Source organism: Adiantum capillus-veneris, chromosome 11 (genome assembly GCF_014529385.1).
Source record: "Adiantum capillus-veneris isolate H3 chromosome 11, ASM1452938v2, whole genome shotgun sequence".
In the NCBI taxonomy this organism is placed as follows: Eukaryota; Viridiplantae; Streptophyta; class Polypodiopsida; order Polypodiales; family Pteridaceae; genus Adiantum; species Adiantum capillus-veneris.
In genome coordinates, this window is record NC_140941.1 from 113,641,065 (window position 1) to 113,785,243 (window position 144,179).

The window sequence follows — 144,179 nt, forward strand, 5'->3', positions numbered from 1 at the left end:
ATATATGACTAAGGTGACATTTTTGGGAAGAGTAAAATGTATGTGTCACCACAAAGGTTAAACAAAGAGGGGAAATTTACTCTAGATAACTTAATAGCGTAGAAAAATATATACACATATGAGGAAGAGGACTTTGAGTAGGCTGAAAAATGTTGCAAAAAGATGGTTACCATTTTATGCCATTCACCTGCCACACATGGTGATTCCCTAATAGCCTTAAAGAGCAACAATGTTCAAATCCGGACATTGTAAGCTATAGCTTTTCAAAAATGGTTTCCTTTCATTGTAATTTCTCAAGGAATAGTTTCAAGCTATGTCATAAAATCTAATATCTAACCAATCCAAATGATTTTCTCATATTAAACAAATCATTTAATATGGCAGAATAAACGAGAACAAGGGTTAGAATATAGACATGTGCTTATGGATCTATCTCAACACGGGGTCAAGGTTAAAGGGGTCCAAATGAGAGATGGTATGTCAAAGAGCAAGGCTAGCTAATGGAGCTTAAAGACCTTGGGGTTAGCTTCATTAAAGACCTCCAAAGGTTAGTGTTAGAAGTCCTTTGACCTTAGGCAAGCTAGGGCTATGTTTGAGGTAGGAACCCGGGCGAGGCTTGAGGTACTTGTTGTGCTTGCTGACTAGGGTGCTTGAGGTGCTTGTCGTGCTTGCTCACTAAGGTGCTTTATGTGCTTGAGGTGCTTTATGACTAAGGTGCTTAAGGTGCTCCATGACTAAGGTGCTTGAGGGGCTAAGGTGTTCTAAAAGTCAACAAGTATCTCTACTCATGAGGGGGTGAGCCTTTATTGTAGGGGCATGAGAGAGAACACACACACCCTCACACAAGTCAAGCCTTGTCTAAAGAAGCAACAAGGACACATGTCAAGTTCCTCTCCATGTTGCCCTCATGGTGTGCCTAAATCCTATTGGTTGGCCTCTCAAGGGGTCCAATGATAATTTAGCTAATTAAATTAATTTTTTATACATTTATCAAGTCCTCTTTCTCAAAGGGGAAAGGGGGACACTTGTCCTAATGCTAGCATGGTTGCTTGATTTACACTATGCATGTGATTGGCTAGGCTTGTAGGGGTCCAATCAACTTCCAGCATGAGCTACGAGGGGGGGGGGGGGGGGGGGGGGTCGACCAAGGAAGTTGGGGGCTTGCTTGCAGGGTATACTCTCTCATAGCATTGTTGTAGTTACTATGTCGTGCATAGACTGTATTGCAATGTGTATGTTTGCTCACAATATAGGTGATCGATATGTGGATTGACTAGCGTGCATTGAAAATCTCATATTGTGCATCATGGTTACTTTCAAATCGAATGGTTTTCAAAATTTAATATAGATTGAAAACAAGAAAAATGTTTCAAAAATTGAACATTTGGTTCTTTTGTCTTCAGTTTTAATTTAAAAGCAATAGAGCAAAATGTGGGCACAAGTGGTACGCAGAAGCCAAAGAGTAAAAAAGCTATTGGCAAAGAGTGGGATTATGTTCACAACATATGCGTCCGATATATGGAGTGGCAATGTAAATTTTGTCACACAACAAATCAGGTGGTGCACCACGTATCAGGGAAGATTGAACAGTCTCACAGATGCACAAGATAGCAACTTCTCGTCCAGTACATTAGACGTCAGAATCCACTAAATCAAACCACAACTAATGCAATAAATTGAACCACAAGGCAAATTTGAAATATCGACACTCAACACGACAAATTTGAAATGACTAAAGATAATTGATTCAATTAGGGGAACCACTTGAAAACAGATAGTACACTTCAATAAAAAATAGAATACCCTGGACAAGACATGTATATCATAAAAATGTTTAGATCAGATAAAATGATGGTGCAAGTTCAACAAGGGGATGTTGGACAGGGTTAGGGTCTGTCTTTAATTGTTCTTTGAAAAAGATCGACACGTTAGAAGCATTTCTTCTTTGTTCCCACTCTTTTAACTTCATCCAACAATCTACCTTAATCCGAATAGCCCTTATAACATCTTCATCCGGGTGGTGAAAAACTTCTTCTGGAAAATAAACTTTTTTGGCTACACTCCAAAAATCTGCCAGCATATCGAGTAGATAGCCCAATGCATAAATGTCACTCGCTTTTGTGTATGCATCTGTGCACCGTGGATCGTATAGTTCTGGAGCAATCCACGGTCGCTTAGCCATCTCGGTATCTCTTGCTCTTTGTGCCTCCAAAACTGTACAGTCCGACTGTGCGCTTGGATGCAGATAATTAATTGTTGCATGCTTAGCTGGCATTCTAAGCATCATCCCCCAATCAATGATGCCGACGCGGGGTTTATTGGCATGAGTAAAGTCTAACATTATGTTGAACGGGTGCAAGTCACTCTGCACTATCCCGACCGAGTGGGGAGCCGCAACGCCATCGATTATGACATGATAAATGGTTGGCATCTGCTTGATTATTGCTTTGATCCGCGCCGTGTTTATCTCTTGTACATGAAGATTTTCTACAGGCAATGACCTCCAGCCGTGTTGTAGCTTGTGTATGTGTCGTCTGAACAATCCGTGAGCGAATGGTAAGTGGCACATCATGTCGCCCACGGTACCCCCATTATAGTATGGGAATATTGTGATCCAAAGAGCTTCGGTAGTAAAGCCAATGCACCTTACAATGGAGGGGTGAAGCGTTTGCATTCCTTGCTCTATCTCTGAAAGCTGTCACTCCCTCCCATGTAACATTTTCCCACATATGTAATGTGGTCTGGAAAAAAAGAGATGCCTTTGATGGTGTACAATGTGCACACACCAAAGGACCCTGCTCCAACCCTCATACCTTCTACCAAGGCTTCATGAGGGATGCCGACAAGATGAGCGCACTTGGCGTTCAAAGCCGTGTGCATGATTGTGCCGATGCCGCTGGTATCGGATCAACCTCCCAAAGCTGCGCATCTTGGGCCATCTTCAATCTCTTGGGTAAGGTTGCTTGGTCCTGCACTTTCACACGCTTCATCTTTACCTTATGTTCTTCCCACAATTTATCCCAGAGCTCTAATTTTAACATGTCGCATGCAGGTGGGATATCTTCCTTTAAGTCTCTGCAACATACTTTCATATTGTCCAACACTATCCTAACCTTGTGGTGGGGGTCAAATTCTCGTATCCCTACTAGAATCAACAACTCGTATTGGCCTTCACCTCGCAGCCTGTAATATGTGTTCTCCCATATAGCACTAGTGAGGTCTTTGATGAAGACATTTCTTTCACTAATCTGTTGCATGCGACCATCTGCACATGATGAGATTGCCAAAATACATTCTTTACAAATGGCACGAATAATACTTTTCTTTTGATCTGGCCTCATATTTGCACTGGACAATAAAAAATAGCATATCAAATATAAATTCATGGTTGCGAATGACACTAACACTCACACTATTTTAGGCAAACCCTTAACCACGACTTTAAGACTTTAAGAAATGTGCAAGAAAATATTGATAAAAATTTGAAAACAATATTCACTTAAAATTGCAATTTGTTACACCTGTAAAATGCAGATCAAACACGTGGTTTATAATAACTTAATTCAGATCAAACAATACATAATAATAGTCTCGCACATTTCAGCATATATTGAATTTTTAACTTATATTTTTCTCCATACGCACATACTAGTTGAAACAAAGCACACACCGACTTAAAGACTTCAAAAACATTTAAAACATTGGAAGTATACAAAATCGTACTAGAAAATTGCAAAGAACGTCTTGCTCTTTAAAAAGATAGAAATAAATATTTAACATGCAATTATGTTCACACACTTTTTACATAGAATTTATGTAAATGTAGCATTCAAAATGGCGATGATAATTGATGCCCTTTGAAAAGATATAAAAGAATATTTAACATGCAAATTGTGTGCAAATTCTTTTTTACAGAGAATTTATGTAAATGAAGCATTAACAATAGCGATGATGCTTGAGGTCCTTTAAAAAGATAAAAAAGAATATTTAACATGCAAATTGTGTGCAAATTCTTTTTTGCATATAATTTATATAAATGGAACATTCAGAATAGCGATGATTGATGAATAAATCATTCTTATGAATATGATTAGCTAGTATATAATTTCATATGGACAGTTAAAAACAACAAAATCAAACAATTCAGACATTTGTATATGAAATAATCTTCACAGTCGCGTTACCGACCAAGTATTTTATATACTTAATACTTAAAAAATTAACTGCACATGCACATACAAATTATATGACGTTCGTATGGCCAAGTTAACGATCTAAACGCCACATGTATGCAAAAACAGATACTTCTAACGAACAACACTCTATTAGCTGCGTTACCGATCGAATGCCGCCTGAATCTAAGGATAAATAATGACTTGAATACGAACATCATATGGCCGCGTTACCGACCGATGTCCATATGTTTTTTGGGAATGGGAAGGGAAGTTGAATTACCACAAGGATACTAGATTCACCACGTTACCGACGTAGTACCCAGACAATAAGCCAATACTTACCACAAGGACACCATCTTTCCCACGTCACTGAGGTGATGCCCCCGTGGTAAGCATTGTTCCGTAGAACAGCTTACGCACACACTCTCATTGTGTGGTAAGGTACCTTCTCAATGCCCTGCAATACGACAAAAGGCACGCTACCACACAACACATACCCAGATCGTGTGCTCAGGTACTCCGCTACTGCCGCGCACTGCGACGTAGAGCACGCTCCCACACGACCCCCTCTCTCCCTCTCTCCTCTCTCCTCTTGATGTACCTGCAAAGGCGGTCAACTCTCTCTCTCTAACTCTCTCTCTCTCTCTCTCTCTCTCTCTCTCTCTCTCTCTCTCTCTCTCTCTCTCTCTCTCTCTCTCTCTCTCTCTCTCTCTAAAGATGAAACAAAGAAATAACACCCAGCGGGCCCGTATATATATAATTTCCTTGCGGGAAAATGGAAAAGCCCGATGGGCCCGCCGAGAATACTGGAAAGCCCGGCGAGAGTTTAGTGGGTTTCCCAGGTTGCCCTTAACAGAATTCTTTGTGATCATGTTTAGTGTAATCATGTAAATGTGTCAATAAGACCTTGTGATCACACAAAATTTGTCGTAATTACGTAAATATTAGATCCCTGCATGCTCCAATTCTTAAGCTTGTCGTCTTCTTCATCATGATTATTATGCTATTATGCTATGCTATGCATGAAGAGTGATGATAAGTGAGGAACTATCTCTTTCTTGTATGTTACTTCTTCTTCCTCTTCCCTATCCTCATTCCCCGCTAGTTCTCTCCAGCTTCGAAGGTGTTTGAGGTCTTGGGATTGAGGCCGGATGGTTTTACAAAGTTTATGTTATGCTCGTGATATATGAAGCTTTTCATCTTCATTGCATCACCTAGGTCACAAGAAACACAAAGATTGTATTGTACCAAGTCTCTCTTGATGGGAGAATCTATAAAGCAAAATCCTACTGGAGGGGGAATAGGCTCCACATAAATCCGGTCCTCAACTATTGTCAAGTTCTCAAACTGTCTCTCTTGCAAAAGTATTGTTCATGCCAAGGTAATTAAGTATAATTTTTATGTTGATATCGCTATGTAAGTTCATCTGTTCTCAAAGTAGTCTCATGAAAATGCTCACTCTAATTCTCTTAATTCCACCATTCTCAACGTTCATAGGCCATTTTCATTACACTGGTATCAGAGCTATTGGTTTCTCTTTTCTTGCTTAAGAAGAGAGGTCCTTAATTTGTCCATGAAAGGTTGGACCTATTCATTGCAATAGGGTAAGTGGGACACGGATCTATTATCTTGGTTGAAAAGAACTTAGTTTGAGGTAAACCGTTGGGAACTATAGTCTTAATAATGCAGCCTCTTGGGGCTTGCCTTTGGCTTAACCATTATTGAGCTACTAGCAAGCTCAACAGGAACCATAATCAACCGAGCAATGTTAGCCCTCTCCGCTAGTCTTTGCAATCAACACTGTCTAAACACGGGTGTGGCTGCTTGAAAACTAATTTTCAAAGGTAAAGAAGAGTAGTGACTAAGGTTTTTGAGGGTACCAAAGCACAAAGTAATTCATACATAAGTTTAATTAGCATGACTGACAATAACCAAGAGAGTAGAATGAATATTGACAACTTTGATTTTGCAGATGAAGGTGCTAATCATGATGCCCCCATGTTTGTCAATTATCTTGTTACTAGGTTGCAACAAGCTATGGGCAACCCTGCTTTGCAAGCCGAAGTTACTCAAAACCTTCGTGCTTATGGGATTTCCCTTCCTCTCCAAGAGGAAAGAGAGCTTAGGAGGCCTATTGATGAGACTCCCAGAAGAAGACTCTCTCCCATAAGAGAGGATGAATCCAAAGAACGAGAAAGAAGCAAATCGTTAAGTTCCTCTGAAGATGTGGCTTCACGAATACGGTGGTCTAGACGATCGCCAACTCCTCCCAAGAGGAAACAGTCAAACCCATAGTCCTTCTCCTTGTCACTCTGAAAGGGAAGAGAGGAAACAAAGAAAGAAAAAGGCAAGAAAGAGGTCACCCTCTTCTCCTTTTTCTTCACCTTCCTCCTCTTCCAACAAAAGCAACGGCTATTCTCCTAGAGAATACAAGAGGAGAGGATATCACAAATCTTACCCTGCATGGTGAAGGTCTCAAAAGCTCAAGAAATTCAAAGAGGGAGGAAAGAGTATCTCTTTTCTCATCTATTATGGCACCTTTGGTGCAACCAACAAAGTATTGGTCCTCATCCAGCAATTTGATGCAGCCTTTGGAGACGAGGGCTTCACAGAGTCCTCCAAGCTACACCATGTAGTTATGCACTTCAAGAAACATGCTTGTCAATGGTGGGCTAGCCTTCGTGGCAATGGCAAAGCCCCAAGACATGGAAAACTCTACGAGTTTCCATCATGAAGCAATTCCTTGCAAGCGATGCAAAGGAAAAAGTGCTTACCGAATGGTGGAGTTTGATGTTGCTCTCCAACGAGTCTATCCACAAATATGTGGACAAGTTTTGGGATTTACATCTCAAGACTATTGTCTTTCAAAAGATAGACTTTGTCGAGCAAAAGCAACAATTCTGTGCGGGATTACCTGAAGAAATGGTTGAGTATGTCAACTCCCAATGGCCTGATTCTATCACCAAAGTAATCCACCACACTATGATTGCTTCACGCATCAATTTTCAACAAGGGGCTAAAAGGAATGCCAAGCCCATGGAAAACAAAGATCAAAATGATGAAAAGGGAAAGAATAATGCCTAAAACTCTTCCCAAGGCAACTGCGACAACAACAACAACAACGGGGGTCTCAGGAGAAGGGAGTTTACAAAGGTACAAATAAACTCTTTCTTGAAGAGCGAGAAGATTTTTGTAAGGACCATAAATGATTTTAAATGTGGGGAGCAGGACATGGCTATCGTTCTTGCCCCAAAAGACATACCTGCAATGAGATTCCTAGAGCTTCTATGATCAAAGCTCCAAAAGAGGATGCTCATTGCAAAGGATCACCTCTCTCTTATGCTTGGGGAAAGGTAAGGGAGCATGATGCCTTCATCCTATTTGAGTCTTGACCCTAGCTCTACTCACAATTTCATATCCACGAAGATGGCCACCAAGTTAGGCATTCAACCTCATGAGATGGGAGATGTAGTTGTAGCCGATGGAGCCTTCAAGGGGCAAGAAGCCGCAGTTACTCCCTTGATTGGGAAATTGAGGCTTCATGTCCAAGGCTATGTTGATAAAGAAGATTTCTTCATTTCTCCTCTCAAGCATGAAGATGTCATTTGAGGGGCACCATGGCTTGACCGTATGGCTATTAATGTAAAGTTCCCTGAAAGAAGGTTGTAGTTCAAGTACAGGGAAAAGAACGTGTACATAGATGCTAATGAGCTTGATTGCACCATACGCCTTGTAAATTCTCCTGCTTTTGACAAATCAATGAAAAGCTCAATTTCTATGTACATGATTTTTGTCGAACGATCTATAAAAATTCCTAATGTTTTATCAAATGAAGATGGTAGGAATCAAGAAGAGTTAGACTTGTCTAATTTTTAAATGGATTCCAAGATGTTTTTATCGATGATATCCCTTTGGACTTACCTCCAAAACCATCAAATTGGGATCCTACCAGGAAGCTCACCGCCTAGCCAACTTATCGAGTTTCCCAAGCTCAATAAGAGGAGATCATGAGGCACAAGTACAAGAATTGGTAGACAAAGGGATGGTGAGGCCTAGCTCCTCTCCCTTTTGTTCTTTAGTCCTTTTAGTGCAAAACAAAGATGGTACATACCGCATGTGTGTAGACTATCGAGCACTAAACCATATCACTATCAAAAACAGATTTCTCGTACCGCGAGTTAAAGATCTGTTTGATAAGCTACAAGGTTTGACCTATTTCACTAGGATTGACTTTAAAAGTGGCTACCATCAAATAAGGATAGTGAATGAAGATATCCTAAAGACCGCGTTACGCACAACGTTTGGTCTTTATGAGTATCTAGCCAATGATTCCTTTTGGCTTGACTAATGCACCAGCCACGTTAAATCGTTGATGGAGAAAATATTTAGACCCTACCACAAATTCACTGGAGTGTTCTTTGATGATATTATCATCTACTCCAAGTCTTTGGAGGAACATAAGCAACATCTCCAAGTGATTTTTCAAGCTTTGAGGGAGAACAAGCTTTTTATCAATCAAAAGAAGAGCGAATTTTTCCTTCAAGAGATTCAATACTTATGTCATATTATCTTTTATGATCGTATCCGCAAGGATCCATCTAAGTTGGAGGTAATAAAAGAATGGCCTAATCCAAGCAATCTACATGAGCTAAGAAGCTTTATTGATATGTGTGCATACTATAGACGCTTCATAGAAAAATTCTCTCAAATAGCAAGGCCATTACATGACTTAACAAAGAAAAATGCTAAGTACTCATGGACTGCTAAAGAGAGAAATGTTTTTGACAAGCTCAAAGAGAAGCTTACCTCTCAACCAGTGCTTATGCTTCCAGATCTCTTAAAGCCATTTGACGTCCAATGTGATGCTTGTGGTGATTGCCTTGGAGTAGTCTTCCTTCAAGATGGGCATGCCATAGCATATGAGAGCCGAAGGCTCAATGCCGATGAACGAGTCTTGTGCATATACGAAAAAGAGCTTTTAGCTGTTCTACATGTCCTAGACACATGGAAGCACTATTTATTGGGGACTCCATTTATTTTGCGAATAGACCACCAAAGTCTCAAGTACTTCATGACGCAAACCAAGCTCTCCGACAAACAAATGAGGTGGGAAAATTTTCTTTTGCAATTTTATTTTCATATTGCTCACATTGTTGGTAAGCAGAATCCAGTGGCCGATGCACTTTCACGATGACCAAGAGTCAATGTGGTGTCTATAGCAACTCACAATGATCTATCTACTATGATAGATGAGTATGCTACTAATCCTAACTTTAAAGACATAATGTCATCCCTTACATTGGGAAAAAAGAAGAACAATTCACCTTGCGGGATGGTTATCTTCTCCATGGCAATAGGCTATGTGACCATAGTAGATAGATCATTGTGAGTTGCTATAGACACCACATTGACTCTTGGTCGTCATGAAAGTGCATCAGCCACTTGCTATTGACCCCGAATTTAAAGACATAATGTCATCCCTTACACTGGGGAAGAAAGAAGAACCATTCTCTTGCAGGATGGTTATCTTCTCCATGGAAATAGGCTATGTGTTACCCACTCCCTTTGTGAAAAAGTCATGTATGAATCCCATGCCCCTCCCTATGTGGGACATAGAGGCATTCAACCTACTCTTTGTGAAGTAGAGACGTACTTCTATTGGCCTACCATGAAAGTAGACATGCCGGAGTATGTTTCAAAATGTTTGGTGTACCAAAAGAACAAGTATGATAGAGGGAAGCAACCTGGATTATTCCATCCATTTCCAATCCCTAATTCACCATGGGAGAGTATATCCATGGATTTTATCTTTGGATTACCCAAGTCTATTCATGGGAATACATAAATATGGACAATAGTTGACAGGTTTAGCAAGTAAGCACACTTTATTCCTATCAAAAAGACTATTAAGGCACACCAAATGGAAGCCCTCTTTATATCTCATATTTTCAAGCACCATGGATTGCCAACATCCATCGTGTCAGATAGAGATCCTAGAATGATGAGTAATTATTGGAAAGGTCTCTTTGAAAATCTAGGTACAAGATTGAGTTTCTCTTCAGCCTATCACCCACAACCGAATGGCCAAAGTGAGATAGTCAATCTTACGATACTCAGTCTACTAAAGAATTATGTTATAGAAGTAGATCAACGCTCACAATGGGAAAAGTACTTACCCCTTGTAGAGTATGCTTACAATAATATTGTCCATACTACTACGGGGAAGGCACCTTTTGAGATCATAGAGGGAAGAGCTAAAAGTCTCTTGCTACTTAAAGTACATGGGAAGATCTTTGTTGCTGTTGACTATAGCTTGTGACCTATAAGAATCTTTCCAAAAGATTAAGGAGGCTATATCCATCTCTCAACAAAGGCAAAAAGCTGTTATCTGCTGATATTCACAAAAAGACCTTGTCAATGCTTACAATGCTACATTAGAGTAATCAAATTTCAATGTTTCTTTTAAATGATCAATTCTTTTATCTTATAAGACTAATTCTCTTTTTATTGTGCAAAAATTTAAATAGTATGCATGCTTAGAATCATGTTTGTGATGACGACGTCTCTCAAACACCAAGTAGAATTTGCCACTCTACTTTGGGAGAATGAAATGGACTCAAGAGCAGACATGCTTGCGGCAACTAAGTCTCCCAAGCCCCAAATGAATTAGTCATCCATCTTGGAATGATGTCGTAGGGTAAAAAGGGATCCTCTACTTGCTAAGAAACATCGACTAATGACTAAGGCTTTATCTCTTCTACCTCATAGTCGAAGACAACTGTGATTTCAAGAGAATGGTAATGTCATAAAATCTAATATCTAGCCAACCCAAATGATTTTCTCATATTAAAATGATCATTTAATGTGGGAGAATAAACAAGAACAAGGGCTAGAATATAGAGATGTGCTTATGGATCTATCTCAATACGGGGCCAATGTTAAAGGGGTCCAAATGAGAGATGGTATGTCAAAGAGCAAGGCTAGCTAATGGAGCTTAAAGACCTTAGGGCTAGCTTCATTAAAGACCTCCAAAGATTAGTGCTAAAAGTCCTTTGACCTTAGGCAAGCTAGGGCTGTGCTTGAGGTGGGAACCCATCCCAAGCTTTAGGTCCTTGTCGTGCTTGTCGACTATGGTGCTTGAGGTGCTTGAAGTGCTTTATGACTAAGGTGCTTAAGGTGCTCCATGACTAAGGTGCTTGAGGGGCTAAGGTGTTCCAAAAGTCAACAAGTATCCTTCCTCGTGAGGGGGCGAGTCCTTATTGTAGGGGCATGAGAGAGAACACACACACCCTCACACAAGTCAAACCTTGTCTGAAGAAGCAACAAGGACACGTGTCAAGTTCCTCTCCATGTTGCCCTCACGGTGTGCCTAAAGCCTATTGGTTGGCCTCTCAAGGGGTCTAGTGATTTATTAGCTAATTAAATTAATTGTTTATGCATTTATCAAGTCCTTTCTCTCAAAGGGGAAAGGTCAATACTTGTCCTAATGCTAGCATGGTTGCTTGATTTACACTATGCATGTGATTGGCTAGGCTTGTAGGGGTCCAATCAAATTCTAGCATGAGCTACAAGGAGGTCGACCAAGGAAGTGGGGGGCTTGCTTGCAGCGTATACTCTCTCCCACACACTCACAACACCCTCATTGTATAAAGTGCAAAGTGCAAGAGCTCCATCTCCTTCTCTAAGCTTGTTGAGAAGTTGAGAGCCTACACCAACACTCTTGGCTATAAAATGCAATTCAACCAAGAGCCATGCTCCAATGCTTAAGCTTGCCATCTTCTTCATCATGATTATTATGCTATAATGCTATGATATGGAAGAAGAGTGATTATAAGTGAGGAAATATCTCTTTCTCACATGTTACTTCTTCCTCCTCTACCCTACCCTCATTCCCCACTAGCTCTCTCCACCTTCGAAGGTGTTTGAGGCCTTGGGACTGAGTCCGGGGATGGTTAATGCTTTTACAAATTTTATGTTATGCTCGTGATGCATGAAGCTTTCCATCTTCATTGCATCACCTAGGTCACAAGGAACACAAAGATTGTCTTGTACCAAGTCTCTCTTGATGGGAGAATCTATAATACAAAAGCCTATTGGAGAGGGGGACCGATCCACATAAATCCGGTTCTCAACTATTGTCAGGTTTTCTAACTCTCTCTCTCTCTCTCTCTCTCTCTCTCTCTCTCTCTCTCTCTCTCTCTCTCTCTCAAAAGTATTGTTAATCCCAAGTTAATTAAGTATCTTGGTTATGTTGCTACCGCTAATTAAGTTCATCTTCTATGTTCTCAAAGTAGTCTCATGATAATGCTCACTCTAATTCTCTTAATTCCGCCATTCTCAAAGTTCATAGGCCATTTTCATTACATGCTAGAAAAAAGAATCCAATAAGAGGTTTGAAAGTAGAGGAATCAGTCCAATAGGGAACCAATTCCTTACCCTTGATTTTCATGGGCAAACACATTAGAGAGATCTTGGGTTTTTAGGACATTCTGAGTTAAATCTCAGCTTATATGAGTGGGAAATAGCACTACCATGGGATATGTGAGCACTAAGTCAACATGCTTGCATAACTTGTATTTCAATAATACAAGGCATTGTAGAAAATCCATGAGTAGTAGAGTTTGTTGGCTTCAAGCAAATTTTGAATAAGATTTGAGGAGATAAGACTTTTTAACTAACCTCGTTAAGATAGATTAAAACATGTCAGTATGTTAGGGCAAAAAATCCAATGTTAGAAGCAACACAATCACTATAATAAAGAAACATTAGGTAATGAATTCAGGATAGAAAGAGCAATTGCTATACTAAAAGGGACAATCATTCTAATCCTTAAACCAATTCATGAATTATGGTTGTGGGAAACATTTCAAGAGCAAGATATCTAATCATAGGATCTAAACACAAGATATCTCATATGGCTCAATTTTAACTATTGGACATGACTAAATAAAACTTGCATGTGTGTCCTTATTAGTGTATCTAGACCTTCTTAAGAGTGTTCATGAAAAACATACCTTCGGTAATTTTCATAAGCTATTATTCCAAAACCTTGTGTTGGAAATAGGGATGTAGGGAAACACACACAGCTTGGAGAAGATGAAGAAGCTCAAGGCACACAACAAAGGTAGTATTACTTATTGTGCAATGGAAATATGAGTTATCCCTAGAGTGTTGTGTGTATATACAATGCATGGTGGGGGAAAAGACCTCCTAGTGAGGGGAAAAATGCACTTGTAGTCCTAAGTGTATTCACACACATCACTACCACTTGTATATGGTAACAAATCCCCTTTAAGAGTGATGCAATGAACAAGAGTTAGCACATAATGTAAATCAAAGTTCCATGCCTTGAGTGCATGATGAATCCACAAAGGGGAGTAAGCCCAAAGCTTTGTGAAAAGCTTCAAAGTTCTCCTGAGGGAATGACTTACTAAACATATCTGCAAGGTTGTCCTTTGTTGGCAAATAAGACAATCTCATCTCTCCTATTGAGAGTCTCTCCCTGACATAGTGATAATGCACCTCAATGTGATTTGTACGAGCATGAAAAACAGGGTTCCTTGCAACTGCCAATCCGCTCTGATTGTCAATGTAGATGATGTTGATAGTGTCTTGGCCAACACCCAAATCATCCATAAAGCCTCTGAACCATACACACTCAACCGTAGCTGTGAAGACTACCTTGTACTCAGTCTCACAATTGGAAGTGGCCACAATAGGCTGCTTTTTGCTCAACCATGATATGCATGAACTACCGAGCATGAAACGAAAACCACTTATGGACACTCACGTGTCAAAACAACTAGCCCAATCTAAGTCCAAAAAAGCATGTAAATCTGGTGGCAATGATCCCCCCTTGGCATAGAACAAGCCAAGATGAAAAGTCCCACTCAAGCAGCAAAAAAACCTCTTGATAGCCTGCCAATGCTTAGACCTTGGGCTATGCATAAGGCTATGCATAAATCTGTTGACCTGTGAGACTGTAAAATGAATATACAGCCTTGTATTGCATACAAATAAGGCATCCGATAGTAGTTTGGTAAAGAGTGACATCGGAAATATCACAAAGATCAACTTCAAACCTGTTTCCATGGGAGTAGCAATGGATTTGTAGTCTTCAAGTCCAAACTTACATAGCAATGTCTCTATGTAACTTGTTTGACACAAGGAAATACCACCATCACATTGCTTAAATTGTATGCCCAAGTAATGATGCAACATCCTTCATCTTGAAAGTAGCATTCAATTCAGCCTTAAATTCAACAGTATGTGTCTCATTCGGTTCAGAGATCAGCAAATCATCAACATAAAGAACGATGATGAGACATATATCACCCTCACATTTTTCATACAAAGTGCTTTCTTTTGGACTAATACGAAAGCCTTGTTTAACCAAATGATGTCAGCCTTCTCATACCAAGCACAAGGAGATTGCTTCAACCCATACAAAGCTTTATTACATTTGCGTACTTTATCTTTCTGCCCTTTAATGACAAAACTGCAAGGTTGTGCTACATAAACTTCTTCAAATATATCACCATTCAAGAAACAATATCTTATTGATGTACATCCCATCCAAAATGAGTTGCCAATGCACATAGAAAACGCACGGTAGTCATACGACAAGTGGGAGCAAAAGTCCCTTCATAATCTGTGCCTTTTTGTTGTGCATAACCTTTTGCAACAAGTCGAGCCTAATAGCAATCAATCTCACCATCCGGTTTATGTTTTTACTTGTAAACCCATTTTATACCAATAGCCTTTCTGCCAGGAGGCAAATCACATAAAGTCCATGTGTCATTTTCTAAAAGTGCATCATATTTTGATTGCATGGTAGCCATCCAATTTTCAAAATTTTGTGCTTCATCAAAAGATAGAGGCTCCTCTACATCACATAAACTAGAAGCAACCAAAGCATAACAATCTGATGCAAAAGATGCATGGCGATAACATGAACGAGTACGACTAGACAAAGGTGCATCCAATTTACTGTCATGCAAAGTATGCACCAGCCAATTTGGTAAACCTCTAGCCTACTCATTATCAACCCTTTCCACATCATGTACATCTGCATCAGCAATAGGCTTATCCATAACATTTTTTGAAACTTCCATAGGGTGTACATTTGCTCCATTCAAATTTACATTCAAATTTCCACCACTAAAAAGAGGCAATAAATTGTCATAAATGTCATGTGAGCTTACATTATTGTCTCTAGTACATGACAACAAAGGGGCTGAACGAAATCTTCGACAAACACAACATCTTGTGAAACCATTATTTGTAGATGGTACAACCTGTAACCTTTGCTTTCAATACTATAACCAACAAAAATGCATTTAGTAGCCTTATCATCCAATTTTTTGCGTTGTGTTTGTGGCATTAAAGCATAATCTAAACAGTCAATAAATGTACATCTGATCAGTAGGAGGCTTTCTATCATGCCATGCTTTTTATGGAGTCATAGACTACAAAGCTTTTGTAGGACACATGTTGAGTACATAAGTAGCACACATAATGTCCTCAAGCCAAAATGAATGTGTTAAAGCTTGACTCTTGACAATACATCGTGCCATCTCTGTAAGCAGCTTATTTTTTATTTCAGCAACACCATTTTGTGGAGGTATATACAACATTGTTCATTGGTGTTTTATCCCATGACTAGCTAGAAATGGATTAAACTCATGAGACATATACTCCCCCCCTCGATCTAATTGGAGGGTGTCCATGATACATTCAGAGACATTTTCAGCCATACTTAGAAATTGTTTGAAGCACATACACACTTCAGACTTAGCTTTAAGCGGATACAGCCATGCATGCCTGGAGTAATCATCAATGAAAGTCACAAAGTAAAAAGGTAATTTCTTAAGCACGGAGTTTGCATGGGTCCACAAACATCACTATGCACAAGCTGCAACTTGCATGTCACCCTAGTTGAACCATCCTTTGAAATTTTGAGCGCTGCATCTTCCCCAAAATACAGCCTTCACAAACATGCTTCACAAGTGCTTCAAGAGGTGGCAAAGAAGCAACCGTATCAAATTTTTGCAAACTCAGCAAACTGGCAAAATTTAGATGCCCAAAATGTGCATGCCAAAGTTTTCCATCTGAGACAGCCTTTAAATCTACACTTGTCATACAAAGTGATCTTATATAGCCCATGATATAATATGCCAAATGCAATATTTCATCACCAATACAAATTCGACAACAAGACCAAGTCTAGCAAGTGCAAATTAAAAAAAAAGTTTCTTCTTGATCCCAAGTACATATAATGCATCAACAAGTGTGAAATAACTACCATTCGTAGTAGCCAACACAATCTTTTCAACTCCCTTGACCGGATAAGAGGCATTGTTGGCACAAGTGATTGAATTCCCATGAGGGACATCCTCAAGAGACGTAAACAAGTCACGGGGATGAGAGGTAATGTGCTTTGTAGAACCATTGTCAAAGTACCACACATGTGAATCTGCAACAACTGACATCCATGCATCATGGACAACAAGATTATAAGTACACTCTACACTAAAAGCCCACTTTGTATCTACATTAGTATCACAATCTTCTTTAATAGAAGACTCTACAATAGTTGCACATGTAGTAGAACTTGCCTTTTTCTTCTTGGCCTCTTTTGCCTTTAATTTAGGACATTGCCTAATCAAGTGATCATTAGCTTTACAATAATGGCAATGCATATTATATTTTCCTTTTCATTGGAATTTTGAGACGAGGTGTTGCCAACAAAAGCATTAGGAACAAGTGATTTGCCACTCGTTGAAGAACCATGAGAAGTAGCAACATTGATGTTACCACCTTTTCTTTGAGCAACAATAAAAGCCTATTCAACTGCACATTGTTTAGCCCTATATTTTTTTGAAAGTAACTTCTACAATAGAAATGTGCATAATGCATAAAACTTGACAGCATCAGGATTTTCTTGGGTCATAAGTCTCCAAGCAAAAGTCTGATAGGAGTATGGCAATGCATCAAGAATATTTTGCACAAGGGAACGGTCTGAAATGACTTCACTTATAGAAGCGAGTTGTTCGTTAATATTCTTAATATCAGGAAGGAAAGTGTCCATGTCATCTCTCCATGCGTAATCTTTGATTCTAGCTCTTTATGCAGCAATGCAATATTAGCCTCATTTGTGACTTACATAAAGACCAGCCAAAATATCCCAAGCCTGTTTAGCTGATTTAACCAAGTGAATATAAGGAGTAATGGTGCACTTCACAGATGATGCAATCAATGCATGAGCATGTGCATCTCTAACATCCCAACAAGCCTGCTCAGTTGTAGGCAAAACAACTCTAGTAGCAACATCCTCAACATCGCATGTATCCAGAGAACTAGGACATACATCAATGCCCTACACGACATTCCAAATGCCCTTCGGCACAATAACATGTTGCATCATGTAAGCCCACATTGGGTAATTGTCCCCATCCAATTTATCCTCAGCAAAGCAAACATCTTGAACGCATCTGTGTTCTTGTCAAAGAGGAGTGTTCTTGCCTGCACTTGATGTGAAAACTGCCCGAAAAGAGGAGAACCAAAGCAAGACCAATACATGCTATGTAGCACAACCTCTAGAAGATTGTAAGGGACTTGTTATGCACAAAACTGTTGAAATTAGGGTTGCAAGAAAACACACACAGCTTGGAGAAGACGAAGGAAGCTCAAGGCACACAATAGAGAGTGTATTACTTAGTGTGCAATGGAAAGATACATAGTCCTAGAGTGATGGACATATGTACAATGCACATGGGGAAAAACCTCCTAGAGAGGGAAAAAATGCCCCGACGGTCCTAAGTGTGTTCAAACACATCACTACCACATGTATATGGTAAAAAATCCCCCCTGGGAGTGATGCGGTGAATGAGAGTTGGCACATAGATTATAGGGAAGTGCCATGCCATGAGGACATGATCAAGCCACAAAGGGGAGTAAGCCCAAAGCTTTGTGGAAATCTTTGAACTTCTCACAAGACAATGCCTTTGTGAAAAGATCTGCAAGGTTGTCCTGTGCTAGCACATAAACCAAGTTGATCTTTGCTACAGAGAGCCTCTCCCTAACATAGTGGTAATGCACCTCAATGTGCTTTGTGCGAGTATGAAAAACTGGGTTCCTTGCAACTACCAATGTGCTCTGATTGTGAGTGTAGATGGTGTTGACAGTGTCCTGTCCAACACCCAAATCAACCACAAAGCGTCATAGCCATACACACTAAATAGTAGTTGTGAAGACTGCCCTGTACTCAATCTCATAACTAGAAGTGGCCACATTAGGTTGCTTCTTACTCAACCATGAGATACATGAACTGTCAAGCATAAAACAAAAACCACATGTGGACACTCATGTGTCAAAACAACCAACCCAATTTGAGTCTAAAAAATCATGTAAATCTGGCTGCAATGATCCCCCCTTGGGATAAAATAAGACATTATGTAAAGTGCCACTCAAGTAGCAAAAAATCCTCTTGCCAACCTACCAATGCTTAGACCCTAGGCTATGCATGACTCTACTGACCTGTGAGACTGCAAACTGAATATCTAGCCTCATGTTGCATACATAAATAAGGCAACCAATAGCAGTTTGGTAAAGAGTGACATCGGTAGGATCACCAGCATCATAAAGGCTCAATTTCAAACATGTTTCCATGGGAGTGGCAATAGCTTTGCAATTCTCAAGTGCAAACTTTCATAGCAATGTCTTTATGTAACATTGAAATCAGCCTTAAGTTCAGCAATATGTCTCTCATTTGGCCCAAGGATCATCAAATCATTCACAAAGAGAACGGAAATGAGAAGTACATCACCCTCATGCTTTACATACAATGTGATTTTTGTTAGACTGTTACAAAAGCCTCATTTGATCAAATGAGTATGAGCCTTCTCATACCAAGCACGAGGAGATTCCTTCAACCCATACATAGATTTCTTATATTTGCATACTTTATCTTCCTGCAAATTAATGACAAATCCGTGAGGTTGCGTTACATAAAATTCCTCAAATATGTCACCATTCAAGAAAGTTGTAACAATGTCTGACTGATGTACATCCCAACCAAAATGAGCCACTAATGTACATAGAAAATGTAGTAGTCATATGACAAGTGGGAGCAAAAGTCTCTTTATAATCTATGTCTTTTTGTTGTGCATAACCCTTTGCAACAAGTCAAGCCTTATAGCGATCAATCTCACCATCGGGCTTGCATTTCAACTTGTAAACCCACTTTGTACCAATGCCATTTTGCCATGGGCCAAATCATGCAAAGTCCATGTGTCATTTTCTATAAGTGCATCATATTCTGATTGCATGGAAGCCATCGAATTTTTTTAATTTTGTGCTTCATCAAAAAAGGTTCCTCAACATCACATAAGCTAGACACAACCAAAGCATAACAATCTGATGCATAAGATGCATGGCAAGAATGTGAACAAGTACGACTATACAAAGGTGCATCCAATTTACTATCACGCAAAGTATGTACCAGCCATTTTGGCATACCCCTAGCCTGATCATTCTCATCCCTTTCCTCATCAAGTGCATCATGTATAACTGCATCAGAATAGGATGATCTGTAACATTTTCAAAAACCTCCATAGGATGTACATTGGAATTTACATTCGAACTTCCACCACTAAAAAGAGGCAGCAAGGGTTGAACAGAATCTTCCACAAACACAACATTCCGTGGGACCAAGATACGCTTTGTTTGGAATGATCCTATAACCTTTGCTTTCACCACTACAACCAACAAAAATGCATTTGACAACCTTACCATCCAATTTTGTGCGCTTCGTTTGTGACACTAAAGCATAAGCCAAACAACCAAAAACGCGCATGTGCTCAACAGAAGGCTTTCTATCATGCCATGCTTTATAAGGAGTCATAGATTGTAAAGCTTTTACAGGACACCTGTTAAGTATATAAGTGGCACACATAATAGCCTCAAGCCAAAATGAATGTGGTAAAGCTTGACTCTTGACTATACATCGTGCCATCTCTGTAAGCGACCTATTTTCCATAAGAGACCTATTTTCCCTCTCATCAACACCATTTTGCTAAGGTGTACACGGCACTGTACATTGTTGTTTTATCCCACGACTAGATAGAAATGCATTAAACTCATGATACATATACTCCCCCCCCTTGATCGGAACGGAAGGTGTCCATAGTACATTTTGAGACATTTTCAGCCATAGCCAGAAATTGCTTCAAGCACAAACACTTTGAACTTTGCCTTAAGCAGATACACCCATGCATGCCTAGAGTAATCATCAATGAAATTCATGAAGTAAAGGTAATTGTCCAAGGACGGAGTTTGCATGGGTCCACAAACATCACTTTACAAAGGTGCAACCTGCATCATGTAGCCCTAATTGAACCATCCTTTGAAATTTCAAGCGTTGAATCTTTCCCAAAATATAGCCTTCACAAACATGCTTCACAAGTTCTTCAAGAGGTGGCAAAGAAGCAACCATATCATATTTTTGCAAATACAGCAAACTGGAAAAATTCAAATGCCGAAAATGTGCATGCCAAAGTCTTGCATTTGAGACAGCCTTTGAATCTACAACTACATTTGCAAATTTTGCCCACACTTGTCATACAAAATGATCTTATACAACCCATGACATTAAATACTAGATGCAACAACTTCATCACCAAAACAAAGATCATGAACTGTACATCTGTCATCCACAAATTTGACAACAAGAACAACCCTCTAGCAAGTGCGAATACAAACAAAAAATTCTTCTTGATCCCAGTTACATATAATGCATCAACAAGTGTGAAATAGCTTCCATTTGCAGTAGCTAGCACAATATTTCCAACTCCCTAGATCGGATAAGAGGCATTGTTGGCACAAGTGACTGAATTCCCATGAGTTACATCCTCAAGAGAGAGGTAATCAAGTCACGATGAGAGGTAATGTGTTTTGTAGCACCACTCTCAAAGTACCACACATATGAATCTGTAGCAACTGCCATGCATGCATCATGGACAGCAGGATCATAAGGGACTCTGCATTAAAAGCCCACTTTGCATCTACATCAGCATCACAATATCCTTTTATAATTTAAGACTCTACAATAGCTGCACTTGTATTGGACCCTGTTGTTGATCCTACCTCTTTCTTCTTAGCCTATTTTGCATTCAATTTTGGAAACTACTTGATCAAGTGATCATTAGCATTACAATAATGGCAACGCGTCTTCTTTTTTCCCTTATCAGTAGAATTTCTAGACGAATTGCTTCCAACAAAAGCATTAGGAACATGTGATTTACCAGTCGTAGAAGAACCATGAGAAGTGGCTACATTGTTGTTCCCACCATTTCTTTGAGCAGCAATAAAGGCATGTTCAACTGCACGTTGTTTAGCCCCTTTTTTTTTTGGAAAGTGACACTTAAAACATCAATGTGCATAATGCATCAAACTTGACATCTTCTTGCTTTCCTTGGGTTATAAGTCTCCAAAAGTCTGGTAAGAATCTAGCAAAGCATCAAGGACAGTCTGCACAAGGGAACTGTCAAAAATGACTTCGGTTGTAGAAATAAGTTTCTCATTGATATCCTTGACACTAGCAAGGAAAGCGTCCATCTCATCTTCCTCATGCATAATCTTCGACTCCAGCTTCTTACGCTGCAATGCAATTTTAGCCTCATTGCAACTTGCATAAAGACCAGCCAGAATATCCCAAGCTTGTTTTGCAAATTTTGTTGAATGGGAGTAATAGTGCACTTCATAGACAATGCAATCAATGCATGAGCCTGTGCATCTTTTACGTCCCAACAAGCTTGCTCAACCATAGGCAAAACAGCTCTAGCAGCAACAATCCTGCCACCAAAACTTGCAACATCCTCAACATCGTCTACATCCTCAGAACTAGGACGTACATCAATGCCCTACACAATATTCCAAATGCCCTTTGACACAAGGACATGCTGCATCATATAAGCCCACATAGGGTAATTGTCCCCATCCAATCTATCCTCAGCATCAAACATCTTGAACACATCTATGTTGTTGTCAGCCATGGCAAGTGTTGCACTTGATGCGAAAAATGCCCAAAAAGAGGAGAAACGAAGCGAGAACAACACGTGCTATAAAGCACAAACCGTAGATGATTGTAAGAGACCTGTTATGAAAAAAATGGCACTGACAAAAAATTTGCACAAAATTACGAAATAGCATGTGTAGTAATGCCTATAGTGGAAACGGAGGCCAAAATGAGCCCAATTGAAAATTCTGAGCAGACTAAGCTCTACAAGCTACCCAAAGTATCTTTTGACCTACTCATGCTTGCCAAAGCTCACAAAAGTTGAAGAAAGTGAGCAGGCGTGTGCTGGAGCTGCTGACGATCAAGCTCGAGAGGATGCAACCTACTCTGATACCAATTGTTAGAATTAGGGTTGCAAGAAAACACACACATCTTGAAGGAGATGAACGAAGCTTAAGACACACAACAGAGAGTGTATTACTTAGTGTGCAATGGAAAGATAGATAGCCCTAGAGCGATGGGCGTATATACAATGCACGGGGGAAAAACCTCCTAGTGAGGAAAATTTTCTTGAACGGTCCTAAGTGTGTTCACACATCACTACCACATGTATATGGTAACAAAAACGACATTGACAAAAAAAATTCACAAAAGAACAAAATTGCTTACGTAGCACTGCTTATAGTGGAAACGGAGTTGGACTGAATGAGCTAGTAGATGTACAGTCAGGAGGCACTGCCCCCAACCCCTGACCTTGACGAGATGGGAAGTGATCAAGAGAAGCGGAGCTGCCAAGACGAGAGACCGAGCTACACATATATGTAGAGGTTGACAACCATTGTCGAAGGGACGCGGTTGCTTGGCGACTGCAGGGGATCACCCTCGATGGCAAGGGTGGCAACATCCTTGATGGCGGAGTGCCCCTTTCCACTCTTGAGGCTGCCGTCTTCTCCGACCCCGCTGCCTCAACACCAGCTCCCTCACCAAGAATCACACACCTGAAATCGATCACATCGACGTCTTCATATCAGTGTGGTAGAGGAGTTGAAAAGCCCCACAGATAGATAGCCAACCCGAGGCTACTTGCGGGGAGATTGTTGCATGGTAGAGACATTGATTATCCCCGCGCATAGATCCTCCAGTCAATTTGCATGCCATGGAAACCAAATGCCACATCATCATTTTTAAGAAACAAAATCAATTAAAAATATATAGTATCATGAGATATATGAAAAACAAGCATTACAAACCGACCTACCGACCAGTCTGTTCCGTTTTTTTTTTAAATGTCTGTTTTGGGGGTAGCGAAGATATGCCAAGACAGCCTATCAAGGAGTAATTTTTCATTTTGAATGACATGCAATGAGAATATTTCTTGACAACCAATGCAATTGATCAATTCATTTAATGACCCTCAAGTTCTTATAATATCTTTGTCAAGTTCTTATAATATCTTTTGACGAAGGGGTTGAGAGGAGCCTAGAGATTCTCGATCTTGCCCAATTATGCTTGTCAACATGCTGCAAGATGCCACATGTCTTCAAAATGCACACATGGCTAATCATAGATGGGTTAGGAACCCTCGCTTTGCATTTACTGAGAACATCCCTAGAGCTTCTTGACCTTTCCCATTCATAAGTGCAATGCAAGCACTATATGGCACTGCCCCTTCAAATGGGATCAAAGGTGGAGGTGAAAATGGTGAGACACGCGCATTGTAGGTCATGCGATCAAGCGGCCTGAATTTACAAATTCACGCGATCCAAATGTACAAGATGGCACGGCCCAAATTTACAGAATTGTCTCGAATTTACAAATCGGCTCGCATTTACATATGTGGCATTGAAATGCCACATACTTCAATGAACACATGCGGACGTGGTGGTTAGAGCACATGCACCACACGGGGGAGGTCGTGGGTTCGAGGCTCAGGATGCGGACCCGAATTTATCTACTGACCCAAATTTACGTACTGACCCGAATTTGCTTTTCACCCTGAATTTATAAATCGGCCCCAATTTACAAAAACACATCCGACGACTCGAATGACCTCACCGTTGATCCCATTTGAAAACCCCAATGCCAAATAGTGCGGAGGCAATGCAAGAGACGATGCGCTCATTGAAAACTTTTTGCTTTTGAAAGCTCAACACACCTTATATGAATGTGCCTTGCCAAGAGACCACACCTCGCATGCCAGCACATTGACCCTGTTTTGTGCTCTAGGGAATACATGACACTTTGTTAAGCATATCTATCAAAAGCAATGCCAAGAACAAAGTTTTTCTCTAACATCTATCCCTAACAAACAATCTAAGCAGTCTTTCGATGTCAATTCCTTGCAGTAGGCCCGACCAATTTTCCTTTCGGGTTGATTAAGTAGAATCTATTGAGATGCTTTTGAGAGCTTTGAGGAGAAAACAGGCGCACATGGCACGTGGCGGGAGAGAGAAAGAGAAAGGGAGAGGGGAGACATGCAGTGCATTACCTTACTTGCCTGTGGGATGTGAAGCCGCCTACAGTGTGACTGGCAGCATAACATGGCAAGGTAGGGCAAGTGGACTTGAAGGAGGTCATACGCGTGAAGGGGGGGGGGGAGAGAGAGAGAGAGAGAGAGAGAGAGAGAGAGAGAGAGAGAGAGATTTGCGCAATAGAGTAGAGCGAAGGAGTGAGCTCTGAGTATTTTTCACTCGTTGCTACAGCATAGCATGAGCAAAATTTCATTTCGCACTTGAAGTTCGATGAGCAGTCTGCATATTGTCTTTTCACAGCAAAGCAGAGCCAATGGGTGAGGCGAGTTGCAGGTACGATGGGAGAGCAAGACGAGCTAGGGAGATAGAGGTTTTTTTCTTTGGGATGTGAATTGCGATGCTACATGGGAGGCCCTCCATGTAGGGTCACAATCTCTCATTTCTCTTCTCTATCATTGCTCTGCACGAGAGGGCGATGGTGCCTGCCCTCAGTCTGTAGTAGCAGAGGAGAGAAAAGAGAGGCGGTCGAGGCTTGCATTGTTTCTTGCTAGCTATGTGCTTCATTGGGCCTCCTTGGAAGACTGTTCTCTATGTTGTGCAGTCTAGCCAAGGCACATGAATGCTAGCAGGTTGCGTTGCTGGCAGTCGGCAGTTGGAGTGGTAGATGGGAGGACATGCTAGGACTAGAGATCATCGGGTGTAGACAGCATAGTGTAGAGAGAGAGAGAGAGAGAGAGAGTTTTGTTCATCTGCTCGATAGCAATAGGTCCTTTTCTCTCGTTGGGAGCTCTCCGCCATGCATCGATGAGCTCAACTGCGTCTGCACATGAGAATATGTTGCTCGAGATGGACGAGGGGGGCAAGTATGAGGAGACAAATTAGGCAGGCATGGAGGAGAGCAGGCACTAAAACGGTGCCAAAGATGGATGTAAAGCACGGTGCTATAGGTGAGTGTGAAGCAGGAGGCAAGCAATGCACGATAGGAAGGAGATGGAGACACGTGCGATGGAGGTGGAGCCTTGAGGAGGTTGTGTTCTATCACATGGGCATGATGACGGGCATGGGAACACCCTGCATGCCATGGCGTTCATGCTTCCCAAAGGGAGGAGGAGGAGGGAATCTTTTGAAGATTCCTATTAATAAAAGTAGATAGACCGAGTAAAGGCAATAGGGAGATGTCGTATGTGCTCAAAGTGCATTGTGCAAGCGTACGTGATGTGCTCCTCAAATAAAGGAAAAAGTTTTGGAAAATGAGACCTTCACTTTTTGAGAAAACGTGCGACCAATGGGGTATTTTATCTCCACAAGGAGTGTGACCACAATAAAATAGTAACAAGCCTTTATCCTACTGAATTCATTAATGCCATAGGAGACTTGCTCTTAAGAGCACTATCCATGGTCTACCCACCATATAGGGGTCACACAATCCACAACCCAAATCCTAGCCAAAGGTGGGATTTGCTTACACGTGGCACTCTTACTCTCTTTGCCATTATCTTCTACTAGTACGGCCAGCCACCTTCGACGGCCTCTCTCTCCCCCCTCTCTCCCTCTTTCGCATGCAAAGGACTTTTTTTAGTTTTGGACTTTAGCCTTCATATCGCAGATTGCGATCCCCTTTCGCCATATTATGTTCGTAGATATTAGATGATGAGGACGGGGACACTCAGGAGAAGGAAGGGGAGAGAGAGAGAGAAAGAGAAGATTATGAATTTTCACCAAGACACCCTTGAAATTTGGGTAAAACATCTCAAAATTCAAAAATTCTTGATCCAAATTTTGAGCAGTTTAGTCTTTTTCATAATAGAGATCTATCTTTAAGTGTCTAATATACAAAAAATTTCACCGATGAAATCACAAATAGAGGCATTTATCTATACTAATAATGAATTATTGTAGAAATGTGATCCAAAATCCTAGTTCTATCATCTTCTCTATGGGAGAACTAATCTTCCTATGAAGACTTGTGGAACAAAAAGTGCATGGAGATGCTTGCAAGAATAACAAGGGGTATTTTGGTAACTTTTTGTTGTGGGGAGGGGGAGGGGGAGAGAGAGAGAGAGAGAGAGAGAGAGAGGAAGAAGAAGAGAACTTTAATAATTGTATGAACAACCTTATTAGACCTCCACAATCTATTTGCCAAGCCTTAAACGAGAGAGAGAGAGAGAGAGAGAGAGAGAGAGAGCCACTATGTGCAAGGCTTGCATGCGATACATATGAGTGGGCCCACACAAACTATACTGACTAGTCAAAATGATCGGTAATTGAATGCCATCATGGATGACGAGCATTCTACCTTTGAGTATCGAACTAACCCTATTGATACTTCATCAATGCCAGCTTGACTTGCAACTAAGAGCATTGATAAGTTGAGTATTTAAGAGCCTTGGCTCATAGAATAGGAGGAATCAACACTCGATCCAAACAGTTAACTTTTATTCCTCTCTTTATGTCACATTATGGATGGCATTAACAAGAACCATTGCAAGGCCATGACGGACATGGTTTGCCCTTACCTATACAAAGCCAATGAACGCCATTTGCACCTCACTTTTGACAACAATGAAAATGCATTGTACAATGGCTCCATTATGGACACCACCACGAGTGAAATTCTTCAAGTTGTAGAGTGGACTCCCACTTAAAGATACACACAACCATTTCCCTTATCACCATTCAACATGTTGCAACACATTATCCACAAAATCTTTGTACCCAATCCTTAGTTTAGTTTGTGTTTGATTGCCTAGGTCAACAACCATAATCTCTAAAACCTAGCTATGTTGGTGGGAGAGGATATGTTCTGCCATGCGACCATTGTGTTTTGAAGTTTTGTCCAAAAATACTTGAGTCCAGTTGTGGGGAGGCTAACCTTTCTAAGTTCCACGAGGCCTACTTTGGCTGCCTTTGTAGGATATGGCGTTTTGCATGAGGTCATCCATGTCTCCATGATTAGTCCACATATTTCTATTCAGATCCTCGTCCCATCGTGCAAAGCATGTCGGTAACATCCCATATCTACGTAGGATATTACACAAAAACTCAAGCACACAACCTTTTAGAAATCACAATCTGGATCAAGCAACCAACCTCACAATCTGAGCATTGCGCATCTGGTATGTTAATTTTAAGAATGGAAAGAAAATGTGTGTGATCATTTTACGTGCCCAACATTATATTGTTTGCTTTCTAAGAGTAGCAAGCGTGGCCTAGAATTTTATGGCCATCGGCCACATGGTCTTTTCATGTCTAACCTATTAAAAAAACATTATCAATAATACAACCAAACTTTTTGATGGTGCATGCATGCCTACTACGTTAAGTTAAGCATGGCAATAAAATGTGTTTGATGGCTCTATTTTCCCACTTTTGTAGCCAACTTTTTCTAAGCCAGTATTGATGGACTTCATTAGCAACTATTCACATGGTCTTCCATTGCCTAACCTACTAAAACCCACATTATAGATCTAGCACAACTAAGTATCATACATATATATACTCCATGTCTACTTGGAAACGTGGACATATGCTTTGTAATGGAAATGGCCTATGAATTTTGAGAGTAGCGGAATTAGAAAATTAGATCAAACACTTTTGTGAGATTACTTTGTGAGCATAGCGGGTGAGCTTAATTGATGGTAGCAACATAAACATGGTACTTAGTTAACTTGGCATGAACAATACTTTTACAAGAGAGAAAGTTTAGAGAACATGACAATGGTTGAGGACCGGATTCATACGGAGCCGGTCGCCCCTCCAATATTATAGTTTCTCCCATCAAGAGAGACTTGGTATAATACAATCTATGTGTTCCTTGTGACGTAGGTGATGCAATGAAGATGGAAAGCTTCATGCATCACAAACATAACATAAACTTTGTAGAAAGCATTAATTATCATAAGCCTCAGTCCCAAGGCCTCAAACACCTTCGAAGGTGGAGAGAGCTAGCGGGGAATGAGGGTAGGGAAGAGGAAGAAGAAACATTCCATAGGAGAAAGAAATAGTTCCTCACTTATCATCACTCTTCTTGCTAGCATACATAATAGCATAGTAATGAAGATGGAAAGCTTAAGCATTGAAGCATGGCTCTTGGTTGGATTTGCATTCCATAGCCAAGAGTGTTGGTGTAGTCTCTCACTTCTCACAAGCTTGGAGAAGGAGGTGGAGTTCCTCTACTTTCACCAAAGAGAATCCCCCACAAAATGAGTGTGTGTGTGGTGTATACCCCCCAAGCACCCCCCTTGCTTGCTTGGGGTGAGTTCTAGCCTTTCCACATGCTTCAAGCTCATTGGACCCCTCTCCCCCTAGCCAATCACATGCAACATGCATTCAAGTACATGGGTAGTCTTTGGACAAGTGTCCTCCTTACCCCTTAGAAAGAAAGAGCTTGAAAATATCTAGATATTTGTTGGATGGAACTAGAAGCTCATTGGACCCCTCTTTAGCCCAACCAATAGCATTCAAGCACACCATGTGGCTAAGCATAGGGACAGTCTGACATGTGTCTCATGTGCCCCTTGAGAAAAGGGTGTCCTTTGGGTGAGTGGAAGGTTAAGTCAAAGATTCTCCTAACTTTGGGGCTTTCCCCATCCTTTGTAGGGTCTCTTTTTGACTCAAACACCTTACCCCCATGTATAGGAAGCTTCTCAAGCACCTTCCTTGTAATGGAATTGGCCTATTTAACTTGAGAGTAGCGGAAATTAATGAGAGTACTTTTGAGAAATGACTTTGTGAGCATAGCGGGTTAACATAATTGAAGATAGCAACTTAATCATACCACTTAGTTAACTTGGCATGAACAATACTTTTGCAAGAAGAGAATTTAGAGAACGTGACAATAGTTGAGGACCGGATTTTTGCGGAGCCGGTCTCCCCTCCAATAGGCATTTGTATTATGATTTCTCCCATTAAGAGAGACTTGTTACAATACAATCTTTGTGTTCCTTGTGACCTAGGTGATGCAATGAAGATGGAAAGCTTCATGCATCACAAGCGTAACATAAACTTGAAGAAATCTTTAACTATCCCAAGCCTTAGTCCCAAGACCTCAAACACCTTCGAAGGTGGAGAGAGCTAGCAGGGAATGAGGGTAGGGAAGAGGAAGAAGAAACATTTCATAGGAGAAAGAATTAGTTCCTCACTTAGCATAACTCTTCTTGATAGCATATATAATAGCATAGTAATGAAGATGGAGAAGATCGCAAGCTCAAGCATTGAAGCATGGCTCTTGGTTGGATTTGCACTCCATAGCCAAGAGTGTTGGTGTAGGCTCTCAACTTCTCAAGGAGCTTGGAGAAGGAGATGGAGCTCTTGCACTTTGCATAGAACACCATGAGAGTGTTTGTGAGTGTGTGTGGGTGATTATACACCCTAAGCAACCCCCTAGCTTGCTTGGGTCGACCCCCCTCCTTGTAGCTCATGCTCAAAGCTCATTGGACCCCTCCAGTCCTAGCCAATCACAAGCAGGAGGCATTACAAGAAACATGGGTAGCCTTGGGACAAGTGTACCCCTTTCCCCTTTGAGAGAGAGGACTTGATAAATGAAAAATCAATTAATTAAATCTCCTAAATTATCATTGGACCCCTTGGGTGGCCAACCAATAGGCTTCAGGCACACCATGAGGGCAACATGAGGAGGAACTTGACAAGTGTCCCTTTTGCTTTCTCTGTACCATGCATGCCTTATGTGAGTGTGTGGGTGTTCTCTCTCCTCCCTCCTCTTGTAGGGCTCGCTCCCTCCTTGTAGGGATTGAATCTTGACCTTTTGACACCTCAAGCCCCTCATGCATAGGCCCAGTTCCCACCACAAGCTTGGCCCTTAAGCACTTTAAGCTTGGGCTGGGTTCTCAGCTCAAGTGCAACCCTAACATCTCAAGCATGACAAGCACCTCAAGCATCTCAATCATCAAGCACCTCAAGCATCTCAAGCACCTTAATCATCATGCACCTCAAGCACCTTAAGCTTGGGCCGGGTTCCCACCTCAAGCTCAGCCCTAGCTTACCTAAGGTCAACGGACTTTTACACTAACTATTGGAGATCTTCAATGAAGCTAACCCTAAGGTCTTATGCTCCATTGGTTAGCCTTGCTCTTCGATAGAGAATCTCTCATTTGGGCCCCTTTACCATTGGCCCCGTGTTGAGATAGATCTATAAGCACATCTCAATATCTTAACACTAGGTTGGTAACCTAACAGGACATAAAAGTGTCCTTTCAGGTTTTGAAAAAAACCTCCAAAACCATAGTAGATCCACTCATTTTGTAAAATCCTTTCATGAGGTTATAGTTCAAGGCCTACTACACATGGAAAAAATAAGAAACTTGTAAAATTTCTCATCTTTTGGTCACACCAAGCCTCCAAAGTTGATGGACCAGTACATTTTCATCAAAACAGTCATTTCTTACATTTTTTTGCATAAAAATAAGATTAGGGATTTTTGTAGGACTTAAAAATAAATTCCCTAGTTAACTTCAATGGGTTGGTGATCAGAACATATGATTGCTTCTCACTCACTATTTTTTGTTTTTCCAAAAGAATTAGGTACAAAAAAGTTGAATTTTTACCATTCTGCAAACCTATCATCAAAGTTTCTATAGACACGTTCAATACAAATAATATATGCATGTTTTATTAGTTCCCTATTGTCCTTTAGGTTCATAAGGAGCCATGGAGCATGTCAAAAGAATAATACATCTCTTACCAAGGGGAATCTTGGGGACAAAGATGAAGTGCTAAATACAGCAAACATGAAAAAACTGGGTTCAACATTAGGAGTTGTAGAATCCCATAGAAACTATTCAATATCTAGCCAATTTTGATCCTTATGGCTAGATATGGTTACTACCTACAAAATTCATGTAGTTGTCACAAGAAACTAACAATATTAAAAAAGCTATACTTGATATACTAGAATGTTTCGTTTTCCTCTATAATTGAAAAAATCAACCATCGTTGTCTACTATGCAAAATAGGGTATTAGGTGCCCCAAAACTCAAGGAATATTAGCTTTAAGTTACAATATGCAACATAGAGAATCAAAACTGCATTTGGATATCATGAAAGCCACCAAAAAAATCATAGAAGAGCTAAAATTGGCTAAAAAACAGGATTTGACAATTTTTGTAATTTGGTCATAACTTACAACTTTAACATTTATTTCTCCCTAGAAGCATCAGGACATGTTGAAGACTACTAAAGATAGTTCTCTAGCATTATAGACCTCACAAACATGAATTCTAGAGTGGTATAGTTGCAAAAAGTTGAAAAAAGCAAAAAACAGGACCCGTTTTTTCACACAGTTTAGGTTGTGAAATGTTGTGCAAGGACAAGGTTAAAGATGGAATTGATATTCCAAAAAAATGTCAAGTTTTTTTCAGCTCATGAGACAACTTTCTAGACAGATAGCACCTCCAAATCCATTTTGAAACTCTTGACATAATTCAAGGGAAATGGTCACTTCACAGGACATAAAAGTGTCCCAGGACATAAAAGTGTCCCATTACCAACCTAGTGTTAACCCTTGTTCTCGTTTATTCTCCCAGATTAAGTGATCAATTTCATATGAGAAAATCATTTGGGTTGGTTAGATATAAGTTTTTATGACATCACCTCTCTCTTGAAATCATAGTCGTCCTCGACTATGAGGTAGAAGAGATAAAGCCTTAGTCATTAGTCAATCTTACTTAGCGGGTAGAGGATCCCTTTTTACCCTACGACATATTTCCAAGATGGATGACTAATCCATTTGGTGCTTGGGAGACATAGCTGCCGCAAGCATGTCTACTCTTCAGTTCATTTCATTCTCCCAAAGTAGAGTGACAAATTCTACTTGTGTTTGAGATCGGTCGTCATCACAAACATGATTTTAAGCATGCATACTATTTAAATTTGTGCACAATTAAAAAGAGAACTAGTCTTATAAGACAAAAACATGAGTCAATTTAAAGAAATTTGAATATTTGCTTACTCTAATGTAGCATTGTAAGTATTGACAAGGTTCATACTATCCTTAAGTTGTGTTCCTTGCATCCATCTAGCATCTTCAAAAGGATAAATTTTGAATTTAATAAAATACCATCGGATAATCTTACCATGTCGTAGTACCTTGTCTTCATGCCGAAGGATAGCTTCGGGTTGTAGCACCTCTTCTTGGTCTTCAACTTCGGGAGGGTCTTCAATAATTGCTTCACTTGGTGGCTCTCCTTTGTAGGGCTTGAGTAGGCTCACATGAAAAGCATTGTGTATGAGCCAATGGTTGGGCAATCTGAGTTGGTAAGCCATCTCATTGATGGGCTTCAAGATTTAGAAAGGACCATAGTATCTTTTTGCTAGCTTAGCATAATACTTTTGATGGCCTGTAGGATTTTTGCCTGTCATTTGCCTTAATCTCAAAAGATGTTTTTCCTATAGAAGTGTGTACAGTATTATTGTAGGCATACTCTACAAGAGGTAAGTACTTTTCCCATTGTGAGCGTTGATCTACTTTGATAACATAAGTCTTGAGTAGATCGAGTATTGTAAGATTGTCTATCTCACTTTGGCCATCCGTTTGTAGGTGATAGGCCGAAGAGAAATTCAGTCTTGTTCCTAGATTTTCAAAGAGACCTTTCCATTGGTCATTCCAGGATCTCTATCTGACACGGTGGATGTTGGTAATCCATGATGTTTGAAAATCTGAGATATGAAGAGAGTTGCCATTTGGTGTGCCTTAATAGTCTTTTTGACAGGAATAAAGTGTACTTGCTTGCTAAACCTGTCGACTACTGTCCATATTCCCATATTCCCATGGATAGACTTGGGTAATCTAAAGATGAAATCCATGGATATACTCTCCCATGGTGAATTTGGGATAGCCAATGGCTGGAGTAATCCAGGTTGCTTCCCTCTATCATATTTGGTCTTTTTGGCATACTACACATTTTGAAACATACTCTTGTATGTCCACTTTCATGGTAGGCCAATAGAAATATGTCTCTACTCCTCGGAGAGTAGGTTGAATACCTCTATGCCCCACATAGGGAGGAGCATGGGATTCATACATAACTTTCTCACGAAGGGAATGGGTAACACATAGCCTATTTCCGTGGAGAAGATAACCATCCTACAAGGTGAATGGTTCCTCTTTCTTCCCCAAAGCAAGGGCTGACATTATGTCTCTAAAGTCAGGGTCAGTAGCATACTCATCTATCATAGAAGATAGATCATTGTGAGTAGCTATAGAGGCTGCATTAACTTTTGGTAGTCATGAAAGTGCATTGGCCACTTGATTGTGCTTACTAGCAATGTGAGCAATATGAAAATTAAATTGTGAAAGAAAATTTGCCAACCTCATTTGTTTGTCGGAGAGCTTGGTTTGTGTCATGAAATACTTGAGACTTTGGTGGTCGGTTTGTAGGATAAATGGAGTCCCCAATAGGTAGTGCTTCCATGTGTCTAGGACTCGTTCATCCGTATTGAGCCTTCGGCTCTCATATGCTATGGCATGCCCTTCTTGAAGCAAAACTGCTCCAAGACAATCACCACAAGCATCACATAGAACCTCAAATGGCTTTGAGAGATCAGGAAGCATGAGGACTGGTTGAGAGGTAAGCTTCTCCTTGAGCTTATCAAAAGCATTTTGCTCCTTAACAGTCCATACATACTTAACGTTCTTCTTAGTTAAGTCATGTAGTGGTCCTGCTACTTGGGAGAATTTTGCTATGAAGCGTCTAAAGTATGCGCACATACCAAGAAAGCTTCTTAGCTCATGTAGATTCCTTGGGTTAGGCCATGCTTTTATTACCTCTAACTTCGATGGATCCATACGGATACCATCTTGAGAGATAATATAACCTAAGTATTGAATCTCTTGAAGGAAAATTTCACTTTTCTTTTGGTTTAGAAAAAGCTTATTCTCCCTCAATGCTTGAAAAATCACTTGGAGATGTTGCTTATGTTCCTCCAAGGACTTGGAGTAGATGATGATATCATCAAAGAACACTCCAGTTAATTTACGATAAGGTCTAAAAATTTTCTCCATTATACGATTGAACGTAGCTGATGCATTAGTAAAGCCAAAATGCATGACTAGATATTCCTAAAGACCAAATATTGTGCGAAACGTGGTCTTTAGGATATCTTCATCCACTATCCTTATTTGATGACAGTCACTTTTAAGGTCAATCCTACTGAAGTAGGTAGAGCCTTGTAGCTTATCAAACAGATCTTCTACCCGAGGAACGAGAAATCTGTTTTTGATAGTGATATGGTTTAGTGCTCGATAGTCCACACACATACGGTATGTATCATCTTTCTTTTACACTAAAAGGACTGTAGAACAAAAGGGAGAGGAACTAGGCCTCACCATCCCTTTGTCTACCAATTCCTGTACTTACCTCATGATCTCCTCTTGTTGAGGTTGTGAGACTCAATAAGGAGGCTTGTTAGGCGGTGAGCTTCTTGGAAGGAGCTCAATGCGATGGTCATCATCCCCTCGTTTTGAAGGTAAGTCCATAGGGATATCATCGATGAACACATATTGGAATCCTTTTAGAAAATTAGACAAGTCTAACTCTTCTTGATTCCTACCATTTATGTTTGATGAAACATTAGGATCTTTTAAAGACTCTTTGACAAAAATCATGTACGCAGAAACTGAGCTCTTCATTGACTTATCAAAAGCAGGAGGATTTACAAGTGGAATAGTGCGACCACACTCACTAGCATCTATATACATGTTCTTTCCCCTGTAGGTGAAGTAGATTCTCAGGGAACGTTGTATTGGCAGCCATGCGATCAAACCATGGTGCCCCTAGGATAGCATCCTCATTTTGGAGAGGAGAGATGAAGAAGTCTTCTTTGTCGACATAGCTTTGTACATGAAGCCTCAACTTCCCAATCAAGGGAGTAACGAAGGCTTGTTGTCCCTTGAAAGCTGCATCAACCGTCACCATATCTCCCATCTCGAAAGCTTGAATGCCCAACTTGGTGGCCAACTCCGTTGATATGACGTTGTGAGTGGAGCCAGGGTCAAACAAGATGAAGGCATCATGCTTTCTTACCTTTCTCCAAGCATAGGAAAGTGATGATCCTTTGCAATAAGCATCCTCTTTTGGAGCTTCTATGGTGGAAGCCCTTAGTCATTGCGAGTATTCTTCTTGGGGCAAGAACGATAGCCATGTCCTTGCTCCCCACACTTGAAGCACTTATGGTCCTTGCGAAAAGCTTCAAGCTCTTCAGGAGAGAGTTTGTTTTTACCTTTGTAAACTCCCTTCTCCTTGGACCGATTGTTGTTTTTGTTGTTATTGGAAGTGCCTTGGAAAGAAATTTGAACATTGGTTTTCCCCTTTGCATCATTTTTGCCTTTGTTGTCCATGGGATTGACATTATGTCTAGCCCCTTGATGGAAATTGATGCATGAAGTGACCATGGTGTGATGGATTACTTCGCTAATAGTATCAGGCCGTTGAGAGTTGATGTATTCGACCATCTCTTCAGGTAATCCTGCACATAATTGCGAGTCTTACAAGATGGCGAGCAAGTTTTTTCGAGCAATGGAAAAAACGAGCGAAATTTTCCTAGCATCCCAAAGCACTCCTACAGTTGTAGTCCTCTCTCTTCCCTCCTACTCCTGCATAAGAAGAGATAAAAAAATTTATCTTGAGCACCTAAAACTATCAATCAACTCTATTGCACAATCCACCCTAGTGACAAAAATAAAAAAGTGTGTAGATCCACAAGGGCTCCACGGGCTTGTCAATTAATTGGAAAATGTAGACATATTGGAGAGACCAAGATAAGGCCAAGATTAATGCACCGAAGTGAGTGTAGAATAAATGTGTGTGTGTGTGTGTGTGTGTGTGTGTGTGAGAGAGAGAGAGAGAGAGAGAGAGAGAGAGAGAGAGAGAGGAATCTTGGCACCGAAGTGAGTGTAGAATAAATATGTGTGTGTGTGTGTGTGTGTGTGTGTGTGTGTGAAAGAGAGAGAGAGAGAGAGAGAGAGAGAGAGAGAGATTAGGGACTTTAAAAGGCATCTTTGCTAGACAGTCAGGCCTTCACAAACCCTATACTAGTCTAAACTCTAGTGGGAGCATCTAGAAAGACAAATGGGCACCTCCAAGGATTCTCCCTTAAGCTCGTGCCAAATTTAAAAGCTTGCATTGTGGATTGAGTCATCTTTCAAGATGTTTGCAATCAAATAAGGTATTGCAATGTGGATTGAAATTTGAACCAATTTTGCAACTGGAACCATTCCAAAGATAGCTCTAGCATTGCCCCTACCCCTAATGTTTCTGGCTGTCCCACTCAGGCAACACCTTCTCATCCCCAAATGTTCTTGATCTACTCTCTCTCTCTCTCTCTCTCTCTCTCTCTCTCTCTCTCTCTCTCTCTCTCTCATCCCCAAGATGACAGGAGTATCCCCCCATTTCGCCATATAACTTTAATGTGACCTCTCCCACTCAGGCAAAATTGCCCCACCTTGTTGTCATCCCCAAATATTCTCTCTCTCCCTCTCTCTCTCTCTCTCTCTCTCTCTCTCTCTCTCAAGATCATAGGCGTATGCCCCCATTTCCCCATAAAACTTTGATGTGATACGACACCATAGTTCTCCCAAGGAGTTGATATATATAGGAAGCACTACTTTATGTATCAACCAATGGAATATTCGTAGAGAAAAAACAAACCAAATTCTCAGGCATGTTGTAGTAGCGGTCAATGGTGGCGCAAACCTGTTCCGATGGTTGTCCAGCTTCTCTAACATGCATGGGAGGTTTTTCATTCATACAAATATGATTTGCTGCAAAAAAAACAAAAACTTTCTTGCAACACCGCTTGGATCAATCGCCGTCGATGATGGTGCCGTTGATGCTGGAACCGGTCCGCACTGGCGCGGAGGACTGGTTTAGACTAGTTACATAGTGCTTGAAAAAACCTGGGGTTTAGTGTAATCCCACCTACAAATTCTGAGTATACCTCTCAAATTAAAATTTAAAGGCGAGGAAAGGAACAAAATTTATTTTCATGTAGTGTTTTTCATATGTAGGTTTGCCAAGGTTTTGAAAAAAAAAGAGAGGAGTCGACTAGTATGTATGTGGGGACGATCAAAAATAATGTCTAGATTTTTGAAACATCTCTTTTCTTTTCATTGTTATAAGGAACGCTAGGTGAGCTACAAAATTAAATGAGGGAAAGCGTGACTAGTTTCACCAATGCAACTCGAGTGGATTTTATTTAAGACAAAAATTGAACCCTGTTGGAACCAGTCCGCGTCGACGCGGACTGGTTGCGAGCGACAGGTTTCAATAGGGGCTGGATGTGGAGCGCTCTGGACTATGGAAGCTTTTATGTTCCTGTGTTTGCAAGGAGATGTCGTAGAAGCTGATCAGCGACTTGCTTGCTTGAAGGCGCAAAATGCAGGCAAGGCAACGTGGATACCTTTTTGGCCATGTCTACCGAAGGGAAGGGGAGCAGTAGGAGATTTGGTGCACTACACAGAAAAAGCTGCGCTACATCAAATGAAAAATTGCATGCAAACCTGCCGAGCGTGTACCATCTCATCCAAGCAGAAATCTATTCTCACCTCTTTTATTGCACCTAGATCTGTGTTTTTCACTAACCGTGTTGCATCCTAGCATCTATTTCTGCATCAAATCTCTTAGAAGGGTATTAAAGGTAGCAAGGATACTTTTCTGAAGCATCAAGTTGCGACTCACTTGCAGGTCAAGGGAAGTTGTTCAAGTTTATACTTGAGGTGCTCCACATACACTTCTACGAGGTTTCCAAACCATGACTAATGAAAATTCATCAACCTTGGAATTTGGCTAGTGGAAATTCAAGCCATCCCCTTCCACTATCAACCTCCCTGGATTCATGAAAGCAGTCATCTTCATGGCTTCTTCTCAATCTCCTATGGCCTTGAGCTATATCATCTCACCCACCACTCTCCATGCACTGAAACAGAAAGAACCCTCTTCCTGGAGTTCGTTTCCAACATGCCGGATGCTCGTTGCAGATAGGTCCCTTGTTTTTCTTATTGGGGTGGCATGGCAAAATTGTAGCACATGTGCATCTCCCTCCCAGCCATTCATCCTGCCGTCACATGTGCATTACGGAAAAAATAGGTCTTGCATCCGAGTCAATATGAGTCTTGGAGTAGGTGGAGCACAGCCTACGATATTGTCGGTGCGACCACAAGATATGATATCTCTGCCTGTGTCATTTCTTTCTTGGTACACTTGCGTGTATGACAAGTACATTAAAGTTGCAGTTTCTAAGCCCAAAAAGAGATTAATGAAGCTGGCTTCTCGTCCAGGCTCCCTCGATTAAATTGTTGTCGCAAGCCCCTTGCAAGAAAAGGCTATAAAGAAAAACATGCCCATTAGCCTAAAAAAAGGTCCATCGTGTCAACCCTTAAAGCCCTTGCACTTCAATAAGGTTCTGACATGCAATGTTTTTTGCTAATCGGTATGCAAGTTTTTTGACCATTTAATGCAAGGTAAGAGAAGGCAAGCTTCGATTGATGAGCAATGGGATTTCAAATGAGAGGCCAGAATACCTTAGCTATCTACTATGGCACTATTCCATTGGGCCAAAGACTAGAGGCACATAAATTTGTCAAGGGTGTTGCTCATATTTGCTCGGAAATCAGCTTTGCTCGGTTTTATTCGCTCGTTCATTGGAAACCCTGATAATTGCTACCTTTGCTCGGCAAAGTCTATCTTTTGAAAAACAGTAGTCTTGAGATGTAAATCCCAAAACTTGTCTACATAATTGTGGATAGACTCATGAGAGAGAAGCTTCAAGCTATGCCATTTAGTAAGCACTTTGTCCTTTGCATCGCTTGCAAAGAATTGCTTCATGATGGAAACTCGTAGAGTTTTCCATGTCTTTGGGGCTTCACCGTTGCCACGAAGACTAGCCCACCATTGCCGAGCTGATTTTTGAAAGTGCATAGATACATGGTGTAGCTTGGAGGACTCTGAAAAGCCCTCGTCTCCAAAGGCCACATCAAATTAATGGATGAAGGCCAACACTTTGTCGGTAGCACTAAAGGTGCCATCATAGGTGACAAAAGAGATACTCTTTCCCCCCCTCCTTGAACTTCTTTAGGTTTTGTGACCTTCACCATGCAAGGAATGATTTACGATGTCCTCCCCTCTTGTATTCTCTAAGAGAATAGCCATAGCTTTCCGCAGAAGAGGAGTAAGGTGAAGAAGAAGGAGAAGGGGGTGACCTCTTTCTAGCCCTTTTCTTCATTTGTTTCCTCTCTTCCCTTTCAGATTGACGAGGAGAAGGACTACGTGTTGATCTTTTCCTCTTGGGAGGAGTGGGCGATCGTTTAGACTGCCGTCTTCGTGGAGCCACATCTTCAGAGGAACTTAAACTTTCATTGCTTTCTTGCTCTTTGGATTCCTCCTCTCGAATGGGAGAGAGTCCTCTTTTGGGAGTCTCTTCAAGAGGCCTCCTAAGCTCTCTCTTCTCTTGGAGAGGAAGGGAAATTCCATAAGCACGAAGTTGTTGAGTAACTTCGTCTTGCAAAGCTGGGTTGCCCATAGCTTGATGCAATCTAGTGACGAGATAATGCACAAACATGGGAGCATCATCATTAGCACCTTCATGTGTAAAATCAAAGCTATCAATGTTCATTCTACTCTCTTGATTATTGTCAGTCATGATAACAAAATTTATGTATGTACTTATTGTATGCTTTGGCAATTCAAAACCTCAGTTGCCACTCCTCTTAGCCTTTGAAAATCGGCTCTTAAGTATCTACACCCACGGCTCGAAGTGGTTAATTATAAGGAGTAGAGGAGTAGGTCTAACATAGTAGAGTTGCCGAGGGCTAGCTCCTTTCCGACTTCTTATGGCTCAATAATGGTAAAGACGTAGGCAAGTCTATAAAGACTCCATTATTAAATCCAAATCTCACGAGGTGTGCACCATATCCCAATTAGTGGGCTCAACAAAACTGATAATAGATCCCAGTTCCACTTACCCTAATATAATTAACAACATCAACCATTTATAGGCTACTTAAGGACCTCTCTTCTTAAGCAAGAAAAGAAAAACCAAATGCTCTGATACCAATGTAATGGAATTGGCCTATTTAACGTGAGAGTAGCGGAAATTAATGAGAGTACTTTTGAGAAATGACTTTGTGAGCATAGCGGGTGAACATAATTGAAGATAGCAACTTAATCATAGCAATTAGCTAACTTGGCATGAACAATACTTTTGCAAGAGAGAGAATTTAGAGAACATGACAACAATTGAGGACTGGATTTATGTGGAGCTGGTCCCCCCTCCAATAGGCATTTGTATTATGATTTCTCCCATTAAGAGAGACTTTTTACAATACAATATTTGTTTTCCTTGTGACCTAGGTGATGCAATGAAGATGGAAAGCTTCATGCATCACAAGCATAACATAAACTTGAAGAAAGATTTAACTATCCCAAGCCTTAGTCCCAAGACCTCAAACACCTTCGAAGGTGGAGAGAGCTAGCAAGGAATGAGGGTAGGGAAGAGGAAGAAGAAACATTTCATAGGAGAAAGAATTAGTTCCTCACTTAGCATAACTCTTCTTGCTAGCATATATAACATCATAGTAATGAAGATGGAGAAGATGGCAAGCTCAAGCATTGAAGCATGGCTCTTGGTTGGATTTGCACTCCATAGCCAAGAGTGTTGGTGTAGGCTATCAACTTCTCAAGGAGCTTGGAGAAGGAGATGGAGCTCTTGCACTTTGCATCAACGTTCTTACACTCCGTCGATATGCGCATCGATATGGAGGAGGAAATATGCGTAGAAAGGTAAAATTTTCCACGTGTATATCGACGCGCTTATCGACGCTAAAAAATTGGGGGAAAAAAAGCCGAACCCGCACGCAGGGGCCATTTTCGCCCTCAATGCGCGCGCTCAGATCTTGGCCCTCAGTACGTAGAGAGATAGGGAAGTAGAGAGAGAGAGAGAGAGAGAGAGAGAGAGAGAGAGAGAGAAAGAGAGTGATATCTATATATCTATATATATATATATATATATATAGATAGAGAGAGAGAGAGAGAGAGAGAGAGATAGCGAGAGCGAGAGCGAGATCAAGAGAGAGAGAAAGGGAGATAGCGAGAGCGAGATCGAGAGAGAAAAAATGAGAGGTAGGGTACGTAGACAGAGAGAGAGAGAGAGAAATAAAGAGATAGAGAGTGATATTATATATATATATATATATATATATATATATATATATATATATATATATAGAGAGAGAGAGAGAGAGAGAGAGAGAGAGAATTAACTAGAGATAGCTACAGAGATAGAGAAAGAGTGAGAGAAAGAGTTAGGTTGGCTGATCAATTGCATGTGTGAAAAGGACAGAAACTCTCTCTATCTCTCTCTCTCTCTCCCTCTAGAAGAAACTATGGAACTAAAAGAGGCAAAGGGGTTTTGCCCGCTACATGCATTGCCATGTACACTTGGGAGTGCACGTATGTGTCTACCCATATAGGATTTGACCAATAATGACGAGATTTTGACCCGGTGGTCCTAATCTCCGTACACCTCTAGACCGAGGTGTACGGAGATTGGGCAAGACTAGAGAATGCGAGGTAGTTTACATTGTGGGGAGTATATATATTAAAACAACATTTATAATCATTGTAGATGGCAACGTCATCAACTAACATGGAGAAAAAGATTGCATGCTCGTGCACGCTCTCCAAGTATCAAATCCTGCACAAGCGTAGGATATGTAATGAGCATGTGCACAAGTACGGAGAGTTTGCTAAAGAAACCGTACAGAATCTACGATACGACTCCTAAGGAACGGGCATTGATTTTCGCGACATAACACCTACATCTGAGAGAGAGAGAGAAAAAGGATTATGTGTGAAGGTCAATATAGAGCCAAGGATGGAAGCAGAAAAGGACTTACAGACAGAAGACGACGACATGGAGGAGATGCTGGATGTCTTCTTCTAGACAAGCGAGGAGAACGCTAACGAAGCAGCACCTGAAGCCGTGCGCCTATCTCCTGAAGACATGTTGAGGAAGTTGGCACGTCAACCAATCGATGCTTCGTACTTGTCTGGCATTTTTGAATCTTCAGTCAGTGTACGAGTGGTCAGATGCAAGCCTCCTCGCTCACGACCCTCGTCCTACCCAGGCACACCTCTCGACACACCTCTTGGCACACCTTGGACACCTTGGGGGGCACACGATCCTAGTGCCTCCAAGCTCTATATTGTACGGGCAGATGGTTCTATTGACATGGATAGAGTCAGGACTGAGATGAGACAGTGGGTTCGCCAGCTCGCAGAGCTGCAGTTTTCGACCAGCATTCTGACGTCTTGGCTTGAGCAGGATGAGGACAAAGTCAGTTACATAGAGGAGACCATCCTGAGAGAGTACCAGCCTGCTCCGGGTTCAAACGTTGTTCCGAGGAGGTGGATCAAGGGTGTTGCACAGGACACCGCGAAACATCGACGAGATGCAGCTCGAAAGGCTTTCAAGACCGGCTCGCCGAAGCCTTCGGGCATCCCACACGAGACGTGGCTGCAGATCAGGGAGGATGAGCGGACAGCGGACACGCGATTCAGACAGCAGCGTGAGGCCGTGCAGATACGATAGATGACCAGGGAGACATCTCATCTTGGCAGCGGAGGCTTCGACACCTTTCGCTATGAGTTTGTGAGTTTTTAATCCAATCTTAACTATGGCGTTTTTTAAAACGCGATGAATCATGTATTCTTATTACTTTGATTTTTGTATAAACGCAGAATCTTGCGATGCATCGAGCCCCGACACACCAGGAGGAGTCAGATGGATATCGCAGAGGTATCTATGAAGTATTGAATGATCTTGATGTTTCAGGAGAGCCTGTAGACTGGGAGGCCTTACAGTCTTGCTGATCGCTTGAGATGAGACGTTAATATGTGTGAGTTGATTTAATTAAGTAAGTATATGTAAAGTAATATCAATACTAATTTTGTGAGTTGTCCTATGTGCAGGTTGTGACGCCTAGTCATCAGTGGACCGGATTTCATATATATGCTTTGTGAGACATAGACACGCTTCTATGTCTCTTTTTTGTATAGACATATATGGTTATGGTTATTGTTCAGACAGTTATTGTTTTCCTTATGGTTATGGTTATTGTCATTGTCATTGTATAGACATGGTTATTACTCATATTCTTGTATAGACATAGTTATGGTTCAGGTTTCGTTTATGGTTATGTTTAAATTTCTGCTTATGCTTATGGTTATTGTTAATTTTGTTTATGGTTATGGTTATCCGCATTATGGTTTTGATCAAAGTGGTTATGGCCGGTTATGGTTTTGCACAAATTAAGTTCATTATGGTTATGCTTTTAAGTTGGTACGATTATGGTTTTGCACAAAGTTCATTTCATTTCTTTCATTGGCCTTAAATCTCATGTGGGATCCTACATGGATAGCATCTAAGAGGCGGATACATGATATGGTTTTTTTTGAAAAGTTTATGTAAAAACGAAGGGAACTCTACCGAAATTTCTATGGGAGCACTGTTGATTTTGGTGCTGCTCGCTTTCTTGGGCAAAGGGCAGGAAGTCTAGCTGTGGTGGCTGTGTCCATCTTTTCACTGGGCACAGGCCAGGCTACCTGTCCTCTACCCAAGAATTTTTTTTTCTGTTATGGTCGTCGATATATGCGTTTATATCTGCGTCGCAAATAAAGCCTTTCCACGCATATATCGACGCAGATTCTGACAGTTTTACAAGGACGCAGATAGCGACGTTAAGCGTCGATATATACGTCGATGACACCTTTTTTTGTTGTAGTGATGAGAGTGTTTGTGAGTGTGTGTAGGTGATTATACCCCCTAAGAAACCCCCTAGCTTTCTTGGGTCGACCCCCCCTTGTAGATCATGCTTGAAGCTCATTGGACCCCTCTAGGCCTAGCCAATCACAAGCAGGAGGCATTACAAGCAACATGGGTAGCCTTGGGACAAGTGTCCCCCTTTCCCCTTTGAGAGAGAGGACTTGATAAATGAAAAATCAATTAATTAAATCTCCTAAATTATCATTGGACCCCTTGGGTGGCCAACCAATAGGCTTCAGGCACACCATGAGGGCAACATGAGGAGGAACTTGACAAGTGTCCCTTTTGCTTTCTTTGTACCATGCAAGCCTTGTGTGAGTGTGTGGGTGTTCTCTCTCATCCCCCCTCTTGTAGGGCTTGCCCCCTCCTTGTAAGGATTGAATCTTGACCTTTTGACACCTCAAGCCCCTCATGCATAGGCCCAGTTTCCACCACAAGGTTGGCCCTTAAGCACTTTAAGCTTGGGTTGGGTTCTCACCTCAAGTGCAACCCTAGCATCTCAAGCATAACAAGCACCTCAAGCATCTCAATCATCAAGCACCTTAAGCTTGGGATGGGTTCCCACCTCAAGCTTGGGCCGGGTTCCCACCTCAAGCTCAGCCCTAGCTTACCTAAGGTCAATGGACTTTTAGACTAACTATTGGAGGTCTTCAATGAAGCTAACCCTAAGGTCTTATGCTCCATTGGTTAGCCTTGCTCTTTGATAGACCATCTCTCATTTGGGCCCCTTTACCATTGGCCCCGTGTTGAGATAGCTCTATAAGCACATCTCAATATCTTAACCCTTGTTCTCGTTTATTCTCCCACATTCAGTGATCAATTTTTAATATGAGAAAATCATTTGGGTTCGTTAGATATTAGTTTTTATGACATTCCTCATCAAGCATGACAAGCACCTCAAGCACCTTAGTCATCAAGCACGACAAGGACCTCATTTAGTCATCAAGCACCTTAGTCAGCAAGCACAACAAGCACCTCAAGCTTAGGTCGGGTTCCCACCTCAAGCTTAGCCCTAGCTTTGTTAGGAAATAAGACGTAGCTAAATAGATAATTGAGTAGATTACTTAATGGAGAGAGACAAATTTACATACACGAGATTATAGAGTAGAGAGAGAGAGAGAGAGAGAGAGAGAGAGAGAGAGAGAGAGAGAGTACACACGATATACGTGGTTCACCCAATGTGGGCTACGTCCACGGAAAAGTAGCCACTCAATGGCTTTAGTACTTCAAAACAAGAAGTAGTTTACAAAGGGATTATACCCTTAATGGAGCTCCCGCCTTGCTTCACTCTCACCACCTCACACTCACCTTGTTGCATCAACTTCACACTATGAAATGTGTGTAGAAATGGCCTCTTTTTATAGGCCAAAAGGGCTTCCCTCTCTCATGAGAGGCAGCCATGTGTAGCCGCCCTTGTGTAGATAAGTCCAAATCGGACCCTTCAATCCGCCCATGTGTGGCCGCCCTTGAGAAGACAAGTCCGCTTTTGAATTCGGCCACCAGCCACCAGCCATTGACTTCCAACCACCGGCTACCGGCCAACCGACCGGTTGTTTTCCGATCACTTTCCGGCCGCCGTCCGGCCATAATATTCCGGCAAAAAAGGAATATCCCTAAAGTTGCCCCTGATTTTTGCCCGTGAAAATTTTGGTTTTCGGCGAGTGATTTTCCTTCACGCACGATGGCTTCTCCTCATAATGGAGGCCTTACAAATGTGCGCTTTTACCACAGAAGATTACAAGGTAAATCAGACTCCATACTTAACAAGCTTGCCTAAGGTCAAAGGACTTTAACACTAACTATTGGAGGTCTTTAATGAAGCTAACCCTAAGGTCTTTTAAGCTCCATTAGATGCACGTTGCTCTTTAATAGACTACCTCCTTTTGGAACCGTATTGAGATGTAACCATCTTTCCTCTTGGTCCCCTATTGAGATAAGTCTAGAAGCACTTATTGCACATTGCTCTTTGGTAGACCGTCTCCTTTTGGACCCCTATTGAGATGCAACCATCTCTCCTTTTGGTCCCCTACTGAGATAGGTATAGAAGCACATGTCTCTATTCTAACTCTTGTTCCCATTTATTCTGCCACATTAAATGATCAGTTTAATATGAGAAAATCATTTGGGTTAGTTAGGTTTTAGATTTTATGACATGCTTTAACCAAACGACATCTACTAGCTAATTATGTAACAAAAATGCAACTTGCAAATAATGAACCTTGTAACAATTGCACTAATTAATCGTGATAATTAATGATGAAGGCATTCAAGAGAAGCAAAATTGTACATTGACACAGTGTAGACTTTTCCATTAAGATAACAAATTACACCTACATGTAGCAAGAAATGCTAATCTATCGTGATCTAAATTTAAAAATGTAAATTTAGGGTCATTGATCACTTTTTATTACTTTCAGTGTAGTTTAGACTTACCAAAAATTAAATTTGGTCACATTACCCTGCCCTTACGTTAGTTTCATCTTCAACTATGAACATATGAAGAGAGAAAGCTTACATATTGCATTGGTTCCATGAATTGCACTAAATGCCGTTTCGTGGTAGTTTCGTAAACTACTTGGTGATTTTGGGAACATGTCTATCACAAGTGTATTACTTTAACTAATAGAAATACGTCATTTCACGAAAGTATGCTACACCATCTAATCACAAGCATGAAAAAGTTGTATGCATACCAATATCATTGTATAGAATGAAGACCATAAACAAATAAGGAGACAAAATTTTGAATTGTTTAAGCATTTTTATGCATCAATGTCCTGTGCATTAGCCAAAATCCATGTGTGCGTGATTATAGTCTTTAGGTATGGTTAGTCTTTAGCCTATGAGAGAGTGTCTTTAAGATGAGGTTCCATAATTTTTTTGGTCTCATCAAAATGTCTTTCTACTACAAAGAAGGTTATCTTCATATCACAAAAGGACTTCTGGTTAGTCTATTTCATCTATCTCATCAAATTTTGGAATGGTCCATACTAACGACAAGCCAACTTTGTATATAAATTTTTATGTCCAATTTTCTCACCTTTCAAATTGTTACATGTTCTATGTTGTGAAATCAACCCTTTGGAAACTTGAGCAAAACCCATCCATCATCATTGCATGTGAGAGCACATAGGTGCTTATATACAGTTAGCTTTGGCTTATGTTGAAAGTAACTTATCGTATCTTTGATCTTTTCAAATACTCTTTGCAAATCATGCACGTACTCATAAGCAATGAAGATCTTGTCATGCATTCTCAATGTAGGTAAAAGCTTAGACTTTCCTTCAACAATCTCAAATGGAGACTTATCAGTAGAAGTATGCATTGTGTTATTATTTGAATATTCTACAAGTGCTAGGTACTCCTTCCACTAATCTTTTTGGTCTACCTCATTGACAAAATTCTTAGTAGATCCAAAACAATCGAATTAGCAATTTATATATGCCCATCCATGGGTGGGTGATAAGGTGAGAAAAAACCTAGCTTTGGACCTAGATTCTTATATAATTCATGTCCAAAAAGAGACTTATCCTACAAAGTTATTTATTGAAGACAATTGACTTTGGCAAGCCATGATACTTGAAGATTTAAGAGATAAAAATATTATCCATATGATGATAATTAATAGTCTTTTTGACATGTATAAAGTGTGCTTGTTTGCCAAACATGTTTATTGTTCAAATACCATTGTTACCATGGAGAGACTTTGGTAAATCAAAGGTAAAATCCATGGCATTACTCTCCCACAGTGCTTCATGTATAGGTAATGGTAATAATAAACCTGGTTGTTTGCCTCTTATCATATTTTGCTTTTTGGCATATCATACATTGTGTAACTTAGTTATGAATGCCCTTTTTTGTTGATGGCCAATAAAAATATATGTGTATAGGACAAGTGGTTGGTGGAAATCCATGAATCCTTGCATAAGGAGGAGCATGTGATTCTTGCATTACTTTCTTGCATAGAGTTTGAGTGACACATAGTCCATTCGATTGGTCACTGATGGCATATCATAAATGTAATCGAGATCTGTAGCATATTGATTTATCACATCAATAAGATCAATGTAGTATGCTATAGATACAACTCTTACTTTATTGTGCTTGCTAGAAATGCGAGCAATAAGAAAGTAAAATTGGGATAGAAAATTTTCCCACCTCATTTATTTGTGAGATAACTTTGTTTGAGTCATGAAGTACTTGATACTTTGATGGTCCGTTCCAATAATAATTGGGGTGCCCAAAAGATAATGCTTTCATGAGGTAAGAGGACGCATTTCCACAAGAAGTTCTTTCTCATATATCCCAAGGATATGCTCATCTTTATGAAGGTGGCTGCTTTCATAAGCTATATCATGGCACTCATCTAATAGGATAGCTCCTAAACAATCATGCATGCATTACAATGGATTTTAGACTAGCTTAGGTTTAAGAGTATCAAAACCTTCTTGCTCTCTCTATGTTCATTGACATTTAACCTTCTTCTTGGTTGAATCATGTAATGCCCTAGCTAATGCAGAAAACTTCTATGAATTATTGATAATAAGAGCACATACCAAAACAATTTTAAAGATCGTGGAGATTCTCAGGGGTAGGCCACTCATCTATCTTTCTAAGCTTTTGTGGATCCGTAGAAGTGATATGATCTAAGTACTATTTCTCTTGTAAGAAGAATTCACTTTTCTCGCCATTGATGTAGACCTTTTGTGGATCCATTCTTACATGGGAAATGACCCAAATATTGTATCTCTTGCAAGAAAAAAATCATTTTGCTTGCCAATGATGTAGAGCTTATGATCATACATTTTTCTTGAAAAATTGTCTTTGAATGATTCTTATGCTCATCAAGTGTTTTAAAATAGATAATGATATCATCAAAGAAGACTCTTTAGTAAGCCCTATGCTTACAAAATAGTATATCCATTACACGGTAAAATGTAGGAGGTGCATTAGTGATCCCGAAAGGCATCACTAGATATTCATATAAACCAAAGGTGATTCTAAATGAAGTTTTATGAATAACTTTGGGTGTTGTTTAAATTTCGTAAGAATCGCTTTTAAGGCCAATCCTACTAAAGTAGGATGAGTGTTTTAACTTATAAAAAAAAATCCTCAATCGTTGGAACCAAAAATGTATACTTGGTTGTGATTTTGTTTAATGCATAATAATCCATGCACATTCGATACGAGCCATCCTTCTTTTGTACTAAAGAGACCTAAGAACAAAAGCAAATGAAGTCGTTTTTATTGTACCCTTGTTCAATAATTCATTAACTAGTTTCATATTATCTTCTTATTGTGCATAAGTGAGTCAATAAGGAGGTTTGTTAAGAGGAGAGCTTCTAGAGAAAAGCTCAATCTTATGGTCATTTTCCCCTCAGAAGGAGGGAGTTATGCTTAAATAGAGTCAATTAAAGAAGAAGCATGCTCATTAAGAAATGCTTTAAGTCAATTGTTCTTTTTATGAGTTAGAGCTATGAGGAGGAAATAGCATGCCATAGTTGTAGACTCCTTAAACCAAGCATTTCCATCCGAGAGAAAAAAAGAAAGCAAAGTAGAATTTTGAGCGAAGATGACCAAAACTCTCATATTGTACCATCATAAAAGAAATAAAGACAATCACACAAAGTATGGTTAAAACATCCGAAGAGATGAGAGATTGTGTTGTTGCTACAAAAAAATGTTAACAAGCAGTTCCATCACAAAATTGCTATTGACAACAAGATTCCTACCATGTGCCCACACCAAAGATGAAAGATGAAGATATTACAAACACCAATAGACAACATTGTCTTGATAGTGTTACATGGTTTTATTAAAAGAATATGTATCAAAAACATAAGTCTGAGCTAAAAACCAAATAATTTTTACTAAATTGAAGCATCCATGTGCCTCATATATCACCCAACTTAAAGATGTTCGACTTAAAAATAATCTAATCCCCTCCTAAGATATTAATATTTACACAACGTAATTCATTGAATATTTTTATACATGACAATATGAGAGATAAAAAATTTGATCATATTCACTACATTATTGTATTTAAAATGTCCCAAAACCTTAAAAATAAATATCCATACATCTCATTATGAGTTTATAGATAGAGTTTTGACCTTAAAATGAAGTAAAAAGCTTCAAAAGACTTTGAACCAATCTAAATTTTTACAATTGTTAGAATTTGAAAATTTTGACCACACCGTTACATCCAAAAAGTCCAAAAATATTAGAAACGATTGTCCATATGTCTCATTTTGAATGCTTTTGAGTGTCTTTTTTATCTCCCAAGGGCTTGCTAGTAGAGGGTAGTAGCTGGACGAAATCCAAATAAAAGAAGAATAAATAGGAGATGAATGAATGCTCTCTCTCTCTCTCTCTCTCTCTCTCCCCTCCCCTTGTTGCCTTCCTCTGCTTTTTATTTGTGAAGGTCCAAATGTCTCTCTCCCTCGGTCTCCTGCATGGGAAGGTGCCTCTCTCTCTCTCTCTCTCTCTCTCTCTCTCTCTCTCTCTCTCTCTCTCTCTCTTTGTGTGTGTGTGTGTGTGTGTGTGTGTACGCGCGCAAGAGATGCACATGTGCGTAGGCACTTTGTGTCTTGGTTTGCTTCTGCCACAAATCGCGCTTCAAAAATTGCGAGTGCGGGGAGCACATTTACGCCTCAGACTTGAATGCGAGAGTTATCCCTTTGAGGGCTCTCCATCTCCCTCTCTTTCTCTCGTGCGCTGCCATTCCACAGCTCTGCAATTCCCAAAATTTCCATGGGCAATTCCCAAATGAGGGAGTGTTGTCATCGCTTGCATGAAAGAGGGTGAGCCAAAAGGAAGCGAGGGGAGGGTAATGAGGATAGACCGTGAAGGCGTGCGCAGAAAGTGTAAGGGGAAGGTAGGGAGGGTGATTCTGCGCCTACTCCAAGGGATTGAGCCTACTGCATCACGACGGTTGACATGGCTTTAGTGCTCTTAAGTTTTAGGATGGCCGAATCTCAACATCTCCACGATAAATTAATGTGTTTTTTTAAAGAGTTACCACTAGTAGGGGCTGGAGTTAAGTAGGACTAGGGCTTGCCATTAATTCCATGAACTTCATATCTCAAATAACAACATTCTAAGTCATTTCGAGGTTGTTTTGATCATGGTAAAACATGGTGGAATCCTTAGGAAGTTTCCTAATTGCTTTTGATCAATTCTAGTATTTTTGGCAAGAACATTACCTTTGGATATATGAGGAATATTTATAAGCAACTTTTATCTCTAGCATAGAGAGAGAAAATTACATCTTAAGCCTCAACTTGCATATTAATCAGACATGAGCATTTGTATGAAGATCAACATATAATCTTGATGCTTGTAATCTCAAGTCCTTATAAAGAGTCCTAAGCACGTGTTTTACTCAAGCAAAGGAAGCAATAGAGAACAAGGTGGAAGGTCCAAATACAAGTGAGACTTGTTTTTGTCACATATAGCCATACAACACCTACAAACTACATATTTGCAAAAACCTAAACTTTAGCATTTTTACATGCAAGTGCATTTTAACTCCTAAATGAAGACCACAAAGTGCCAAAAACTAAAACTAGGCTCCACTAGGGGAGACCAAAGGATGGTCAAAGGACAAAAGAAATAGCCAGCTACTCAATCTCCCATAAAAAGGCTCTCATTTGGAGATGATTGATGATGCCTGTCAAAAATCTTGCATAGGTGGAGTACCAACAAAGGAGACAACGATGAAGCCCTTGCCCTCAAACTTCTCCTTTCATTACTTCGCTTGCCATGCATCACTCCTCATTTATATAAAGTTTTGGGCCTTATAAAAAGACGGAGAATAGAGCTTCATCTATTGCAAGTGTGAGTGCATATGTACATGGATAGACACACACACACACACACACACACACACACAAACAATAGGGAGCACACATAGGGATTGGACCTGTTGTCTTCTTCTTCTTCTTCTTCACTTCTCAAAATGGTAAGAAAGGCCTATGTAACCTAACGGAGAGTGCAAAATATATATTAACTATGTGCAATGGGCAATGTGAAACCTCTATTGAGTGAGCTAGCAAGATAAGACTCTTGGTAAGTATATCAAGTCAATAAAGTTGAGCTATAGTATCGCTCGCAAATATCCTTGTGTATGCTACCTTGTGCGATAGATAAATTTGAGTGTGAAGTCATCCAAGGGAACCTTATTTTGAGCTTAATGTCTTAGCAAAACATGCCAATACCCCAATTACCTCTTTAAAGATCTCTGCTATGAAGTTTGCATAAACGCTAAGGGGTTGTTCTGTAAGCTACCACATTCAACTGTGCGCAACATGGGCAAGTTGATAAACTCCCCTTATGTTGTGCCAATCTTCGTGCTCTAAACTTGTTTCTTATAGTCTATTCATGTGGGGCACCTGGCTTGCCCATAGTTGCGAGTTGCAACCAAGGTCTATGATGTTCACAAGCTAAGAGTCATATGAGTCTAGCTTTGGGCAAAGTGTGGCTCTCGCTCTCATGTTAGAAAAAATGCACTCAGTTGCAACCCCCCCCCCCCCCCCCCCCCCCTTTTCTGTCTTCATGAGGAGAGAGCATGAACCGTCGAGCCTTGGTGTGATGCGAGGTTCCCTTCTCACTTCCCCTCTCCAAGTTGACGCAAGCCCACAACAAATGGTGTAAAAATCGAGAATTTGCTTCCAAGTTGCACTACTTGAACAAGAGTGGTTGCCAACTTACATGACAAAATTTTAAACCTTGTCACATCACCTAAACAAACATTTAGAGCAGAGCCATGTAGGCCTCTTAAAGGCATTGGTGGAGGGCATTTGAGAGTAGTAGAGCCTTCTAGGCCTCTTAAAGGCATTGGCGGAGGGCATTTGAGAGTAGTAGCTAGAGCCCCATAATAACGCATCTTCCCTCTCCGCACACCACGGAGTAGCTCTAGACCCCCCAAATGTGAGTTCTGCCTCTTGAAAGATTGACACGATAATGAGCCTTTTGTTGGCAATTCTTAGAAAGATGGAAGGCCAACTGCCTTTGGTAGGCCTATGAGGCAGTTCCTGTGAGGGGGTGGTTTGCAACTAGTCGCGAGCTAGTTGCAAACACTTTTAGTTCACATGAGTAGTTTCTAACAAAAGCAATTGCAAGCTAGTTGCTGATCATGCTCCCGCTCAAGAGGAGTGAAGTGGAAATCAAAGTAAAAGACAAGCTAGTCATTGTTAAAGATGCAATGTGAAGCTTTTCTCAGTAGAAGAATAGCCGATTTTCTCTTAAAATAGAAGTTTTGTCAACTGACGCATGCATTTATTTTTCTTCATGTGAAGAAGAAAGCTTGGTTGCCGATTGAGAACAATGTTCAACTCATCAATCATGTGAACAATACCTATGAGACTTTGATCTTATTGTCCATAGGAACATGGCCTATGAAATCCACATCAAGATGGAGAATTTGCATTGTGCAAGTTGCAAAATAGTGAAAGCCTGGCGGCTTGTGGCAAATTGCTCATGTGCCAAAATTGAGAAAAATATATTAAAGAAGCTCTCATTGTAGTGGATGAGAGCAAAGAGAAGAAAACTCTCCTTCCTCTCTGCCAGATGTCCGTTTATAAATCGAAGGGAAGATATTCTAATGGAAAGGGTTGGGTGTGGTCAATAACATGTAACCTACAGTACCATTCTCTTGATGGGCTCCTTCCTTTGCAAGCTTGACTTTGCCCACCAGCACCAAAGAAAAAGAACAGTTCAATTGAAAGTTGAAGTGGGTGAAGCAGAAGCAGAAGAATCCCCAGCAAGGCGCCGTTTTGCTTTTTGATTTTCTGTGCGCGATAACTCTACCCCCAACACACACACACACACACACACACACACACAGATACGCGCAAACCACGTACACATACATCTAGGCTATGGAAAGCGCAGTGGTTTAAGAACTCCAAGGAAGGGCGCCATTTTCCTTTTTTGTTTTTCTGTGCGAGACCCCCTCCCCCGCCACACACACACACACACACTCACAACAGGTTTCTAGCAATCCGCAAACTTCCATCTTCGACGCTCATGCCGTCTTCGCTGTCAATTTCAATTGCGGCAAAGCCTCCATCAGAACGTGAAGTAGCCAGCGCAAGCTCCATTTCGCGTGCTGCCGCCCACAACCGGTAACGCCATTTTTAATGTCTGTTTGGTCCCTAATTTAATATCAATCCTTTTCCTCGATTTTCAACGCCCCTCAGAAACGCCAGCAATTTAGTGCCCGTTTCAGCCGATTCTCTCTCTCTCTCTCTCTCTCTCTCTCTCTCCCCCCCCCCCCCCCCCCCCCCCCCCCCCACCCCACACACACACACACACACACACACACACACACACACACACACACACTATCAACATAGTATGCCCAATTCCAAATTGCGCAGAAGCTTGAGTCTAGCGCTTCGCCATAGCTGCTTGAGCTGTATTTCATCGCTACACCCAGCAGACACTTACCTCCGTGCTTATGTATGCTATTTGCAGTTTTGTTAGACAAGGTTGCAATTAAGCTTGTTATGCTTGTCTTGATTGCCGTTGCCAGTAAGACTGCGGGGGAATTTCCATGGATGCACCCTCAAGTGCCTCAGAGTCAGGAGAGGGAGGTGTCTTGATGCTCAGAAAGACGAACCCTTCTTTGCCAAAGCTCTCATTACCACCCCGAGCCTCAGCAGAAGCTGCGCTGAAGGGTGCGAATGGAGGCCCTATGACCTTCGTCTCAAGTTTATTTGCAGACGATCCATATTCAGATCAGAAGTCTTTTTCACATCTACTTGCTACACCTGATGCTAAGGATGGGTCCTCTGACTTAGATGCAGATGGTATGTCTATTGTGCCAAGCGGTGCTTCCAGCTGGATAGTTCGATCAACAGGGGGAATCTTATGTTTTGCTTATTTCTTTGCAGGAGACACATCACAATTTTCCTCTCATTCTGCTAGATTCAAGTCACTGGTTCCATCCAAGCTTCCAATTCGCCGCTCCTCATACTTCACCATCCCGCCCGGCCTGAGTCCTACAACTTTTCTCGATTCTCCGGTGCTATTTTCGACTGCACAGGTTAGTAGAGGTTGTCGGCTTCTATAGCTGCAAAATCTAAAGATGGTTTGGTCATGTGACTTACAATGTGTTTGAGGCATTTTTCAGTGCTCTGCATTACTTGACCTTGTACAATTGATGAGTAGTAGCCTTTTTCTCGATTTGTTTTTAATTGTCAGAGTATGCTTTTCTTGTTCATATGAGCTGTGAATTGGCTTTTGTTTAAAATGCTTCCTGTTTTCTTAATGGTATGTTCTAAAGGTGTTGGAAGGTTTGAAGCCATGTCTTTACAGCTGACCAGACCAGTTGTGTTGTTGCAGGTTCAGGCATCCCCAACAACAGGTACCTATCATGGGCTGGCATCAAGCAAACAAGAAGGTGCATCTGACACTGGGGGTGATTTGAAGCTTGAAAAGGATTTTGCTTTTAAACCTCACCCTCAATTGGACACCTCCATTAGTGCTGCTGGAATGGTACAATGAAATTTAATTTTGAAATTTCTTCAGTCTTATTTTATTGGTTATGGCGCACTTTTGGCCTCATCAAACTTCTAGAGTGCTGGACTTTCTGTTTTTGAGCGAATTACTCCAATGGTGATCCACTTGTAAAATATGAAATAAAGGAACGGAAGGGGTAAAAGATAAGAATGACATCAGAAGAAAGTTCGAGTATTTTAAGCCAAAACAAATTATATTCGAATTGCATTCTTATTTTATCATTTATGATGCATCCTTAGCCCACAAGAGGAGTCTATTGCTGGTGTTCTTTCTGTTGTTCAGACATTGATAGATTGAAAGGCACATCGAGGTAGTCAGTGTTGTTAGTTACAATGTTATGGAAATTTAAGCTTATAAAAGATTCAAGATGTCTAGCAGCTAGCTTGCACCATTATCGTTTGCCAGTTGCTATTTGTTCCAATTTTGTTCAAATTTGTTTTTTTGATTAATGGTATATATGCATGTAGTGTGGTGGACATTCTCTTGCTTTGCATTCACTGTTTCATTTGTCTAAATGCCTAGGTGTGATGTTGAAGAGTTTTGTGCAGTATGACACCAACACAATAATATTTTGCTTACGTGCTTAGATTAACTTTTATGCTTGATGATTATTTTTAAATGGAAATAGGTTGTAATCAACATATACAGAAGTTCTTTGTTCTCAGTTCGGCTTCTCATTCTTCTCAATGGTGCAGGGCTGTTTTGAATTTTCACATCAACAGTTTCAAGGACAGCTAAACAATACTCATGCCATGGCTCAGTCCATATCCCCGCCTTATGGTTCTAAGAACCAATCAAACTTGCAGACAACTGCATTAGATTCAGATACTGAGCCTCTGGCAAAACCTCCTTCCACACAAGCCATGCCTCCAGCTCATCCTCTTCCTCAGTTGATTGAAAGGCCTTCTGAGGATGGTTACAATTGGAGAAAATATGGGCAGAAGCATGTGAAAGGCAGTGAATACCCTCGCAGTTACTATAAGTGTACATATCCTTCTTGTCACGTGAAGAAGAAAGTGGAACGTTCGTATGATGGGCAAATCACGGAAATTGTCTACAAAGGAGAACATAATCATCCCAAGCCACAAGCCACGAGAAGGATGGCCATGGCTAACAGAGAGGCATTGCATATGATGGCTAGTGAGAGAACTGATGTGTATGGGAATGCAACAGATCTTTCATCAGCAAAGGGGTATTCTAATGGTGTAGCAGGAGCTTCAGAGCGCTCTCAAGATTCAAGCAGTGATGATGAGGCTGAAGATGGTGAGGGAAGTAAAATTGACGATTATGGCGAGAACGATCGAGAGTCCAAACGCAGGTAAACTCTCGGACAAGTCATTGCCATCATTGTTAATTCTGCATGTGCCTGTTGTCTAATCTCATGCTCTAAATTTATTGATTAGGAAAATTGACAGCTCAAATGAGTTTACAAGCAATGTGCCACTAAGGACTGTTCGCGAGCCCAGAGTTGTGGTTCAAACAACAAGTGATGTTGACATTCTTGATGATGGCTATAGATGGCGCAAGTATGGACAAAAAGTTGTCAAGGGAAATGCGCATCCACGGTTTGTATCTTCCTTAGCTTGTCAATTGTATTGTAATATCCTGTTTGGCAGCTAGTACACACTTGCTATTGCCTACTCTGTACCTGCATAAAATAAGAAGTTTTACATTAGGAAATTGTGCAGACTCTTTAGTCACCCTCTTTTTGATGAAGGGGAACTTTATGCACCATTGATATTTGTGTTTGCTAGTCCCTGCCCACTGCAGTTTCCACTCCCATGAAATGGAATGACGAGGGAAATGTTTGGCTGGGAAAGGAGTTATTGGAAATCAATTGTTCTTGTTCCGATCTAGTATTTTTAGAGCTAATCACTGAGGTCCAGATAGCTCACCTTGCACTTCAAATCTTAACCACAGAGAAGCTCAGCGTGATCATACCCCACCCCTCATGATACAGGGCAGTATATTTTTCTCTGAGTACTCTTTGGCAACAAACAAGAATGCAAATTTGGAGAGGAGCAGACTTGTATGGGTTTGCCAATTGTCTTTTCTGGCGGATCTAGCTTACACTCCAAGGCATTAATCCCCTTTTTGGTTAGTTAGAAGGGAGTGTGCATTATCTATGTTCCAACCCATTGCGTGGGTCCACCATGACTACTCATCAATGACTACTCAAATGCACTTCTCTGGCTACCTTTTATCTTTGCCTATCTTCCAGAGGCATATGTGGCAGGCCAAGCAAGTGAACTTGGCAGACGAGCAGGAGGGGGGGCAACGGGTAGGGATGTAGGCAGGCACACGGTGCAGGTCTCTCTCTCCCTACAGGATCATGGCACTTTACAGGTCAGTAGTGGGACATGTACGCACGTCAGAGGGGCTATCTATTTAGTTCACTCCACTATCGGGGTGAAACGGGGATGCCCACTATCTCCTACACTATTTGGTATATATGTGGATGAGGTTTCAGACTACATTGAGAGAGATGGTGATAGAGGTGCCCAGTTGGCAAGGACATGGATTCCACTATTGTTATATGTTGATGATATTGTGTTGATTTCTGACCCTCCAGAGGGGATGCAATGTCATTTGGATGCATTGCACAAGTTTGCTCATGATAGTGGTTTGTCTGTCAACCTTTGCAAAACCAAGTTTAACACCACCTCACAGTGGATTAGGAGATCAGCACCGGCATTCACATACGGTCATGAGACAATGGAGTATACAAATGCTTACACTTATTTGGGGGTGATCTTTACTGGGCCTATATTTTCATTGAGGAGAGCAGCAGAGACTAGATTGACCAGAGCCTATACAACATTGGGTGGATTGGAGAGGATGTGTTCACAGATCCAGTTTCAGGAGCCTCGGATGAAGCTCTAGCTTTTTGACACTCTAGTGGCTTTTTGTTGCTAAATTGGCTGTATCTTACAGAAAAATAATTCTAAATGAATTATTGGATTTATAAGTGAGAGGGTTTTCTCGCTTGGAACACCAAGGAAAAAATAATTCTAAATGAATTATTGGAATTTTAAGTGAGGGTTTTTCTCATTAGAGACATCCGAGTACAGAGTATTCCTAGTGCGTCATTTAAAGTAATGACGGGAACACTGAGAACGGGAATATCTGTAAGGCTACCAGGAACGGGTACTTCTGATGCGTTACATCGGATGGGTGACAGGGAGCATCGGAAAGAAGTATCCGACCACCCGGGAACGGACATCTCTGATGCGTCATAGGATGGGTGACATAGAGCATCGTGAAGGAGATTGTACTGTAAGTTCGGTAGGAAAGGACTAGGTGATGGGTATTCCTGATGCGTCACAAGGTGGGTGACCGGTGCATCTGAAAGGGAATATCCATAGTCGGGGGGAAATTCCGAACTGTGTTAGAATTGTGCACAAGGAAAAGCAAGCACTTGAATGAAGATGGGTTCAGAGGAAACTTTGAGGAAAAACAGATGCTTTCTGAGAAAGCGGGATTGCTTTTCGGGAAAGCAGATGCGGGACTTTCCCGCGAGGAAGTTTATGTTTGCATTGCAATTGTGCATGTGATGCATCCAGGGATGCCTGGGAAGTGCTGTGAAAGCATTGTTTTTAACTTATAGGTTTTATTGAGTTTTTGGGCAGGTTCAGACTATTTTTAAAAATACGCCGGCCGCCCACTTAATAAGTGGGCAGCCATCTGATAAATAAGGCAACAGATCAGCCAGCGTTCTCTCTCTCTCTTTTTCTAGCAGAACAGAAAAAAAATAAACGAAAAAAAAAATAAACAAAAAAAAAACGGCTGCGATCTCTACGCGAGCAGCTATTCGTGCCCGTGGCTAGGAGCTATAAAAGCATCACATGCCCTCACTCAGAGGAGAGGACCAATCATTGCAAGGAGGAGATGCTGCTGCAGATTTTAGTCGTAAAGAAGACGTTGCCGGTGATGCCCATGGCTGCCCCAAGTGTACCAGATGTCGCCAAGACCCAGTGCGTGAGTTCCCTCGCGAAGAAGTACCTACGAAGGGTGTTTCCATCGCGACAAGTTGCTGTTTTTCTCTGTTTTCAGCCCATAAACGTCGTAGACGGGGCTGATTTACGAGAAGGAAACCGAGAACACACCTCTTTTGTGTGTAGGATTGGAAGAGAGGATTTTCTATGGAGAGATCTCTTCCGGGAATTGCTTTTCGAGAACGGAGTTGCGTTTCGAGCGTCGAGACTTTGAAGGTAACGATTTTCATGTTCTGATCTTTGAGTATTTGATTGCAGGTGTACTTTCTCTTCGTGAGGGAGTAGGAGCAGAGGAAGGCATGAGCCTCTACAGGAGAAAAGCGCTCTGAGGAACTAGAGCCAGATCAGCCCAAGGGTTTCGTACCCAAGTTTGGGAAGTAGATCCACGGATCGGAGAGAGGTAGTCTCTCAAGTTGTGATCCGGAAGTTGGGATTCCCAAGTAAGGACTTCGTGTCCGGGAAAGCAGAGTTGTTTTGCGGGAAGAGGACTCTAGAAAGAGAGTTGGAAAAGAGTTGCAGGGATGCCATGCCCCGAGTCTGGAAGGTGAGATCTAGAGGCGAGAACCTTGATTCTCGAGGAATTGGAATAAGGAAGGGAAGTTCCTTGGAATAGGGTTTTGCCCTAGGAATCGGAAGCTGAGGCTTCCGGGAACCATCAAGTCTTATTCTAGAACGAACGTGGTAATACGTTCGGTTCAAGTGCTTGTATAGACTTCTCCTCAGTAATAAAGATACTATACGGGGGGGGACCAACCCATCTTCTGGTCCCCAGTACTGTGTCGATCTTCTCACTTTATCTCTCTCTCTCTATCTATTTCTCTCTATATCCTCTGGCTTCAATATTAAGTGATAAATTTTATTTATCCGAGTATATTTTATATTGCTATGCGCTCCCGTTTGTGACACTTTTGCATTGTTATACGGAGTTCAGATATGGGGGCCTTCCGTGGATCACCACGGGAGGAAAGATCGCATTGATGGATGGGGAGGTATGGAGAAGCCTTTGGTCTCTATGATTGCACGGCTTATTAGAGCCAAGGCCTCAGTACTACACGACATTATTCGAGTAGAGCTAGCTGCCCCCCCCCATAGCGGTTGAGGCACTTACCAGACTAGTCTCCTTTATACACCGTTTGTGGGACCTTCCCAGAGACAGATATGCCCGCTTAGCACTTGAGTCCTCTCGACAATTAGCTTTGTTGGGAGACACGACATGGTGGTATGGAGAGATGACATCATGGTTTGAGCTACATGGATTGAACATGGACAGACTACCCGCTTCCAGTACTCATTGGTGGATGCCCCCTCTCTGACTCTTACACAATGCGAGATCACCAGGCTCATTTGCTAGGACATGACTTAGCTGGATACCAGGAGGACTTGGATTCGGCCGACGCAGGAGTTGGGCACGAAGATGGCTTTCTATAGAGCATCTTCTCCAGCTCATTGAGGATGGTTTTGTGGTGAGGCCCAGATACATGGACACCCACTTATCTCACGGGATTCGGTGTGCTATTGACCAGATACGCACGCCTTCACACCAGCTTCGGGTGGAGATTGGCAGATACATCGGAGTGTCAGCAGAGGCCAGGACATGTCCCCTATGTCATACAGAGGCTGAGACAGAGTTGCACTATGTATGCCATTGCCCAATTTACTATGAGATACGAGGTCGCTTCCATTGCTTGTTCAGAGAGGGTTTGGACCGCTTTCTAGAGTCATGGGGTATGAGGACCAGAGATGTCTGGGATTGTTCTTGCTGGAGCTACGAAGACACAGAGAGAGCTTGTTGAGAGGAGAGGCTAGCCAGTCTCAGAGACGGATCAAAGACTTCTTCTGTAGAGTGGATATTGTGTAGCCGGAGGTGCAGCGACCACAACAGAGCTCATACTCTCCTCACACTAGAGGCACGCTGATCGACTGAGCGATTGAGCTCGGGAGATCTAGGTGCCCATGACTGAGGAGTACTACACAGCATCGACAAAGTCTACATCAGTGGATTTGGGTCACCTTGGCCCGATATGCACGACGCTCGGTCAGACTACTGACCATGGAGGAGATTGATGAGATTTGCCAACGACCGATAATGGACTTCCTGTGATCCTGATGAGGATTGTATATCATGCTCACTCTTGTATCTGCCCTTGTATCACTTCTGTCTCAGCCTTTGTATTAGATATTGTATGAGCCCCCCCCCCCACTTACCATCTAGTAGGTAGGGATTTTGATATTTTTTTTAGCACCCCAATTTTTATCTTTTGTACCCAGACATTGTACTAGATTCCACCATGTTGTAACTTTGTGGTCTCATAGGTCATTTTGGCCTTTTGAAGACAATAATATAGCACTTCATTTCATCTCTCTCTCTCTCTCTCTCTCTCTCTCTCTCTCTCTCACAAAGGAAGCACATCGTTGATTTTCTATAACTTTGGCCCCTGGAGAGGGTATCCAGCTGCATTTGTCCTTATCCTAGCCGAGCCTTCCACCCTGCTGTTGGTGTGACTTGTGCCTGCAGCGGCCTGCACTGTACGCTTGCTACTGCATACAAATCTTGCCGTGGTGTGTCCTTCATGTTTTGTATGGTTATGGCTTGCAAAAACATCTTGGCTTGCCTACTAGCCCATTGTTTCTTGCAAACCTGCTTGCCAGCCTTATCCATTTCTCACTTCCACTCTAGCCTGCAGCCTTTTGTGGACCCACGCACATTTACCATCACACATTTTGCGTGAACACTTTTTTTTAGTAATAATGCGCACACACACATCCATACACCTCCATCTTTCTCCTTGGGCAGGTTGAGAGGTGAGGTGGTTTTAGGTGTTTGGCTTCCCTCTCCTTTCTCGGGTACTATGACACCATCTATGACCATGTCTGAAGACTTACAACAGAAGATTGGTGACCGTTTTTAGGTGTCCTCTCACAAAGGCGTTGGTGGCCTAGTGAAATGCTCCTACGCTCGGGTTAAAATCCAAGAGTGGCCAACGTGTTGTTAGTGGTTGTGGATGAAGGCAAAGTGGAGGACATTAATTATATTGTAGGGCAAAGCTACTCTCTTAGGATCGTCAATTGCTCTCCTCTCACTTTTGGGGACAAATGGATTTTTCTGCATCCGTGTTATGAAGATTCTTAAAATGGGTTCTATCTTTGGCATACTATTATGTGCTCAATAAAGACCAGACATCTATGCCATATATGATGGTGGCTACCTCTCCTTCCTCAGAGTTTCGAGTGTAATACCCTTTCCACTTTTGAGTGGAAAGGGTATTACACTTTTGGAGGAGTGTGGTTATTGGCAAGCGGAACCAATGCCTTAGATGTTGTGTATGGGGCATCTGGTGAGGAATTGCTCTAGAGGGCAACAAGAGAGGTAGAGTAGTCGTAGGAGGGAAATGCTCTGGCAGCTACAATAGACCCAATGGAGTTTTGCGCAGTGGTGCGACAATATGATAGAGGCTAGAGTCAGCAACATCAAAGTGATTAGTAGCAACACGGTGATGAGCAAAAATAGAGATAGAGGGAGAGAGACAAGTAGGTAGATAGGGTTAGGTACAACCTGTCCTTGTTTACAGAGGGTATTGAGATGGAGGTTAGGCAAGACAAAGTAGCCCCCAGATAGACCTTGTGAGGAGAGGTTATTAGATGAAGATCGAGAGGATGTTTTAAAGGAGCTAGAAGACAGACATCTGGATTTGCGGTTAGAGGCAGCTCAAGATCAGCCTATGGTGCCTCAGGATAGGCCAATTCAGCAACCTTTGGACTCTTTGAAGATTCAGTCGCACGTCCCTCTTATATTAGGCATTATTAGGGCAGAGCAGGAGAGTGAGTCTCCTCAAATAGCTAAGGAGATTGATTATTCAGTAGGTTTTAACTTTTACATCATCAGCGGGTGTCTCGATGCTTGCTTATTTCTTTGTGTGTGGTCCATGGAGATTTCCAAAGATATCTTTGAGGGACGGCCACCAAGATGGATAGGTATGATAAATATGGTACGGAAAAAACGTTGTACAATTGGGTAATCACTACCGGTACGAAAAATACGTTAAGTATTGATTACAAATAGATGTAAGTATGCATGCATACACACCGACATACATGTACACATATGCATGTATACATACATATGTCTAGAACCTAATATACATGCATCCAAACATGCATGCATATATATTGATGAGTGCGTATAAGTAACAACTAGTACGTTAAGTACTAATACCAGTGTGCATATATATCGTACGGTATCGGAAGAATGATAAATACGAGTTTGGAATGCAACTTTGCGGGCCATTATGTGTCAACAATTTTTACCAACTGCAAGACATTATATTCTTCTTGGTCTAGAGAGCACCCAGATTCAAATTGCGGACTTTACTTGATATATCTTGGATGAGGGAGGTTGTCTATGATTTCCTACAGGTGCAGACAATGATGGAGGGCAGCTATTACACGGATATTGGACAATTTGTAGATTTCTATGAGAGACAGATTAGTGATGCCTTGTGGAAGTTGGTTTGATTAGAGAAATGTTCATCTTGGTTTCATGACAATTGCTTGCATACATATGTTGCAACACACACACACACACACACACACACACACACACACACACACAGAGCCATTAAATGATCTTTGGTTGAACCATAGTGGAGCATTGATGTGGTTGCTAGGTCTAAAACTTGTAATTTCTCCCACTTCTTAGAATACCCTCACGATGTGCATCTTTTTGAGAATTTGAGGCAACTATGAGGCTTTGCTTAGGCATTCACTCTATGTAAAACTACTATGTCGTGTGCATTAAAGGGGATAATATTACTACTACTAGCAATGCCACGTGGCATCTTTTTGAGAATTTGAACTACTATGAGGCTCTATTTAGGCATTTACTCTATGTAAACTACTATGTCACGTGCATTTAAGGGGTATTACAGCTGACAATGCCACGTGGCAGCCTGTACGGAATTCCACGGTTTACACTGCTGGTTGATGACGTGGCAAGCTGTACGGATTTCCCCTACTTTGCGCTGGTAGATTTTGGGTTCAGATGCTTTTGAGTTTGAAGCTTTTCATGTAGCTGCTTTTCATAGTCCAAGGGCCTTTAAATTTGTGCCATGGGCTCATTCTTTGGCACGCTTCCGAGTGAAGGTGTAGAGCATGGAGTACCGTCTTGTACAGAGTTGAAGCAATTTAAAGAAATACCGAAAGGGGCGCCAAGGTTTGGGGCCAATGCTCTCTTGGGGTGGAACTCCGCCTGCGGCCTCTCCTCGTCTCGTGTGTCGTGCATCTCTTTTAGTTCAGTGTTATTTGAAGTGCTTAAAGTTGTTCAATCTGCTCTTTTCCGTTGGCACGTGGTGCCTGTCCCCATGACAATGGTATTAGAGCTTCAGGCGCGTGCTTCTCTAAAAGCATAACGGTCCTACCAAAGAGCGGTCAGAGCAAGATGGCGCTTCCAAGTTTTTCAAGAAATGTTATTTGAAGTATCTTCAAGTCCTGACCCCAGACTTATTAGCCACTCCCACTGCTCTGTCTTACAAGGCATGAACCATAAAGATCACTTGCAAGAGAAGGATCAAAGATTTTTTGAGCCCCTGTTTTTTTCTCAGAGGCAGTGCCATGAAGTGGTGGATGTCTATAGCTACCAAGCCGCACACTCCAAGGACTTGGCAAGCTTTCAAGAGAATTTTTGCCTGAAGTTACATGCCTTTAGACATCTTTCTTCAGAGTGCAGCTTTTGGCAGAGCGCGGTATCTTGAAATGCTTGCCACAGAAACCCTGGCAGATTACGACTTCAAATTTTTGGACATCTCGCAATAGGTGTCTCTTCTCGAGCTGATAACCTTGGAGGTCCAGTGTGGTTGCTATGTCTTGAGACTACCATCACAGGTACGGGAGTATTGTGTGTCCAAGAGCTTATGGACCATGGTGTGGTTGGTTGCAACCTTGTGGAAGAAATCTAACCCTAATTTTGGTGCAGGTTTCAGGATGGAAAGCAAGTCGACTTTCGAGCTCGACTAATGTCAAGATTGCTTTCTCAGTTTGATTTAGCAAATTTATGAATCTGTTTGAGAAATTGTTTGGTGAAGTGACGAGGTATTTGTTGAGTAGCTTCGTACCGCAGATCATCTTTCTCGGGGGAGTGCTCAGCGGCGCTGTTCGTTGTGTCTTGTAACATACATATGTGAGCATTTGTGTTGTATTGTAATATGCCAACCACTGAATATTCCTTATTGGATGAGATTTTTCTGGGAAGCCAACGACTCAGGATATCAAGAGCTCCAATCTGGAATGAGACTCCTTATTGGATTGAGATTTTTCTGGGAAGCCAACGGCCCATGATATGAAGAGCTCCAATCTTGAATGGGACTCCTTATTGGATGATATTTTTCTAGGAAGCCAACGACCCAGGATATCAAGAGCTTTAATATGGAATGAGAAAACTGATAGTCCCTCGCAATGACTTCGGAAATTTTTGAGTTAACTTGAGTTGTTTTGCAGATATGTTGTAATTGTGGACGATTACTTTCTTTCCTAAGAAGAAGCAGCAGAAGTAGCAGAAGAAGTTTTACCAACTTACGAAGTCTTGCCAAGTGGCCTATTTTTAAAGAAGAGTTCCCACCAACTTATGGGACCTCGTCCGATGGGGCCCAAAGTGACTAAAGACATTAAAACCAAGCAGGACATACACTCAATTTCTAGTGTAAAAGATGATGACGTGGCAGTTGTACGGATGCTCGCAATTTGCATTGACAATGCAACGTGGGAATTCCGCGGTTTACGGTGCTGGCTGATGGCGTGACAGGTTGTACGGATTTCCCCTGTTTTGCATTGGTAGCTTTTGGGGCTAGATACTTTTGAGTTTGAAGCTTTTCATAGGCCAAGGGCCTTTACATTTGTGCCATGGGCTCATTCTCTGGCACGCTTCTGGGTGAAGGTGCAGAGCGTGGAGTACCAACTTGTATTGATTTGAAGCAATATAAAGAAATACCAAAAGCACAGAGCTCCACCCCGTGTCGTGAGTCGTGCATCTCTTTCAGTTCAATGTTATTTGGAGTGCTTAAAGTTGTTCGATCTGTTCTTTTCCGTTGGCACGTGGTGCCCGTCCCTGTGACAATGTAGATGATTTTGGAGGCATAGCACAGGGTTTTTCAGTCCCTCGGCTTTTATGAGCTGCTACACTAGGTGTCTTATAGAGCTTCATCACTTAATGATATTGTGTATCTTATCCTTGGATGTATTTTTCCCCATGATCTCATTGTAGATCTTCCAGGGCTTTCCCATATTTCTTGTATATGGATCTTTCGTCGATTTTATGTAATGCAAAGGGCCACAAGCCCCACTTTTTACTCGGCGCGGGTGGGGGGGGGGGGGGATGTATAGAGAGAGAACCCTTACGTCGAATGTGCTAGGTTGGGAGGGGAGGGCCGCAGATTTTAGTGCTTATTTAGAGCTTGTTGTGGAGGTTTTGTCTTCTGCTACTTGGTATGGCCTCATTGTCGCAAAGATTTGGCATCTGATGTTGAAGGACTGTTGGTGGAGTTTTTGGCTTCTCAATTTGAAGGTGTTTGGGTGGCCTGTTTGTGCTTCCGTTCCTCTGCACAGAATTACCCATCTCAAGCCCTTCAATATTTGGGTTGTATCTCCCTGTTATGTCTTTCTGCATCATTGGTGGTTTTCCCGTTTGGTTTGAGGATATTGTATATTTCAGGGGGGTTTTCACCTCAAGGTGTATGTGCCTTATATCTGATGTAATCTTGCTGGCCGTGTTTTGTAACAGTTCAAATGTTGATGTATTATGCATAGTCACAAGGGACCCATTCCGGGACGGGGGACGGGGCTCAAATGGATTTTTAGTGTAAAAAAGAGGGCGGGACGGCAAGTGGGGACGGGAAGCTCGAAAAAGGGCATCCCCTGTTACTATGGTATTATGTGCCTTTAGGCTCATAGTAATACGATGGGTCTCAAGCCCTTTTTTAGCTTTCTAAAACAGGCCTTAGTGAAGAAGGGAGATAGGCACGTACAGTGAAAAGGTTTATTTGTATTTTATACTGATTGGACCTGCATTTGCATGTGAAGCTTTTGACATTATGTACTCTCTTTTTTTGCAAAATAAGATATGCGAGTTTATTCTCTCTTTTTGCAAAATAAGGGAGAATCGTTTATTAGTCTTAGATTAGCGAACAAAAACTAGGCAGGCCTCATTATTTTATCACTTGTTTGTTTTAGAATGCCAAGTGACCCCTCACCTAGTCTTGGAGTCTTTTCATTAAAGCTCACTGGAACTTTTCTGCAGGAGTTACTACAAGTGTACCAATGTGGGTTGTTCAGTCAGGAAGCATGTGGAGAGATCATCAAAAGATCCCAAGGCTGTTATAACAACATATGAAGGGAAGCATAATCATGATGTGCCCGCTGGCAGACATAATCACAATGACATGAGTGCAACTTCTGCTCCACGCGCTGGTATGCCTGCCAATGATACAAGCAGTTTGGCGAAACCGGCTGTTTCTCTCCAAGAACAGTTCCTAGGCAAAAACCACTTATCAGGTGTGGAAGCAGGACATGATTCATGGGTAGTGGACCCGAGCTTTTCTCAAAGAGGTGCAGAGCACTTTGGGGCTGGATTGACGGGCTCTGGTTATGGCAGTTTTCAAGGAGAGTCGTACTACCAGCAAGGGTTGGGGTTGGTGCCCAAAGAGGAGCCTGGGGTTGTATCTTCAGCTGAGGGATCCTTTAGGGCCCCCTATCATGCTGGCCAATCTTCTTTGTACTCATCAAGGATCCCTCCATAATGTGACCTTGATCCCTCCATAATGTGAAAGTGCCTTTTCAGGCATTTGCTAGCCATTAAAGATAATGTGCTCTGCATGCCTTCAGGAAGAAAAACCAAATTTTGTGAATGGTTTGTAGTATCAATAGACTTGTCATACCACAAAATTTGTGTACATGTACCTTTAAGCCCTGTCTATAATGTTGAGTGTATGGATAAATTTAACTTGCAATTACATCATCAGGTTCCATTTCGCCAGGGTGACGTCCAAACGCATGGTTCCTTGCTATGTCAAATTGATTATGCTGATTGTCAAAATGTTTCTGTATATGCCATGGTGATGGCTCAGCTGTTATGAGTGTTGTGGCCTCTGTACAGTTGGGTCATGGGCTCTGGGGAGAAGCCTTATACAAGCACATGAACCAGAGGTGGGGCACTACTCCCAGACTCCTGTCTGAATCTTAAAACTTGATGGCATGCTAGTTCTTTTCTCATATTCCCACATTGTTTTTTCGCTTTAGAGCACTCTTATCTCTTCTCAGGTTGCATCTTATAGATCCACTTTGCCTATGTGAGCTTGGCTATTTACCATTTCATTGTACACATCGTCATCTAGCTTTGTTTTGATCCAGTGATACATATTGTTTACCCCCCCGCCCCCGCCCCACCCCAAAACCACGTTCAAGTACCATTCTCACATGCATGTGAACTCTATATTCTTGGTAAATTGCAACATGTGTCTATTCCAAAGGGTATTCCACCGGATAGCTATTGTCCAATGCATACGCCGTTTTGGTGAATAATCTATACTGTTTTGAGTAGTTGCAGGATTGTTCTATCTAGCTTGGCAGGAGTATATTTAAAACTAAAGCGCGTCAAGGGTTTTGTTATAGCTGAAAATGTGTTTAGATGTAAAGCAGACAGCCTCCATTTTCATCAAAGGGGCCAACACATTTAAAACACCATTGTAAGAGTGCTTTATTATCACAACAAAATGATGTTGCTGATGCGAAAACTTCTCTCATTGACATGACACATTTCATGTTCTAGAGCCAAGCTTTGCCACATGCATTTGGTCTTGAGGTTGTTTGTGTGCTGCTTATATCACTGAGCAGGCGCTTCACTAAGGCTTTGCTCCGTATGGGGCTCTTTAGGGTTAAAATCCTTTTGTTGCTCATTCAGTTGTATTTGGTTATGTGGCATATGCACTTGTGCTTGATGAGGAGATGAAATAAGCTTAGGTTGAACCCTACTAGAGCATTTATGCACATTGATAATTTCTCACTTCTTGGAATACCCTCATGATATGCATCTGTTCGAGGATTTGAGTCAACTGTGAGGCTCTGTTTAGGCATTCACTCTATGTAAAACAACTATAAGGAGTATTACTAATGGCAACTCTTTTACTTATTAGCCAAAATCTTTGCAGATTCCCCCCCTCTACCTCCTCACTCCACAACGCAAATGAAGCAACATTATCACACAACCCGGGAGTACGAATGAAGTCATGTCCCCATTTGATGAGGCCACGGTCATAACATAGAAAAAAAGCTTTTTCTTTTGCCCCTACCTTCCCCACTCAATCAACATCAAACGGCCTTAACAAGGAAAAGAAAGCTTTTTCTTCTGTCTCTATCTTCCCCACTCGATAGTGTGCTTGCATATGGGTTGATGCTCTCCCCCTTTTTGTTCCAATGATGTGTGTGGGTATGAGCGCCCCCCCCCCCCCCCTAAATATGTTAAGGGTGTGGAAAACAAAGGGCCCTCTTCAGAAGTCTTCATCTGCGCCTTTGCTGCATGCTACACACAATGGGTCAAAATGCGCATGATGGAGTCCTGTCATTGCCGACGCCTAACCATGTCACTAATTGACACCTCCTTTTGGGAGGTGGGATTAACGATTCATGATCGCCAGTTGATCATGAACCCCCCCCCCCCTCCATTTTAATTTGTTTCCCCTTCCCTTGGCATCTTGGCGGATTAAACAATGCATTTCTCAAAATTGTGTAGACCTACTAAAATCCCTTATATGTGAAATTTCCATGATTATAACACACTCGTTTTTGAGAGGCTGCTATGATATTGGGGCGAAGAGAGAGAGAGAGAGAGAGAGAGAGAGAGAGAGAGGGAAGATGCAGTCGGGTGGAAGCATGGTAGGGTGGACTGAAAAGCATCGTCCTGGACATAGGTTTTTGGCACTAAAAAAACTACCTTTTCTGGGAGAACATTTTCATTAAAAAAAAATGGGTTGAAAAAAAATTTATGAGGATGTAACACTCCACATCTAGTCCCTCCCTTACTTTGAGATCTCCTTTAGTGATTGATTGTTTTTTAGTGTCCCGTTTCCAAGTGCTGTCTCTTCTTTTTTGGCTCTACATGAACAAACAAGACAACAGTAAGTACATAACACAATTTGTAAAGTTGTAGGGTTTAGGAAAGACAGACTACTAGTAGTACCACTAAACTACACTCCATTAGTGCGCTTCTTGTTGGAAGACAAGAAGCTCTTGAGAGTCACATCAATGGGAGATTCTACATTGGCCTTCGTACATGTTGTTTGCCGTATCAACTTCTCCGTCTTGTCGGCCACAACATCTACATCTTTCTCATCAACCTCCAATGACGACTTGTTGGCCATCTCCACATCCGACCTCTCCCTTTCAGTCCGATCTCCTTCTTCAGTGACTGTTTTTGCATCTATCGCTTCCAAGCGTTGTCTCTTCTTTTTTGGCTCTGCATGGACAAAAAGACAGTAGTAAGTACATAATACAATTTGCAAAGTTCTAGGGTTTAGGAAGTGTGGAGTAATGGTAGTACCATTAGAGAACTTCTTCTTGGAAGACAAGCTTTGGCGAGTCACATCAACGGGAGACTCTTGGTCCTTCTCACATGAGGTTTTCTATATTGACTTCTCAATGCCATTGATGACAGCATTCGAATCTTTCTCACCAACCTCCGTGTTTCTCTTATCGAAGCCATCGCTAGTTGGCAGGCTTGATGTTTCACTGGCGCTCAAGCACTCGGGGACTGCCTATGGTGCCAATGGGGCTCACACCTTGCACTTTGGGAATGCTATGGGTTTCATGCATAGTCTTAAAATGTTGTGTGCTTACCATCTTCAATGGTGACCTAGCTTGTGAGCCTTCAAGACCACTTGTTTAAAATACATCTAAGACTTGCAACACTCTATTCGTGGTTTCCAACAATGTATACGTGGTTTTCAACCCTATATTGGTGGTTTTCACCACTATATTGGAGGTTTCCACCATTGTATTGGTGAATTCCACCACCGTGGACTGAAGTACTCACTGAGAACTATTAAAACCCAGCTACTTTTGACCAGTTTCCATAGGTTTCCACCATTGTATTCGTGGTTTCCACAGCATTGTATTGGTGTTTTCAACCCCTGTATTGGTGAATTCAACTACTATATTGGTGGTTTCAAATGCTGTATTGGTGGTTTCAATCATTGTATTGGTGAATTTCACCACCATGGACTGAAGTACCCACCAAGAAATCCTAAAACCTAGGTTTCCACCATTGTCTTGGTGGTTTCAGACCTGCTATGCTTTCTACTTATCCCAAAATTATCTAAAGGATCATTTCTAGCAGGTCCAAGGTGGCTTCCACTCCCCCCACCAATGTCCAGGTGCATTCTACTACCGTTTAACGCAAGTCGGGTTTGCAAAGGAACATACCAGTTGATAGAGACTTCTTGGCAATCAAGGGTGGGCACATTTGTCGTACAAAATCGACAATTACTTGATTGCAACCATTGTACATGCATGTATCTTGACTCCCACGAGCTGTAAAACTTCTGTCATAGCTTTAATGTCAGCACAAAGTCTTATGATTTCCTCTGTGTTTGCAGTTTCACCCGTTGCCTCTGTTGCTTCCAATTGGCACTGATAATCTATGAATTTTTTTTGAAATACAGCTATGCCATCCGACAGACCTTCGTGTCTACCTTTGTTGCCTCCAAATCTACATTCATTCTCTGGAGTTGCTCTTTCTTCTCATGAACCCTCTCACTGAAGGTGCTGACCATTTTCTTTGTTGCCAAGGTATGATCTTGCAAATCCACAATTACGATGGTTGTTTCTTCCACATCATGCTTCCCTTCAAGCTTCAAATTGAGTAGAGGTGATGTCGCAACTCGTGTGGCCCCATTGGCCTCTCTCCACCTGTCAGCTTTCGGGGCATAAGTGCCTTTTTTTAATGACATTGGGAACAACTTCTTTAGCGAGCACGGCCCAAGTAATAGGTTTTATTTCCTAGTCTTTCATCTTTGTTGGGCTCTTTCGAGTTGTGCTACCAGCTGTGCAATTTTCTAGAATAAATGCACGGACATAGGCAATATAGACAATGTAATTTATGGGAGGTTCTTGATATACCTTATGGTGCAGCAGCATGAATGCCTCATAAAACTCTGGCTTCAATGTTTTACAATATACCTTTGGACGTCCTCGTCGGGGCTCTTCTTACAGGGTGAGTCACATGCCTTCGGGCACATTAGTGTCGCTCAGCTGTGATGGACTCTCACCCACGAGGCTAAGGCCATGTTTATGATGGAACTCCTCCTTACTGCAACAAAACTTTGCTTCGTGTGGATATTCGATTTTGGGGGCATGCCAACAACCACCTTCTTCACACAAAAAATACCTCACATGCAACCCATAAACTTTGCATCGCAAAGTCACAGAATGGGCCAAGTACATGTTGGCATATTGTTCTTCTTTCCCATGACAGTGGAATGTACTCAATCCTAAACCTTGTCTCCCCTGCTATTCAAGGTCCTACTGTTCTGTGCACCTCATCGTCTAATTCTTTAGGTACCGTGCTTCTCAGTGTCCATGATTCTTTCATTTGTGTGAGAGCTGTCTTTTTAAAGCTTGTACAGAGTATAGAGTCTCTCTCTCTCACATGCTCTGGTTCTCTCTCTCTCTCTCTCTCTCTCTCTCTCTCATAACAAGTCTTGAGTTCAACTCCTTGCGTCAGGTAGATCTTTAAGGTCCGTTGGGATAGTTTCCTACGATGTTAAAAATCTCTTCTTCTTCTTCTTGTGTGTGTGTGTGTGTGTGTGTGTGTCACTGGTGGCATGATAGTCGGGCCACGTTCCCTCTGATCTTCATCATTGTCCCCCAAACCTCGTAATATTCTCCACATTTAAAATTTATAAGATTTGCAAGTGCTAAAATGAACAAGCATTCCTTGGTTTTAACCTAAAAAAGGGTGCAACACCTTAGCATGCAACAACCCATTTGTGAACAACATGTTACTTCGATTTCTCTTTTGAATAATAGGAAAAACATCTCAATGTCTCAAAATGCTACTAATAAATCTTAGATCTTTAAGTCACCCTCCCTGGAAGTTCACTTCAAAATGTGTGACTGTTTCACGTGGGTTCACTGGAGGGTTTTTTTAAATTTCTAGTTGTCACAAAATTGCATTTAAAGGAGGGGTTTAAAAATGGAAAACTAAAACAAGATACATGTTTATGAAAGAAGAGGGGTCGTTTAATATATGGAGGAAGATGTGTGTAGAGGGATTTTAAAAAGTCTCTTGAGCACGCTCGATATGAATGATTTTTGAAAGGTAGACCCTTGGGACCTTTTACACCTCAGAGCGTGATGAGCATAATACAATAAAGAAACATAGTATATAAATACGGATGTAAGAAAATCATGTCAAATAGAAAAATGATAGATGTGAAGCCCTTCAAAAAGGCCAACAATCATTTCAGTTTCTTAGAACTGTAGTGAGCCTTGGGTTGCCTCTTCCAAGCTTATGATTTTCTTGACTACACGAGGAATGTTAGAAGCTTCCTTCAATGCTCCTGCTACACCTACAAAACAAGTATCGAGAGAGAACCTCGAAGTGTGCACCAAGAGGTTAAAAAATTCTCCTTGGGAAACATTGGAGTTTTTGAACTCTTTGATGTACATGGTCTAGGATCACTATCATGTGTCTCTTTCCTTGCATGCATTCTTCTTGTACTTGAAGTTTTCACAAAGGTTTAGGAAACCCATGATAGAGGGTTCACTCTAAGCCAATTGAATCTCCATGATGGGTGACTTCTACTCCCGGGGATTCACTGTGTTTTTTTGTACGGTACCACGTGAGTGTACAAGAGGGGTTTTTTTGGATTTTGTACATAAGCGTATACAATAGGGGTACCTCCCCAATACTTACATTCCTACACCGTACATATAAGGCAAGGGGGGAGGGGATTTTGGGGGCGCCAGGGAGGGAGAGGGCGAGAGGGAAGATACTTGAGGGTGCTACTTAGAAGTTGGGGGATATATCCTCTAATGTTCATTGCTCCTTCGTGATTCCCGCCTCTCTCCTAGGGAATAGCACCCATTTTTAGCCCATGTATGCATGCCTTCTACCTGCCCTCTTGGCCCTTAGTACTGCTAGCTCTCAGAGAGGGGAGACCATCAGAGGTTGCTTTTGTTTTCAAGAGCATGGCCATCTAGAGCTCAAAAGAGTGTCAATGGGGTGGCAACAATAGGCTGCATCAACAAGAAACATAGTGTGAGGCAGATGTGGCCTACGCAACAAGCAATAGGCGTACATTCATCAAGTAAATAAACTTTTTCCTTAAACTATAAAAACACAAGCATAGTACAACATTATTGGCAGGTAAGCTGCTACTTAGACAACACTGTTTTACTGTCTAATCATGTGCCAATGATAATTGAATTACAAAAAGAAGATTTATGTATAAGGCAAGGTGGCCTCATCTTGATCGGTCTCTCCTTGCATTGGGTCTAGTCAAGGAAAAGGTTAAAGACATTTTTGATTCTGCCTTTAGCCAAAATGTGTCTTCCTTTAAATCTTGGGATAGAGCTATAAAAGATACTCGAAATCTTTTGACAGATTATAAAAGGAAAGCTAGGGCCATAAGGGAAAACAAAAGGATGATGATAAGAAAAGAGATAGATGAGCTTGAAGCTCTCTCTGACTCAAGTAGTCCTCCCCCCTCCCCCCCCCCCCCAAGTTGAGCTTAAAGCTAGACTTAGAGAGGAAGAGCTATTACCTGCCAAAGCCTCCATCCAATGGACAAGAGAATTTTGGGCAAGAAAAATTAATAAGCCTGATAAACACATGTTTAATCTCCTCCTAGGTAACTGCAAGAATTTAGACATTCCATTGTTGAACATTTAGAGAGGCCTCATGCTTTGGTACATCTGAATCAGAGAACTGTTGGGGTATTCAATCACCCCTCACCCTTTTCTATTTGGCTTCTTAAATATGACCTGAAGCAATCAACGCTCAGATTGTGTGAAAAAGCTAAAGAAGTTCTTATTGATGGTCTCAGCATCTCAAGCATCTTGAAGGAAAACAAATGGCAGCAATGGCTCTCTTCAGCCTCTAGGTTCTACCTTTCTGTTAGATTCAAAATGTGTGAACTGATGTAATGTTTCTGTTAGCCATGTGGCTATCCCACCCCCATTGTGTGGGTCTCATGTTATTTTTTTCTCTTTACTTTTAATTCATTTTCACCTACTTCAATTTATTTATTTTGGGTGAGCTAGGGTTACGAGAAGCGTATGAGTGAGTGCTCATTGCAAGTTCACTATTCTGAGAAATGTAGGGAGCGGCTACCTCACATGGTTCATCCTACTTGCCAGGTGGCTATGGTTTTATCAGGTAAGCAACAAGTGTGTTGAAAGAGATCTATTCACGGCTATGGCTACCAACAAGAGAGAGGGATTGTAAACCTTCTCTTGCTTTTCGATATGTTTCGGCCTTGTTATTTACCCCCTCTTGTCTCTTGCACGACTTGCAAGCTTGCCTCAACAACCCATGGCAGCATAAGGAGGACCAAGCCCCACTCTCCTCATCCCTCCATCCTCATGAGGAGATCCTCTTTGAATGCCATTCAGGCTCACCCTCTGATTACATCACTCGCCTCTAATGTGTTGCCCGCACAGATCTTCTCAGCGCTGAGTTTGCAGAGCCTGCATGGGTAGCACTCTCATATCTGTGTTTTTTTAAATGGCCGTGCAGCTTTGCCCGTTTGTAGGTGTGTTTCTTTCCACCTTGTGCAGCCAGCATGGGCAACGTTAAAGGGTTTGATCAATGCTTTAATGGTTCATTTTTTGCTATCCTTATCGTTCTGTTTTCTTGCATGTAGATTCAAATTTTTCTCCATCCTTGTGTACCCTCTCGCAACAAGGATGTCCGCTCAAGCTTTCAAGAGCTAGCAAGGGCTTGTGTTCAAGCCCTCTGAGGCTTATGTCCATAAAAGGCAAGGACACATCAAGAATCTGAAGTTTTTAAAGCTTTCATTTTACTGATCATTATTCTTAAAGCTTTCTTCTGCTCTTTTTGGTTGCAGGTCTAACGTAGACAAAGTCTGCAGCTCTGCCTAGCCAACTTATTTTGGTTCTTGGTTGTGTAGAAGGCTTTAAATGCCTCCTATGTAACTTTCTTAAAGACTAGGCACATGAAGTTTGTAACACTATTGGTTGTAATCATAACGTAACTAGGCAACAAGGTTTTGCTATGATGGTCTATTAATCTTTGGATTTCTTTCAAAGCATCATTAGAATAGTGTGCCTCCACACTAGATTGAGCAAACCTTATTCGACAAGTTTTAATAATGAGGATTCATTCATTATGAATCTATGCTAACGTGGCAGTAAGTGCAACTATAAAAGGAAAAAATGAATTTATATTTTTTAGACTTTCAAGGATTGTAGCTGGGAAAAGGATTTGTTTTCATTCATAGAAGTTTTCTTATGTTTGTGCTTAAAAGAGTACAATGTCTGATAGTTTCAGGAAGTGGTTATATCCATTCATAAAAGTTCTCTTATGTTTGTACTTAAAAACCAGTGTCTCATTTTTAAACTCGATACTCTCTTTAATATAATTTTATGGACCTCAAGATATATTTTGTTTTCTTTAGCTCTTTCATGTCCAGTCAGAAATACATTCTCAAAGCAAGTAGGCTTGCTCTTCATTGAGCATGTGTGCATGTTTTATGAGAGGCATCTTATAGCAGGCTGAGGTAGTCATGGAGGAGTTGCGGCCAATGATCAAGTGAGCTGAACCTTCTTTTACAAAGGTCGCGCTTTCAAATTTTGGGAAGAGTTCTCATTTCACGATTGTAGTGCTGCGAACATTAAAGACCAGATAAACCAAAAGCGGCACTGGCTATGGATTGATGAGTATGCCTTGAGTAGACCAAATAAATATTGCAGCAAGTAGTGTGTTGGAGATGCTTGGCCTCATAGCTCCCTTGTGGTAAGAGTTGTTAAGTACAATGGGATCATAGTTGCATTAAAAAGTCCAATGTCCATGTAATTCTTTAGTTATGATGCAACATGCACTGGATGGTTGTAGCAAAGTTAATTTCTCTTAAGTCAACAACACATTCTTACTCTATATATTTATTGAAGATGCAAAAGAGACAAATTTTCCTATCTGATAGCTCAACATTTGCATCACTCTGTTTTGTTGTGGTTTTGAGTCTAGTGAAACTTGCACATAAGCCATTTCTTGAAAGTTTCACATGTACAAAATCTTCTATGGGTAGAAATAGCTATTGATCAGTAAGAAAGGATTTAGCTACTTCATGATGACATAAGGAAAGATGAGAGTTATGAGCACATGACAATTTTGTGACCATGCTGGTTGGTGAATGATGCTAGGATTCTTGTTCATTCCCTCTCTAATCTACTTGGCGTTTGGGATGTTTTTCTTGCTTGAATCTCCAAGGTGGCTTGTTTAGCAATTCTTCAGAGGCTTTGTAGTAGTAAGGAGGATCTATGAAGTAATGGCTTCATCGTAGCTCCATGCGCTCCCATTGGAATTGCACCTGATCAGGATGTTATATGGTAGCTCATTTATTATTGATTATAAGTATGTGTAGGGAGGCATTGTAGCACGACCTAATCGTAACCCACACAAAATTATCAAATCCGTGGATCGGCAACCCGGCTAGGGCATGGAAGCATGAGCATCGGATGAATGGAATAGAGCATTTAAGAGATCACCTCTCCAGTGCAAGTAGAGATTAGCCATGGCAAGACTAACTCTAAACCTACTCTAATCACTAATCTAAAAACTCCTACACACATCAAGTCCACCGAAGTCCAACTTGCCATAGACTAGAAACTCCAAACACACTAATGATAAGCACACGCTAATTGACACATGTCAATTACGACACTTCATCAATAGCTTACACACACACACAAGGTGAATGGTGCTAGAGCTTCATAAAACCTATCTACACACAAGCAAAGAATAGGGCACACACACAAATTACAAGATTAAGACCCAACTTAATCAACCTAATTTGTGATGCTAAATATCACAAATGACTTGCTTGTAGAGAGATAAGAGTGGTTACTAGCAAGAAGTACATACATCTCTCAAATCTAGAATAATGAAAGTGTAATACTACTTCATGAAAGATGAAATGTAGAGAAGAAGTAGACTAATGAGAAAATAAGAATTAGATTAATCAAAAATAGCTTACTCTAATTACAATTGGATTAGCACTAGCCTCTCAAGCATAAACATTAAGCTCAAGGCTAGGCCATAGATTGAACACTCTAGAGAGAGGAAGCTCTCAAAAGTGGATCCTCAAGACTGGATACTCAAGAATAAAGCCTCCTTGCATAAAGGCTTCCTTTTAAGGGCTTTCATCACAATACCTTCTACTATGGGTTTAAACTTGAGCCCTCAAACTACCATATACAACTTTGGAACTCCAAGTGAGCCCAAGACTTAGACAAAGCGAGCTAGAAATATTATACACAACCATAGATATCTCCTGCTTGATGCATATTCAGTGTAGCCTGTGTTAGCCGCTGCTAACATTCCCCCCTTCCTAATTTGGCGCACGTCCTCGTGTGCCGGTGAAGCAAAACACGGTGACATGGTAGAAAGCAAGTCCATGGAAGAAATGTTGAGCTGCAAAACATAAGAACAAGTAATGAGCATCAAAGTCCACCAAGAATGAATAAAGCATGAAGCACAATAAATAATCATGAAAAGTGTTTTTTTGCTTCTAAAAGATGGGTGAATCATAGTCAAAAACTAAACAACATAAAGCAAAAAAACACTTACCTATTGTGAAGATTAAAGCACTTGGAAATTTTAGTTTTATGCATGAAACAAAAGCAATCAATTATGACTCTAGGCTAATGCAAGTTCATAAACTACTAGCCTAAAAACTATGTGACCAATCTTAATAAATCATTCAAGCCTATCATGTCTAAGGGCTATAAAAAAGCTCCTAATCTATTAGTACATTGTCACAGCTTTTTGAAGCTCATGGAAGTTTTGTTTTTTGTCATTCAGTGAAAAAATTAAGCAAAATACAAGGCTACCACCCCAAGGCAAGTTTAGGTGCGACTCTTGGCTCCTTGAACCCTCAAGAAGGTGTTCCAAAAGCCTACTAGCCTACCAAGGCGACGGCTAACCCGTATTAGCACAGGGCATCGGTTTAGGGCCTTGACCAAGCGAGCCAAGGTGATTCCCCTCGCTTGCCAAGTGCCAATAAGGCGCTAGGCCTCACATAGACACAACATAGCATATAATTTTTTTTTCATGTGTCTAGTAGTATTTTTGCTATCTTTTCTTGACACTTTTTTGCTTCATTGTTTCATTTTTAAAGTACTTTTTTATTTCTTCCAACATAAGATGCTAATGGCAATTGGACTAAAGGACTAAAGCCTAATCATAGCCCTAGGTCATGTTAAAAATGAATGGAGTATTAAAACTATCACTAAGAGTCTAGGACTAATGAGAATTGAACCTACATTAATCTAAGGTCAAGGCCAATTACCTATGATTAACACACATAAAATCTAATTTTTTGATGAGATAATATTTCATTAAGCAAAGTGTTGTAACTTTAGTATGCCTAGCTCTTGAATCATGAAAGAACCATAGCAGAGAATGAAGAGATGAACAAAAGAGCAAAATCATGGAAGGATTACACCTATTCATGCTCTTTGTGCATCCTTGAGTAAGCATCCCCTTTGTGTAGAGAAGCCTCTTGATCTTTTATTTACAAAAAAAGCTTTTTGAAGCTAAGACGTGTAAACACAAGCTACAAAAGCCAATTATTGAAAGCCAAAAAACACACAAAAACATTAATGAAATCCTAATGCTAGGGTCTTGCATACCCGAATTCGCCAAAGGGAAAAGAGTGCCTTTGGTTATGCACATGATGCTCTTTGATAGAAAATTTATGCATACGCATCAACAATGAGAGGTATAAAATGCTTCTACATAAGCAAATTTTACAATTTTTACCATCTCTCATGCATGATTCAAAGTTGATTAGTTTCTAACTCAATGAAAGATGGAGTTAAAAACAAGCCAAGAGCTGAAAATAATGCAACTTTGATGAAATGAAGTGACTCTTGAAAGAAAAATTTTATGATTAAAAGCTTTTCAAAAAGTTGGCTAGCAACTAGCTCACATTAAATTTTCAATTTAAGAGCAATCTATGAGCTAGAGATGACTGCAACTCTTAATGGAATGAAGTGAATGGCTCTCACTAGCCGAATTTTGTATGAAAGCTCCCAAAAAGTTGGGTAAACACTAGCTCAAATGAAAACATTTTCACTTTAGACCAAGCAATGAGCTAGCATGTATACGAGTCTTACCAAGTGGCGAGCGGATATTTTCGAGCAAGGAAAAAACCGAGCGACTTGCTCCCAAACCCAGAGCAAAAGAATTTAGGTTTTTTCACCCTCCAGCACCACAAGCACCACAACGTGGGTACGCTATAGAGATGCAACAAAAAAAATTGTTTGTTTCAAAAATAATTGCATCTTTGATATTGAGTTATTTGTCTTATGTACTTCAATATACTGGACACTATGGATGTGCGCACATCCTACGCATAGGTGGACTAAAAGAAATTCCTCCTCCTTGGCAAGTAGGGGGGCCCCAATCTGGTTTAATGTTTTATTAATGGGAATCAAGAAGATCCGCTCGCAAGCAGGTGGCGACTGTCGAGAGGCAATAGGGCACGATGTGGCCACGGGCAGGAAAGTTGGCCACTACTGACGCAAGTTGAATGCTTTTCTAATGCTTGGCTCGAGGTCTGAAGCAGCAATAACTGTCGGTTAGGTTGGTTACACTAGTCACCTCATGGGTGAGATTGGTGCTACTGTACGTGTTCGAATCCGTTAGTCAGTCTTTTGAAAGATGAGTTCCAACACTGGCTATGAAACATAAGGATGGGAACGAGGAGGAATCTCCTGAATGTATGAATATAATAAAGAGGCTGCGAGTAGGGGCTACTAGCTGGGACATTGAGTGGATAATAATCCACTATCTTGGGTTCCCAAAACCCAATCTCTCTCTCTCTCTCTCTCTCTCTCTCTCTCTCTCTCTCTCTCTCTCAAATGATTCCTTGAAGAGTACTTCAACTACATGCTCAAAGAGCAAGGTTTTTGCTGATGAAAGCAACGATCGTTGTTTTATATAGCTCCATTTGAAAATGTTTCGTGAAGTTCTTGAATGTAGTGGAGAGGATGAAAGGAAGTAGAGAGAGAGAGACGACAAAGTAGCATGTGGAGTGATGATAATCCAAAAAATATATTGATGTGAATTTTCAAAAATATTGATATTAGTTTTGATGTATAGTGATAGTGTTGGGGCATACTAGAGCTGCGGGAAGATACTGCCTTCACATAATTGCTATCGAACCAAGCCCAATGGCTTCAAAAAATAAATAAAGGGATGAGTAAACCTTTAAGGATGTATAAATAGGCGTAGAATATGGCGACGGATGAGAAAGTGCATGCAAGTAAGGTTTGCAATGGGCTTGCTGCATGGGACATGGTGAGCTTGACGATCGCTAGCACGGCCCAGAGGTGATGCTCAACAGAGAGGCGATAGATCCGTAGAGGTAGAGCTCGAAGCATGTCCAAGAGGTAGAGTTAGCCAAGGAGTGCATGCAATAGCACTATTGTTCTTAGACGAGGAGAAGAAATGGCAAAGACCGAGAGTCAACCACTGCAGGAAGATCCAGACGATTCGAGTCCCTCTCTCAGGGGGATACTGTCCAGAAGTAGAGAATGATTTAAATTGAAGTTCCACTAGCCGGGATGCACCTCTAATGGGGTTTTCAAGCTGAGACTGGAAGGGGGCAAGGAGCATGAGGGACTCGGGAGAATGGCAAGGCTAGCGGGACAACAAGGGAACTATAGACATGGAAGGATGGTTGTCCCGAAGGACATAGCAAACAGGAAGAACTCTATGAAGTCGTCCAAACGAGCAGAGTAGCAGCGAGTCCGCAAGGTGTTTGGGAAGCTCAAAGAAGAGCTCTCTCTCTCTCTCCCTCTCTCTCTCTCTCTCTCTCTCTCTCTCTCTCTCTCTCTCTCTCTCTCTCTCTCTCTCTCTCTCTCTCTCTCTTTTTGAGTGATATTATATCAATCACAACAAAAATCAATATCACATGCTCTGCTCACAATCCGAGCCAAAGCAACCCAAAGAGAACATATAAACCAACACAGTCCAAAAATTCAACCACATGCTGAACAGGGGAGGCCATCCCCCCGATGACAAGAGACTCGTAAATTCACCAATACTAGCTGCCACCAAGGAGCGGCCGCTGCCACCGGACAACTCGTTGCGACGAGGAACCTTGAACCAAATCAGAAGCACCGAGATCAACTAGCCCAAGATGTAGCAGATCCGAGAGCTGAAAGGAGAGCCATCCCAAAAAAGAAGTCAGGCAGAAGCCATTGATAGAGAACCAGCACCACGGACCCATCAGCACTCCACCGACCAAGCATCGCATCAACACGAAAATTAAACCTCCCCAACATAACCAATTCCACGCACAAGCAACCTGCCGGTAGGGAACCCAGCAGATCATAAGCTCCTGCAACAAGATCAACTCATAACCGCCACCTCCACGAAGCATCACGCACAGAACACCTGGTGAGATTTGCGCTCCTGGACAGCCTCTCTCTCTCTCTCTCTCTCTCTCTCTCTCTCTCTCTCTCTCTCTCTCTCTCTCTCCAGGCGTTGATGGCTAGAGAGAGGCAAAGAAGCCTGAGGGATTTTGAACACCTTCAAAGAGCATGAATGAAATTTTCTTTTGTCTCTAGCTGTTCGCGCCGGCTCGAATGGCTGGATAGAGATTTTTTTTTCAAGGTATTCTGAAAAAATATGTCCAGATTTCTTTTCAAGGTGTTCGAAAAAAATGTCTCTAGCTATACGCGCCGGCGTGGATAGCTAGAGACAGTTTTTTTTCCACTCGTCTTTGAGCACATCCGCGCGCGGCGCCCACTCAACTCCAGGCGAACTCCAACACCTAACGCTGCCTGAGGAAGCAAAGCATTCGCACACTGTTTTTCGCCCCGTTATGTGGACATGGTTGACCGCCTGTACCCAGGAATTTCAGCATGCTACAGAATTTCACCCGACTTTCACAAAATTTTCCACCACGCTAGGATGGCCCCACACGCTGAAATCAATGCATCGCCGGTTAACCATGCCATGGAGTGCCAACTCTGCCGTTTTCCGCAGAGTGGAGCAATGCCCAACTGCGTTCAACTCAGCCTTTTAACTACGTCACGTGCGGATCCGCCACGCCCCCGCTAGGTTGGGGTCAACCCCCGCCCGTGCGAAACTACTCTTTTAATCTTTTCAAATTTTCTAGAGACTCTTGACAGACCTTGTATGAAGAAAAATCTTGGCATGAGTAGCAGAAACATCAGAGGGTGTTATAGGAGCCTCCTTAAAGCTTCTGCAAGATGGAGGCAGGCTACGAACGAACAGCAACCAGTTCTTGCCTCAAGAGCGGAGGCAAGGTTACAAACGAACAGCAACCAGTTCTTACCTCAATCTCTAGCTACATGGGACCAAGTCCCAAGCTCAAAAGCTGTGCCAAAGCCTGAAGGCGACAGAGAACATGAAATAAAAGCCTTTTAGCGCAAATTAAAGAGGCCCTCCGCCACTGCCAATTCACTGGATGTGCAATGCTTTAAGTGGGGAAAAACATGCTGGACTTCTGAGGCCTCCTCAGTTGCTGCTATAGCAGAAGAACGAGATCAACAAAATGCAGGCCCTTCTGCATTGCCTGCTACTCACACAATGCATATTTGTGCAGACTGCTAAAATAGATTCACGCTACCTTGGTTTGGGGCCCCACCCTTTCCAAGAGACCATTTTAATTGTCATGTTTTTTTATAACAAACTTGTCAGACAGTCCAGACTGAGTTTGTTATAACAAACTTGTCAGACAGTCCAAACAGTCCAGTCTAAAGTATTTTCACCTTCCAATGAGTTTCCGAGTCGGTTCAGACGAACCCAATGACAAAGCTCAATGGTTCTTGACTGCATCCGTAGGCCCTCTGCTAACACAAGCCGGAGGCACAAAATAAAAATTGTAATAGCGAGAACAATACTCACCAAGTAGCCACACCCCAGTGGCAACATGTTGAGCACGCACAGATCATGCTTCAAGTTGTGGCACCCGCATTTTGCACTAAAAAGTGGCTTGTAATCGAGCTCTTCTGAGGAGGGGGGGGGGGGGGGGGGGGATCGCCCAAGCAACGGTGGGTCCGGAGAAAACTTGTGCTTCTTTTGCTCAATCTGTGCATGCAATGCCAGATGCACACACTTGTGCTTCTCTCTGCTCTGCCGGCTCGTTGAACCCAACCTGAGATTACAGTTTGAAAGTTTTTAGATTCATCAAAGAAATTTGACATTGCAATAAACTAGGATATGTGAAAAATGGCATTCTCTCTCTCTCTCTCTCTCTCTCTCTCTCTCTCTCTCTCTCTCTCTCTCTCTCTCTCTCTCTCTCTGTGTCCGCGCCAGTTTGCATTAGATGCATATTGAAACAATGATGACCAAGTTCAAATTCTAGACGTCGCAACCTTTTTATCTTATACGTTTAAATTTTGAACACTTAAATGTTGGCAATGTTACCCCTTGTCTTTGACAATAATGCCTAATGAAATTGGCATGATAATGTATTTAAGTGGACCAAAATTTTATAAAACCCAATCAAATAAAACATTTCGTTTATATAGCTTGATGAAAAAAACTATAAAAACGCTCTTAAACACATATTTAAGTAAAACCTAATTTCAAGTCATGATATCTATCTCAGTGGTAGAGACCTTAACTGTTCAATACAAAGATACGAGTTCACCCCCCATGGGTAATGCTCTTTAAATGTGAATGGGGAATTCGTAGTTGTGTTCATGACATGCCTTTGAGTGCCATATTTTTCACTTTGTATTTAAAATAACCACCCTCACTTGGTCATAGGGAACGCAGGTAGTAATAGAAGAATGGTATCCATTGAATCATGGGGCCACTATGTCCGAAAATTGTTAATGTTGATGTAGCAATAACCGAGGTCCATAGCATGCATGAATAGCAATAGCCAATGTCAATAAAAATAAACTATCTTTCATTTGTTGTACCATTATCTATCTGACGTGCCCATAAATGGTTCCAAACGTACTATTACACCCATGGGAGATGTTCCCTCAAGGACATAATCAAGGAGAGATGAGAAAAATTCTTGTTTTACACTTGTGGTGGTGTTTCAAATCAATAGGTAAGCCTTGACGGGTTTGCCTTTTTTGATGAAGTACCTTGTTTTCTCCTGCTCGGTTTAAGGCTGGCTCGAAAAATCTCGCTCGCAATTTGGAATTCTTTCATGTATACAACTTTTAATCCAAATAATTGGAATGGCTCTAAATAGCCACATTTTGCAATATTGCAATGATGAACCCTTCTTGGATCATTTGAAATCACACTCCTTCCACAACCCTTCAAAATGAAGCTCAATTGTTAGTGCTTTTTAGCATATGAACATCCAATATAAGCACTAATAAAATTCACAATCAATCACAAGCCCAAAAAATTTCATGCTCTCTCTTTGCCATTAAAACAAGCTCAATTTTAATGCTTTCAAATGATTTTTCATTCAAGTCCATCACTAATATGTATCAAGCAATGCCAATCTCAAGCGCCATTCGTCATAATGCAACTCTCATGCATGCATGCATATCACAAGGAATTTTTCCATTAGCATAATACTCAAACCAAGGCAATGAAACTCATTTATGCATTTCAAAAAGAGCTTGCCATTTAGTGTGTCATAATAATCAATATCTAATTCTCCTAAATGATTTTCTTATATTAAATTGATCATTTAATGTGGGGAACTGTCAGGGGAGAAAAAGCTAGAATATTGGTTAAGCTAGCAGACCGGCCACAGTAGGGATCCAAAGGAGGGAAAATAGGGATCCAAAGGGGGGGGGCATCTGCAAAAGAGCCATGTGCAACAATGGGCTAAAAAGACCCTAAGGCTCAGCCCATTAAGACTTCCAAAATGCTAAGGTTCCAAAATTCAAAGGTTGTGTCCAAAGGTCAACGCTAGGGGAAATTGGATGCTTTGTGTGTAACTAAAAAGTCTTTGCATATCCCTACATGGGAGGGGGCGAGCCCTTCTTCTAGGGGATGAGAGAGAACGCCACACACACACACAAGCTCCCTTTACACAAAGGGAATTAGGGACACATGTCAGCTCCCTAGCCCAGATGCCCACAAGGAGTACCCAATTCCTATTGGATGGCCTTAGAGGTGGACCAATGAGAATTAGGCTAGAGTAAATCTAGTTTAATTAATTTAAAACACTTAATAAAAGAACCAATGAGAATTAAGTCTCCTAGAAGACTATTGGACAGTCTCCCAAGGGGTCCAATGAGCATTCAGGAGCCCAATGGCTTGCATGGTTCCTATTGGCCAGGAGGCAAAGGGGTCCAATGAGAGTTTAGTTTAATTATTAAATTACCTAAAGATATCACAAAAGGGGAAATGGGGACACATGTCAGAAGGCTATCACTTATGCTGCTTAATTGTGATAGGCTTGACTTGGGGAGCTCCAATGAGGGCTGAGCAAGAGCAAATAGCAAGAGGGCTCGCTCAAGAGAGAGAGGGGGCTGATTTTTGCAAGGCATTATCACACACACACACTCACACAATCTCATGTGTGAAGAAAGAGAAGACTATCTCTTCCCAAGGTTTAATGGAGAGCTCATCATCTACTCCAAGCTTGTGAGATAGAAGCCTACATGGACACACTCTTGGCTTGTGGATGCAAATCCAACCAAGAGCCAAGCTTCAATGCATGCTCATCTCCTCTACCAAGCTAATTACTAAGCTAAGCTATGCTAATATGAGTGATTATGTGAGGAGATGTACATATTTCTCGTAAGATACTCCTTCTTCCTCTCAATCTACTCTCATACCCTGCTAGCTCTCACCATCTTCGAAGGTGTGTGAGGTCTTGGGTCTGAGAACGGGGATAATTAAAGTTGTGTTTACTAAGTGTTTTGCTTAGTGCATGAAGCTTTCATCTTCATTGCACTAGCTAGTCTTGAAGAAACACAAAGAATTGTATTGTACAATGTCTCTCTTGATGGGAGAAACCATAATACAAAGCCTTTTGGAGGGGGGACCGGCTCCATGCAAATCCGGTCCTCAACTGTTGTCAATAGCTTAATTTCTCTCTCTTTTGAAAGTATTGTTGATGCTATCTAACTAGGTGTTATGCTTTTTGTTGCTCTCTCCACCCAAGCACTCTTGCAATTCTCATTAGGAATCTATTCTAATGAAATGCCCACTATGTTCATGCTAATTTCCGCTACACACAAGTTATTAGGCCATTAAATGTTACATTGGTATCAGAGCACAAGGTTTCTCTTTTCTTGCTCAAGAAGGGAGGTCCTCAAGCTAGCTATAAATGGTTGGTATTATTAATTGCATGTGAGTAAGTAGAATAGGGATTTTTCAGCCTTGCAGTGCGCCTGCCTTTGTGCAATTAACGGGGCATCACCGTCGAGAGCTATGGTCTTAATAGTGGAGTCTTACGGGGCTTGCCTACGGCTTAACCACTATTGAGCTATTAGAAGCTTGACAGGAGCCGGTGCTGTTTTGGTGTCGAAAGACCCTCTCTTCTATTCCTTGCAATTAATGGTATTCGAGCCGCGGGTAAAGTAGCTTGATTGCTTTTTCTAAAGGGGTAAAGAGGAGTAGCAACTAGGGCTTGAAGTGCCAAAGTACACCTAAAAAGTTTACACCTAAAAGGAACACAAAGAATTGTATTGTACAATGTCTCTCTTGATGGGAGAAACCATAATACAAAGCCTTTTGGAGGGGGGACTGGCCCCATGCAAATCCGGTCCTCAACTGTTGTCAATAGCTTAATTTCTCTCTCTTTTGAAAGTATTCTTGATGCTATCTAACTAGGTGTTATGCTTTTTGTTGCTCTCTCCACCCAAGCACTCTTGTAATTCTCATTAGGAATCTATTCTAATGAAATGCCCACTATGTTCATGCTAATTTCCGCTACACACAAGTTATTAGGCCATTAAATGTTACATAGTGCAATGAGAAATTCAATCAAGTCGAGCACTAATCCAATGCAAAATCCAAAATTTGGGTACAATGAAGTTCATGCCTTCAAAGGCTCACACAATGATAGCACACATGAAAACAATTTTCATGGCTCTTGAATAGCCATGTCCTCAATATCAGCAGGTGATTGTAATACTCAATTGTGCCCATGAAGGGAGTGGGGTGATAGGTGTGGGAACACATGCTTAGATATTTTATTTTTTTAGTTTAATTTTCAATTTTCTAAAACAAATATTCTGTTTTGTGAGGGCTGCAGCTGCGTGGTCGACAAGGAGAGGAAGGGCTGCAGCTGCGTAAGTGTGTGTGTGTGTGTGTGTGTGTGTGTGTGTGTGTGTGTGTGTGTGTGTGGTGTTATCTATGCGCCATTCTTGGCAGCAAGCGCGTGTGTGTGTGAGAGTGTTGCGAGCCATCTTGGCGGGACCACACTGTGAGCCAAGGCGTTGGTGCAGTCTACGAGCAATCGAAGTAGGCCAGTGGTCGCAAGCGAGAGTGCGCACGCATGTGTGTGTCTTGTTGCAAGCAAAGATAGGACTAGGGCAGAAAACAATGCGCCTGTGTGATTTTCTGTGGCATCTAGTGTCAAGCAGGTGTGTGTGCATGTGTTATCAAAAGGCCAAGTGGGTTGGGGTTCAGAGCCTTTTTGCTTTTGCATTGATTTCCCACAAGCAGTCGAATCAGCAAATGGGTGTGTGTGTGTGTGTGCGTGTGTGTGTGTGAGGTGTGGTAGTAGCGGCGAGCTTGTAGGCATGTGTGTGAGCGTAGGGTCCGACGACCAGGGCGGGAGCCGCGGGACCAGCAAGAAACCAGGACTTCAGAGCACAGTGGCTGGGTACGGCAACACCAAAACGGGGCCAGGGTGTGTGTCTGCAATCGGCTGGCGCACCAAATTTGGCAGCCATAATCGTGTGTGTGTGTTTTGAGAGTCTTTATGCACGATGACGCTCGGAGCTAAAACGAGGCAATGGGCCACTTGCAGGCTCGACAAAATGGTAGACAAGTGAGAGGGAAGTGGAGTCATGCAAGAAAGTAGGGCCTTATCTTTTTATTTTTCTCAGAATAACCTTGTCAGGCCGTCATCGAGGCAAGCCGCGAGATGCACCAAGAAGGGTATCATGGGGTGGGTGGGTCCTAATTTAAGCAAGGCAGATCTATAGCTAGAGACAGATGAGTGGCCATATCCACAAACGGTGTGTGTGATTCCTTTACAGCTTTTCAGGCTCGAACGAAGTGTGGGAAAGCCCTTTTTTTTTTTTGAAATTTCCCCTTGGGGGCTTGTTCCCACGATAGGCCATGAGGTAGTAAATGTGTGTGCTCTCATGAGAGAATGACAAGGGTCATACGGAGAATGTAGCATGATAGAATTTGAGATCAAAATTTCACTTCAAAAAATTCTAGCAATCCATAATCAAAATTCACTAGGCTTGCACGAATAGAACAAGTTTCGAATTCCTCTTTGATATCATTCTTCATACGCAATAATGAGTCAAAAATTCTCACAATTGATTTAAATTTGAAATCCATCTCAAATTTACATTGTTGTTCAAATGCAATGCTTCCATAATGCACGCAAGTTAAACCGAAAGCATATTTAGTCATTGGTTTGCACTAAATCCAAGCAAGATTGTTTCAAAACAATTGACAATCGACATACAAATCCATTAGATCATTCCGCTCTTGAATTTAAATTTGATTTGATTTGTAATCAATCGGAGAATGTACACATGCTTCATTAATGCACAATTTTCTCACAATTGCAAAGTCAATCCTATGTATCACTCGTTGCAACCTAAGTTACTCATACCACCATCCACAATTACGCAAACCAAATTGGCACAAAACATTGGTCAATTTAAACCCGATTTTTTAATCATTGCAATTTAATTGCGAGTATCTCAAAGTCCTAATCATCCAAATCAAATCCGATTTGTCATTTGGTTTGTATGGTTATACACAATTGATTATAGCATTTTCAAAGGCAGAATTCAATGAAATTTTTACCGATTCCCATCAAATCGGCATACACATCAATTATTTGGCCAAATTAATCATCATAATTGGTAAAAAATACCAATTATTCATTCAAGGACCGGATTGCACATGCCATTGAGTAGGCACACACACCCAAATTTAGGCAAAAAATTTATGCAATTAATCCATCAATTACACATTGAAATTTTCAAATTTCAAACTCAATCAAGCATAAGTGAATGCATGCATGTTTAATTTCTAAAAAAATAGCACTATTTTTACCCAATCAAGCAATGCCCACACTCAAAAATTAAGCACAAATGATCAAATTTGGCTCAATTGGCAATGCATTTAAGCTTACACCTAATGATTGCACACACTTTTTATTATCATTTCACAATCAAAAAGCATTTTGGTGTCCCAATTGACCATCAATCATAGAAAATCAAGTGGTCTTGGATGGGCACACACACTCAAATTTTGCCTAAATTTTTGGCAATTATGCTTATCCAATGATTGAATTAGCCTAGCATACGCATCATTACATGATTCCATACCCATAAATCATCAATTCCATCACTTTTTATGTATGCACACATTCGAGATTAGGTGCACACACACTTGAAATTTTTGATAGTTTTTTTCCCTCTTTGGTGCATGCACACACACAATGATTTTTATGCATACACATGAATTCTTGATGAGAATTAAGCATTATTTGGATACACACAAGTTCATTAGTCACAATTTGACTATCAATTTCATTCCAAGTGTATCAAATTAGATGCAAAGTGTAGGTCAATTTGTGTTACACACCTAATTTAGAAAATGATTAACAACATTGAACCTCATTAATCAATCAAGAATTGACATAACAAGTGAGTGCACTTTACATCGTAATTACACTCCAAGCTATTCCTTTGCTCCACGCGAAGATGCACCATTGCATACAAGTGTGTGCACCATCAAATCGGCTCCAAAATTGACCATTTGTAGGTCAAAATCAAACACTCAAATCATCAAATTATGCATAAATTGGTACAATTAACTTGATTAGAGTGATGATTCCACCTCTTTACACTTCAATTGTTAGCAGTTAGGTTAGCAAGGTTAGTAAAAATTAGTATGAAATTAGTAAAATTGGGGGTTTGGGGTATTCATAACTCAACATTAGCATCAATTTCTTGCACAACGTCATCAAATCACACCAAAATCAAGTTACACACACTCAAAAACCAAAAAATTAGTAGTGAAATCACTCTATTCTACACATACTAAACTCACTAGCTTAGGTTATCGATCCCCGGCAACGGTGCCAAATGTAGGGAGGCATTGTAGCACGACCTAATCGTAACTGACACAAAATTATCAAATCCATGGATCGGCAACCCAGCTAGGGCATGGAAGTAGGAGCATCGGATGAATGGAATAGAGGATTCAAGAGATCACCTCTCCATTGCAAATAGAGATTAGCCATGGCAAGACTAACTCTAAACCTACTCTAAGCACTAATCTAACAACTCCTACACACATCAAGTCCACCGAAGTTCGACTTGCCATAGAATAGAAACCCCAAGCACACTAAAGATAAGCACACACTAATTACCACATGTCAATTACGGCACTTCATCAATAGCTTACACACACGAGGTGAATGGTGCTTTCATAAACCCTATCTACACACAAGCAAAGAATAGGACACACACACAAATTACAAGATTAAGACCCAACTTAATCAACCTAATGTTTTATGCTAAATATCGCAAATGATTTGCTCGTAGAGAGATAAGAGTGGTTACTAGCAAGAAGTACATACATCTCTCAAATCTAGAATAATGAAAGTGTAATACTACTTCATGAAAAGATGAAATGTAGAGAAGAAGTAGACTAATGAGAAAACAAGAATCAGATTAATGAAGAAGAGCTTACTCTAATTACAATTGGATCAGCACTAGCCTCTCAAGCATAAACATTAAGCTCAAGGCCAAGCCATAGAGTGAACACTATAGAGAGAGGGAGCTCTCAAAAGTGGATCCTCAAGAGTGGATACTCAAGACTGAAGCCTCCTTGCATAAAGGCTTCCTTTTAAGGTCTTTCACCAGAATCCCTTCTACTATGGGTTTAAGATTGAGCCCTCAAATTACCATATACAACTTTGGAACTCCAAGTGAGCCCAAGACTTATACAAAGTGAGTTGGAAATATTATGCACAACCATAGATATCTCCTGTTTGATGCATATTCGGTGTAGCTTGTGTTAGCCGCCCGCTGCTAACAATATGATCTAAGGCTTAAAGGAGAGGATTGTTGTAAGCTCTTTGATTATGGTCACAATCTCCTAAGCATGTGAAAAGGATAATTAGTATTTGTTTTTCTTGGTAATTTCTTGAAGGTAGAATTACATACTTCTCTCAATGAAATAAATGACTTATAAGGTTAGTATTGTGGTATTTTGATGGGTAGATTGTGCTTTGCAATTCAACGTGTATTTTCACAAAATCATGTGCATTTAATATTGTCATGTTACTTAGTATACATAAAATAGTGGGTCATTACATTATGTACAAAAACCGTATGAGGGGGGATGGCTCATTGCAAGAATGTCCATATCTTGTGCGTATGTAGGGGGTAGGTTCGCATGTAAGATATCGTAGATAGGGGGTTTCTCTAATTTGGATGCACGCAGGTGACATCTCCCCATTATTAATAGTGAATCCCCCGGGCTTCTACTCAAATTTGGCATTCTTAGGCATCATGGATGTTATGTCAACCAAGAGGGTACAATGGAATATAGAGATAGAGACCAAAAGGGAAACACAACATTGAAAGTGTTGGGAGAGGATGGATGGAAGTACAAACAAACTAGAAGGAAGGTAGTGAAGACAACGCATGAGATTAAGTAAATTGACTTCCAATTGGGTCGAGGTACTCAAGAACATGATTTGGTAAGTGATGTGAAGTTTCAAAGAGCAAATATTACTTTTGGGAAATTTTGGTATTGAATTTAAAGTTGAGAAGACAATGATCAATAAGTGTACCTGTATCAGAGTTCCTATTAAAGTTCAAAATGATCTCCTCCTATAAGTGGAAACTTGTGATTGATATAAACTAATGTACCCTTCTATCAAAACCGCATGTGGTACATCTGTATACGTACAAGGTGCACCCCCCCAATGGTGAATATATTTCAATGTTAACTTTGTGTATGATTAGATTTGCTGTCATTTTGGTGTGCCACACGTTCTTATTTGAGATAGGATAGAGTTTCCAAAGCAAGATAATTGATGAGTGAGAAAATTGGAAATTCAACACATATTTGCATCTTTATATCATTCACGAGGCAATAGGTTGGTGGGGAGTGTCAATGAAAAAGTCATCAAGGTTGACAAAGTACATATATCATAATGTGGAGGATTGGGAGAGTAACTTAAGCAAGTGTTATGGGCTTAGAGGACATCTTAAAAGTTGTCACCAGCTTTACACCATACGACTTAGCACCTGGAAAGGAAGTGGATTTTCCTATACATGCCCAATTGGATGCTTTGGAGGGTATATGCATAATCTTAACAGGTCTCAAAAATAGGTATTCCTAGATAGGGTTGCTACACTTGAAATTTTTGTAGATGAATATAGTAGAAGATATTGATCATTATGTAAAGTGAAGGAGAAGAGAATGGAGAAGTTCAATCATGGCTTGCCAAAGAAGCATAAGAAGAGGGAGGTTTGATTATGAGGTATGAAAGCTATTTGGATTTCACTTTTCAAACTGGAGTGCAATTTTTGAGAGCTGATAAGATTTGTATTAATCAAAAGAAAAGTGAGTTTTTCCTAAAGGAAATTCAATATCTAGGTCATATTATCTCCCATATAGGGATCCGAATGGACCCTGAAAAGTTGGAGGTAATAAAAGCATGGCCTATACCGATGAATCTACATGAGTTGAGAAGCTTTATAGGAATGTGTGCATATTATAGATGCTTCATTAAAAAATTCTCACTCATAATAGGACCATTGTATGATTTAACTAGAAAGAATGCTACATTTGTATGGTCTGCAAAAGAAAATGAATCATTTGAAAATTTTAAGGTGAAGCTTATTTCTTTAACAATGTTTATATTATCGAACCTCTCAAAGCCATAGGAAGTGATGCTTGTGGACAATGCCTCAGAGCTATGTTGCTTCAAGAAGGGCATGCCATAGCATATTAAAGTAGGAGATTGGATGACCAAGAAAGGAATCTAAGCATATGTGAAAAATAAGTGTTGGCTATTATATATGCCCTAAATGCATGCAGGAAGCATTATCTTTTGGGCACTCCATCTATTTTACACACGAATCACCAAAGTCTTAAGTACTCTTTGATGTAAACTTAATTAAGTGATAAACAAGTGAGGTGGGTAAACATTCTTTCACCGTTTAACTTTCATATTTCTCACATAGTTGGTAATCATAATCAAGTGGTAGATGCTCTTTCACGAAGACAAAGGTGAATGTTGTATCATAGCTACTCACAATGATCTATCTTTTATGATAGATGAGTATGCTAGGGATCCAGACTTCAAAGATGTAATGTTAGCCATTGCATTGGGGAAGAAAGAGGAATCATATAGAAATAGGTTATGCATTACACATAGCTTATGTGAAAAAGTTATATATGAATCTCATATCTCATCTTATTTGGGACATAGAGGGATTCAAGCTACTCTCAAGGGAGTAGAAATGTACTCTTATTGGCCAACCATGAAGATAGACATATCGTATTATGACGCCAAATGCATTGTATGTTAAAAGACAAAGTATGATAGAGGGAAGCAACCTAGATTGCTTCAACCATTGCCCATACATCACTTGATTCCCCATAGGAGAGTATAATAGTGCTTGTTAGCATATATTGAAGAGCCAATAATATGTGCATTTTCAAATTAAAAATAATTGTATGTCTCCTCCTGCACCAAGTTCAAAGGTAATATCTTTTCTAGTTATTGAAGTCACGCGATAGTGGATGGAGTCTCTCTCTCTCTCTCTCTCTCTCTCTCTCTCTCTCTCTCTCTCTCTCTCTCTCTCTCTCTCTCTCTCTCTCTCTCTCACACACACACACACACACACACACACACACACACACACACACACACACACACACACACACACACACACACACACACACACACACGTTCTCCATGATTTGTGTAAGTCAAGCTATCTGTGTGTGTTTGTGTGTGTGTGCGTGCGTGTGTGTGATGCTCAAAGAGTCACACCCTATCCCTCTTGCCTTCTTTCTCAAAATAATCAATCTCCCTTTGCCTCGCATTCTCTCCGTGTAGCCCACTTCCTCCCCATCTCATAATGTTATGACAAAATTAACTTGCAATTTGATTTGATAGGTTTACTTGTGTGTTCAAGGGCATTTGAAGAAAGTAGCAGAAGGGATCGTGTACATAGGATGAATCCCAACTTAGACAATCCAAGTTGTACTCTCATTAGGGATTGGAGAGGATAAACAAGAGAAGAAAAAACTTAAGTAAGTTTAGGTTAGACATCTTGCAATGTTCAAGAGGAGGGTTGAAGGCATTGGTTCACAAGTGAAGCAAGAAATTTAGAATCTAGTCATTCATCATCCTTACCTACAAGCAATTTGTCCAAATTTTGCACTAGAGGAGTCTACTATTCAAAGTGCAATCATACATAATGTTTGCAACACCTTGGATCTTTTGAAGAAGCCAAGTTGTAATGAGGAGTTGTATTTGAAGAATACGGCATTGTCCATGATGTTGAGGTCAAATTAGAACATGCATATGTCAAAAGTCTTGAGAGTCCTTAAGTTCCACGTCGATCCTTGTACAAGACTAAATTGCAGGTGAGATTGAATGTTGATGATGGAATGTTTTCATTGGCTGCATGTCACGAACATGCTCTTCGTACTATAATCACAAATGAAATGAAAGAATTGGTTTACACATTTTGAAGAGATGAGACACGTGTATCCTCTAACAAAAATTATGTTTACTAAGAGAGAAAAAGTTACATAAAGCACCCCATACACCTCCTTGATGAACCTCAAGTAATTGATCTAACAAAAGCACCATTATTCAAGTACACTAGTGTAAGTGCTAGTAAGCATACCATATGCTGGTTAGCATATTGTACACTTACATTATTCAAGTACACTATTGTAAGTGCTAGTAAGCATACCATAAGCTAATTACCATACTATATGTGCTAGTTAGCATACTGCATATGCTAGTTAAAATCTTGAATGTGTTAATTAGCTTATTGAGTGTGCTAGTTATTATACTCGTAATGCTAATTAGTATACAAGCCATATGGGGAAGTATATTGTATGTGCCAATTAGCATATTGTAAATGCTAGTTAGCATACTGTTAGTGCTAGTTAATGATATTGTATGTGCTAATTAGCGTACTGAGTATACTAGTTATTATACTGGTAATGCTAATTAGCATATTGTATGCACTAATTAGCATACTGTATACTTTAATTAGCATATTGTATGTGCTAATTAGCATACTATATATGCTAATTAGCAAAATGTATATGTTAATTAGCATATTGTATGTGCTAATTAGCATACTGTGTATGCTAGCGAAAATCTTAAATATGTTAATTAGCTTACTGAGTATGCTATTTATTATACTAGTAATGCTAATTAGTATACAAGCCATACATGAAAACAAACTGTAAATTTGTATATGCTAATTTTTGCATATTGTAAAGTGCCAGTTAGCATATTGTATGTGCTAATTAGCTTAGTGACTATGTTGGTTATTATCCTAGTAATACTAATTAGTATACAAGCCATACATGGAAGCATATTGTATGTGCTAGTTAGCATAGTGTATGTGCAAGATATAGCTAGTACACACACAAAGCCTTCTAGCTTCTCTTATATTTGCAGGTTGAGCTCTATTACAAATTCAAAGAAAAGAATCCAGATTCCAAAATTGGTATGAGAATGTTTGAGATGATAAGCCATTTTTTGTACAACTATTGAAAGATAGATACACATGCTACTATGAATATCATGTGCAAATGTCCTTTTTAAAGGACACATTTAACAATATGCAATGTCAATCATTTGGGCTACATGGAGCCCAATGCAAATGTATATGCACCGTTTACGTTAGAGGTCATAAAGCTAGCATGAATTGCATGGCTTTATGTCACACTTTTAAAGGTTTCACACATCTATGGGAGTTATTTCTCTCTTCAAAGTAGATAGATGTTGGTTACTATAACAGGGAGTGTTTGATGTGAGAATGTAGGAAATGTGGTGTGAAAAAATATGGAAACATGTTGCTTAGAGACACACATGCCAGGTAAGAACATCTCTGTAAAACTGTTTGCACATGTGGAGGCAACATATAAGCATGGAAACAAACAAAAGAGAAAATATCTTGTGAATAAAGAAATGTAGTGTTGGGAGTTTCTTCAACTCTTATAGATCGAGCTTAAGGTTTTTATCAGACATAAGTATATCACTCAATGGCAAGCACAACATTTAAGGATTGTATTCTTAGATTTCAAAAGATGTGGTTGTTTTGGTTGTAGATTTCATAGAAAACTATGCATTCAACTTTCAAGGATCAAAATGAGAATTAATTTATGCATTGGCACTCAAGTCAAGTAACCATTTTTGTGCACATAATACTACTACAGGGAAGGGCAAGTAGTGAAGACAATCCACTTCTTCATATCCGATGACAAGGTGCATGACACATTGTTTGTTGAACATGATTTTATGTTGCATTGTGGCTAGTTACAAAGAGAAGGTGCCACTCCAAAATGACAATGGGTCTACTCAGACGATGCTGCCTCGCAGTTTAAGGTTGTTGGGACTTTCTATTTTATTGCAAGGTATGTTGGACTAACAAGAATGGAGATGAGCTAGTTCTTATTTGGAACAGGACATGGCAAGGGAGAGCATGATATGTAGGTGCAATTGTCAAAAGATCATTGACACATGAATAGTTGAAGCCTAATGGTGCCACTTTAAGGTTTGCTAACATATGTGGTAGCTGCATCATATCCTTACACCCATGTATTTTTGGCGATCAAAGTAGGAGATGTAAACAAGGAGGTTAAATGGAATTGTGCCATGGTTGAAATGTCCCACACCTTGCATGCCTTTTAGAGTCACAATTGATGAGATTCAACTACCATTTCCACAAGACCATTGGCATCCTTTTGTGATGCATGTATGAATTGTTGTTGGAATTGTTGCACTAACAAATCTCATGTGCAACCTTGAGAGGGTCACCTTTTGATGCAATTTTCCAATGAAGCTGAGGATGAAGGTGACAGACCAATTGATTATGCTCTTGAAGGATAGATTATTGGATATGAAAAATTCATGTATGAAGGCCACCATGATGCATGAAGTAGTGCTTTGTGTGTTGGTTACACAATGAATTCGAATGCTACAACCAGTGATGAGAATGTAGAATTTCACTCGGTAAATTGCACTGCAATAAATGAAAATGCAAAAAGCGTTACATTGACAAATGGAACAATGTGATTGACAAAGGCTCCTTAAGTAATGTAAAGATTGTATTGCAGAAAGAGGATGCATACACCTTCAAATTAGACTACAACCAACCCATGGTTCACATACTTTCAAATCTTGCTCAATGTATCAAGATACCCATGGAACACATGCAAAAGAGAAGGAAAATGTACAAAATCACCCTAGAAGATTATGAAGAAATCTATAGCAGCATGCCCTTTGGTATTTGACATGTAGCTCGTGGCTATACCTTTTTCTGTGGCTAATAAAGTTCAATCAAAATGATACATGTGTCGATAAATTTAAGTATGCTAACTAGCATACATTATAGATTACTAGTTTAGAATATATGCTAACTAGCATACATGCTACTAACAATCTGCATATGCTAACTAGCACACAACATATGCTTACTAGTATACAATATATGCTAACTACTACACAATGGTGCTAACTAGCATATAGTATATGCTAAATACTATACAATGTGTGCTAACTAGTATATAATGTATACTAACTACCATACATTATATGCTAGTTAGCACACAATGTGTAGTAGTGTAGCATGTACTATATGCCTACTAGCACATAGTACATGCTACACTACTATATAGTGTGTGATAACTAGCATATGGTGTATACTAGGTAGCATACACTATATGCTTACTAGCACACTATATGTGCTAACTACTATATAGTGTGTGCTAACTAGTATATAATGTATAATAACTAGCATACAAGGTATGGTAACTAGCATACCAGATCTTCTATCTTGAAACCAGGTGTGCTTAACAAAAAAGCCAATACAAGACATCGTTTTTTATCACATAAAAATGGAATAGTAGAAGTGAGTACCCAACTCAACTATTGGACATTCAAAAGGTATCTCCTCATGAACTTCCAACATCACTATGACTTTACATAGGTTTTTATTTTACAATAAGAGTCAGTGCTACCAACTCCAAAGAACTAAGGCCGATTTACAAAAATAGTCAATTGTACAAAAGGAGTGATGTTGCAGAGTTTAAAAATAAAGAGGCCATACTTCTATTTTTCATGCCAGGGCCGGGGATGCTTGTAGTAGTGAACGAGCTCTTTGCTCTTGGTTTGATCTACTATTGTTGAAATGATCTATACTTCTTCTTTTCTTTGCTTTTCCTCTCTAGCCTTTGCTTTACCTCTCCAGCCTAGCTTTCTCGTTTCTCTCTTCTTCTAGTTCAGCTTCCATTTTTTGGCGACAATCCTCAGCTCGTCTTAGAGCCTCTATGTTGTCGCCTTTGATCTAATGCAATTTGTTGATGAATGCATCATAAAAGGCATCGGAGCCTTTTCTGATGCAATTTGTTAATGCCTGCATCAAAAAAGGTATCGGAGCCTATATCAAACACATTAGCAGCAACATATCCGACCCGATCATCCTTTTGCAACCAAAGAAAAAGTGAGGGCTTCAAACTTTCTATAAAAATCCGTTTTCTTTGCTCAACAATCTGCTGCTCTTGCTTGGAGTAATGATCCAAGCTTGTTTTGGGTTTTGAAACACTTTGACGAAACTATCTTCAATTATAAGCGTGTTTTGGATGTTGTACACACAATTGTTTCTCCAAAACAAGTCTAAGTCTCTCAAAAAACATAGGTTTATTGAAGACCTACCAAGGTTGCAACATGCATTGCTTTTGAGAGCCCATGTGTCTTTAGACGAGTGGTAGTATGTATTGTTGTTTCTCCCCAACCATTTACAAACAATCCTCCAAAAATGACTAGTAAACGTAGGTTCACAATGACTTACAAAAATGTTTTTGAATCCGTATAATCTATACAGATTATAATCAACCAACTTGGTTAAAGAGTGAACTTGTTAGGAATAAACGTATATAGTTGAGGCAACCTATCTGCAGACATCCATACCGAAATCTCACCTCCTATGGTAGGTGGTAGATCCACAATAGGTCTCATAGAAATATTGCACCTATGGTGCGATATGCTTCATAAGCTATCATGTCCATGAATTTGCATGCCATTCCAAACAAGCATGTGTTAAACACTAGGGCCCATAAGACTTAGTGTGCATGCATTCAACACAAACTTATTTGAACCTGCATTTTCATGACTAGACTTTCCATGGTACGTACATGGAAGCCTTGTGACAAAAGTTGGAGTATAATAGAATGTGAAAACTCAATCACATCTAAGTACCAATACGGAAAACATTTCCATTAACAAAACATAGCCGTGCTATATATATAAACAACCACTCATCAATGTTGTTTACAATACTTGTAACTTCAACAAGTCTGTACTTAATACCCGACAATTCTTGGCCACTGAAATTGATACTACGTGCTCAAAATGGTCTAATAAACGGATGTTTACAATACTTGCAACTTCAACAAGTCTTTACTTAATACCCAACAATTCTTGGACACTGAAATTGATACTACGTGCTCAAAATGGTCTAATAAACGGATGTGACTAGAACCTAGGGACTTTGTCACGACACATCATTAAGAAATAGGTGATAATGCCAGTCCTAGAAACTCATATTCTCCACATGCAAAATATGTCTCAAAAAATGATATTTAAAAAATGACATCCAAAAAGTACAAGATGTACTTGTGTGTGGAGGTAATTGCAAGCACTTGACGATATGAGTGAGGAAGACCCTCATAAATCTTACTCCACGCTGGCTAAACCGAACTCCTTGAGTTCCTAGATTGTGACTATCAACATGTGCTAGGCAGTACCCTACCATGTAGGTCTGTGCCTGTTTCAATAGGGAACGAACTCGTCATGGTATCCTTATGAACAATTAAGAGAGAAAGTGACGAGTTGCTAAAATGGTACCTGAAACACTACTTTCCCAATATAGTGTACTCTCACATGACCTTGTCGTGTGGATGAACCAATGATAGCCTTCTAGCTTATGCATCCCCCGTGCCGAGCTTAATCAAACTGATTTGGAAATGAAACTAAATAAAAAACATATACTTATGATGAGGTGGAAAATACCTTAATACTTACCCGGAGGTCAAGTGCATATTTAAACTGTAAGGATACGTTACTACATTCCCTTTGACCTACTAATCACTAAAAATAGAGATTAGTGAAGATAAAGAAATTTAAGCTATTAACCTTGGGTGTTGCCTTGGAAATCCGAACCCCTTGGTTAGATTCGGGAAAGAAAATACCGATTATCCCTTGGCATGCCAAAAACATTAGGAAAAATATGAACCCTCTAGGGGCCCTTTGGGATTAAGGTTAATTAGAGGCCAACCAATAGGAAGAGGGTGGTGGACACACTCTATACCCTCAAAAACGTAGGGGGACAAGGTAGCCTTACACCTCTTAATGGCCTCTTACCTAGTGAGAAGGTAAGGGAGGTGGCTAGGGGAAAGGGAGGGAAGGGGGGGGGGGACCACTTTGACCTTTTCCCCCCCACTTTTTTGGCCCGGATTTAAAAATACACTAAAAATTTCAAATTTTCAAAAAAAATCAAATTTCAAGTTTTTCCTCCTTAAAAGGTCCCCTAACCTATTTCATGGTCAAAAAAGTATTTTTGACCTCCAAAAGTAAAAAATATGCACTAAAAATTTCCAAAAAACTAAAAATTTTCAAAAAAATTCAAAACATCATTTTCACCCTCCAAAGTTCTTCCAAACCTATTCTATAGCTAAAAAGTGATTTTCTCTCTCTACAAACCCTTTTCCAAGCTCTCCATGGCTGCAACTACCACATGCACCCCTAATATAGTCCAACATTATCTCTCTACTAGCTTTCTCCCATCTCCATTGTAGCACCAAGCAAGTTTCTCCCCCATCTCTTCCCCTTGCCCACCACATAGTTCCACACCAAGCTAGCTCCTCTCCCTTCTCTCACCTCCATTACAACATGAAAACAAGATTCTCCTCCTTCTACTTTCATTCACTCGCACTACATGGAAACCTCTACTCCCGAAGGTGGAAAAAGCATCAACTCACATGACTTGCATACCACAAGAACAGGAGGTGCGAATAGTGCATGGGCATTGCAAGGATTCATCTCCAACATAAGGATAGAATGGTGAGAAAACTACCCTTGTAGCTTACATTCAGAGTTTAAGATCATCTCCATCTTTAAGTTTATCATGCTGGAGGGAATTAACCTCTTTATGGATTTCAATGTTTAGGCTTCACACCTCATAACATTGGGTGGTGCTATTTTGTTGATGGCTTTGGTGCGCCATCTATTGTTTTGTAGCATGTGATTGAGTCTCACAATGTAAGTAAGTTGTGTTATCTATGGAGAGTCATCAAAGATTTTTCTTATAATTTATTCTTTGTATAGTTGTCATTAGATTATTAGAATGATATCATTTTGTACTTTATAACTTTGTGCTCACATAATCTGTTGTTTACTTACAGAGTCAACTTGTTTTGAGAGGACATGAGCAAGCAACCATGTGCAGAGATGGAAATTACCCTATTTTTGTTCCGTGAGGAACCTTTCACTACCGTGTTAAAAGATTTTGATAAGAATAGTAGGATTTCTGTAGAATCTTGAACCAATAGGTACTCTCTAGGAGCTCTTAGAAAATCCATCCCTATAGTACTACTATCTTCCCTAGCGTCATGGACACACAAATACTCGTGTATATGAATCTCTAAATGAGAAAGACAAATACTTGTAAGAGAATCCTAACAGCAACAACATTGTCTCCATTTGTAATTATTTTTATGAGGCTGGATTCCTCTATAAATGCAATATAAATATTTCTTTTTGTTAAATGGTGTCTCACTGAGTGAGAGTATCATACAGATTTGAGAAATATTGTTGATTTTTATGGATATTCTGATTTGCTTGTAAGATGTTTGAAGTTTCAAGTCTTAATCATTCCACCATGAAGAAATTCATGCAATATTTTGATTTCAGTTTAATCACTAATGGTTATTCTTATTAAGTGGATCATAACCTTTGTCAAGATGTCCTCATTTGGGGATGTTGAATATATATCAATAGCAACATTTCAAAAGTTGATAAAGCTAAATTTTGCTTTCCAAAATGTTATTGTTTCCATACTATGCCTATGCCAAGCTTGACTTAGAGAAATGACAACTTGAGATGGAGGTGTAGATATATAGGGGTGACTTATTATTGATTCTTGTTTCATCATATATATATATATTATAAAGCCTTTGAGTTTCCACCTTTTTTAGTAGTGTTGACAAGTTTTTGGTATCAAACCTTCTTAAATATCCCTATTCATTCGCTATTGGTAGCTATTTATTTGGTATTGCTAAAGATCATACCAATAGCTATCACCTTGTGAACTTAATTGTTGAATTGCGGATTTGATTTTTACTATGTAGCTCATTTGGATAGAGAAAGTGTAAACATAAATTATAGATACATGCATTGTTAACATAGAAGATATGTATCACTCGAACTTATATAACTGCTAATCAAGAAACCTTTGATTGGATACTATAACAATAGGGGTCACATGTGGTTTCAAATACCAAAGAAATGGCTTAACCAAGAACACGAGGTGAACACAAGGAAGTAAAAATTGGCTCCTTGGTTGATTGATTTCTAGTGCTAAATGTTCTAAGTGCACAAAATTTGTGAGGCCTTTGACTTTGGGAGTTCACTAAAGTATATGTAACATAGCACATGTGTTCAACAGAAGGGAGTTTATATTCTTGTAAAGTTACAGAAACATGTGTAGGTAAGGCCTATAAGGGCTATTTTCAATCCATTGTGCTGAACGCACATGATATAGGAAAATTTTACATAGTGAATACTCCGGACATCAAACACTACACCTCTATCTCATGGCCATACATTAAAACAAAGCCCCTATTTGTCATTTTGAAGCCCCAGGGACCCTCAACAAGAGGGACCACAACGGCGCGCAGAATGGCCATCCAGGGACAAATAGGGGCCAAGATATTTCCAAGAACAAGGGATGGACACAAGGAAGTAAAAAATGGTTGATAAGCATAATACAAAGTTTAGGTATCTGCCATTTGTGGGGGGGGGGGGGGGGGGGGCTTGCTATGAACACATTAAACTGCCCAGTTCTATCTCATGTCCATGCATTAAAAAAAGCATATACTTGTCATTTTAGGGCCCCAGGGACCCTCAACAAGAGGGTCCACAAGGGCGCGCAAACTGGCCATCCAAAAATTTTGAATGGCCAGTTTGCGCGCCCTTGTGGCCCCTCTTGTTGAGGGTCCCTGGGGCCCTAAAATGACAAATACAAGCTTTTTGTTAATTCATGGCATGATACAATGTTTCGCTATTTGCCATTGGGGGGGGCGGGGGGGGGGGGGGGGAGTTTGCTATGAATACATTAAATTGCCCAATTCTATCTCATGGCTATGCATTAAAAAAAGCCTGTACTTGTCATTTTAGGGCCCCAGGGACCCTCAACATGAGGGGCCACAAGGGCGCGCAAACTGGCCATCCAAAAAAAAATAAAATTGGATGGCCAGTTTGCGCGCCCTTGTGGCCCCTCATGTTGAGGGTCCCTGGGGCCCTAAAATGACAAGTACAGGCTTTTTGTTAATGCATGGCATAATACAATGTTTAGCTATTTGCCATTGGGGGGGGAGGGGGGAGTTTGCTATGAATACATTAAATTGCCCAATTCTATCTCATGGCTATGCATTAAAAAAAGCATGTACTTGTCATTTTAGGGCCCCAAGGACCCTCAAAATTTTTGGATGGCCAATTTGCGCGCCCTTGTGGCCCCTCATGTTGAGGATCCCTGGGGCCCTAAAATGATAAGTACATGCTTTTTTTTTATGCATGGCCATAATTCAAGTAGTGTTGAACTTTTAGGCTGTTTTCAAGAGCTTCTAGTGTTCAATTGGCTCCGAATCTATCTGGGCTTGTCTCACATAAATTTGTTCACCTCGTCGCGCTCTTCAACCATCGTGTGATGCAAAAAAATCATATCCTACTCGGATTCTCCAAAAATCAACGTGCAAGTTGACAATTTCTTAAAAAATGATGTAAAACAGACATTTCTTACTTTTTCCTTAATCTACGGGCTCGAACGAGCATTAAAACCATGGAATCTGAAAATACTCAGAGAACCAATGTTTTTTATTGTGTTAAGGACTGCATTTCCTACATACAAAACTTTTTCAAAATCTCACCCTAACACCTTCAAAAGTGGCTTCCAAGGAGTGCCCTCGATCAAAAATTGAAACTGAAGGAAAACAATCAGAATGAACTCTTAGTCTGTGTACAAACTTTAAAATAACCAAAATTTCTTTTTTTTAAAAGTTATTGCTAAAAATTTAAAAATAGACCACCCTTGGACTTCCCACAATGATAGAAATCAAAGGGTTCAAGGAGAGGTCTGGTGTCACAAGTGCAAGGTAGGAATCTAATCGAGGTTTATTCCGTCAAGATCTCTTATACTTTATTATGTCTTCTCATGTACAATCTTACCAAACAAAAACAAACTTACACTTTAAATGACTACAAATTTTATTTAACTTATCAAACAATCTAAAATATGGTAGACCTAGAGTGCTCTTACACATCAACAAACAAAAAAGTCCAAATTTCTTCTCATTAACTTTGATAAACATACATCTGTGAACAACTTCCAAGGAGTAGTGCAGTCATAGTTCTTACATCCATTCCATGACATGGTATGCTCATGGGATGGCCTATCACATAAAAATATCTTTGGTAGGAGTGCCCTCATGTTAGGAAAGGGTGTGTTGCTGCTGATGAAAAGTTTTTGCATTGTCCTACTAGGGATCTCTCCATGTTAGCATAATGATTTTTGGTGTAGTGGGAGCCACATTGCTGCTGAGGAGAGCTTTGTGCCACCATAAAAGCTTCATGTTATGCCAGTTCCTTGAGCCATTCTTGCAAACAACGCCACTCAACTAGCATAGCAAGAGGTCACCTTGTAACAAAAACATGTATGAATTCAACATTTGCAAGCTATATAATGAAGACACTTGTTAAGTATATGTTGTACAAATTTGCAAGTATTTCTATCTAACTGGGAATAAACAATCCTAAAATATACATTAGGATGAGATTACCACCCCTAATAAGCATGGATTTGAAGCACCTACCTGCAAGATGTAACAAAGAAGACTGTTTTAGAGGAAAAGTGGTGACACTTGGCCTCTCTAACCTGCAGCTTTTCACTATTTGTGCATAAAAGCAACCTTTGTGCCAAGCACTACAAAACAAGTAGAGGCAACACTAGATTTCAAAGTTTATGATAAGAAGAACACAATCAAAAGTAAGAAGTATATTGTTACCTTGCATAAAGGGGTGTTTTATTCAAATATGTGATGGTATTGGCAAGATATTGAAGAACCATCAACATTCATCTCACCTATGGTACGACGTTCCTGGGATGACCTCTGCTCACCCTCACATGCGACCTTCGGTGCAAACGTTGCGAACAAGCAAATATGTATGCATACACTTTGTGATGTCCTTGAGCACCATGGTAGCTGTTGCATGAGGAAGCAAAGGATGAAAAGAGAAAGGGGAGAGGGAGAGAGAGGAACATGGGAGGAGACAAGGGGGTAGTGGGAGAGAGAGAGAGAGAGAGAGAGAGAGAGAGAGAGTGGAGAAGGAGGAGAGAAGGGGGCAGGGAGGGAGAGGGAGGAACATGGGAGAGAAGGGGACAGTGGGGGAGAGGGAGAGAGAGGGAAGGAAGAGGAGAGAAGGGGGCAAGGAGTGAGAGGAGAGGGAGAAAGGAGAGAGGAGGAAGAGAGAAGAAAGGTTTTTTTTTTTGGGAGTTTTTTTTTTAAATTGGACTTTTAGTACTTGTAAGTTTTAAAAAAAAGGTCAAAAAATACTTTTTTGATATGGATATATGTTGGGGGGGAGTTTTAAGTCAAAAATAAGTAAAAATAATTATTTTTTTTAAAAGTCAAATTTTGGCTCTTAGTGATCCACGTTTTTGATGATGTCCCTTCACTTTCAAAAATCTAGAGAGAGAAGGTGACCTCCTAGGTCCACATCCTACATGTGTCTTAAAAAAAGGCTAGAAAAGCCTACTCAAAACTAGCTTCTTGAATGCCCTTGTCCCCTTAACCATACACACCATTAGCCTTAATCCCTAAAAATTAGGATTCCTTACAAGGCCCATGCAAGGTTCATATTTCTCCTAATGACAATGCTCTTATAGACACTCCTGTGCTATAGAGGAAACTTGATCTCAAGTTGGAATCTTATTTACAACTGGATCTGCACGAGACTTAAATGTCTGTAACCTTGGGTTCTTGTGGACAATTATATTGTGCTTAGCTATACACCATGGTATAGATAAGCCTATATGAGTTTAAGTTCATCAAAAACCCACTCGATCCTTGCATAAAATAATATGTAGTGCTAAAGACACACCTAGAATATCATTAATGGCAAGGCTCTTGCTTGTCCATTAACATCAATGGGTATTCAACTAGGTAGATATGTTTGATCTTGAGAACAATCACCCATGGACTGAAGACATTTGGCTCTTAGCCCATTGAAAATAGATGGCTCTAGCCTTTGTGGCTCTTAGACCTTATGCCAATTCTACTGATCAATGAATGCTTATTTTCATGGCATCATTGTCACTTTCTTGTTGAGAGTCAAAGCACCTTGGATCATAACTACGCACATCCAGTACATGTATCAAAATCCTACTTAGAAGGTTATCATTAGTCCTTGAGAGAAAGAGGAAAGATAAAGAGAATGTTGGGTGAGAAACATTTCTTAAGTTATTATAGTGTGTACCATTTGCGTATGCTATTGTGCATCTTATGCCTGGCTGGTAGCTTATCCTATAAGCATACACCAATCTGCTTGTACGATGCTCTCATAAAGAGAGGTAACATAAGTCACATCTTGACCCACCTACCTTGGATGTGATCGTGGCTGTATCAAATTTACTTATGGCACTTTGCTTGTGAGTGAAGTTTGTTGGATTAAATGATTTAAAACATTCAATATCTTATTGTGTCCTTGATAGAGTAGTTGGTGTTATAGCAAAAGTGTAAACAATGACGAGGTGAAAGGAATTCCACCATATTAGCACGCCATGTATGCAAAGCAAAAACTTTAAATGCTAAGTCCTTGGCTACAATGATGGTCTCAATAGAGCGAGCCAACACCATAAGTGTTGTCTACAATTTGGACTAGTATGGATATATCACAATTCAGCGTTTCCAGACGTAAAATTTGAGCTTATATCCCCATACTACCAAATACCCAAACCTGTGTGCCAGTGTCCTTGAGTCCAAATCAATGGACACTACTTTGGCATAGAGTAGAAGCCTTGCTTCGTGTTAAGTATGTCAAAGCCTTGTCCTTTGCACAGGAGGAAATCATGTCCAAACCAAAGATTGACATCCAAAAAACCAAGAAATTGTATAACCTTGTCGCCCCGATATTGTCAATTGTTTTGAACTCCAAAAATATTGGCTAGAGTTTGGCCCATAGCCATGGATTCTAAAGAATGTAAGTGAGAGTTTTGAATGAAGGATTTGGGTAAGAAAACCATATTATTGGCATGCACATGATGTTTGGTAGGTTGAAGAAGGCTCTTTACTTGTCACATAAAGAATACATTTGTTGTGTGCTGAATTATTACAAGATGGAGGGGAAGTGGATCTCTACTCCATTTCCTAAGTATGTGAAACTTATCCACCAAGAGGATTGTCCAAATTTTTTGAGGAAGGGTATGAGATGGCCAAGTTTCCATATGTATCTATTGTTGGTTCTTTGAAACAATCCAGGATGAGGACTCACATAGACATTGCAATTGCATTGGAAGTTATGAGCAAGTTTATGGTGAAACTTGGAAAGAAGTATTGGAGGTAGTAAAAGGTGTGATGAGATACTTGAACAGTACAAAATGATTTTGAGGCAACGAACGATGTATAATTGGTTACATAAAGATAGATTATGCGAGGAATGTAGACTATAGAAGGTTTACATCATGCTATGTCTTTACATCCATCAGTGGTGCAATTTCATGGAAATCTTTTTTCCAAGCTTGTATATCTTAGGTTATCAGAAATAGGAGTAAATGTGGAAAATGAAAACCTAAGCATGGTTTTTGGATAGATATGAACGACAGGTACGTGTCATCCACAACTTTTATCAGAGAGAGAGAGAGAGAGAGAGAGAGAGAGAGAGAGAGAGAGAGAGAGAGAGAGAGAGTAGTTATTTCTACATTGCACTTCACTCTATCCAAGTTTAAGAAAAGGCAATAAAAAGGCCTATGACACTACTTGTCCCATGAAAGCGAATACATTTTAGAGTTATTCCTTGAAATGCTAGATTGTTACAAGGCTATTTGAGGCTTGTAGTTTCCTAATGTTGGTGTGTGTGTGTGTGTGTATGTGTAGCAATTCTAATTATATATACCAAAATATATACGCAAACGAACACTACAGTTCACAGAACAATAATTCTAGGACAATACAATGGATTTGTACAATAATGTATTTGCAGTTGAAAATAAATTTTGTACAAGGCAGTAAAGATATCAAAGTAAAACATGGGAAGCAGTCGTCCCCAATTTTGGAGTAATGTCACTTCAAGGTAAGCGAACATCCACCAGTCATCAATAACATAGAACTGAATGTTTTAATCAAAGAAGGTAGCCCTCACCTGCACCCATAGCCACAAGAAAACAATTCGTTAGCATGTGACTGTACGCAGGTGATGCTAAACAATGATGGAGGCAATGGTCAATAACACACAATAAATACACACTCTCTCTATCTCACTATAACAACCAAAGCACCCATTAATCGTCCTTTCTCTCAACAAAACCCTCATCATCCATCCACCTTTGATTACCCTTTACAACTTTGCCTGTGTAGCACATCCCCTACCCTCCCACTGTCATTTCTCATATGCCATCATAGTTGCTTACCCTGGTTACACATGTGGGCACCTCCCCTACCATCCCACATCCCTTTGTTATATGCCATCGTAGTCAATTGAGCTGGTTACCCTACTATACCAAAGTGCTTGCTGCCTCTAATCAATGTCATGCAGGCAATCCATGCTAATGTCTCATTGTCTTTCACCTATAGGCTAGGTACCGCATCTCTTCTCTCTCTCTCTCTCTCTCTCTCTCTCTCTCTCTACTACGTACCCTAAACCTTCCACAATCTCAATCTCCATCATTACAACTTACCCTCCCTATCTCACCATTTCCCGACCTATGGTTAGGATAGGAGCATGATCCCTTTCAATGTGTGTTATCATCTTCAACCAACATTTGGATCTTCATGAATGGTGTATGCCTTGCATCATCATGACCACCATTAACATGCAAATGAGATAATGTTGGTGCACATTCACTTGCCTCATGACAAATAAAATTTTCTTTACTGTGCATTAGGACCTCTTGAGGTCCACCTCTCTCTCTCTTTCCCCATTAATTCACACTCGAAGAATGAGTTGTCAGCTTTTCTTGGTCATTTGGCAAAAACGTGACCAGAGCCAGCTGAAGGGAAGATGGGCATAATCTCAGGAGATCACTTAGTTATTATGTGACTATCACGTAAGTGCAGTAGGGGTTATTAAATATTTTCTCACATTTTCACATATAGAAGAAGCTATCAAATTTCATATTTTCTCACATATAGAATAGTACCATAAAAGGAATTGGAAAAATAATTTACATATTGAATAGGAGAAGGGTGAATTTTATTTGTCAGAAGTTCAAAGATAAGGAGATTTATAAATAGATCTTGAATGCACGTGATATACACAATTTATACATTGTGATCTCCTAAGGGCGTAATTGGTCTTCTCATCAAAAGAGAAAATTGGGAAAAAAGAGAGAGTCGAGGTTAGGCCGCTATTCCTATGGAGCACCAAAATTGGCTATGGGGCAAGGAATTTTATATAAATTGTAGTCTCCACTGGCTGAAACAGATGAGGGCCCACCTAAGTAGCAGGTAGTAATAGGACCATTAAGGCCTCGCTCAAGCTCTCTATCTTCTGATAACTTGAGAGAGAGAGAGAGAGAGAGAGAGAGAGAGAGAGAGAGAGAGAGTTCCTAAGGCGTAGCTTCAAACTCCAAACATGGAGCAAAAATTCATACTGGGTAGGATCTCCTACGTCATTCACTCCCATAACATTTCTTATGGAGACCATATCATTGAGTGTGAGAGGGAGACCAAGCTTGCTTTTGACACTGTATAACTCAGAGCTAGCGTATGCTAATGCATGTAAAGAGCATCCTCTTTTTCATTATAGAATATAGTTAGATTCACAGAGCTTCGGACCTTGCATGCAACTTTGTACATGACACCAAATTATCATGGGTGTTCAACACTTGAGGAAGTAGAGATAGATTTAGCAATGGGCAATGGAAATCTTTTGGTAACCTGGACAATGGCTATTGGTCGACCCTTGGAATCTATTGACAACTAACAATGCAACCATGTCATACAAAGCTAACAAACTAAATTGAGAGGAGAGCGAAGCCCCCCGACAACATCTTTCCTATTCAATTTCAAAGTTCAACTACACTCAAGAAAACTACTCGCTGCAAGTGATTGCCTCAATACAGGGCACCCTTCCTTAAGGGGCACAAGGACACATGTCAGGTTCTCCCTTTGCTTAGCCACATGGGGTGCTTGAATCCTATTGGCTAGGCTAAAGAGGGGTCCAATGAGCATTTAGATTAATTAATTAATTGTTTAGGCATTTATCAAGCCATCTCTCTCAAAGGGGAGAGGAGGACACTTGTGCAAAGGCCATCTCAATTACTTGAATTGACCTAGGCTTATGATTGTCTAGGCTTGAGAGAGCCAATGAGCACAAGGCATGAGCTACAATGAGGGGTTGACCCGAGAAACTAGGGGGCTTGATTGCAAGATATACTCTCTCACACACTCATACACACTCTCATTGTGTGAAGTGATAAGTGTAAGAACTCTATCTCCTTCTCCAAGCTTGTTGAGAAATTGAGAGCCTACACCAACACTCTTGGATATGGAATGCAAATCCAACTAGGAGCCATGATTCAATGCTAAAGCTTGCCATCTTCTCCATCTTCATTACTATGCTATTAAGCTATGCTAAGGAAGAAGAGTGATGATAAGTGAGGAACCGTTTCTTTCTCGTAAGAATTTTTCTTCTTCCTCTGCTCTACCCTCATTCCCTGCTATCTCTCTCCACCTTCGAAGGTGTTTGAGATCTTGGGACTGAGGACGGGGACAAGTTAATGCTTTCATTTAGCTAAGTTACGGGCATAATTGTGGTGCATGAAGCTCTCTATCTTCATTGCACCATCAAGGTCTTAAGGAACACAAAGCTTGTATTCTATCAAGTTTCTCTTTATGGAAGAAATTATAATACAAAAGTCTTTTGGAGGGGGGACCCGCTCCATATAAATCCGGTCCTCAACTATTGTCAAGTTCTCTAATTCTCTCTCTTACAAAGTATTATTCATGCCAAGTTAATTTAGTATAATGGTTATGTTGCTACCGCTAATTAAGTTCACCCTCTATCTTCTCAAAGTAGTCACATAAAAATGCTGAATATAGTTCTCTTAATTCCTCTATTCTCAATGTTCACAGGCCATTTTCGTTACATTGTTATGGACAACCCTACCTTGCAAGCCAAAGTTACTCAACAACTTCGTGCTTATGGTATTTCCCTGCCTCTCCAATAAGAGAGAGAGCTTAGAAAGCCTCTTTTTGAGACTACCAAAAGAAGACTCTCTCCGATAAGAGAAGAGGAGGAATTTAATGAACGAGAAAGAAGTGAATCTCTGAATTCCTCTGAAGATATGGCTCCACGAAGATGGCTGTCTCGACGATCCCCAACTCCTCCCATGAGGAACATATCATCGTATAGTCCTTCTCCTCATCACTCCAAAAGGGAAGAGAGGAAACAAAGGAAGAAAAAGGCAAGAAAGAGGTCACCCTCTTCTCCTTCTCCTTCTCCTTCATCTTCACCTTCCTATCTGCGACAAAAGCAGCGGTTATTCTCCTAGAGAATACAAGAGGAGAGGACATCACAAATCCTATCCTGCTTGGAGAAGGTCCCAAAAGCTTAAGAAGTTCAAAGAGAGAGGAAAGAGTATCTCTTTTCTCACTTATGATGGCACCTTTGGTGCTACCAACAAAGTATTGGCCTTCATCCAGCAATTTGATGCGGCTTTGGAGAAGAGGGCTTCACGGAGTCCTCCAAGCCATGTAGCTATGCACTTCTAGAAATCTGTTCATCAATGGTGGGCTAGCCTTTGTGGCAACGGCAAATCCCCGAAGACATGGAACTCTACGAGTTTCCATCATGAAGCAATTCCTTGCAAGCAATTCAAACGGAAAAGTGCTTACCAAATGGCACAGTTTGAAGTTGCTCTCCAATGAGTCTATCCATAAATATGCTGACAAGTTTTGGGATTTACATCTCAAGGCTATTGTCTTTCAAAAGATAGACTTCCTCGAGCAAAAGCAACAATTTTGTGGGGGTTACCTAAAGAAATGGACAAGTATGTCAACTCGCAACGGCCTGCTACTATCACCGAAGTAATCCACCAGACTATGGTTGTTTCGCACATCAATTTCCAACAAGGGGCTAAAAGGAATGCCAAGCCCATGGAAAACAAAGACAAAAATGAATCAAGAGGGAAGAACAATGTACAAAACTCTTCCCAAGGTAGTTCCAACAACAACAACAATCGGTCCAAGGACAAGGGAGTTTACAAAGGTAAAAATAAACTCTCTTTTGAAGAGTTAGAAGCTTTTCGTAAGGAGCACAAATGCTTCAAGTGTGGGGAGCAAGGACATGGCTACCGTTCTTGCCCCAAAGAAAATGCCCGCAATGAAACTCCTAGAGTTTCCACCGTCAAAGCTCCAAAAGAGGATGCTCATTGCAAAGGATCGCCTCTCTCCTATGCTTGGGAAAGGTAAGGGAGCATGATTCCTTCATCCTATTTGACCCTGGCTCTACTCACAATTTCATATCAATGGAGTTGGCCAAGCTCATGAGATGGGAGATGTTGTTGTAGCCGATGGAGCCTTCAAGGGGCAAGAAGCCACAGTTACTCCCTTGATTGGGAAATTGAGGCTTCATGTCCAAGGCTATGTTGGCAAAGAAGATTTCTTCATCTCTCCTCTCAAACATGAAGATGTCATCCTACGGGCACCCCGTATGGCTGTCAATGTAAAGTTCCCTAAAGGAAGGTTGTATTTCAAGTACAAGGAAAAGAACATGCATGCTAACGAGCTTGGCCGTACCATACCCCTTGTAAATTATCTTGCTTATGACAAATCAATGAAAAGCTCAGTTTCTGCGTACATGATTTTTGTCAAACAATCCATAAAAGGTCATAATGTTTTATCAAATGTAAATGGTAGGAATCAAGAAGCATTAGACTTCTCTAATTTTCTAAATAGGTTCCAAGATGTTTTTATCGATGATATCTTTATGGAGTTACCTCCAAAACAAGGGGATGATGACCATTGAATTGAGCTCCTGCCAGGAAGCTCACCGCCTAACAAGCCTGCTTATCAAGTTTTCCGAACTCAACAAGTGGAGATCATGAGTCAAGTACAAGAATTGGTAGACAAAGGGATGGTGAGGCCTAGCTCCTCTCCCTTTTGTTATCCAGTTCTTTAGTGCAAAAGAAAGATGGTACATACGACATGTGCGTGGACTATCGAGCACTAAATCATATCACTATCAAAAACAGATTTTCGATACCACGGGTAGAAGATCTGTTTGATAAGCTACAAGGCTCTACCTACTTCAGTAGGTTGACCTGAAAAGTGGCTATCATCAAATAAGGACAGTGAATGAAGATATCATAAAGACCGCATTTCGTACAACATTTGGTCTTTGTGAATATCTAGTCCTGCCTTTTGGTTTGACTAATGCACCGGCCACATTCAATTGTTTAATGGAGAAACTTTTTATACCCCATCGCAAGTTCAGTGGAGTATTCTTTGATGATATCATCATCTAATCCAAGTCCTTGGAGGAGCACAAGCAACATCTCCAGGTAATTTTTCAAGCTGTGAGGGAAAACAAGCTTTTTATCAATCAAAAGAGAGTGAGTTTTTCCTTCAAGAGATTCAATATTTAGGTCATATTATCTCTCAAGATGGTATCCGTATGGATCCATCAAAGTTGGAGGTAATAAAAGCATGGCCTAATCCAAGGAACCTACACGAGCTATGAAGCTTTATTGGTATGTGTGCATATTATAGACGTACTCATGGACTGCTAAAGAGAAAAATGCTTTTGACAAGCTCAAAGAGAAGCTTACCTCCCAACTAGTGCTTATGCTTCCAGATCTCTCAAAGAAATTTCAGGTCCAATGTGATGCTTGGGTGATTGCCTTGGAGCAGTCTTGCTTCAAGAAGGGCATGCCATAGCATATGAGAGCCGAAGGCTCAATACCAATGAACGGGTCTTGGGCATATATGAAAAAGAGCTTTTAGTTGTTCTACATTCCCTAGACACATGGAAGCACTATCTATTGGGGACTCCATTTATTTTGCAAACAAACCACCAAAGTCTCAAGTACTTCATGACGCAAACCAAGCTCTTCGATAAACAAATGAGGTGGGAAATTTTATTTCGCAATTTAATTTTCATATTGCTCACATTGCTGGTAAGCAATGTGAGCATAATCAAGTGGCCAATGCACTGTCACGACGACCGAGAGTAAATATGGTTTCTATAGCAACTCACAATGATCTATCTTCCATGACGATGAGTATGCTGCTAGTAAGCATAATCAAGTGGCCGATGCACTATCACAGCGACCGAGAGTAAATATGGTTTCTATAGCAACTCACAATGATCTATCTTCCATGATAGATGAGTATGCTATTGACGGTGATTTTTAAGACATAATGGCAGCCCTTGCCTTAGGGAAGAAAGAGGAACCATTCACCTTGCAGGATGGTTATCTTCTCCATGGTAGCAGGCTATGTGTTACTTACTCCCTTCGTGAGAAATTCATGTATGAATCCCATGCTCCTCCCTATGCGGAGCATCGAGGGATTCAACCTACTCTTCAAGGAGTAGAAATGTACTTCTATTGGCCTACCATAAAATTGCACATACAAGAGTATGTATCCAAATGTGTGATATGCCAAAAGACAAATTATGATAGAGGGAAACAACCTTTATTCCCCATGGGAGAGTATATCCATGGATTTTATCTTTGGATTACTCAAGTCTATCCATGGGAAAACGGGAATATGGACAATAGTCTACATGTTTATATTCCTGTCAAAAAGACTATTGAGGCACACCAAATGGCAACCCTCTTCATATCTTAGATTTTCAAACACCATGGATTGCCAACATCCATCATGTCAGATAGAGATCCTAGAATGACCAGTAATTTTTGGAAAGGTCTCTTTGAAAATCTAGGTATAAGATTGAATTTTTCTTCGGCCTATCACCCACAAATGGATGGCCAAAGTGAGATAGCCAATCTTACTATTCTCGATCTACTAAAGACTTATGTTACAAAAGTAGATCAATGCTCACAATGGGAGAAGTACTTACCCCTTGTAGAGTATGTGTACAATAATATTGTCCATACTACTATGGGAAAGGCACCTTTTGAGATCATAGAGGGAAGACCTAAAAGTCCCTTGCTACTTAAAGTACATGGGAAGATCTTCACACACACACACACACACACACAGGAGTATGTGTGTGTGTGTGTGTGTGTGAGAGAGAGAGAGAGAGAGAGAGAGTTTTGCAACTATATATCTATGAAAATTAACATCCCTTTCTTTGTTTGCAGCTACGAGGCATATAGCCATACGGGCCTCTCATTCGTTTTGGCAGAGATAAAGAGTACTTCACCGCATGGCGCTGAGAGAGAGAGAGAGAGAGAGAGAGGAAGGAGTTTATATCAGACTGTGTGTCTGTGTGTGTGTGTGTGTGTGTGTGTGTGTGTGTGTGTGTGTGTGTGTGTGAGAGAGAGAGAGAGAGAGAGAGAGAGAGCTTGTGGTTGAGGAGATGAGCATTTGGGTATGCGAAGCAGTAGGAAGCATCGATAACCATCACGCACACGTGCACACACACACACACACATAGCGAACATGGACCATTGAGGTCTGCAGGTATAAGATGATGCTTTGTCAATTTGGTGAAGAACCCTGGTCATGCAGCAGGAGGAACCAAGGGTGAGGGGATCCGAGAGAGGCAAAAGCAAGGGCAAGGCTTGAGGAAGGAGGGAGGACTTGGTAGAAAAAGAATCTCTCTCTCTCTCTCTCTCTCTCTCTCTCTCTCTCTCTCTCTCTCTCTCTCTCTCTCTCTCTCTCTCTCTCTCTCTCTCCACCTCCCTCCACCTCCCCTGCTAGACGATTCAACTCCCCCCCAGCCTCTTCACCTCCCTCTACTTCCTGCATTTGCCTCCCTCACGGCTCTCGGCTACTGGCTCCCACCTTATTTTAGGCCACGTGGCCTAGCCGGAAAGAGGCCCTCCATAATAGAGTAAATAGATAGATTACGATATAGTTTCCGTGCTTTATGTCTTGCTAACTCAAGTTTGCCTTTGTGAGCAAAGTTATATGTATAGAGGAAGGAAGGAGATGAACAATTGCGAAAGACACTATGCTTTGTAGCATGACTTGTGGCTAGAGCGGCGGATGTAGTAGTTGCAGGCCAAAATGTGAGCATGATGATGGAAACTCTTTTACTTTGGGAAAACTACCAAAATATCCCTCTAATTTGTGGAAATTCCCAAAATACCCCTCAAATTTCAAAATTTTCCATAAGACCCCTAATATTTTGTCATAAATTCCCAAAATGTCTCTCCATTTTTTCCAAATTCCCAAAATACCCCTAGTTGTGAGCTAAAATTTCTCCAAAGATTAAAAAATATGTAGCTTTTTGCAAGAAGACTAATATAAGATGCTAAAATTAGAATATGAGTTGATGAATTGCTTCATTATTTTTAGACATAGTTGACTTTTTTTACGATATAATTTGTGACAAATTACATGCTAAGCACTCAAAATAAAAAACGGATTTCAATTGTCAAAAAGGAATAAAGATTAGAAAATCTTGAACAATCCAACCAAAATAGATACAATAGTATTTTGTGATTTGAGGGGTATTTTGGGAATTTCCACAAAGTAGAGGGCATTTTGGTAATTTTCCCTATACTTTTAGCTTTAATAGAAACTCTTCTTGCCACTATACTTTTAGCTTTAGCATATTATATCTAACCAATCAAAGATGTCAAAAGTGTGGCATCTTGAGATAGACAACCCGAACGATGATATAGATAGATTGGTTGCTCACACTTCTAAAATATGATACATTGACTGGATGCTTACACTATGAGACAAAGGCTTGAACAAAAAATTGAAGCAAAGAGTTGTTTTTTTCCATCAAAACATTGGGAATTGTATTAGAGAGAGAAACAAAGGTTACATATGTGGCAAGGAGAGATACTACATCCAGGGCTCGGGAAAAGATAGGTTTGCTTTATCCAAAGCCTGTTCAAAATGAAAAATGGCTGGCTCAAGTTTGGACAATAAGGTTCTCAGGCCGGTTCAAATTATGGAGCTTTTAGTTACAATATGAGATTTTTAGTGTGATTATCCCTCTCAAATTTAGAGTTAGCCTGTTCATATCCGTGTGAAAAGGTTCCAAAGCCGGGTCCACAAAAAATGTTTCCCGAGCCCTGACTACATCAGTGGCCGAGAGAGTTTAAAGTGGAAAACACATGCATTAACTTGATGCAATATCAATGCATTCCAAATTTTGGCGGGCATCTTCCTTGACATTGTGTAACTCCCCCAGAATCATAAGCACATATAAAACTCATGAAGGTATTCCCGATGGATTTTAAAAAAAAAACAATCATTACTTATGTAGTGCAAGGACACTAAGAAATGCTTATGTAGTGCAAGGGCACTAAGAAAACGCTAAAGGGAACAAGGTGAAGACTTCACGATGGCCTCAAGAAGGCAACATTTTTTGTTGTGATTATCAGAACACATTTGACACCTTTGGAGCAAGCAAAAGGACAGACAAGAGTGGGTTATGAGCAAAAGGTAGTTGTCGACGCGTGGCTGAGGAGGAGGGAAAGGGGGCGTGCATGGGGACAAGAGCAAGTGGCACTAAGTGGGGGCCCCTCATGGTTGCCAACTGTCGTACCAGGCAGCAAGATCAATGCGAGGCGGTGATGGGATGGGACATTCGCAACATCAGACACGCGAAGGGAGAGAGAAGGGGGACATGGGGATTTTTTTTAAATTTCTACAAGCAGATGCTCTTGGTAGCACATGGGCTCATCCGAGTGGCTTAGCTAAGGAATCTTTGATCATTTAGTTCATTTGTCTCGGTTCAATACTTCATGTGGCACTTGTATTTTCTCTCAACCTTTAAGATCTTGGGTGAACAAGAAAAGGAATCTTGTGAGATTCTTGCTATTGAATTGAGAACGAACTGGTATGGCACACCCTTTTTAAAAATTTGAAAAAACCTTCCATTAAAACAAAAGGTTCCAAACAAATCTAGGTGTAATGATGCTTCTAAGCTCTCTCTCTCTCTCTCTCTCTCTCTCTCTCTCTCTCTCTCTCTCTCCACATGCACTCTCTTTCCATGTGGTTGGTGCAGTGAAGGAGTGGTACTATCATCTATGTAACAAGGAGAGAAAGAGACTCGCATGGGGGACGATGGGCTTGCGAGCGTAGTTGGAGAAACATGGCCAACATGGCGTTCACAAAAGCACATCAAGGGGGCACCCTTGGTGGGAGAGAGGAAAGCAACAAGTTGTCTATGAATATAGCTCTCATGCCCACATCCCTATTCTCTGCAATGGGGATACCAGATGGGCTATCGAGTGGAGGGCATGGCATGCTTGCGTCTTAAAGGCATGAAGCAGAGGTTAGAATTGATGATGAGGAAGCCCTCTCTGTTGTCAATGTAGGGCGAGGTACGAGCGCAAAGCATCGGGGTGGAGAATAGGGCGGGCCCGGGATCTCCTTGTTAATGGATTATTTTATTAAAAATGAGTGAGTAGGACAGGCAATTAGGTACCTCACCTATCTATACATTTCATTTAAGATTGTAAATAATCGTAAAAGAAAACATTTTCTTGACCTCCAAATGTAAGGTCAAACTAATGAGACAATTGGGATTATGCTGAATCCTAAGGCATCTTAGCGATTTCTGACTATATTACAGAAATTTTTGCCTTGAAAATCAAGATTACACATCAAAGGATGGAGCCGGACCTACTCAAACCAGAGAAGAAAATGGGCTTAACACAATTTGTGTGCCTCTCACCAACTGCAGTCGGAAGTTGCTTTATATATGCTCACACGCAGAGCCATGGCGGACGAGACCATGTCCACTGCTCTCATGGAAAGCTCTCCCGCGTTTGTCGACATAAACAATCCTGCTAAGCTTGCCCCCCTCGCCTCTGAGAAAGGCTCTGCCTCTCTCTCCCTTCGCCTGCTTCTTGCTGTCTTCAAGAAGGCCAACGAAATTGTTCGCCGTGCCGATGGCACCCTCAATCGCCGCTTGGCAGACCTGCTTGAATATAAGGTACCTTCCAGTGAGGTTCCTGATGAGCGTGGTGTCTCAAGCAAGGACGTTGTCATCAACACGCACACAGGGTTGTGGGTGCGTGTATTCCTTCCTCCCGCAAGCTCACCGAAGGGAAACAATGTCTTGGCAAAGATGGACAACAAGTCTGAAGCTTCAAGCGATGCAACAGATAGGAAGAGACGAGTCATCTTCTACATTCATGGGGGTGGATTCGCAGTTATGGCTGCAGATGTTGCTTCTTATGACCAGTTCTGTAGACGTCTTTGTAGGAGAAGTGAGGCAGTGATAATCTCTGTCAACTACAGAAGGTCGCCAGAACACCGCTTCCCGGTAGCACATGATGACTGTCATGCTGCTTTGGAATGGCTGGAGGTGGGTGTTCACATGTTATGTTTGTGATTTGATCGATAAAGTAGCTGATCATAGCATGTTGTATGATGCAGGGATTCAAAGGGAACGTCTTTAAACCACACAAGCTTGATTTGTCACAATGCGTGTTGATGGGTGATAGTGCAGGGGCTAACATTGTGCACCATGCGGGCGCCATGTGGGGGGCTCGCAAAGCATCGACACATCCACAAACTCTCCGGGTAACGGCACATGTGCTACTCTTCCCTTTCTTTGGCGGTGAGGAGAGAACTCCGACAGAGCTGCGCATGCAAAACAAAGCACTGCTTGTGAATGTGGAGAATGCAGACTGGCATTGGCGTGCTTATCTACCTCATGGGTCCAATAGAGATCATCCTGCCTGCAACGTGGTAGGCCCTAATGCGCCGGACCTGTCATCACTGCAGCTCCCTCGGTCACTAGTCACCATTGCTGAATTTGACATTTTGAAAGACTGGCAGCTTCGATATGCACAAGGTTTGGGTCGTGCATCGAAGCCTGTCCGACTTCTCTATTATACAGGAGGGGTACATTGCTTCCATTTAATGGGTGACAAGAAGCTTGGATCACGCTTCATGTCAGATATCTTGGCATTTATTGATGACGGGGAGGGCAAACAAAGTCTGCACTCCATTGTAACTTCGGTGAAGTGAGTGTTCTTTTTGTATGTTGATCATCATGTCTGTCCAAGAGCAATATACAATGCATTTTTGTGAGATGCAATGGCAGCAAGGGTACAAAATGGAGAAGTTTATAGGTAGAAAGTGTTTTGCAGAGATTAATAGTGATGGACTGGGCGGAGATCCTAGGAAGGACAGTCGCATTGGTGCCTTTATAATATGCTAGCTCTAGATTGCTTGCATGACCCCTCTCCAACAGTTCACTTTCCTATCAATTGTCCATTCTCCAACTGATATAGTGGTTTAATTGAACAAGTCACATTAGCGTCTCATTGAATAACTCGTTATGCTTTCAAAAGTACACCACACTTAGCACACAAATTAGTCAAAGCATTGGCAAGTACGATGTTGTGTTTCAATAGCCCCTCACTACTGACCACATCAAGAATTTGTTTGCCTAGGTCAACGTCTTGCATGGTGCCACATGCCTTCAAGTTGCAAGCATAAATGGTCAAGTTTGCAGAGAAGCCTTGACTGCTTCGCATTAGCTGAAACCGCCAGAAATGTTGTTTCTCCCTATGTAGCCCAGCAAGCCGCTTCTTCAAGAACTGGATGTGCTTCTCAGCTTTTCACTCCACTTTACCATTGTCCAATCAATGAAGCCATCTGACTTAGATACTCTGCACATCGTCCATGATCTGCACCATTCAAAATATATCCTTCGAGAAACTCCGTTAGAGGTAAAACTAATGCTGGTTTGGCCCATCTGCTCTTTGAGTGGCAATTGTTGCACAGCTTGTTCTGCTTCCATTTGCACGGCCTTAGCTACTGACAACAGAACAGCCAAGAGCAACTTGTCGAGCTTTGTGACCACCTGTGCAGGCCAAGACGAGGCTGAGAGCCTTAGCTTGCACCTTTTCCACAAACACAACTGGTTGAGCTTGAGCTGTGAGGCCAAGAGTCAGAGGCTACGGGCCAGTTTGAACGGATCGGGGGTGCGTATATAAAGGGCAGTGGGTGGATCTGGTCTCACAGTGGTATCAAAGCTAAGTTTGGTCTCGGATCTAAAATTAGAAAAGGCATGCATGAAGGGTTGCCAAGTTGGGCTCTCGACGAGGAAGAAGACAGCGAGTGAAGGGTCCCTTAGCAAGGGGGACAAGTTGCAGTCTACCTATGCCACTTAGCAAGCAGCCGCCACCGTTGAGGTCGCACTGGGGAGTGGAGGGAAAAACGTCCATGCGTCTCTCGCGGTCTCTAATGGGCATGGCAAAGCTCTCTCTCTTTGCTTCGATGGCCCCCTTTGCCATCGCTTTGTAGAGCTTGGCGTTCTCCCACTTGGGGCACCCAAAGCCTTTAGGGTGAAGTTTTAAAGAAAAAAAAGTAAACGAGGGTGCTCGTGGCCGGCATCTAGTCCCCCCCTCCCCCCCCCCCCCCCCCCCCCCCCCCAAAAAAAAAAAAAAAAAAAAAACTTGCTCTCTTCAGCTACAAACTCGGTTAGTCTCTAGCTGAAGGTAGCCGAGGCACGAAGTCAAAGGGAAGCTCTCTAATTGCTGCAAATTAAGAAAAAATTGAGAGAATTCTCGTAATTTCAGCAACTTACAAAAAGTTTTAAGCATCATACAAGTACGCATAGTTTTGATCTTCTTTGTCGGCGAAGCTTTTGACTCACAAATCAATATCAACCACGGGCTGAGTCACAACAAGGTGGCAATATCTTGCAAAACCCTTTTTGCAATTTTCAAGTTGACAGGTTTTAGAAGTTGGATTAGACACAGTCTTTTCGATGGGCTTTCAAATATCGGCAAAGCTTCCACATGGACGAAGATTTGCAATTGACATCGACGATTGTCTACGATTTGGAGGGATTGAATAGAAAGGCTTATTAACTTCGTAGTAGCTAGTTCTAAGCTGTTCTTGGAAGGCAATTTTCTCTAAGGTACATCTTCTCTTGCTAGCACAACATGAACCCCATGGACTCGGATATTGACATGCAGTCTTGCAATAGTTCCACCTGCTGCTACCCCACGGCTACGCTCACAAAGGATAGCCACACAGCAATGGGATCGGATGATAGCTATGAATTTCTTTGATATCCAAAACTTTAGAGCATTGCAAACGCACATGACTATTTTAGAATTTAATTTTGCACAGTTGAATGTGAATGTCACCAAGATGTCTGATATACTTGTGCAATTCATGAAGCAATCAATCAAGGGCCAAGTTAATGAGCAGACGCAGATTTCTGCGACCCCTGTACCTAGCGGGAGCACACTTGGTCTGCAAGATCAAGGCTCCAATCTTGAGGGGTTGCACCTTCTCTCTTAAAAAGAGGTGGACGACTTGTTAAAGAATACCAAGCCACCGATTTTTAGAGGGGAGCACTTGAAGAGGTTATAGTGCAAGCGCATATACATGATAATTTCAATGAAAAAGCATTGCATAACACTCATGTGTCTGGCACTACACATGAAAATGCACGCACCACGGTATGGGCATAATAAGAGAAAATTTATAGTAGCTATATATGATGCATCCAAGAAGCCCAAGGGGCCTAGGGGCCATCTGTCTAGTGAAGAGTTTGAGAAGGCTAAGAAGGAAAAGTTATGTTTTACATGTTTAGGGAGTGGAAATAGCAAAAAGAATTGTCCCATATTGTCCCAAGGGAAAATCTATTGCCCAAGGTAAGGAGAAAGCGGTGCACATGGTGCAATTGTTGCCTCTTGAGTCCTTCTCCTATTTCTCCTATGTGATAGCAACACACACCCAAGCAGTGCACGAGTGTTGTATCACGGCCTCAATGTGGCAGAAGACCTTTGGCCCACATGAGTTGGTGCGTATGCATGGGTTTATCCAAGGTCACAAGGTGCAAATTTCGGTAGAAGATGGTGCTTCGCACAGTTTTCAGTAACTATAATTTAGCAAAATCCCTCAATTTTTCCCAGACTCAGAGTTCCCATCGTTACAAGGTAGCAATGATTAATGGCCATTATGTTGACGTGTGGGACACTCAAGTGAAAAATGTACCAATGAAGATTCAAAGGTATAACACGTCCTTGAAATTTTAAGTCATGAATATGGACCAGAAAGCTATGATCGTTAGTTGGGAGTGGTTATATAGTTTAGTCATCATCAAATGTAGCTATAAGCACAGGGACATAATTTTTGGACGAGCAATTTTTTGTGAGCGCTTTTTAAGAATCGGACGAGGAGATTCCCAAGAGAATCTTTATCTACCTCTCTCTCTCCCTCCCTCCCTTTCTATTTTTTGGCTCCTCTCTCTCTGTCTCTCTCTTCCTCAACTATTATCGAGTCCAATACCATTCACTACGTGTCTCTCACTCCCTTTTCAACTAAAATGCAACATTGAAGATTGCACATTTAAGGCCGACTTACATTCAAACCAAAACATGATTTACCATCGTGGATGCATTCAATACACTAATGATAAGAAAAAAGAGCAATGCCTTACACACAATTATGGTATATTTGATATAGCAAACCCCAAATCTAAATGTACCATTACATCAAAAGTAAATACATATGGGGAGAATACATAATGGGTGAGGTGGATGAAAGAAGGGCGGTGGAGGGCCATATGCTCTCGAAGGAAACAAAGGTCGTGCCAACGGGGGCTGTGCAGACAAAGCATATATGGCTGACGAATACCCATCATATGGGCCAGAGAGTAGTGATGGGTGCACCAAATGATAGAGGAACTTCTCCAAATGGCAAAGGGTGCGAACCGTATGTGGGGAGACCTGTAGGTAATGTACGGGACACTGGACCAACTCCGGAGGGGGGCCTCAGATGTGGAGGCACTAAATGCACTGGGGGAAGCTCCATATGAATGCCATGCCAGGACTGAGCATGTGAAAGTCCTACGCGGAGCTACTATCGTACCTCCTTGACTGTTGAGTAGCAAAGGTGGCTCCAATGGACGAATCTGCTCTGTCACCTGCTCCGGATGCTCTGACACATGAGCTCTAGCTACCCTTCCAAACATCAATGTCGAGCCTATATCTGAAGGTAGGCGTTGAGCCGGACCTAGATATGCACTGAAAAGTGACCAATCCTTCTCACAATTGATGCAATGCCTACGTAGCTATAAACATTGTGTTGTCAATGTCCCCACTCCTACAAAACAATCGAACACAGCATCTGCCATGTTTGTGAAGGTACCTAGTAGCCACCTACAAGACAAAAAAAACTTTTAGATTTCTTATACCTCCAATTTTTTAGGAACATGAAGTCAAAACATCCAATAAGTTTCAAGCACCTGGCAAACGTTGGACTGCTCTCAACGCCTCTACAAAACAGCCTGCCCATGCAATCAATCATCCACTGTGTGTGGGATTTGTACCTGGTAACTTCTCCCACAACATGTCATCATCTGCAGAGAAGCTACGTATATTTGCTGCAATCTCTCCATCCGCTCGATCATACCTTGATAGCCGACACCCAGCATCTCTAGGGGGTGCAAAAATGACTAGTAACAAAGTACCAACCTACAAATAACATTGACAATAAGATATTTTGTGATGAGGAAACTACCGGTACTCTCATCAACATTTAAACAAAAATCAACATACCCCCTCTACATAGTCTTGAACAATCGTGCAGCTAGACTCCGACATCTGTATGTACAATATCCTCAATAACTAGAAATCGGCTCCCTCTGCCTTTGAAGTGACAACGGACAGATGTTCTACATGGCATGTTGCCACAACCATGCCATCTGTCCAAAGAAACTCGATTGTGAGAAGGAATACTGCATCCACAAGCTCGCTATCCCACTGGTTCCATGAAGGAACTCCACCCGTGCCAGCTGCACGTGGTCTAGTGTGTATGGGAAAGCCCATATACATCAAACGTACGCCACCCAATGCTAAATTGGGTTTCATATGCCATGTCTCTGATAGAGAGCCCAAGAATCTACGTATTGAATGGACAGACCTGCACAAAATCTTTGTTAGCACTAAAATTGTGGACATAACTAGGAAGGCAAAATAGCATGGCTTACTTGTCATTGTAGGAATAGCTTTTGCCAAGCACTTGACACTAGCATGCACTGCAAGGAGGCGTGGCTCTAAATGCATATCTGTATGCCCAGCATATGATTAAATATATCTTGCATGCATTGCTAAAGTGAATAATTCAACATTAACCATTTCTACAAACTTGGAGGGTTTTCTCCTACCACTCTGGCCATGTCCGATAGGTTCTCTATAGCCCTGTCCTCTGATGGTGAAGATGGAGGTGACTCTTGGGTGTCCCCTAGTGGCCTCGGAGTGAAGGAAAGTGATGGTGATCTTTGTGCACTCCGAGCACTCTGGCTCATAGCACTAAGGCTCTGAGCACTATGGCTGACCTCGGCAAAATTTTCCTCATCTACATGCTCGCTCTCACTATCACTGGAGGTCATAGCTATCTTCCTTCTCTTCCCATCTTGCCGGTCAGCCAAGGGAGCTTGCTTGCCCAATGTGGATCCAATCTTTGGGTCTTTCTTTGAGGCCAGTTTCTTCATTATGTTCACAGAGAGTGCATCCTTTACCACACGACTTCTTACGTGAAGCATTATGTTCTGCTATTGATTAAAAAATAAGGGTTAGTGTGTCCATGTCGTATTGCATGGCAAAGGCAAAATAAAGATAGTACTCTACCTATGTAAAGTTCTTCCTCTTCAGGTGGGTACTCCTTATCCGGGTTATCCAACCACCAACGACACTTTCCCCACGCTGCCTTTGGCCGCAAATCATCTATCCACGCATCCGGATATGAGTCTGTCTCCTCTCTCTCAGACATGCACCATGCACCACTAGGGTGCTCGGAGAATGGAAAAAACTATAGCATCTCTCCACCACTACAAAACAGCAAGTAAGTTTTGTGGCACCGTGACAAGATTAGTGTAACCTACAAAACACATGTAAAGTGTCAAGCACAAAAGTCAAATTGTAGAACATACGTCGTGCCATGCAAGTGAAGTGGGGTTGCTCTTCGGGCTCATGTGTGGACTTGATTCGTGGACTCCACTTCTTGAAGGCTTTGTTAAAGTGGTTCCTCTTATATTTCTGCAATGTGTGTGTGAGAGTGCAACCATGCCTCTCTTCAGCCTTCTCGTGTAGGTCTGTAACATATTGATTCTCGCCCTCCATTTTCTCGGCCATCTCAAGCACTCTCCTGTAACAAATAAGAGGACACAAGTGAGATCACCAACATGCTGATTCAAGGACATAATCAATTGATCCACCTTTCTAATTGCCACCAATACACGTGGTAGCGAAGCCATTGGATCCATGTCTTCTCCGTCAACCCTATGCCATTCTCTTTCAAGGTTGCATCACCACCTTGGAGCATGTCGATTAAGCGGCACTTTCTAGGAAAAGAGTCTTCTTTTTTATTGACACATAATGAAGAGAGAAAGATATCAAAAGACTTACAAACGTTTTTACTTACTCTTTTGGCTAATGCGTGCCCGCGCAACCTTTGTCACTCTAGATGATATCATTTTGGTGGTCTTTTCGTTCCAACCTATAAATGATATACATTTTTTTTAAAAGTCGTTGCCGTTTCTTGGATTTGCAATTGTTGCTATCTCAAGCCCTTTGCGCGTGAAATACTGCTTTGTTTGAGATAGCACCAAAATGATACTTTCCTGTGTGCGTCAGGTGCCAAGTTGTAGTCGAAGCTCCCTTTTGATGGACTGCTAGCCCTAGCTTTCTCATCATAAATATATCGTGCACAGTGGTGTGAGTGACTGAAATCCTCATAGCCCTATAGAACACTCGAGTGTAATACACATTGTCATAAACAATAAGATGCATTTACATTCACAAGAAACAATTGTATTTACATGTTTATCATTCCCAAAACCAATAGAAACCCCGTTGTCTCATGGGTTTGAAAATCCACAAGCACGCACTCCACGCGCGGTGCCTCCTCAATGGGGATGTCAATCTCGTTCATCCACCGCATCCATGCCTCCAATCTGTGATTTCCATCCCAAACCACAAAGTATCTCTCAGCCATATGACTAAGCTCGGGGATTAGATGAAGCTCCTCATCCAAGCCATATGACATCGCAAGATCTCTCGAGGTATGACCGCAACGAGAGAATTGTTTATGATCTTTCTCAGGAATCTGCTCACTTACAATAAATGTTGCCATGGTTGGTTGGTAGCTTTTATTTGCAATGGAGAGTTGGAAATCCACCACATGGTCATCATGCATGTGGATGGCGGGGTTTGAAAGAAGTCGACATAGAGGTAAGCGCGGAAGTTTTCCATGATAGGGAGCTCTGTGAGCATCCACCCACCCTAAAGAAATATGCTTGTCGACTACATTTCCAAACGCTTCATTTCTTGTGTCGTTTGTTGTGCTAGTAGTTTCCATATGAAGGCTTAATTCTCCACTTGTGTGGTCAGTTCCAACCACACCGGTCACGACAGAAACAATCTGATCTAGGTAGCTTGCGGCTTGAGGTTGTTCGCTCTCTTGAGTGGACCGCGGTGGGGCTTCTTGCGACGTAGAAGCAAGAGTTCATCTACGACACCATTGTTTTTTGATTGATTTTTTGTCCTCCTAGTTTGACTAAAGAGATGGAGAGAAATAGAGAAATGTATGGCTTGTGGGAAATCGAGAGCTTAAAGGAGAAAGAGAAATGGAAAGTTCAGAGCTTGAGATAAAGACCAAGTGAAAGCTTGAGAGAAAGTTGAGTTTTAGATAGAGAAGAGACATTAACTCAATAGAGAATGATGTGAAAAAAACTTCTTGGCCTTATTTATATAACTTGAAAAAATAATTTTTTTGTTTTTTTAATTTGTAATTATCCTTGTGTGTGTCATGCGTGTGTGCATGTGTTGTGTGCACGTGAGTGTGTGTGTGTGTGTGTATGCATGTGTGCGTGTGTCTGTCTTTGCACATACCGCGTGCGCGGATGTGTCTACGCTTGAGTGCGTGCGAGGGTGTGTGTGTTGAGGGGGGGGGGGGGGGGGGGAACGCGTTGTGGACAGCACGTGTCCCACTCTCCACGCGCTTTCCTCGCTGGCGTGACCGTTGGGACACACGATAGGTGTACCGTCGACAACTGACAGTACACGTGGCGTGCCACAGTCACAGTTGCACCGCCACATGGGCAGTGCAGTTGACATGTGGCATGACATGTGTAGTGCCACGTGTTGCACCATGTGTACTGTCGTCAAGCATCGATACACGTGTCATGCCACGTGTCAACTGCACTGCACACGTGGCGGCGTAGTTGCCATTGTGACATACCTTTTAGGTACACGTGGCATGCCACATGTACTGTCATTAAGCGACAGTACACGTGGCATGCCATGTTGCCTTTGGGCATGCCATCGTGGCAGCCACGTGTACCGTCAGCTACCACGATGGCAGTCACGATGCATGGTGTGTGTGTGTGTGGGGGGGGGGGGGGGGGGGGGGGGAGGGGGGGGAGGGCACACGCGTGAGGAGGAGGGAGGGGGGCGTCACACGCATGCGCTTGAGGGGGGTTATTGTGGGGGGTGGAGGGGGGGGCGTCACACTGTGAAGAGGCAAGTACATGCACGAGGAGGGGGGTCAGACGCATGAGCTTGAGGGGAGAGGAGGGGCACATGCGTGAGGAGGAAACTACACACACGAGGAGGAGAGGGGGGGGGGGGGGGGGGGGCACATGCGTGAGGATGGGGGGCACTCGAGGAGCGAGCTTGAGTGGGGGAGGAGACATGTGTGAGGAGGGTGGAGGGGTACACAAGATTGAGGGGCAAGTGGGCGGGGGGTTATATGATGGGTACACACGTTTGGAGGAGTTTAGGGAGAGTACACAAGCATATATTTTGAATAAATTTTTGGATTTTTTTACTTAAAAATTAAAATACACTTATTGAAATATTAAATTATTATTTAATTTAAAATTATTACATAAATTTTATTACCTGTGAGTATATAAACAATTTGTTAGTTATTATAATAAGGTCTTAAGCTTAATTTGTTTGTTTAGCTTATTCTTATGGCTTGTTCTTTTTATTGTTTCTTGATAATAATTTTCTTATCCTTTTACAATGGTAAATTTATAATATCAGAATCATTTCTTTTAGAAATAATTTATCCAATGCAATTTACAACTTTAGATGCAGTGATCAAAGTTGGTGATATTGAGATGACTTTGCCTCTTGAAAGGACGCTCAACAATTTAGGTGAAATCACCTATGTACTGGATGAACAGCTTTCACGTAAATACAAAGTCAACGTATTTCATGTTATACACTCTGCAGGCTCACCTAACATGACTCCCATTGCCATTGTGGATAGTCCCCAAAAGATACACTTCACTATAAAAAAAAAAAAAGTAGATCTTTGCACCCCGCCTCAAGTTTTGCTCCCAAATAGCTTCAAAGAGGAGTACAAGGCAAAAACTTCTGCAGGCTGAAAAGGCGGGTACATTGACAAAGCTCTTAATGCAAATACAACAAGTGGACTAGGTTACATAGATTCCAAGAGCTTACAATGGTGATCTTGTTTTAGAATTTCCACCCACCATGGGGAGGTTGCACCATATGGACATAGATGATGGGTACCTACTCCACAAAGAGAGACTTTGTGTACCGAGATGGGCACAAGCATTTAGCACCAAATTCTTTATGAATGTCACGACAATCCTAGTGCAAGGCACCCAGGCATAAAGAAAACTTATGCACTCGTTTGACAACAATTTAACTGGACGGGTTTACATGGCTATGTTCAAGACTATGTCTTGCATTGCCAAAAATGTCAAGTAAATAAAGCAAAACGCCTAAAAGAAAGAGGTCTCTTGCATCCATTAGAGATTTCTAATGGTGGATGGGAAATCATCTCTATGGATTTCATAGCGGGTTAACCAACCACTATACAAGGTCATGACTCAATATGGGTGGTCGTAGATCAATTGACTAAGCTGTGCAAGTTTATTCCAACCAAATCCACAATTTAAACCCCAAAGTTAGCTAAGTTATCTGTTGACAATCTATACAGGTTGTATGGATTTCCAAGTAATATTGTGAGTGATCATGATCCCAAGTTTAACAGTCATTTTTGGATGGTTGTGTTTAAACGATTGGGTACACAACTCAACCTCAGTACTATAGATCATCTTGAAATCGATGGTCAAATTGAGCATGTTAACTAAGTGGTAGAGGATATGTGCATGGGTGGTGGTAATGCGTGTGCTAGTCTCCACCCAATAGTGCTATCTTATAGCCTTCCCCTACCGTACACACTGTCCGCCCGTGCCGGTGGCCTTGCCCATAGGACCCATGTCCTTACAATACCCCCCCCTTGGAGAATCGTTTTCGTCTTCGAAAACGAACGTAGGAAAATGTTTCTTAAGTGCGGAGACATTCTCCTATTTAGAACCTTCTTAAGGTCTATCTAGCCATTTTATCAACATCTGTCATCTGACATGATGTCTGGTGCGAAGCTCATGAGAATCCAAAATCTTTTCGGGCTCATGAGGAATGCTTGGTGGTTTGATAAGGTCAACTAACACACTTGTGTCAATGACATTATCATTCTGTCCTAGCTGTTTTCGTATACGGCTAACATGAAAAATAGGATGAACTCGTGAGTGCTCTGGGAGAGATAACTTATAGGCCACTTGACCTATACGTTTGAGAATGGTAAACGGTCCACAATAGCATGGTGAAAGTTTAGCAACTTTTCCCGTCTTCAGACTTTCTGAATGCTCCGGAACTTTGAGGAAAACCTTGTCTCCTTCTTCGAAAGTAGCAAGACGACGATGCTCATATGCGTACTTCTTATATCGATCTTGAGCTTGCTTAACATTTTATCGAGCAACTCGAAGCATGTCAAAATGGTATTGGAGAAAATCCTTCGCTTGCTGTATCTTCTCCTTAGCCAGCCCCATCGTAATGGGTGATCTAGGTTGAAATCCATACAAAAGCATAAATGGACTAAACCTTGTAGTCACATGCTTTGAACTATTATAAGCAAATTCCAATATAGGTAAGTAGTCTTCCCAATTGGTTTGCTTCTTGCTAACGTACGCTCGCAGCATATCCTCTAGCCCTTGATTAACTCTTTCTATTTGACCATCCATTTCTGGATGATCATCGTACTTAGATTAAGTTTACTTTCCAACTTTTGGAACACAGCTCTCCAGAAGTGATTATCGAACTTTCGATCTCTGTCACTAATGATACTAGCTAGAAGACCGTAGAGTTTATATATATGCTCTACAAATAGCCGTGCTAATTCTGGTGTCTTAACCGTAGTCTTAGTGGGAATGAATCGACCCATCTTTGTGAGACGGTCTACAATTACCCAAAAGGCAACATGGCCACGATTTGTAGTAGGTAGTCCTACTAAAAAATCCATAGACATACTCTCCCACTGACGTTGTGGAATCTCTAAAGGATGTAAAAGGCCACCTACCCTGAGGCGCTCTACCTTATTAACTTGGCATTGTTGGCAGTTTAGTACGTACTCTTGAACATCATGATGTAAGCCCGGCCAATAAAATTTCCGTCGAGCTAAGGCATACGTCTTACGAATACCTGGATGACCAGTACTTGGACTATTGTGACACTCAATTAAGATTCGGCGCCTAGTGTATGAGTCCTTTGGCACACATACTCTACCCTTGTGGAGTAAGTAGCCACCATCAATGGAAAATTTCTTCCATCGCTTAAGCTCTTCTTGACTAGGGGTGGAGCTCTGTGTGTTGGAGTTTTTATCTGTGCGTGCAGAGACATGTTGATCTGGTTGTCCACAGACATGTGAGTGTGAGGGATCCCTTTTTAAAACTGCACTCCACACTTTAGCATATGATTGATCTTGTGCACACTTGCCACGTAATGACTTCAAAAATCCACTCTTCAGTTCCGTGAAAGAAAGTGAATTAATATGAGGCATCCAACTTAGTGCATCCGCTACTACATTATATCGTCCCTTGTGATATCGTAGCTTACAATCATAGTCTTGAAGGATTTTTGCCCATCTAGCTTTATGGCCCTTCAGGTCTATTTGAGTAGTAAACCATTTGATACACTCATGGTCAAAAACTACTTCAAACTTGGCACCATATAAATAGTGTCACCACTTTCGTAAAGCGTGAATCATGGCATAGAGCTCTCTCTCATAAACAGAATAATTTTGTTGAGCTTTATCTAACTTTTTACTTTGAAAGGCTATAGGTCTTCCCTCCTGGAGAAGTACCACACCAATTGCTTTATCACTAGCATCAGTCTCTACCACAAATGGCTTAAGTGGGTCAACGGTTGCTAGGATGGGAGCAGTGGCTATAGCTACCTTGAGTTATTCGAAACTGCGTTTTTGGGCGTCTTCCCAAGAAAAGGTCTTACCTTTTGCTTTAAGTTGATCCGTCATAGGAATAGTGATTTTTGCATAGTCACAGATATACTGTCGATACCAGCCATGCCTAAACATATTTGAAGCTCTTCAATCGTGTTGGGATGTGGCTATCGAAGAATGGCAGCGACCTTGTCAGTGTCCATCTTGATGCCATAATAAGAGATCACATGACCGAGGTAATGTATCTCTGTTTTAAAGAAATCGCACTTGCTTTGCTTAGCATACAACGCGTGAGCTCGTAGTTGTTCAAACATTAATCGTAAGTGTTCTATGTGTTCATCTTCAGTCCTACTGTAAATGAGAATGTCATCAAGGAAACCACAACAAATTTTCCAAGATAGGGACATAAGACACTATCCATGAGTGTCATAAATGTAGCTGCAGCATTGGTTAGGTCAAAAAACATAACCAAAAATTCAAAATGCCCGAACCGTGTTCTAAAGGCAGTTTTGGAGATATCTTGCACTAGGATATGCACCTGGTGGTATCCTGAACGTAGATCTATCTTTGTATAGTATCTTACCTCGTGGAGTTGATCAAACAACTCATCCACTCGAGGCAGAGGATACTTGTTCTTGATGGTTATCGCATGAAATTCGCGATAATCTACGCACATGCGCATAGTACCATCTTTCTTTTTTATCAATAGAATTGGTGATGCCCAAGGCGAAGTGCTAGGTCTAATGAAACCACGAGCGAGGTAGTCAACCAACTTACTCTCAACCTCCTTGGCTCTTTAGCACTCATACGATAAGGTGATTTACTCACCGGTTTAGTGCCTGGCAAAACATCTATGCCATGTTGCACACCACGTGTAGGGGGTCAACCTGGTGGTAAATCACTTGAGAACACATCACTATACTCCGTGAGTAAGTGAGTTAGCTTTTGCCGTGCAAAAGGAGAAAGTAAACTAGAGCTATGATGGGATGGAGAATCTTGTAATTCCTTAATGTTTGTTTTACAATAGTTGCACGTTGCTAAAATTGAGAGCACTTTGCTCATTAGATTTGTTAACACTTTTTTTCTCAGTAGAATTCATTGCACTTTGCATACCATTACTAGAATTCACCGCACTTTGCTCTGAGAATTCACAAGACTTGGAGACAAGCAGTAACCCAAAAAGACTTCATCTATTAAATCTGCTTTCTGCAAAATAGAAAGATTGGCTGTACATATAAGAGGTGCAGATGGTATATTTTTCTCACCAAGCAAAAGCACATGTTTACCATTGGCCATAAAGATTGGCTGTACATATAAGAGGTGCAGATGGTATATTTTTCTCACCAAGCAAAAGCACATGTTTACCATTGTCCATAAAGGATAAGGAGTTGTGTTCATAACTAGTGTGCAATGTGTTTCCTAAACCATGCAGCCACTCCCGTCCTAAAACTACATCAGCACGGTCCATGTTCAAAACTTGGAAGTCAAGGGTCATCGTATGATCTTGAACAATATGCTCAACCCCTTGAACTACCGTGTCCCATACTTCTTTATCATTCCCAGACATCTACTCCACCACATACTTGTGAGAGCAGGGAGTCTGTGTAAGCTTCAATTTCTTGATTAGCTTATAGTTCAAGAAGTTATGAGTTGCACCATCATCCACTAAAATACGAACACATTGTCCGTTAATAGTGCCATGCATGCGAATCAAATCATGGGGGCCAAAGGTGGGCTGCCACATCGAAGCAGGCACACAACACTTGTGCTTTTCTTCCATATGAAGAACCTCTACAGCACAATATTTAGGAAATGAATCTAATGTGAGGCGTTGCACCGTATGCATGGCCTTTTTCTTTGCCTTGCAAAAGAGGACAATCTTTCTTGTTATGTTGGTCCAAAAGGCATCTAAAACACAAATTGTGTTTATTTGCATGCTCAAAATCGGCAGTGCTTAGAGACCCACGTGGAGTATCTCATGAGTGCTTAGGCTTCTTAGCCTCTTGTGGGTGTGGAGAGGTAGATTGTCTTTTATTCCTCTTGGAACGTGTGGGAGATCTACCTCGCCATTGACTCTTAGCCACATTGCTCTTAGCAAAATTATTCTTAGTGTAGGGAACATTTCCTTTCCTCTCTTGGTCATCATCATATCTTTGAGCATGATTGATGGCTTCTTCCAAAGTTTTTGGATATTGGGTCTTGACATGAAGACAATAGTCTTTGTCAAGACCCCTATTAAAACCCCATATCTTTTGGAATTCATCTAGACCTTCTAGTTTAAATATGATTTCTCGATACTTTGAAAGGTACTGTGTGAGAGAGAGGCCAGACATGCGGCATGCATCCCATGCTAACCAATTCTTATCTTCTTCATTGGAGTCCCAAAACTCTTTGGAGAAAGAAGCTTGAAACGCAGCCCAAGATGGAGGACGGGCATCTATTGGAAATGTCATCCACCACTTATGGGCCTTGCCTTTAAGAGATAGACTTGTTTCCACAGCCGTCTGTACATCTGGGGTGTGTCTCAATCTATGAATATCACTCCATTTGTGTAAGAACGTATTGACTGCATCCTTGTTGCGATCACGCTCTTTCCCATGAAACTCAGGAATGGTGATATTCTTAAGTAATGCATTGCTACCTTCTGCAGCACTTGTCTCTTGGACCCCTTGAGTCGTGAGAGCTTGGTTCCCTTGAACCGTGCCACTTGTGGCTCCTTGAGTCGTCTGTGAATTCATAAATTTCACAAGTAACTCCGTAAGATTGGTAACATTTGCATTGAGTGCAGAGAGGTTGCTTTCAAGTACGCTTTGGCGATGTTTCAAAGTCTTGAAAGCAGCCATATCTACAAGGCAATGATCTCCTAGATCATCATCATCATGCATATTCGTGTCAGCCGCACCCTGGTGCCTTGATTTTGATCTACGTGCTCAAAATCAAACGTGTTTGTAGGTGGGATATCCTCACCAGCCATGGTAAACACACACTAATGCAAAGAGAGAAAAAAAAACGTCAACTTGTACCTTGTGAAATTGAAGTCTTTGCGTTTTGTATGCTCCGCGATTTGCGTTGCATGCGAACCTCGCCTTGCAAGAATTGGAGCGCTTCACGGGTCGTTCGTTGTAAGAACACCTTTGTTGATTTTTCACAAAAACCCGTCGTTTTTGTGAAGGCTTTTGTTCACTTTGAAGCTACCTCCTTGAGGAAAAAAGAATTTTTGGAGGAAAGCTTGACTTCCTTCAAGAAGTGAAAAGGAAGGGTGAAGCTACTTCCTTGAAGTTTGTAGCTTTCCCTTTCCTTCTAGTTTTCCTTTCAACACAAGTATGTAATCTTTCCTTCTATAACAAGGGTCAGTAGCTTGATGGTAAAGTGTTGGCCTCTTTCCCTCATGGGGTGGGTTCAACCCTCCTTCATGCAAGGGTTAAGTTGGCCTTCCTACGTGCGCAGCCAACGGTGCCAATGGAAGCCTTCGAAGTCTCGGTGTCGTAGAGTTGTCGGTCGTGTTTGCCTTAGTCACTTGTTGTGGAGGGCGTAGATGGGGCGGTCGCGGTCGGCTGTTGTTGTCTATCCACGTGCTACGCACAGAAAAGCGTGTCTATCTTCTTTTGCTGCACAACGGAGACGTTGTTGTCTGCGGAACGTGGGAGAGAAGCAGCGCTTCGCATGCATATGCAACCCGCTTTTCCTCTTCTCCAAAAATAGCTCTGATACCAGTGAAAGGGCGGTGGTAATGCGTGTGCTAGTCTCCACCCAACCATGCTATCTTATAGCCTCCTCCTAGCGTACACACTGTCCGGTTGTGCCGGTGGCCTTGCCCATAGGACCCATGTCCTTACAATATGTCACGAGCATATGTTAGCAAAAAAAAATCAAATTTATAAGATTATCTCCCTATCCTTGAGCTTGGTTACAATAGTGCTAAGCACAGGACCCATGTCCTTACAATATGTCACGAGCATATGTTAGCAAAAAAAAATCAAATTTATAAGATTATCTCCCTATCCTTGAGCTTGGTTACAATAGTGCTAAGCACATGACGACAGATTTTAGTCCTTTCATGCTTATGTATGGTTATGAACCTAGGTGATGGGGTAAGCGACTCAGAAGCTTCAGCGGGTCAAGGATTTCCTGCAAGACCACATGGATATGCTAAGGCTGGCTCTACAAAATGTTCGACAAGCACATGATCGGTATAAAAAGTATGTTGATGAGAAACGTCAATAAGTTACCTTTATGAAAGTGGAAGAGGTATTTTTGCATGTGCTAGAGCATTCAAAAAGTTTGAAGATTAGCTAACACCTAAATTATCTCCGAGGTATTGTGGGCCTTATAAGATACTCAAGTGAGTTGGTGATATGGCCTACAAACTCTCATTACATGCGCACTCTCGCATTCATCTAGTATTTCAGGTAAGTCATTTATGTAGACGCTTACATAAGGATGACAATGTTATTGACCAACAAATTTTGGTTGATTTCGTTGAACCTCCAACCCAGCCGCATGAACCTAAGCGTTTTCTTGACTATCATGATCTACGTATGCATCATCATGTACGTTGAGAAGCATTGGTCAAGTGTAAAGTCGGATCTTAAGAAGGTGCCACTTGGGTAAACATTAGTGTTCTTGAGAAGAAATTTTCCACTTTTGTTTTCAAGGACGAAAATGTTTCTCCAAGGGGGAGTAATGTCAGGCCAAGGGCCAGAGGCTAGGGACCAGTATGAATGGCTCGGGGGTTCCTATATAAAGGGAGGGGATGGGCGGAGAGTTAGGGTTCAGGCTCGCTCTAGCCTCAGACGAGTTGTTAAAACCAAGGCATAAACTTGTCGCGCGAAATGTTGAAGTTTTTGCTATACAAAAATTGCCTCCATAATCCACTTGTAGCAATTTCTCCTTACTGCATCTTGCTATCCATTAACTCTATACTCTTTCCCTATTGACAGGGCACTATATAGATCTTGCATCTTCTTCTTGGTCACGGTGACAATGGGGGTTGTCACATTTTGCATGGGTGAGTAAAGGTATGTGTATGTCACCTTTGCCTGAAACGATGAAGGGTAGCCATCAATCTGGACAATCTCATGATTGGTAATCTGTTTGATGATTGCCTGCACCTGAGGATGAACTTTGATGCTATCCTAATTTATGTTGAAAAATTGTAGCAATCCTAATATTTTCAAATATTCTGTCATCTTTGTGGTTGCACTATGTTGCAATGGGCTGAGCTTGATCGAAGAAATACTTGTCGCCACCATCCTATACAATTGACACAACCCAAAAAAACGGATTGTGATGATGATGAGAGCAGAGGACGCAGACAGGAAGCACGAGAATTTGAAGGTGCAAAGTACAAACAACAAGAATGACTAGGTGAAAAGTAAAAAGGTGAATCACAAGTCCAAATTAAAATTTCACTTTGCATGCCTCAACTCAACACCCAATCCTCCAATGGAGTGGTCATTAACTGCATCGTATAACCACCATACATAGAGACCATCATTACCAACAACTCCAAATCTTTATGTATCGCAAATGGGCAAATCAATTTTTTTGTTGTATGATACTTCCTCAACCAAAATCCATTGAGCAGACTTGGGAGGATATTACCCGAAAGACTTGCCAACTTGAATGCGTTTAGAACCGCACTTCCAAAAATTTGAAATGGTCCGAACCACCGTGATTTCAACTTGCCCAAAAGTTTTTCCATCTTGCTTTTATGTACCAAGACTAGGTTCTCTTTTTAAACACTCTCTTCCAAGATTGTTGGTCCATCTGAGTTTTCTATCGGAATTGCAATTCCCTACTTAGGATGTCCATAGTTGACTTTCCTCCAAGTCTGCCAGCACATCCGATGGGTGTCCTATTGTCAGTTGTTAGTTGAGAACTAGTTCCTTTTTCGCTCCATCTCTTAGGTCTGAAGTGGGAGGGCCACCACAAAAATGATAAACATGGACTAGCTTGCACGCTCTCTTTTTGGTTAAAGATAGTCTTTTTTTAAAGTCTAAAAATCAAATGTTCATGTTCTCGTTGTTTTTTCACACCATATAAAATTAAACTACACCATTGTCATTTACAATAGATAACCTTGTGAACTGTCTTGTAGCTTCCATTATCTGAGGGCCACAAATGGCCAATGTATTGAAGTGTTCACAAAAAAACCGTGCATTAATGTATCTTTACCTAGCTAAAACTGCAAAATCTCAACTACCTTCCGAGCTTGCCTTGAAGAAAATAGTCTAAAAATTGTAGTGTAAATACCAGCAAATGCTTCAAATTTGACATATGAATTAAAAGAATTATAAGTGTGCCTCTCATGTGCCGTTATTTTTTTGGTTGTTCTTGGAAAGCCTTGGTGTGTTAATCATAACCAAAATACATCCTCTCGATAGACCCCACGTTAGTGTAGGGCTTGGGACAATGGCAGAATTGCATAAGCTACCCAATGTGTAAACTCCTCAAACACCCATTTGCCGGCTTGTTCATGGTGGCACCCAGCGAGAGTGAAGAGTGCACTATGCGTGCGGGGAGTGCGAGGGAGAAGAAGAGCAGACACAAAGTGTTGGTGGAGCTCTCAGTGAGGATTGGAATACCTCACTAATCTTTATTATTCTATAAGATCAAAAGAACAGATTAGGTTAGTATGGTAAGTGTGATAGGTGTCCGACCCTAGCAATCTCCCACTTGAAGGCCAACATGGCCCAAGTGGCATATGTATGTACATCTATACAACCATGAAGCATCCAAGTGGATTCACCCTACACTCATCTGTATGCAATGTGCAAACTTTTCTAAGGATAGGCTCTTTGTGAGAGCATCTACAAGTTGTCATCTGTATGAAGCTTGACTAGCTTAATGTGCTTGCTAGCCAATATGTCTCGTATCACATGATAACGAACTTCTATGTGCTTTGACTTAGAGTGAAACACGGGGCTCTTTGCTAATGTAATCGCACTCTGACTACCACAATGCAATTGCACTCTGACTATCACAATGCAACACTGGAGTTTGAGTAATGCCAAGATCTCCCACTAGTAGGCAAGTTAACCATACATCTTCCTTGCTAGCATCAAACTACCACATACTCTGCTTCTGTGGTGGAAGATAATGTACAGTTTTGGAGACATGCTCTCCATGACATGGCTGCTCCAGCAAATAGGAAAACATAGCCAGACTTGGATCTTTGACTATCCACACAACCCACATAGTCCGCATCCGTGTAACCCACAAGGGATGATTACTATTCCCAAAGCGTAAGCACTTGTATGTCATACCTTTCAAATATCTCAAAATGTGCTTCACCGCCTCCTAGTGCTTTCTGACAGGATTTTCCATAAATTTACAAACACTCCCATTGCAAAATCAATGTCTGGTCTTATGGCTACCAATTGTAGATCTCCTCACTGCTTGACTATTGGACTCTACTCTCTCAGGAGCATCATTAGCTCTCCTTGGAGCACCACTAGTGGTAGGTACATCACTAGTAGATTGAGTTTTTTGTGTAACTGGACTTGATGCTACATCCTTGTCATAAGATGTCTATGCATCTTTGATTCACTAAAGATCACTTGTGAGCTGTGAATAAATCTTCAAGGTTCCAAGTGCCAAAGACAATAACCCATCCCTCCATCTGCATCATAGCCAATGAAGATGCATTTGTGTGACTTGGGGCCCAGGTTCTATCAGAGCTCTTTAGGCACATGTGAGATTGCCTCACACCCAAAAACACATAATCTGTCATAATTAGGCTTTTTTATTGTCCACATCTCATGCAAAATCTTGTAGTTCTACATTGTACTAGGCAACTTATTGATTATATGCATGATGTCATAACACCTTCTCCCCAAAACTCTTGAAGTAAATTTTTCGTAGATAGCATGGAAGTGACCTACCCTCTCCTGAATAGTCCTATTCTTGTACTCAACAACTCCATTCTGAGCAGGTGTGTATGCTGTAGTAAATTGCCTCCAAATTCCTCTTTTGCTACAAAATTTCTTGAATTCAGTGGAGGCATACTCTCCCCTGCACAAAGCCTTCAACTTCCTACCTAAGTGATTCTTGACCATAGCTAGGAAATTTTGAAAGACACTAAAGACTTCGTCTTTCCTCCTCAAGAGGTAGACCCACACCTTTTGAGTAGAGTCATCAGTGAAAGTCAATAAATATGGTGCCTCCCTAGAGACTTATGTGGCATAGGCATGCACTATGAACCAAATATAGAGGATTCCCTAACTTTCAACCTAATGGCAAAGTGGTAAGCCTAGTCTATATCCCGTAGGTGCAATTCTCAGACAAACTAAAATCAAAATAGTTTAACACAAGGATATAGACAAAAAAATGTAACTCCTTCATTCCCTTTTGACTCATACGACTGAGCTAGCTATGCCACAACTCAGTAGAAGGCAGCTCGTCTACATAGATAGAATTCTCTTTCATAAAAGACACATACAATTAATATAATGAGCCAGACTTTTGGCCTTTGAACATGACCAAGTTATCTTTTTTTATTGTCTAGGAATCATTGCCGAACAATGTAGTGTATCCAAGATCATCAAGCTTTCATGTTGAAACCAAGCTCTTAGTTAGCTTTGGCACAGGTCTTGGCACATGTCTAACACCTTGAAGCATAAACTCAGTACCGTAACGTGTACA

At 41.1% G+C, this 144,179-nt stretch overlaps 3 protein-coding genes and 2 pseudogenes across 4 annotated transcripts; 2 read left to right on the forward strand and 3 right to left on the reverse strand.

Annotated features, from left to right (window-relative positions):
• Positions 1–1,834: 1,834 nt before the first annotated feature.
• Positions 1,835–54,601, reverse strand: LOC147447854 (uncharacterized). The gene is made up of 2 exons (XM_086523691.1): positions 54,511–54,601; positions 1,835–2,487 (listed from the first exon to the last, which is right to left on the reverse strand). The coding sequence occupies exons 1-2, from the start codon at positions 54,599–54,601 to the stop codon at positions 1,835–1,837; spliced, it is 744 nt and encodes a 247-aa protein (XP_086379817.1).
• LOC147447855 (putative WRKY transcription factor 4) lies at positions 54,065–69,038 on the forward strand. 2 transcript variants are annotated; one of them, XM_086523685.1, is made up of 7 exons: positions 54,065–54,625; positions 54,978–55,312; positions 55,397–55,548; positions 55,848–56,000; positions 56,720–57,342; positions 57,428–57,589; positions 68,304–69,038. In XM_086523685.1, the coding sequence occupies exons 2-7, from the start codon at positions 55,057–55,059 to the stop codon at positions 68,800–68,802; spliced, it is 1,845 nt and encodes a 614-aa protein (XP_086379811.1). In that variant the 5' UTR covers positions 54,065–54,625; positions 54,978–55,056; the 3' UTR covers positions 68,803–69,038. The 2 variants fall into 2 exon arrangements, with proteins under 2 accessions (XP_086379811.1, XP_086379810.1); XM_086523684.1 differs by having other exon boundaries at positions 54,066–54,625; positions 55,036–55,312.
• Positions 69,039–71,244: 2,206 nt separating this feature from the next.
• LOC147447856 (uncharacterized) lies at positions 71,245–71,869 on the reverse strand (annotated as a pseudogene).
• Positions 71,870–72,538: 669 nt separating this feature from the next.
• On the reverse strand, positions 72,539–73,341 carry LOC147447857 (uncharacterized; annotated as a pseudogene).
• A 48,614-nt stretch (positions 73,342–121,955) lies between these two features.
• Positions 121,956–123,559, forward strand: LOC147447858 (gibberellin receptor GID1C-like). Its single transcript, XM_086523688.1, has 2 exons — positions 121,956–122,592; positions 122,664–123,559. Exons 1-2 carry the CDS (start codon positions 121,984–121,986, stop codon positions 123,258–123,260), a joined length of 1,206 nt encoding a protein of 401 aa, XP_086379814.1. The 5' UTR covers positions 121,956–121,983; the 3' UTR covers positions 123,261–123,559.
• Positions 123,560–144,179: the final 20,620 nt, after the last annotated feature.

Excerpts from the sequence above, each read along its gene's own strand:
- LOC147447855 (XM_086523685.1), top strand. The coding sequence starts at position 55,057 with ATGGATGCACCCTCAAGTGCCTCAGAGTCAGGAGAGGGAGGTGTCTTG. Across the intron at positions 55,313-55,396 it reads CTCTGACTTAGATGCAGATG|GAGACACATCACAATTTTCC; the intron begins GTATGTCTATTG and ends ATTTCTTTGCAG. Across the intron at positions 55,549-55,847 it reads TGCTATTTTCGACTGCACAG|GTTCAGGCATCCCCAACAAC; the intron begins GTTAGTAGAGGT and ends GTGTTGTTGCAG.
- LOC147447858 (XM_086523688.1), top strand. The coding sequence starts at position 121,984 with ATGCTCACACGCAGAGCCATGGCGGACGAGACCATGTCCACTGCTCTC. Across the intron at positions 122,593-122,663 it reads CTGCTTTGGAATGGCTGGAG|GGATTCAAAGGGAACGTCTT; the intron begins GTGGGTGTTCAC and ends TGTATGATGCAG.
- LOC147447854 (XM_086523691.1), bottom strand. The coding sequence starts at position 54,601 with ATGGAGCTTGCGCTGGCTACTTCACGTTCTGATGGAGGCTTTGCCGCA. Across the intron at positions 2,488-54,510 it reads CATGAGCGTCGAAGATGGAA|AAAATCTTCATGTACAAGAG; the intron begins GTTTGCGGATTG and ends CATTGCCTGTAG.